Here is a 123,876-nt window from a genome sequence, read left to right as displayed (position 1 = left end):
ACTAAAGGACTTGTATGCATGCATATAAGCATAACCAATGGACATAAGACACTGGGGAATAGGGGAGGCTAGGGGACTGTCTAGGGCGGGGGGATAAAATGGACACATGTATAATATCCTTTGTAATACTTGAAGCAATAAAAAAGAAGAAAAAAAAAGAAAAAACAAAACAAAACAAACACACACACACACACACACACACACACACACACACAAGTAGAGTTCCTGGACCCAAAGGGTATGCAGAATTTTAAGGATTTGGAACTGCCCTCTAAAAAGTTAGATTCATTTTCTCTTGTCACCAGTATGTATATGAGTATCCATTTCGCCAAACATTTGGCAACACTAGGTAATAAGTTTTTAAAATCATTACCAATTTCCTAGGTGAAAACAAAGAAGCTTGTTGTTTTGGTTATTATTATTATTTTTTAATCAACAGCTAGGTTATGTATTTTGTCCTGTTTATTGCCCATCCATATTTTATTTTTGCAAATTATTGCCTAGTGCCCCCTGTCCATCCTTCTGTTGGAGTAGGAGCCCCATGAAGTTTAACATCCTTGGTGCAGGCTCCACTTATCAGCTGGGTCACAGCTGCTCTGAGGGCTGTTCTTTCACTAGGTCAATGACATGTAGCCAGCAAGGCATCTCTTACATACATTCCTTGCTAAAATCATTTTATAAATTTCCTTGTTCACTACCGAGCCTGGGGAAAGGGATGGCCCAAAGGCTCAGGAATTCTGGATAGACTTTACATCTGTTCTGTCTTTAGCATTAATAGCTAAGAAGATAAACCTGCATTCCATACATGAGGATGATGTGCAGCTGTTACGAAATGGTGAGTCTGGGCCTCGCACCTGGGTTCTGGGTTACATAAGGGGATGGGGCAAGATAGAAATTAGGAAGGGGCAATTCCTGATGTACATATGCCATTATTTTAAAAGTTTACTCTTACCAGTATGAATGTTATATCTAAAAGTTTAAGTGAAGTGAAGTAAGAGAAAGATAAGATTATTTATCATCATACCAGTTAGATAAAAGCTCTGCTAACAACACGTTCTTGTCACTGCCCCTCTGTCCTGTGCTCTGGGCTGACCCTGCAGAGGTGTGTAAGGCAGACATGGTTACTTTTCCCCCGAAGAACATGCAGTTTTGTGTTCTTTTTTACTGCCTTAAAATATTTTAAAATTAATTTATACTTATAGAGCCTTTGATATATTAATATTTAAGTTATTTCAATTTTTTTGCTATTCAAACAATGCTACCATGAACATTCTTATATATGCCTCCTTATATGCAAGTGTAATTCTTACTCCAGACTAGGTACTAAAAAGTAGACTTTTATTATGCATGTTGAACTTAACCGAGTTTAAAGTACAACATTTTAATCTTTCCTACTATGTTGACATGAATTTCAATCACCGCCTTTCCCAATTACAGACTTTTATTAACCAATATTTTAGTTCCTTTTGTAAAATCATAATTTATATGCTATGATTATTGTTATTTTATACAAACTATAGATTTACAAAGTGTTATATGCTCACCATTCCTTTTTATATCTCTGACCATCCCTCAGGGGTCATTTTTCTCCATCCTTTTAGAAGTTTCTTTAGTACTGGTATCTTTTTCAAAAATCCTCACTGGAAGATATGTTTATTGCCTTGAGAAGGGAGAGTAGGAGAGAGAGAAAGAGAGAGAGAGAGAGAGAGAGAGAGAGAGATCCATCGGTTGCCTCCTGTACGTGCCCTATAGGGGATGGAACCTGCAACCTTTTGGTGTAGGGAATGACACTCCAACCAACTGAGCCACCTGGCCAGGGCTAGTGCTGGTATCTTTTTTTTGCACACTTTTTATTAATATTTTTATTGATTAAGTTATTGCATTTTAGTGCTGATATCTTGATAATATACTGTCTTAGATTTTGTTTGTAAGAATTTCTTCTTACCCTCATCCTTGCAAGATAGCTTTACTAGTTTTAAAATTCTACACCAACAATTAATTTCTCTCAGCATTTTGAAGACATTGTGCTATTATTTCCTGGCTTTCTTTGTTGCTAACTAGAAGCCTACTATTCTAGTTTTTTTTTCCATTGTAGGTAATCTCTCCTTTTCCTGTGGCTGTTTTAAGATTTTTTAAAATGTTATTTAAAAATATAGAGAATCTATCTAATAAAGAGGAAATATGCTAATTGACCCTTATTCCAGCACAAATATGGCAGTGTCCACAGCCAATAAGGAGGGAATATGCTAATTGACTGCCCCGCCCTCAAAGATGGCCGCACCCACAGCCACAAGATGGCGGTGCCCAGTCCCCTCAGCCCCCCCCAGGGCGGCAGGTACGCAGCAAGGCCGAGCCTGCCCCCAGTGGGCACAGCTGCTCCACTTGCCTGCTTCCGGAGACTCCCACTCCACTCAGCCCCCCAGCTGCCCAGGTCCAGCCTGAGACTAAGAATTAGGGCTAGCCGATGCTTATGCTGCCGGCAGGGGCAGCAGCAGAGGTGTGATGGGGTGTTGCCTGCCCCTGATTGCCGGGTCACCTCCCACACCTGAGGGCTCCTGGACTGTGAGAGGAGCCTCATCCAGTGCATGAATTTTCTTTCACTGGGCCTCTAGTAATATAGTAACCAGGTTCCCATACTCTAATTTCAGCAAGTAGCAATTCATGGTCACCTTTTCTTTTTTAAAAGATATGTGGTTTGCTGTTGTTGTTGTTTTTTATTTCAGAAAGAGGAAGAGAGAGGGAGAGAGAGAGAGGGAGAGGGAGATAGAAACATCAATGATGAGAATTATCAATCGGCTGCCTCCTGCACGCCCTCTACTGAGGATTGAGCTCACAACCAGGCATGTGGCCTGACCAGGAATCGAACAGTAACCCCCTGGTTCATGAGTCTATGCTGAACTACTGAGCCATGTTGGCCAGGTCTCCATTATTTTTAATCTTACCAAAGTCCTAAAAAAGAGGTAGGGAATGGAAGTTGGTAGTGTGGAGAAAGAGGAGCTGCTATTCCCAATGTCCATCAGAAGAGAAAGTTTTACCTCACCTTTCAAAACCCTTTGTTCCCTTCAGTCCCTGAAGAGCCACACCTATGTTTTATATAGGATATACTTCTGCTGACTCCCTGCCATTGTTCTCTAGTAATTACATTTATTAATTATTGAAAACCTACTGTATACTATGTCCTATTCTAAGCATGAGATACTGCAGTGAACAAAACTGATAACCTATCCTTCATGCAGTTTACATTCTAGTCGGGAAGGGAGGAATACCCCCTCAACAAATACGTAGATGTTAGATAAGCACTGTGGAGGTCACTATCTCCATAAGGCAAGGGGTAAGAAGGGCCGGAGTGGGGTCCGGGGTACCCCTCCGCTATGGGACATTTAAGAAGACAGCCGGAGGAAATGAGGGAGTGAACCCTATGACTCTTTGAGGGATAAGCACTTGGCATGTTCAAGGAAGAACAAGAAGAGCAATGTGATGGCATGGAGTGAGCAAAAGGACGGGCAGGAGGTGATGAGATCAGAGAACAGCAGTGGGGTCATGTTGATGCGGCCTTTAGCCATGGTAAAGATTTAGGGTTTTACTTGAGTGTAGGGTGCAGCATGGAACACAGTTCTTAACTCTGCTAATGGACACTGGGAAGAGTTTAGGTTGCTTGTGATCAATGGTGAGTGGTATAATTCATTCCAGGACCAAATGGAAAGGATTTTTGAATTACTTATTCTTCACTATTTTTCATACCACAGTTTCCTTCCTTGATGTAGAGACAAGATGAAGAGAATGTTTGCTTTTCTAGCTCCTGTTCCTATGTCTCAGCCCTTTTGTAGTTGAGAGTGTTATGTGTTTGTCTGAAAGTCCTGGCATGAATGCCACAGGCTTGCTGTTTTGCAGATGCCTATCCTCAGGGGCTTTGCCCTCTTGTTTGAGCCCAGTTAAAGTTTCCTGGTGCCTGCTGTGAGGTAATATTTGAGGGATGCTGTTTGTTAAGTAGTGCTGGAATCGTGTCTAAGAGGAAATACCTAGCAGACAACTGGAGAGAGACAAGTCCTTGTCTTTACAGCTCTTTGTCCAGAGAGTAAAATGGTAAATGACTTCTAAGGGTACTTTCTTCCACAAAGTCTGCATTACTCAGACCACTGTCACATACTAGATCTCTTGATAATGAGCCATGTGAACTTGGGGTGCCTCAGTTTCTCCATTGGCATCATGAGGATAATAGTGCTGATCTTGAACATTGTTTTGAAGATTGAACACAAAACATGGGAAGCACTGAGCTTTACTGGGCATATAGATGTCCCACAAAACATCCGTGTTGAACTGACTCAGGCTTCTAGGCCAGGGGAGGGGTGGTAGTGGGAGGGCAGGTAGGGAGTATCTTTGTAGGTAAGGGACTGTATTTGTTGCTTCCCAGAGAGAAACCATGCTACTGCTAGCACATTATCCATCAGCTGGTAGCATCTGCCCTCTGAGGGCTTGACCCGGGCTTTATTTCTGGCTCTGACATTTTGTATGCTGGCTGCCTTCTCTTACGTTTTACAGTTGAGGTCTCTACTAAATAGTAGACACCTATTCCAGCTACCATAGTTCAATTTCAGGGAAAGTATATCCAGAATGGAAATGTTGGACTCCTATGTCTATCATTGAATTCCCCTTGCCTTCCTCTTCCCACCCAGCCTCCTAGAAAGATGCCCAAATACCTAGATAGGAGGACATTTTTCCAAAGGAAAATACTTGTCGTGTTTCCCTCCACGTCCTGCGTGGTTCAGGGTTCGGGTCTGGAAGAGGAGCCGCACAACAAATGAAATAGAAAAGACAAGAGATAATTTGGGAATATTGGGGGCCAGGCGAGCAAGTCCAACTCAAGGAGAAGGACTTCCACTGTGCTCAGGTCTCACCAAGCTTTTTATAGTGAGAGGTAAACAAGGTAGTGGTTACCATAGTTACACAGTTCTTGTGAGTTTCACTTGTTTTGACCATGGTTACACTTCCTGCACTTCCTCAGCCCCTTAGCTTCCCAGATAAGATCTAGAGAGTGTTATAAGGTCAAGCCTAATTATGCTAAGAGGACTGTGCCCTCTAAGCTGGGAATTGTTTGTGACTTTACCCACAGGTCAGTCCGAGGCTTAACCCTATATCAGCTTCCCACAAATACTTCTAATTACACTTCCACCCATACGTAGTTCTGAGCAAACCTGTGGTTGAGAAGTGGTTCTTTAAAGGATTGTATATTTTTCTATATAGTGCAAGCCCAACTCTCTTTTTTTCTATTCTAAATGAGATCAACGTGAAGCTGTAGACTTTGATGGCCTGGTTGGCTTTTACATTTGTTGAGCCCACATTCTTCCTGTCCCTTTTCTCCTTTGCAATACTAGTAAGTAATTTCCTGTCTCCATCCCTCTGTTCCCACTCAACTCTGAACTATGCACCCCTATTCCTTAACTGGACCACTTTGTCAGCTCCTGACATGCGGTTCCTCTCTCTACACTACTCTCCATGCAGCAGCCAGGATCTCCTTGAAACATGTACACTGGATCATGGCACGCCTTTGCTTAAACCCCTTCAGTGGCTCTCCACTGCTCTTTGGGTCAAAGTTTGGTCCCTTACCCTGGGTCACAGGCCCTGAAAAGTATGTCTTCTGACTTCTCTCTACCCTTAGCCTACATCATGTCCCCCTCACTAGAAGGGGCAGCTCACACTGGCTATTTTCTGCAGGATGACGCGATCCCTGACTCCACTGGGACATTTTCTGCCCTTGATCTTCATGGGACTGCCTTGGAGGCTGGCTCCCATTCTTTGCATCCCAGCTCAAATGTCACCTTCTCAGAGAGGCATTCCCTGACTGGCCTATCTAAAGGGGTCCTTCCCAGTTAGGTGTTCTCATCATACTGTTAAATTTCCTTCTTTGCACTTAATTTATGTTTACTTTTTTTTCTCCACTAGAATATTAAGTTCTATTTTTAAAAATATTTATTTGTATTGATTTCAGAGAGGAAGGGGAAGGGAGAGGGAGAGAGAGATAGAAACATCAATGATGAGAATCATTGATCGGCTGCCTCCTGCATGCCCCACACTGGGGATTGAACCTGAAACCCGGGTAGGTGCCCTGACCAGGAATCGAACCGTGACCTCCAGATTCATAAGTTGATGCTAAACTACTGAGCTATACCGGCTGGGCTAGAATGTTCTTGACTGTGGGGAATCTGTCTTTCTTATTCACTACTATATCTCTAGGAAGTTGCATATGCCACTTTCCCTTACACCCACTTGGTCTGAACTTAGTTATATGACCACACCTAGCTGCAAGGGAGGATGGGATATATAGTCTTTGTTTATAGCACAGTGCATGATGATAGTACTGTAAATCTCAATTAAGAGTTGTTGATCATTGTTTATAACAGTGAAAAATTGCAAGCAGCCTTATTGTTTACTAATAAGGTGTTCATCAAAGAAATTATGATAGAATCATGTGATTGGATATTAAGTTATATGGGGAAATATTTTATGGGGAGAAAAATGTTAATCCTATTTTTGTAAAACAAAGTGTCTATGTTAGATATTAAAGAAATACTGCAAGGACAGGTATGAAAATATATATATTTTGCTGGGTTGAGTGCTTTTTCTTCCTTTCCTTTTTAAAAAACAATTTGTATTTAAACATTTTCTATAATCAAACAATAGCACTTTTACAATGACAAAAAAGTATTCTAAATGAAGTCATAATGTGACAAGTGGGGTGGAAAACAATGGAGTTTGGGTAAACAGTTTTTGGAGATTGAGAATCTGAGTTGACTTCCTTTCTGGTTTCAGCTCTAGAGAGTATGAGGAATGATCCTGTGGAATCTATCCAGAATCTGGTGACTACTCTTCTTCAAAATATTGAGGAATATGTTAATCCCGAGGACAGCTCCACTTCCATTATAAGTACTCGCTTCTTCGGATTATGTGCCAGGAAAGCCCAAAAAAGAAAGAGGCACCTATTTAAGACTGTCAGACGGGAAGGAGATAATGATACTGATCGGCCCAGGAATTGGCTCCTAGGCCCTCTAAATTTACTGTGCAGCTGGTGCAAGGGAGGGTAAAAAATACTCCCCTTCTAGTAGGCAACTTAGAAAAGTCAACACAGTCACAAGCACCAGAGTCTGAAAGTCCCCCTGAGGAAACTGAATTGAATCCGAAACAAGTTGCTCCTGAGCCACTGTGAACATTTAGAGCCGGTGGCTGAAGCCTTTTCCAGTTGTTTATTCAGAGTCAGTGCTGGACTCTGCCGTGGTCTCTCCCACCTTTTCTCCAACTGGATGGGCAACTTTGGTTTAACCCCAAATAGGTAGTTTTGATCTTAGAAGAGATAGTATAGTCCTTGTTCTTTATCTCCCCTAGGGTACTGTGAGCTATCAGTATATACATTTGTAAATAAACGTTATTTTTTCATCCTAAACAAAATGGCTTCCATCCTAGTTTGGGGGTTAGGGGGTAAACCTGAGTGGCAGCAACAGCTCTGGAAGCAGTTCCTTCTACCTTCAGGTAAAGTTTCAAATGGCAAAAGGGAGGAGCAGGGTGGTAGAATCACAGGGCACCTAGTTTTCAGTCTTTCCCCCACCTCTGTACAGGTTGTAGGAAATTCACATGTTTGACACATTTCCACGGGTGTATTCAGATTTCAGGTTAAAGCATAAAAGGCGTGCTTCGGGTTACATACAGTGGAGCAGCAATAACTCTAACTCTCACTCAAAAAGCACATCAAAAAGCTTTTAGGAGGGGAGTTAATGATTACTGAGTTATGTATCAATAATAGTTGCTTAGCACTTTTTATTGAATTCATTTGGCACTTGAAATACATTCAATCAGTCAAGGGTCCACTGTGTTAATATTTGCACCCTCAGAACCTACTCATGATAAATGACTGAAAAATAATGATTTAATGATCTCAAATATTTCTACAAGGTGATAAGAAGACAATCCTATTTACTAGAAGTGGTAGGGAGGCTTTTGAAATTGTTGATTGCTGTTGCATGATAGGTTGGCATTTCCTAATTCTAAACTTGAAGTTTTAATAAATTTCTACTAGGTAGACAAAGTCATGTGGGCCATGGCTCACGGTCTAAATAATGTACTTCCTCTAGGTGTGATTAATTGAAAGAAAATCTATAATAATAATAAGTGTCATATGCCAGTTAGACCAGATGTCCTTCCAGGTGACCTTCTGGACAAAGCCGCAGTGGCAGGGGCTGAGGCAGAGGCAGCCACAGTGGCAGCAGGGATGAGCCCCTTGCATGGATTTTGTGAATCAGGCCTCTAGTATAACAATAGAAAACAATGGGGACTGTAAGCCATGGTGATAAACATTCTATTCATTTTCTTATAATACTCATTACAAACCTATGAAGTACATTTTTAGGAAAATTTTCTTTTGTGGAAAATTTTACACATATGCAGAAGTCAAGAGAATAGCATAGTAAGCCTTTTGTATTCATCACCAAATTTCACCGTTTATTAACTCAGGATCAATCATGTGTCACACATACTCCATCCTGTTCCCCCCTTTCTTACTATTTTGAAGCAAATCCTAGGTCTCATATAATTTCATTCATAAACACTTCAGTATATATCTGTAAAAGATAAAGTTGCTTCAAAAAAACCTAACAGAGTATCATGATCACACATTCATTCTTTAAGTAGAGGCCCGGTGCAAGAAATTCTTGCATGCGTGCGGTCCTTAGACCTGGCCAGAGATTGAAGCACAAGTGTCTGGCATGGAAGGACGGGTCCCAGGTGACCTGTGGGCCATGGGCTGCACCTGGGCCTCCTGGGCCCTCACGCGTCCCCCTCTGCTGAGTCACAGTGCCCGAGTCCCCACGTGGAGATGCGCTGAGTGCAGCTGGACACCGCAGGCCAGGGCACAGCGTGGGCCTCTAGGCTGCCAGCGGTGCCACACAGAAGCTGGGAAGGCAGCACACGCTCTCCTGGCCGGCCTCATAGACCAGCTCCTGCATGAACCCACAGGGAGCCCGACGGGCCCCAGTGGTCCCGGCGCTTGAGTCCCGGCTCACCCAGAAGAGGCCTCACGGGTGTGGAGCAGGCACCAGGCACCTTAGTGCAGGGGCTTCCCCAGTGCGTGAACCCTGGCATCCTGGGGAGGGTAGCAAAGGGAGTGAGAGCAAGTTTGGCCTACACCCCGCATTCTCACCACACCTCTGTCCCTCTCACCCTGCCTGTGAGAGGTCGAAGCCCCCAGCTCAGGTACCTTGGGAAGTTGGTTGCTGCCACCCACCCCCAATTTCCCATGTCAGCCTACAGCCCAGACCTGATTGGGTGATCAGGACCTGCGGGCTGCTGGTTGCTGTCTGTTTAACAATAGGTTGGGCCAGTAGTGTCCTGGGGGAAAGGTGATGGTGGTGGGGGGGGGGGAGAGGAAGGGGAGGGCCCCCCCCCTCCTGGCTCCTGGTTGGGTATCTCAGTTGTTTAGAGCATTGCCCTAATAAGCCACAGGTTGTGGCTTCGATTCCTCATCAGGACACATACAAGAATCAATCAATGAATGCATAAATAAATGGAACAACAATTTGATATTTCTCTCCTTCTCAAATAAATAAATTAAAAAAATTTGAACCTTATATTTATGTTACAGTTAAGCCCCTCTTGTAGTGGGGAAATGGAACCAACTGTGATCGAGGGTCTAGGGTACAGGACAAGTTAATATTAGTAGTTGGGGCAACAGGGCAAGTTAATATTAGTAGTCGGGGCAACGGGGCAAGTTGATATTAGTAGCTAGAGAAACGGGGCCAGTTGATATTAGTAGCTAGAGCAACTGGGCAAGTTGATTAATGAATACCTTGGTAACGGGGCAGTGTTGATTAATGTATCCCAGGTAACTTTGTGTGTGTTTAGCCAACCGTTGTATGGTTTTGGGGAATAAAAGGCTGGCCCAGAACCAGGGTAGGCGCAGTCGTAGGAAAACACTCCTACAGCAGTCGCTGGCCAGCTTTCAATAAATCCTCACTTGCTGCTTAAGACTTAATTGGAGTTGGTGGTCTTACAATCACGAACATTGGTCCATAACATTTATAGTCAATTGATTTTTTATAGAAGTGCCAAGAATTGTATTAAATATTCATAGAAGCGCTAACCCCAAGAGCCAAACTGTGGCAACAACCAAAACCACATCAAGTGATGAAAGAGTAACCTAAGTGTAGTATGTATATATAATGAAATACTATTCAACCATAATAAGGAAGTACTAATACATACTACAATAATGATGGACCTTGAAAATGTGTGTTCCATGAAAGAAGCCAGAAACAAAAGAACACATATTGCAAAATTTCATTTATATGAAATGTCCAGAATAGTATATGTACTACTAGGTGTGAATACTGCACCATGTGGATATGTTACCATGTTGATGTATATCCTTCCAGTTTTTTCTTGCATAATTCTGAATGATGATTGTCTTGTAGTTTAGTTATAATTTTGATGTGGTTGTGGGAGGATGCGAGTACCGTGTTTCCTGTGCTGCCATCTCGATTATAAGCCCCTCTAACCTCTTTTATTTATTTATTTATTTATTTATTTATTTATTTATTTATTTTTTGGTTAATCCTCACCCGAGGATATTATTTTCACATTGATTTTTTTAAAAAGTAAATATATACATATTTTTGAATATGAACCCCAGACATGTGCCTTTTACCACAATCAAATCTGAGACGCTACAGTCCACAGGCCAACCCTCTATGCACTGAGCCAAACCAGCTAGGGCTAAATAAATATATTTTTATTGATTTTAGAGAGGCAGGGAGAGGGAAAGAGAGAGAGAAACAGCAATGATGAGAGAGGATCATTGATTGGCTGCCTCCTGCATGCCTCCCACAACCCACACCCACAACCTGGGCAAGTGCCCTGACCCAGAATCAAATCTGGGACCCTTAGGTCTACAGGCCAATGCTCTATCCAAAGAGCCAAAATGGCTATCTCCCCATTGATTTTTAGATAGTGTAGAAGGGAGGGAGGGGCCACAAGAGAGAAACATTGATATGAGAGATACATGGACCAGTTGCCTGCTGCACAGGTCCCAACTTAGGTTGGTGACGCCTGAAACCCAAATATATGTCCTTGACCGGGAATCAAACTCGGACCCTTCTGGTCCATGGGCCAAGGCTCTAACCATTAAGAAAAATATGGGCCCTTTTTTGCTTCTTTTTTAAATAAATATTTATTGTTCAGATTATTACAGATGTTCCTCTTTTTTCCCCTCATAGCTCCCCTCCACCTGGTTCCCACCCCACCCCATGCTTTTGCCCCCCACCACTGTACTCATCCATAGGTGTATGATTTCTGTCCGATCTCTTCCTCCACCCCTCAAACCCCCTTCCCCCCGAGAATTGTCAGTCCACTCCTTTTCTGTGCCCCTGCTTCTATTATATTCACCAGTTTATTCTGTTCATCATCTTCTTCCTACTCTTCATAAAGAATACACTTCAGCATTTCATATAATCCTGGTTTGGTGGTGGTGAAGTTCTTTAGTTTTTTCTTGTCTGTGAGGCTCTTTATCTGACCTTCAATTCTACATGATAGCTTTGCTGGGTAGAGTAATCTTGGTTGTAGATTCTTCCTTTTCATCACTTTGAATATTTCTTTTTTTAAAAATTGTTTTATTGCTTAAAGTATTACAAAGAGTATTATATATGTCTCCTTTTTTTTTTCTCCCCATGACCTTCCTCTAGACTCCCATACCCCCCAGTGTCTTGTGTCCATTGGTTATGCTTATGTGCTTGCATACAAGTCCTTCGGTTGATCTCTTACCCACCCACCCCAACCCTCCCCGGACTTCCCGCTGTAGTTTGACAGTCTGCTCGATGTTGCTCTGCCTCTGTATTTATTTTTGCTCATCAGTTTATAATGGTCTTAATTATCCATAAATGAGTGATATCATGTGGTATTTTTCTTTCATTGACTGGCTTATTTCAATTAGCATAATGCTCTCCAGTTCCATCCATGCTGTTGCAAATGGTAAGAGTTCCTTCTTTTTTACAGCAGCATAGTATTCCATAGTGTAGATGTACCACAGTTTTCTAATCCATTCATCTGCTTATGGGCACTCAGGCTATTTCCAGAGCTTAGCTATGGTGAATTGTGCTGCTATGAACATAGGGGTGCATATATCTTTTCTGATTGGTATTTCTGGTTTCTTGGGATATATTCCTAGAAGTGGGATCATTGGGTCAAATGGGAGTTCCATTTTTAACTTTTTGAGGACACTCCATACTGTCTTCCACAGTGGCTGCACCAGTCTGCATTCCCACCAGCAGTGCACAAGTGTTCCTTTTTCTCCACATCCTCTCCAGCACTTGTCATTTGTTGATTTGTTGATGATAGCCAGTCTGACAGGTATGAGATGGTACCTCACTGTTGTTTTGATTTGCATCTCTCAGATAAGTAGTGACTTTGAGCCTGTTGTCATATGTCTCTTGGCTTTCTAAATGTCCTCTTTTGAAAAGTGTCTATTTAGGTCCTTTGCCCATTTTCTGATTGGATTTTTTGTCTTTCTTTTGTTAAGTTGTATGAGTTCCTTATAAATGTTGGAGATTAAACCCTTATCAGTGATAACATTGGCCAATATGTTCTCCCATGCAGGGGCTGTCTTATTGTTTTGTTGATGGTTTCTTTTGCCGTGCAAAAGCTTTTTATTTTGATGTAGTCCCATTTGTTTATTTTCTCTTTAGTTTCCAATGCCCTAGGAGCTGTATTGGTGAAGAAATTGCTTTGGCATATGTCTGAGATTTTGTTGCCTTTGGATTCCTCTAGTATTTTTATGGTTTCCCGTCTTACATTTAAGTCCTTTATCCATTTTGAGTTTATTTTTGTGTATGGTGTAAGTTGGTGGTCTAGTTTCATTTTTCTGCATGTATCTGTCCAATTTTCCCAACACCATTTACTGAAGAGAGTGTCTTGACTCCCTTGTATGTTCTTGCCTCCTTTGTCAAATATTAATTGAGCATATTGGTTTGGGTCGATTTCTGGGCTCTCTATTCTATTCCATTGATCTATATGTCTGTTCTTGTGCCAATCAATACCAGGCAGTTTTGAGAACAGTGGCGTTGTAGTACAGCTTGCTATCAGGTATTGAGATCCCACCTACTTTGTTTTTCTTTCTCAAAATCGCTGCAGCTATTCAGGGTCTTTTTTTATTCCAGTTGAATTTTTGGAGAGTTCCTTCTAGGTCTGTGAAATATGCCATTGGTATTTTAATGGGAAGTGCGTTGAATTTATAGATTGCTTTGGGTAGTATGGACATTTTAATGATGTTGATTCTACCAATCCATGAACATGGTATGTTCTTCCATCTGTTTATGTCTTCCTCTACCTCTGTTTTCAACATCCTGTAGTTTTCTGAGTGGAGGTCTTTTACCTCTTTAGTAAAGTTTATTACTAGGTACCTTAATTTTTTTGGTGCGATGGTAAATGGGATTGCTTTTTTAGTCTCTCTTTCTGTGAGTTCACTATTGGTGTATAGAAGTGCCATAGATTTCTTGGCGTTAATTTTGTATCCTGCTACATTGCCAAGTTCATTTATTAAGTCTAATAGGTTTCTGATGGAGTCCTTAGGGTTTTTATGTATCATATCATGTCATCTGCGAATAAGGACAGTTTTACTTCTTCTTTTCCAATTTGGATGCCTTTTATTTCTTCTTGTCTAATTGCAATGGCTAATACTTCCAGTACAAGGCCGGACAGGAGTGGTGAGAGTTGGCATCCCTGTTTTGTTCCTATTCTTAGGGGAAATGGTGTTAGTTTTTGCCCATTGATTATGATGTTGGCTGTGGTCTGTCATATATGGCTTTTACTATGTTGAGGTATGATCCTTCTATTCCCACCTTGATGAGAGTTTTTATCAAAAATGGGTGTTGGATTTTGTCAAATGCTTTTTCTGCATGAATTGATATGACTATGTGGTTTTTATCACTCAATTTGTTTATGTGATATATCACGTTTATCGATTTGCAAATATTGTACCATCCTTGTATCCCTGGGATAAATCCTACTTGGTCATGGTGTATGATCTTTCTGATGTACTGCTGGGTCTGATTTGCTAAGATTCTGTTGAGGTTTTTGGCGTCTATATTCATGAGGGATTTTGGCCTGTAATTCTCTTTCATTGTGTTGTCTTTGTCTGGTTTTGGTATTAGGGTGATGCTGGCTTCATAGAATGAGCTTGGAAGTGTTCTTTCCTCTTGAATTCTTTGGAATAGTCTGAGGAGGATAGGTTTTATTTCTTCCTTGAATGTTTGGTAAAACTCCCCTGTGAAGGCGTCTGGCCCTGGGCTTTTGTTTGCTGGAAGCTTTTTGATGACTCCTTCAATTACTTCCATAGTTATTGGCCTGTTGAGATTTTTAGATTCTTCCTGATTGAGTTTTGGAATGTTGTATTTTTCTAGGAATATGTCCATTTCTTCCAGGTAGTCTTGTTTGTTGGAGTAGCGTTGTCCATAGTAATTTTTAACAATCATTTATATTTCTGTGGGGTCTCTTGTATTTCACCTCTATAATTTCTGATTTTGTTTATTTGGGTTCTCTCTCTTTGCTTCTTGATGAGCCTGGCTAGAGGTTCATTAATCTTGTGTATCCTTTCAAAGAACCAGCTCTTTGTTTCATTGATTTTCTGTATTGTTTTTTTGTTCTCTATGTCATTTATTTCTGCTCTAATGTTTATTATTTCCTCCCTTCTGCTCACTCTGGGCTTTTCTTGTTGTTCTCTTTCCAATTCTTTGAGATGTAGAGTTAGATGATTACTACCATTTTTTCTTTCTATTTTTTTTTTTTTTTTTTTTGAGTTTGGCCTGTAGAGCTATAAACTTTTCTCTCAGGACTGCTTTCATTGTGTCCCAAAGGTTTTGGATTGTTGTGTTTTCATTGTCATTAGTTTCCAGGATGTTTTTAATTTCTTCTTTGATCTCATTGGTAACCCAATCAATATTTAATAACATGCTATTCAGCTTCCAAGTGTTTGAGTGTTTTGGAATGTTTTTATTGTAGTTTTTTTCTAATATTATGCCATTGTGGTCTGAGAAGATGCTTGGTATGATTTCAATCTTCTTGAATTTGGGAAGACTTTTCTTGTGACCCAGTATGTGGTCTATTTTTGAAAATGTCCCATGTGCACTTGAGAAGAACGTATATTCTGTGGCTTTGGTGTGAAATGTTCTGAAGATGTCAATTAAGTCCATCTGATTTAGTGAGTCATTTAGGATTGCTGTGTCTTTGCTGATTTTTGTCTAGAGGATTTATCCAGTGATGTCAGTGGTGTATTAAAGTCCCCTACTATGGTTGTTTTGTTGTTGGTGTCTCCCTTGATATCTTCCAGGAGGTTTTTTTTTATGTATTTGGGTGCTCCTGCATTGCGTGTATATGTGTTTATCAGGGTTATATCTTCTTGTTGTATCAATCCCTTTAGTATTATGAAGTGGCCTTCCTTATCTCGTGTTATGGCCTTCACTTTGAGGTCTATTTTGTCCAATATAAGTATTGCTACCCCAGCTATTTTTTTTTTTAATTTCCATTTGCTTGAAAGATATTTTTTCATCCCTTCACTTTTAGTCTGTGTGAGTCCCTTATTCTGAGGTGTGTCTGTTGTAGACAGCAAATATATGGGTCATGTTTTTTTTTATCCATTCAGCCACTCGATGTCTTTTGATTGGAGCACTTAGTCCATTTACATTTAAAGGTATTATTGAAATGTACTTGTTTGTAGCCATTTCTATTTTTTGTGCCTGTGTTCTTTCTTACCTTTTTATTTCTTCTTTTTACACCAGTCCCTTTAGCATTTCTTGCATTGCTGACTTGGTGATGAACTCCCTTAGCCTATTTTGTCTGTGAGGCTTCTTATTTCCCCTTCAATTTTGAATGATAGCCTTGCTGGATAGAGTATTCTTGGATTCAGTCGTTTGCTTTGCATCACTTTGTAAATTTCCGTCCATTCTTTTCTGGCCTGATGTGTTTCTGTTGAGAAATCATTTCATAATCTAATGGGAGATCCCTGTATGTAACTTTCCGTTTCTCTCTTGCAGCCTTTAAGATTCTCTCTTTTTCCTAAAAACATTGGCCATGGTAATTATGCTGTGTCTTGGCGTGGGTCTTTTCGGGTTCATCTTGTTTGGGACTCTCTGTGCTTGTGTGACTTTTTTCTTTCCCATCTCAGGGACGTTTTCTGATATTATTTCTTCAAATAGGTTGTCTAACTCTTGTTCCTCTTTCTGTTGTTCTGGCACCCCTATTATTTGTATGTTGTTTCGTTTCATGTTGTCCCATCACTCCCTTAGGATCTCCTCCTGTCTTTTAATTTTTTTCTCCAATTGCAGTTCAGTTTGTGTGTGTTTTGCTTCCCTGTCTTCTAATTCGCTAATTTGGTCCTCTGCTTCTCCTAGTCTACTGTTGAAACTTTCAATGGTGTTTTTTTATTGCAGCTATATCACTCTTCATTTCTTCTTGCTTCTTACATAAGTTATTGATTTTTTTCATCCATTTCTTTTTGATTCTTACATAAGTTGTTGATTTTTTTTTCATCCGTTTCTTCTTGATTCTTGCATAAGTTGTTGATTTTTTCCTCCATCCGGTTAATGCACTCTAGGACCCTTAATCTGAATTCTTTTTCTGACATGTTGCATCCCTTGTTTCACTTAGCTGCTTTTCTGTTGAGTCCTCCTTTTCTTTCCTTTTGGGGGTTTCTTTGTCTACCCATGTTTGATCTCACCAACAAATTTTAATGTTGAGTCCTTCAGGGGCTGCTCCTTGGGTGGCAGTGGCTCCTCAGTCTGCGGTTGCTCCTCAGGCAGGTGTGGTAGCAGCTGCTCCTCAGTTGGCAGCAGCTTCTCTGGTGGGTGCTGTTCACAGCTGTGGTGGCTCCTCTGGCTGTTGGGGAGAGGCTTCTCACACACCTGCTGTTCCTCAGACAGAGGGTGTGCTGATCATGAGGCTGCTGATCCTTGGATGGGGGCGGGCTACACACCCAACTGCTACTCCTTGAAGTGGGGCGGACTGCTCATGTGGCTGCTGTTCCTTGAATGGGGGCTGGCTGCACACTGCTGTTGTTCCTCTGATGTGGTGGGATGCTTGTGGTGCTACTGCTCCTTGGAGTTGGACTGGTTGATTGCAAGTCTGCTGCTCCTCGGATCGGGGTGGGCTACTTGCTCGGCTGCTGCTCTTTGGATGGGAGTGAGCTGCATGCGTGGCTGCTCCTCGTTGGACAGGAACGGGCTACTCACCCAGCTGCAGCTCATCGGACAGGTGCAGGCTGTGTGTGGCTCCGTTCCTCGGACCAGTGTGTGCTGCGCAGGGCTGCCGCTCCTCGAACGTGGGCAGTCTGATCGTGTGGCTGCTGCTCCTCAGACCGAGGTGGGATGCTGCTGCACCTCGAGTAGGGACAGGGTGCTCGCAGAACTGCTGCTCCTTGAATGGGGACGGGCTGCTCACACAGCTGCTGTTCCTCAGATTGGAAAGGCTGCTCGTGCGGCTGCTGCCCCTTGGACAGGTCAGCTGCTCGCGTGGTTGCTGCTCCATGGACAGGGGAGCGGTCCACTCACACAGCTGCTGCTCCTTGGACAGGGGCAGGCCACAGGAAGCTGATGCTCTTAGACCTGAGCAGGTTGCTCACGGGGCTGATGCTCCTTGGACAGGAGCGTGCTGCTCACGTGTCTGCTGCTCACGTGGTTGCAGTGCCCTGGACTAAAGCGTTGGGCTGGTCAGTGGGGACCGTGTTCAGAACTCACAGGAACCTGTGCCAGGGGTGGCTGGAGACTTGGTGACTGTGGGACCACAGCCAGAGTATCAGGTCCCTGGCAGGGGTGGCTGTAGAGTCCCAGGTGTTACCTGAGGGGACCCTGGGTGGAGGTGAGGCTGGACTCCCAGTTACATCAGCTCTCCCCTTTGAAAAGGTGAGGCCTCTGAGGAAGAGCTGGCCTCCTGGTCCTGTTTGCAATGGTAGCAGCGGCTACCTAGTTAGGCGAGCCCGGTTAGCCTGCCCCCGAAGGTCCTGCGGGGTCTAACTGTGCCTCAGTCACACACACACACACACACACACACACACACACACACACACTCCTCTTTTGCACCCTCACTGCCGCCTTCTTCCTGCGGCTGTAGCTGGGTCTAGGGTGTAATTGACCCCTTTGTTACTAAAGTTTCCTCTCCACGTGTCTGATTATGTGGCTTGCTCTCTAGCACTTTAGCCAGACAGGATAAAATTCACCTTAACAAGGTATGACCAATAGGGAACAAAGCATGAATGTACTCATGACAACGATAACCCCAATATAAGTGACCACCTGAGAAAAGAGAATTAGGGGAGAGAAAAAAAGAGCACAAATGATATAAGAGAGAGAGAGAGAGAGAGAGAGAGAGAGAGAAGATAGGAGAGAAAAGAAAAAGGAGAAAAAATATATATACACACATACATACATGTATATATGTATATATATATGTATATATGGAGAAAACACCTGAGGACCAATAGAAAAACCAAACAAATACAAACACCAAACACCCAGTAAAGAGGGTGTGGGCAGAATCTGTAGAGGCTAAGCTAATATACAGGAAATAAGGTTAAGAATTGGATAAATATGGGGAGGACCTCACTTCAGTATAGAGGAAGTAGAAAAGGGATGAGTGGATAAGAAGAGACAGAAGGGGAATAAAATAATATATTTACAAAAAAAGATTTTAAAAAATGGTATAAAAATAGAAAATAACAAGTAAAAATAAAATAATATTGAATGATGAAAAAATAATGTGAAAAGAAGTAGAAAATAAAGCACCAAAAAAAGGAGAACAAAGGCCGAAACCGGTTTGGCTCAGTGGATAGAGCGTCGGCCTGCGGACTGAAAGGTCCCAGGTTCGATTCTGGTCAAGGGCATGTACCTGGGTTGCGGGCACATCCCCAGTAGATGTGCAGGAGGCAGCTGATTGATGTTTCTCTCTCATCGATGTTTCTAACTCTCTATCTCTCTCCCTTCCTCTCTGTAAAAAAATCAATAAAATATATTTTAAAAAATAAAAAGGAGAACAAAAAAAAAGCAACAAAAAAAAGCTAACAAAACAATAATAATAAAATAAAAATTAAAAATTGAAATGTCAAGGAGGGAAAATGGCGGAGGTATAAGCGGACGTGTCCTGTGCCTTGTCCTGGAGCAGATAAGGGTGAGCAGCTGAAACGGGTAACATTCAGCCCGAATAGGTAGAGGATTTTCAGCTGAGAGATTGTCTGCAGCTAGGAAAGACTGAGAACCCCCCAGGGAAAAAAAAAGGACGGTTGGAGACTGCGGCTGAAGCCTCTCCTGGTGCGCCAGCTAAGCAGCGGAGACTGCGCCATCTTGGGTGGTTGTTGCTGGCATCCAGAGACCAGCTACTAACCTGGAAACAAGGGATCTCAAGCAGCGTGACTGCGTGAACTCAGAGGAACACTGCTTCTTCTCATGGAAAGGTTGGACATCCCCTAAAGGTGCGGTTTGCAGTTCGGGTTGGAGGGAGGACCGAGCTCGCACGCGCGCGGGGCGGAATCTGCGCCCCACAGAGTCCGCAGCCGTTGGGACCAGCGTGACCCGCGAGTGGGGAAGGGGCCCCACAGGGCTGCTGGCAGAAGGGAACGCGAAAAATGAGCCCATAGCTGGACTGGATGTAAAGGAGCAGCCTTGGACTTTGCCAATCTGCTGGCTGCTTGGTGCCAGGGGCGAGTGGGTGCGCGGAGACTGCGCGCGGAGACTGTGCGCAGACCTGGAAGGTGGAGGCTTGCGAATTCGCACAACTATCAGGCTCTTGTTACAGTTCCCCTTAGATCCGTGCATTTGATTATTAAACCCAGCGCATGGGATTCCCCAGTTGGGGACATTCGCAGAGCTTGTAGGGGAAAGTTCTTTTTGGGGAGCCTGGGAAACAGCGGACAGTGGCAAGGAACCAGCTCTGGGCAGTGGTCTTTCCAGAATCAGTTCCAAATACCATAGAGGACAAAACCCTACTGATAGAGAGGACTTAGAGCCTTGGAGGTAAATCCAGACACACTGCCACCCAGAGGCAGAGCCACGAACTGTCTCTTTTGCGATCACAAATAAAGGCAGTCTGGTAAAAAAAATACAACCTGCCTTAAAATCAGGTCTGTGGTTTACTACACGGAGGGACAGTGTATTGCAGGGAAGTTCAACACTCCCCTGAATGCCTGGCAGGACTGAGGCGTGCCGAAAAGAAGAGTGGAAGATCTGAAGCACCTTCACTTCCGAATATTTTTATATATATATATTTTTAATTCTTTTTTCACCATTTCATTAAGAACCTATTTTATTTATTTTTTATTTTTTTTCATCACCTGATTTTACCTTTTTAATTACTACATTTTTTAACCAGTATTATTGCTATCCTTTTACCATTTTTTCAAGGGTCATTTTATTTTTTATTATTTTTTATTATTTTTCTTTATTTTATTTTGGGATTAGCGTTCTACACTCTATTTTCATCGTTCCTTTAGCATCATTTCTCTCTATCTCACATTTACCCTTAAGCCAAAACTCTCTTCCTCACTTTCCCCCTTTTGTTGTCCTGTTTCTCTTACCCTATTCCTGCTTTGGATTTTACCTATTCCTTCTTTCTACCCACTGTCTAAATTTCACCCTACTTATATATCTAATTTCCAATCCCTCACTCTCCCCATACAAATAGCCTCTTCCCCACCTCTATTTCATTCTCTTAATTTTTTTTTGTTTTTGTTGTTGTTGTGTTTTTTTGTGGTTTTTTTTGGTCTTTTTGAGTTTTTTTTCTCTCTCCCTTTTCCCAATCTCATTTCGGCACTCCTTTTTGTTTTTTATTTTTCTCTCTAATATTTTTCTCTTTTTTCTTCTTTATCCCCCAATTCTCTTCGCTCGGGGGGGGGGGGGGGGTGTCACTTTTATTTGGGGTTATTAATATCGTGAATGCATTTAGTTTGGTGCCTTGTACGTTGTGCCTTGTTGTGTTGTATTTTGTGCCTTTGAATCAGCGCAACAGAGAGAGATCTACATAACCAAACACCTTGAGAAGAGAAATCATGGTGAAACAAAGAACCAACCCAAATATGAAAGAAAAACAGGCATCATCAGAAAAGGAAGTAAACGAAATAGAGGCAATGGAGGCAAGCAACCTGTCAGAGAAAGAATTCAGAGTAATGGTCATAAGGTGGATGAAAAGAATGGAAGACCAATTCAACAATATGTGTAGGAACCAAGAGGAAATGAAGAAGAACCAAGAGGAAATGAAGAGAAACCAAGAAGAAATGAAAAACGACATCACTGCCATAAAGAACTCAATAGAAAGCATCAACAGTAGACTAGAAGAAGCAGAGGACCGTATCAGCGAGCTAGAAGACAAGGTAGAAAAAAATACCCAAACAGAACAGCTTCTAGAAAAAAAAATTAAAAAGCAGGAAGAGAGCCTAAGAGAACTCTGGGACAATGCTAAACGAAACAACATCCGAATAATAGGGGTGCCAGAAGGAGAGGAAACTGAGCAAGGAATAGAAAACCTGTTTGAAAAAATAGTAACAGAAAATTTCCCTGATATAGGGAGGAAAAAACTCACACAAATCCAAGAAGCTCACAGAGTCCCAAACAAAATGAACCCGAAAAGACCGACACCAAGGCACATAATAATTAAATTGGCAAACACCAACGACAAAGCAAGAATCTTAAAAGCAGCCAGAGAGAGACAGAAAGTTACCTACAAAGGATCCCCCATCAGACTAGCGACCGATTTCTCAACAGAAACACATCAGGCAAGAAGGGAATGGAATGAAATATACAAAGTCATGCAAAGGAAGGGTCTGAATCCAAGAATACTATACCCAGTGAGGCTATCAATCAAAATTGAGGGTCAAATCAGGAGCTTCACAGACAAAAATGGTCTACGGGAGTTTATTACAACCAAACCAGCAATGCAAGAAATGCTAAAGGGTCTGCTGTAAATAGAAAAAACAGGAAACAAAGAAGGAACGCAGCGGTAAAGAACAAAAATGGCGACTAACAAGTTTCTATCAATAATAACTTTAAATGTAAATGGATTAAATTCCCCAGTCAAAAGGCATAGGGTAAATGAGTGGATAAGAAAACATGACCCATATATCTGCTGTCTACAGGAAACCCACCTCAGAAAAAAAGACGCACACAGACTGATGGTGAAGGGATGGAAAAAGGTTTTTCAGGCCAATGGAAGTGAAAAAAAGGCCGGGGTAGCAATACTTATATCTGACAAATTAGATCTCAAAGTGAAGGACATAAAAAGAGATCAAGAAGGCCACTTCATAATACTAAAGGGAGCAGTCCAACAAGAAGAAATAACTCTGGTAAATATATATGCACCCAATATAGGAGCACCCAAATACGTAAGAAATCTTCTGGAGAAGATCAAGGGAGAGATTGACAGCAATACAGTCATAGAAGGGGACCTTAACACCCCATTATCGCCACTGGACAAATCCTCTAAACAGAAACTCAGCAAAGAAACATCAATCCTAAATGACTCACTAGATCAGATGGAATTAATTGACATGTTCAGAACATTTCACCCCAAAGCCACAGAATATACATTCTCCTCAGGTGCACATTTGTCATCTTCAAAGATAGACCATATATTGGGTCACAGACAAAGTCTCTTCAAATTCAAGAAAATTGAAATCATATCAAGCATCTTCTCAGACCACAAAGGCATAAAACTGGAAATCAACTACAACAAAAACAATCCAAAAAAATCAAACACATGGAGACTAAATAGCATGCTATTAAACAACGACTGGGTCACCAGTGAGATCAAAGAAGAAATAAAAAACATCATGGCAACGAATGACAATGAAAACACGACAATCCAAAACCTATGGGACACAGCAAAAGCAGTCTTGAGAGGGAAGTTCATAGCTCTACAAGCCTACTGCAAGAAACAAGAAACAATGAGAATAAATGACCTAACTCTACAACTCGAAGAATTAGAAAGAGAGCAACAAAAAAAGCCCACTGTAAGCAGAAGGAAGGAAATAACAAAGATCAGAGCGGAGATAAACGACATAGAGACCAAAAAAACAATACAAAAGATCAACAAAACCAAGAGCTGGTTCTTTGAAAGGATAAACAAGATTGATACACCTCTAGCCAGGCTCACCAAGAAACAAAGAGAGAGGACCCAAATAAACAAAATCAGAAATGAAAGAGGAGAAATAACAACAGACCCCATAGAAATACAAAGGATTGTTAGAAAATACTATGAACAACTCTACTCCAACACACTAGACAACCTGGAGGAAATGGACATATTCCTAGATAAATACAACCTTCCAAAACTTAACCAGGAAGAATCTAAAAATCTCAATAGGCCAATAACTATGGAGGAAATCGAAGCAGTAATCAAAAAGCTTCCAGCAAACAAAAGCTCGGGGCCAGATGGCTTCACAGGGGAGTTTTATCAAACATTCAAGGAAGACCTAAAACCTATCCTCCTCAGACTATGTCGAAAGATCCAAGAGGAAGGAACACTTCCCAGCTCATTCTATGAAGCCAACATCACCCTAATCCCAAAACCAGATAAAGACAATACAATGAAAGAGAATTATAGGCCAATATCCCTCATGAACATAGATGCCAAAATCCTCAACAAAATCCTAGCAAATCGGATCCAGCAGTACATCAAAAAGATCATACACCATGACCAAGTAGGATTTATCCCAGGGATGCAAGGATGGTACAATATCCGCAAATCAATAAACGTGATACATCACATAAACAAATTGAGAGAAAAAAACCACATAGTCATATCAATTGATGCGGAAAAAGCATTTGACAAAATCCAACACCCTTTCTTGATAAAAACTCTCAGCAAGATAGGAATTGAGGGGTCATACCTCAACATAATAAAAGCCATATATGACAAACCCACAGCCAACATCATAATCAATGGGCAAAAACTAAAACCATTCCCCCTAAAAACAGGAACAAGACAGGGATGCCCCCTCTCACCACTCCTATTCAACATAGTACTGGAAGTACTAGCCATTGCGATCAGACACGAAGAAGAAATAAAAGGCATCCAGATTGGAAAAGAAGAAGTAAAACTGCCCTTATTTGCAGATGACATGATACTGTACATACAGAACCCTAAAGACTCCATCAAAAAATTATTAGACTTGCCGAAACCGGTTTGGCTCAGTGGATGGAGCGTCGGCCTGCGGACTGAGGGGTCCCAGGTTCGATTCCGGTCAAGGGCATGTACCTGGGTTGCGGGCACTTCCCCAGTGGGAGATGTGCAGGAGGCAGCTGATCGATGTTTCTCTCTCATCGATGTTTCTAACTCTCTATCTCTCTCCCTTCTCTCTGTAAAAAAATCAATAAAATATATTAAAAAAATTATTAGACTTAATAAATGAATTCGGCAATGTAGCAGGATACAAAATTAATGCTAAGAAATCCATGGCATTTCTTTACACCAATAGTGAACTTACAGAAAGTGAAACTACAGAAGCAATCCCTTTTACCATTGCACCAAAAAAATTAAAATACCTAGGAATAAACTTAACTAAGGAGGTAAAAGACTTATATGCTGAAAACTACAGGACACTGAAAAAAGAGATAGAGGAAGACATAAACAGATGGAAGAATATACCGTGTTCATGGATTGGTAGAATCAACATCATCAAAATGTCCATACTACCCAAAGCAATTTATAGATTCAATGCAATCCCCATTAAATTACCAACGGCATATTTCACAAATCTAGAACGAACGTTCCAAAAATTCATCTGGAATAAAAAAAGACCCCGAATAGCTGCAGCAATCCTGAGAAAACACAAAGTAGGTGGGATCTCAATACCAGATATCAAACTATATTACAAAGCCACCGTTCTTAAAACAGCTTGGTACTGGCACAAGAACAGACATATAGATCAATGGAATAGAATAGAGACCCCAGAAATTGACCCAAACCACTATGCCCAATTAATATTCGACAAAGGAGGCAAGAGCATTCAATGGAGTCAAACAGTCTTTTCAATAAATGGTGTTGGGAAAATTGGACAGATACATGCAAAAGGATGAAACTAGATCACCAACTCACACCATACACAAAAATAAACTCAAAATGGATAAAAGACTTAAACGTAAGACGGGAAACCATAAAAATACTAGAGGAATCCACAGGCAGCGAAATCGCAAACATATGTCGAAGAAATTTCTTCTCTGATAATGCTCCTAGGGCAATGGAAACTAAAGAGAAAATAAACAAATGGGACTACATCAAAATAAAAAGCTTTTGCACAGCAAAGGAAACCATCAAAAAAACAAGAAGACCCACTACATGGGAGAACATATTTACCAATGATACCACCGATAAGGGTTTAATTTCCAACATATACAGGGATCTCATGAAACTTAACAAAAGGAAGATAAACAATCCAATAAAAAAATGGGCAACGGACCTAGATAGACACTTTTCGAAAGAGGACATACAGAAGGCAGAAAGACATATGAAAACCTGCTCAAAGTCACTAATTATACAAGAGATGCAAATCAAAACGACAATGCGTTATCATCTCCCACCTGTCAGAATGGCTATCATCAACAAATCAACAAACAACAAGTGTTGGAGAGGATGTGGAGAAAAAGGAACCCTTCTGCACTGCTGGTGGGAATGCAGACTGGTGCAGACACTGTGGAGAACAGTATGGAGCTACCTCAGAAGACTAAAAATGGAACTCCCATTTGACCCTGTGATCCCACTCCTAGGAATATATCCCAAGAAACCAGAAACGCCAATTAGAAAGGATATATGCATCCCTATGTTCATAGCAGCACAATTCACCATAGCTAAGATTTGGAAACAGCTTAAGTGCCCATCAGCAGATGAGTGGATTAGAAAACTGTGGTATATATACACAATGGAATACTATGCTGCGGTTAAAAAAAAGGAACTCTTGCCTTTTGCAACAGCATGGATGGAACTGGAGAGCATTATGCTAAGTGAAATAAGCCAGTCAGAGAAAGATAAATACCACATGATCTCACTCATTTGTGGACTATAGAGAACAACATAGACTGATGAAAAAGGACAGACCCAAAGACTGAGAAACAGCGATCAGGCTATCAATCCCCAGAAGGAAAGTACGGGAGGGCGGGGGTAAGGGGAAGAGATCAACAGAAGGACTTGTATACATGTATATAAGCCAAACCAATGGACATGGATAACGGGGGGATGGGAGCATGAGTTTGTGTGTGTGGGGGGGGGAGGTTGGGGGTTAAAGGGGGGGATGAGGACACATTTGTAATACCTTAACTAATAATAAAAAAAATTTAAAAAAAAAGAAAAGAAAAAGTCTGTCATAGTGGCTTAAATAAAAATTCAAATAATTCAAAAAAAAATTGAAATGTCATTCCTTTGGCTGGCTTACGATCCCAGTTTTCTGGAATGCCTGTGATTTTCTTTTTCTGTTGCAGGGACTGAAGGCCCCTCTACAGGCCAGACCCTGTTAACTCCCAGGGACTAATCAGATTTGTTTAATCCATCGTACCATTCAGGGTGGAATGTGGGTGTAGCTGTATTCCTTGCCTGGGCGCTGGAGGGAGGAGTTATATCTTCAGGAGAAAATGGCTGCCCCAGTTTTGGGCTCAGATGTGACTCAGCACTCAATTTGCTGCCACCTCTCCTGGACCCGCTTCTCTCCCCAGCCTCTCCCCAGATTCCACTGGTCTGCACCTTCTCCTGCTCCTCAGCACGGCTGAGTGTCTGTATCCAAAATGTCCTATGAAGAGGGTTCAGTGAAAACAAACAAAGAAATGAAGGGACAGAACGGAACTGATAGCTGTGTCTCTAACTCCTCTCCCAGGAAAGCCACAGAATGTATCAGTTACTCAGCCTGCCCTTATCTCAGCCAATGGGAAAGCGGGGGAAACTAGCCCAAGGCCAAGAGAATGCTAGCCACCCCCCTGTCTTTGTGTAACCAGACCCTAGCTGCACCCTGCCCTTGCATCACTAGCCCCCGGCCCTCACTCAACCAACCAGAATCGGCCAAATCAGTGGTCAGAGTGTGCCCCCACCCCCGACCCCAAGCCCTATAAATTCTTTGTTCCCTTGGGACTCGGGGCTCTCTCTTGCATCCAGCAATGGAAGCGGGGGGAGGGGGGGACCAAGTCCCGGGCTTGAATAAAAGACTCTATGCTTTTGCATCGGACTCAGCTCCCTGGTGGTCTGTCTTGGGGGGTCTTGAAATCTGGGCATAACATTTGGGGGCTCGTGCGGGACCCCCAAGACTCACGATTGACCCCAATGCGGAGAGTCTGACTGACCGTGGTAAGTGTCTGTGTTGTCTATTCTATTCTGAGTGTTCTGTCCTGTGTGAGCTCACTTCTGAAATCTGTATTGCCTGTAAAGGCCTAGGTGGATGCACTGGGGGGCCACGGGTGGGAGGAGGTGGGGGACGCCCCGATCCTCCATCTGGAGGGGCCGAGAAACCCCTCAATCTGAGACGAGTGGTGCATGGCCATCGTCTAATCTGTAGTTTTGCTTCCGCGGAGTCGGAAGGTTGTTTTGGTTTTGCTTCCCTAGAGTTGGAAGACTGTATTTGTCTGGGTTTTTGTTTTTTTTCCTGTTTTCTGTGGACTTACTGGACGGACGTTATGGGACAGACTCAAACTACTTCTTTAAGCATTATGGTTGTTTTAAAGTCAAGGGCTGGGCCAAATCTGCTTGCCAGCCTCAGGTGTGGTTTTCCAGAACTGCTGGGGACTTGGGACCTTGAAGCTTACTGAATTCAAATGATAAAAAACTTACGTCTTGCATTTTTGAAGTTTATTCTTAAAAATGTTACTGATTGAAAAATGCTGAATATTTGACTTGCCAGCTAAAAGTTTAAGATTTGGATTTAATTGAGAAAAACTGTGTGTTGTGGTAGCTAAATGCCTTTGCTGAATGAATGCTGAAACATTGAGGAAGCCTGAGTGAACAGCTGTTTGTTTGTGTGGGACTAGCCAATTTGCTACCGAGAGGGGGGACTGGATGCAGTCTTAACTCCTCCAGTAGGTTCTCACCAAAACGTTGGTCGAGAATTCTGTTCTGGGATATGGGTGCCAGGAGTGCCCCCACGCCCGTCTGGGGAGTTGGGCATTGTTTTGTTTATCTGCTCAGCTCCAGTCTGGGCTAGTCTACTGAGAGAGAGTGAATACGAATGTTTTGTCTATTTTGGCTGCTCATTACTAGTCTGTGTGAAGTGAAAGTTACTTTGATTTATTTTGCATTTCTGTTAATTCATCTGGCTGAACGTTTGGACTGGATCCGCGATGGGCTGCAAGAATCTCTAGCAGTTCTCAGAGTCTTTTGCTCACCATTACAGAAGGAATCAGCCCACTTAGTTAATATAAATTTCTGTCTATCAGTTGTAAATCGCTGTAATTCCAAGATTGCTTAGTTCTGAGATTGCTTACAAAAGAGTAAAAGAGAAAAAAAAATCTGTGAGGAAAAGCAGCCTGGGCTGAGAGAAGGGTGGCAGTGGGGGGGGGGGGGGGGTTGGCAGTTATGCTACTGGCTGCAAACCTAACAGGTCTTATCAATGAACTTCAAGGTTACAAAAAATAACTGTAAACACAGTCTTTCTCTGCCCTGGTTTATTCTTTTAACCCCTCCAATGCTGAATCAGACCGATACCTGTTCTTAGTTTTATCACAAAAGGTCTAGATATATCTTAAGAGTAAAAGTACATTTAAAATATGTTCATAAATATTAATCTAAAATTGCTGAATGTTCACTTTTGGTAATCATTAAAGGATTAAAGTTTCTAAGAATAAAAAAAACCAAAAAACTAAACTCTCGCTAGAAAAGTGGAGGAGGAACAAAGCTGGAATCCTCAGCCCCCCTGGTGATTTAGAACTGTTTGCCAGGCAGACTCAGCCCCTGAGAGCCAGATCAAAGAAGGCGGGGGGGGGGGGGGGCGGCTGAATGCCTGAGCTGCCCGCAAGGCCCGGAAGCCCCTGGTGGAGAAGAGGCGTGCGCGCAGTCAAGAAGAGCCTACAGGAGCTGCAGCAGCTGCTGGCGGGCACCGAGGTGCAGGCTAAGCTGGAGAACGCGGAGGTGCTGGAGCTGACGGTGCGGTGCGTGCTGCGGGGCAGGGCTTGCGGGCGCGAGCAGCTGCAGGCAGAAGCCAGCGAGCGCTTCGCTGCTGGCTACATCCAGTGAACTCCTGCTTGAGTCCATACCACTGCAAAAGGGCAGTGGCTTCTGGGATTTGCTGGGGGACGCTCTCTCGCTGGGCCCCTGGGAGACCCTAGGCGAAGCAGCTGGCTCACAGGAGGGGCTGATATCCCCGTCTAGTGCACTCCCTTGAAAGAGGCCTGGTTGCTGCTCTGCCACAAAGGGAACTGGTAAAAAGGCAAAAAGCGGGGGCCCTAAGGGTTCACAAAAAGGCACTCTCCCTGGACCTGGGAGCCATCAGGACTTTGAAATTCTCCAAGAGAGGAGGAGTCTGACTCAGAGACTGGCCAAAACGTCCTTGGGTTAGAAAAACCGGAGGCTGCATATTGAACTTACAGACTGCAGTTTGCTGGGCAGAGGTCCAAGCCCAGTTATATAGGGGTTAAGCTACCTGTGTACAGCAAAACAACTTTCTCCTGTGCCAGAATACATTTTAAGAAAATTAAATGCATGATAGACCAGTAAGCTGGGACAAGTAAAATAGGGAAACTGAGCAGAAATCCTATCTTCCCTAAACCAATGACACTTGGGAGTAAATGCTTTGCATTTGCCTCCCTAAACAGAGGTTAAATCGTTTATGTCAATCTGATTAGTGTCATTTGTTGTCCACACACAGGGACAAATGAAGTTAGAAAATAAGCCTTATTTTGATTAGTTCCTTTATTCAGGAGGAGCCAACCTGGTCCCTCCCTGCAACATGAATGATAAAATGTATGTTAAGGAATTTTAAAATTGCTCAAACCTTGCTGCCTTGGGTCCAGTTCTGCATGTGTAAGAAGGGACAGAGTAAAGGCCAGAAGAAGCTGGCAAGGCCATCCAAACCACCCAGCCGCTATTGGCCAGAGCCGCCTGAGGCGGACCTCCTCGGACTGGCAACAGCTGACTCTGACTAGGACAGATTGGGCTTTTTCCAACTGGGCCCCCATGAGCCGATGGTCAAAATGAAGATCGGGGGCCAGACTGGGAACTTTATGATTGATACAGCAGCAGAGCACTCAGAAGGTAGCTCCCCTCTCAGGACAGGAAGTCACCATTATTGGAGCTACCGGTATGGTACCACAGCTGCAGACTGTTCTGCCACCCCCGCCGATGTCAGTTAGGCGGCCATCAGGTGGTTCATGAATTCCTATATTTACCAGTTGACCTGGTCCCTCTAATGGACAGAGACCTTTTAGCCAAAACGGAAGCAGAAACCACTTTTGCCCCAGATGGCTCAGCACAGCCTTGCCTAGGTGAAGAGACCTCTCCAATGATCCTGTCCTTAGCAGTGCCGAGAGAGGAAGAATGGAGACTTTATACCCCCCAGCCAAAGGCCCCCACATCTGTTCTTGTCAGGCCCCCATCAGGGGACTTGGGCAGTGTTCCTGTTATCTGCCAAAATTCCCAAGACTGTAAAAGTACTTGTTCACTGAAAAGGTGTAAATGTGGATGTTTATATGTCTACTTAGGTATAAATATTTGTAGATAAATAGAACCCCCGGTTAGTTTCCTGGTGTATTCTGGAGCAGCCTATTCAGTCTTGACAGAGCCAATGGGACCAGTAACATCTAAGAAGACACCAGTTCTAAGAGCCACCGGACAAACTGCCTTTTTCCTTGGACATCAAAGAAGACTGTGGACCTCAGAAAGAACATGGTAACTCATTCGTTTCTGGTCATGCCAGAATGCCTGTACCCCTTACTTGGACGTGATCTCTTACAGAAATTACAAGCTACCCATAATCTTGTTCGAAATGCCCTGCCAGAGCCACCTCGGACTCTGCACATCCTTTCCAGCCTAGGGACTCGGTGTGGGTAAAGAAGTTCACAACCCCAGGACTCACCCCAACTTGAAAAGGACTATACCTGCAGAAAATTGTATAATAGACTCAGATGATGCCTGCATCTTCATACACATGGCTTCAGAAAGACAAGGACGATTTTACCGTATATAGAAAGGTCAAAGAGTGGACTTTAGTCACCTCCCTAAAATGTTTGTATAGCCCTGCCATATCTCATGTTTAGTAGCGGAGGATTTAGCTGCCTGAAGCAGCCATGGTGCCAATATTATGTTTCATTGTATTAATATGTTGTATTAACCCTCAATTCTCTTACAGGTTTAAATGTAGCTGTAACTGGCAAATGTCCAGTCTCCCACACTGAGGAACATTGCTATAGCTATGTGTTAGCTGTCCGGGAAGGGGACTATGTGGGGTGAACTCCAAAAGTAAAGGGTGTCTAGCTGCCAAGAGGGCAGGTGCCCAACTGGGCAAAGGAGAATACCCATCAGGTTTTAGTCTCTATCAAAAGACAGTTGACAGTTGGCAGCCTGTATACTATCTTGTAGGCCTGTGTGACCATGCCCATGTCAGAGGTGGCACAAAACCTCAACTGTAGAAAACTGGGGAAAACCTGTTTGGAATAGAAGGTCTGAGGCATGGTTATGCATTTCTAAAGAACATAGAAAGAAGGTTTAAAGGCTGGTTTGAAAGTATAAAATTTATAAAAGTTGGGTACATGATAAGAAAAAAAAAAAGAAATGTTAAAAGAAGTGAATCAAATGGTACAGGCCAGTAAGTCAGAAAGAGTAAATAACTTACATTCTGCCTCACTAGACAGAGGGTAAATAGTTATGCCAAAGTACTTAGAAAGAACTGATAAAAGCAATCCAGCAGTTACTGTTTTGTTATAACTCTGAAGAGTCCATGAAAAGGACTGACGAGAAAAATCAAAAGATCTTAGAGCATATCAGTATGTTTTTCTCCTTATATAATTCCTCTGAAATTTGGCAATGCTTAATAAGTCATGGCAATACATTTCTTTGCATGAAATCAATAAGACCGATTTTATTAACCGGAAACTTTGACTGGAGTATCATGTTTTAAAGAAACCTGTCTGAGCTCTGAAGACTTGAAGCCAATAAAAGTGCCACAGGAAAAGCCTGGTATCCTGCTTGGGAGCCCTGAAGATGGCTGGCGCTGGAGCGTCAGGCCCATGCCCTACCATCACTGGCGGTTGGTCAGAGTAGAAGGGGAGCAATAAGGATGCCTCTGCATCCCTGCGGAACCCCCACACACTCTGGGCCGCAACGAGTAGGAGGGCTACTGAGATGGGCCTTAAAGCCTAGAGCGTGGGCTCAGGTGGAGTTGCTACAGGTGAGGGATTCACCTAACGCAGCAGATACTGCAGGCAGGCCTGATGGCAGCTGGATGGCTTGGCTTCCTGGCCCTACGGGGCACATTAAGATTCAATCATGAAATTCCAGCAAAGGTAGTCAGTTACCATTCTTGTTGTGTTTATGCAAACATCAGGCCAAATTGAATACAGTAGATAAATTGGTCTTGATTTGGCTTTTTGATAGCCATAGAGGAATTTTAAGAAGAAAAATCCTATTTCAATAGAAGTTGTTAAAGCTTCTTTCCCTTCCACCAAACCATTTGTTATAGTTTGTCTCTGCCAGGTCACAAGCCCAGCTCCTTCTGTGCCCAGGACAGCAGGGAGCCTGAGTGGAAGGTGATCTCTAACCAGACACACCCGCTGCAGATCACCCTCAAGAAGACAGCGGACCTCGGCAGACCCCTTGTAATCCTCCTGATGCTGTTGACTTTCGGCCCTTGCATTATTAACAGACTAGTCCAATTTGTCAAGAAGTATATAAAAGTAATTCAGTTGATAGTTCAGTCCGTCTCATGATTGAGCCGGAAGTTCCAAGACAAGGGGGGAATTGAGGGACAGAACGGAACTGATAGCTGTGTCTCTAACTCCTCTCCCAGGAAAGCCACAGAATGTATCAGTTACTCAGCCTGCCCTTCTCTCAGCCAATGGGAAAGCGGGGGAAACTAGCCCAAGGCCAAGAGTATGTTAGCCACCCCCCTGTCTTTGTGTAACCAGACCCTAGCTGCACCCTGCCCTTGCGTCACTAGCCCCCGGCCCTCACTCAACCAACCAGAATCGGCCAAATCAGTGGTCAGAGTGTGCCCCCACCCCCGACCCCAAGCCCTATAAATTCTTTGTTCCCTTGGGACTCGGGGCTCTCTCTTGCATCCAGCAATGGAAGCGGGGGGAGGGGGGGACCAAGTCCCGGGCTTGAATAAAAGACTCTATGCTTTTGCATCGGACTCAGCTCCCTGGTGGTCTGTCTTGGGGGATCTTGAAATCTGGGCATAACAAACACCGGCCGCAGAAACGGGGAAGACTGAGTCTCTGTAAGCTGCTCTCTTACCGGCACTGCATGGTCTGGTCAGTGCTTCAGGCTGCTCCCTTTAGGCTCAGTCCTCCGTAATTATGGAACCCAGATCTCAAATCCCCCAGCCCCAACAGTCCTGAGGATTTCCTTTCCCCAGTCAGGGGCTGTGCCTATCCCAAGGGATGCGGCTGGGTGCCGCGAGGCCTCCCTCTGACCCCCTGGGCTCAGAGATCTGGCAAACTTTCCTGACCAGATCCCTGGTTTTTACCTTTCCAGGGGAACTCTGCCCTTCCCGGCTGCAAACTGTCTCACCAGCTGAGTATACTTTGCCAATTTGGGGTAGATGTTATTTGTTTCAGCTGCTCATTCTATTTGCTCTGGGACAAGCCTTGGGATGCATCTGCCTATTCTGCCACCATCTTGTCTCCTCTCGTGTAACCTCTTTTTAAAAAATATTTTTTTATTGATTTATGAGAGAGAGGAAGGGAGGGAGAGAAGGAAGGAGGGAGGCAGGGAGGGAGATATGGAGGAAGGAAGGGAGGGAGGGAGGGAGAGAGAGAGAAACATGAATGTGAGAGAGAAACACCAATCAGCTGCCTCCTGCACGCCCACTCCGACTGGGGATCGAGCCCGGAACCTGACCATGTGCCCTGACTGGGAATCAAACCAGTAACCTTAAGTGCTTGGGACAACACTCAAGCCAATGAGCCACATCAGCCAGGGCATGAAACCTCTTTTTTAAAACTTAATGTAGTATGAACATTTCCTTATGTCATTAAAAAGTATTTAAAAATTATTTTAATGAATTGCATCATGTATTTGAACTGAAATGTATCTATATACCATGAAATGTCAAGTATTTTGAAGTTTACTTATTGATAAACTAGAGGCCAGGCACAAAAAATTATGCATGGGTACGTTCCTGAGGCCTGGCCTGTAGTCAACACCATCTTCTCAGCTGCCCGCAGCCAGCCCCACCACACACCCCCGGTTCCCAGTTCGCCATCAGGTGATCAGTGCCTGATGGCTAGGGGATGGGACTGAGAGGTAGGCTGTTCCCGCTGGCTCTTTATCCCTGCCCCTGCCACAGGTGGCCATCGGGTGATGGGAGCCGGCTGGCCAGGGAAAGGGACCAAGAGGTGGTCAGTGCGCCTCATAGTGACTGGTCCAGCGGTTATTCTGGTCATTCTGCCCTTAGAGTCAATTTGCATATTACCCTATTATTATATAGGACAATGTCATAATGAACATGTATTTGTATATATATCCTTGTGCATAATTTAGATTAAAAATAAGATTAAAAAATAGTTCATTTACTCATTTTTTCTCTCAACAGATATTTATTGATTAACTGTTTTGTGCCATTTCTCTCAGGAGTCAACATAGGGGGGAGGGGCTTTTCATTTCACCTTAAGTTCTTTAGATATGAGCTGATTGGTCAGTTACAAGTTGGGCATTCTAGGCTTGGTTGCTAAGATACGAATATTTCTCAACAGTTTAACAGTCATTTCAGGAGACATTTCTGTGTTGTCTGACTGCTTTCTCATAGTGCTACTTGCGCATTTGGTGTTGGTGAGAGAATAGAAATAGGCTCAGCCCTGGAGCAGAGGTGAGTTTGAACGTGAGAAATAAAGTTGGACAGTGGCTGTGTCAGAAGAGCAAAGGGATGGATTCAAGGGGTATTTCCTAAGTACAATTTTCTGTTCTTGAAGGGCTGTGGGTGGTTTGAGAGAGAAGGAGTAAGACTCAAGCACTGCCTAGCCACAGAAATTAAGTTTGAATGGAGAGCAGATACTAAGTTCAATGTGGGATGTACTCAGTTTGAAGAACTGTAAGAAATTAGGAATTCTAAAATATAGAGATAAAGGTTTGCAATTCAAACAAGTCTGGATATATATATTCAAAAATTTTAAACATTAATTCTGACTATATTTTTCTAGCAATGGTTAAATTTCATTAATTCTCCATATTTATTCTGAACAAGCTAAGGGTCTCCAACCCCTTAATTGCCCTGTAATTCACCTTGCTCCCCTTTTCTGTTGTGTTGGCTAATGTTTTAGTTCTATCACAACTTAAATTCTCTCAAATTAGGTGATTATTACTATATTTTGACAGTTAATAACTTATTTAAATTTGCCAACTTCCTAGTCAGGGTCCTAATAGAAAACAGATTACATACTCAAATTAGGACAATTCCAGGAGAGTTTAACAAATAAATTAATTAAAGCAGCTTTATCTAATGGGTATGTATGGGTAGAGATGAAGAAACCCACAAGAGGCAGTTTAATGTGCCAGAGCTTGTAACAACCAGACTTTTAGCACTGCTAGGCCTGAAGGGATTTGGGAAAGGAGCAGTCGTCGAAACCTGAAAGAAGAGATGTATGTACGGGGTTATCTTGAGAGAAGCAGTGGCCTCAGAGAATTAACATAGTGCATTTCATCAACATCATGAAATCGTAGTGATATAGTAACTCAGGGAAAGTTCCTCATATGTTTCTCATTCAGATAGTTTCAGCAATTTATATGCATTATGGGGGCATCAGTGTTACTCCATCTGTCGTCCTCACTCTCTGTTTCTTTTTCCCAAGCCAAGGATCATCATGCCAGGAGGAACCATGAGACCATACTCTCTGACATGACCATCCTCCCTTTCTGCAGTGTCCTATTGGGGCTATTCATTGGCAAAACTCAATTGCAAGCAAGAGAATAAGGGAACTTACTTGATGTAGTCCATACTGGGCAGCCTCCACGACACTGAGTGGAGCAGGGTGTAGGGAAGATTTGGAGAGCCAACAGAAGATATTCAGGGTGCCATGTGTTTTTACTAATTCTTTGTCCATAATTTCTCACATCCCACTACTCCTTTCCAGGTTTATTTTATTCCTTGGTGAAGAAAATATATTAGAATTTTTTCAATGAGGGCTTATGAGTAATACATGTCTTAGTATATCTGAAAATGTATTCATTTTGCCTTCACTCTTGAATGTTATAGCTGAGGATAAGTTTCTAGACTGATATTTTCCTTCAAAACTTGGAGGCTATTATTGCATTGTTTCATCTACTATTGCTGACGAGAAATCTGCCATTGGTCTGTTATCTCCTCTGGGGTTCTTTTTTTTTCCTCTGAACTTTTTATGATTCTCTCACTTTCCTTGATCTTTTATCTTATTCCAATGTCTCCAGGTATGAATTTATTTTTATCCTGTGAAAGACTTGGTGTGCTTTTTCAATCTGAGGATTCATATCTTTAATTGTGAAAGATTCTCAGCCATTATTGCTATTACCTTCTGGCCATTCACTCTATTTTTTTTGAATTCCCATTAAGCATCTATTGGAGTTTTTCATGCTATCTTTCATCTCTCTCAACATTTTTCTTCATCTCTCTATATCTGTGCTATGTTATGAGTCACTTTAGTCTACTTTCCAATTCACGAATTCACTCCTCTGCTGTGTCTAGTGTACTATGAAATCTTTCTCCTGAGGTGTTTAATTCATCTCGATGTTTTTCTTTTCTGTATCTGTCATGTAAAAATGTAACTGCTGACCTGGCTGGGTGGCTCAGTTGGTTGGAGCATTGTCCTGTACACCAAAAGGTGTGGGTTTGATTCCCATTTAGGGCACATAACTAGGTTGGGGATTCACTCCTAGGTTGGGGTTTATGTACAGGAGGCAACTGATTGATGTTTCTCTCTCACATTGATGTTTCTCTCTCTCACTTCTTTTTCTCTAAATCAATAAACATATACTCAGAGGAGGATAAAAATTAAAAATATATATTTTTGTTGTTAAATAAACATTGAAAAACATACATGAGCCAATTGTGTAGACCTCAATTATTTATCACAAAGAAGATATCAGTGTTACCACCATCTAGGTCAGGGGTCCTCAAACTACGGCCCGCGGGCCACATGCGGCCCACCGAAAACATTTATCTGACGCTCTATCCACTGAGCCAAACTGCTTAGGGCTGAATTATTCTCTCTTATCATTGATGTTTTTAGCTCTCTCTCCCTCTCCCTTCATCTCTGAACTCAATAAAATATATATTTAAATTTAAAAAAAGATGTGATCCAAAGGGCAGGCCGAGATCCTAAAAGGTGATACCTAATAACACGTATCCAATCTCTTAGGATTCTCATATTGATTTTTATTGTACTAAGTTTTCACATGAAGAATAGAGTCTCCAGGATTTAATGAATTGCCAACGGATATATTGCTAGTGAAGGGCAAACTCATAATCAGCAACCACACTGGTCTCTTCTGGTTTTTCATTACTTTTTGCATGATTTCATCATACTATGTTACCCACTTTTGAAGAAAAACATACCCAATTCCAGCAAGAGAGAAACAGTTCCCCTCTACTAACCCTCTTTATTCCTTAGAGAGATATTTAGAGCTATGGCAGTTTCCTCAGCTAACTCGAAAGGGGAGTTGAGCCAGTATATCTCAAAAGAAGACATCGAGAAATTTATGATGGCACTCAAAGTTGGAGGTCAGGTGAGGACATCTCAGACATCTTCCTGGCACTGGCCCCAGGGTGGAACCACCTCCATAAAGGTAGCTGGTTGGGTGCATACCCATTCTGTCAGGAGGGGGGCAAGTATTTCCAGTCAGCAGAGCACTACTCGGCTCAGTCCCTTCACAGCTCCAGGTCAGGTTCCAATGTCCCTAGTTTAACCCATAAACTTCTCCACCTACTTCCCCCCAAACCTGGGTCCAGCTTTAATCTTCTCTCTAGACTCAGTCCTCCTCTTCCTTTCTCTACCATGGATCATTATTCTCTTTCTTTTAACCCTCCATCCTTCAACCTTCCTTTCTTCTTGAATCCCTTCTCTCCTCTAGATGTCAGAAGATGATATCATAAAAGCCCTCAAATTACTGGAAGTCAAAATTCTAAATACTAAGATGCCTAATACATTCTGCCGGAAAATTACAGGTGTCCTTATCAACTACCTGAGGAGAATGGTGAGGAGCTCATGCCTGTGGGTTGGGGGCTGTGGGGAAAGAAAGGATTCCAGATCTAAAGCCAGGAGTTCCTTTCTGGTGGGTGATGACATTTTGAAGTTAAGTAGTATTTGGGAGATGAGTACCTCAAGTTTCTAAACAGTTTCCTAGAGCCTATGTCTTATACCCTGAACATGTCTCAAGAACTGTGACCTAAAAGTTAAAGTAATGAAGTAAGGAGGTAAGGTGAAAGAAGTGAGATGGAAACGGGGAAACGGATTTAGGCTTTGGGCCTCAAAATCTAAGCTGTCCTAATCCTCCTCCTGGGATATCTTAGGCAGTCACACCTTTGCTGTTGCAACTCAGCTAATCACCTCAATTTATTTACTAACCTATTTAAATCCACCCACTTGCCTGCTAGCCCAACTTTGGACTGAACATTCATGACCACTACCTATTGATCTATTCAGATACTTTTATACTTAATTTTCCTGGTACTGGGTAAATCTGGTTTCTGATTTTCTTGGTTAACTGTCTACATACAAGGTGTCTTCCAGTTTACCTGCCTTCTTTGGCACACCTGTTTACTGATCAATACCTGACCCTTCAAGAAATTTTCAAAGTTACCTCCATAATGTACCCAACTCTGTTATGACGGTTCACTTGTTGCTTCAGGGAAGGCTCTGTGCTCTGGAAATGCCAAGCCCCATTCCCACCCCAACACAAGCCCAGAGACTTTGCAGAGTGTTTCATTTCCTGCACTCTTGCACACTCTAGGAAGCTCTTGCCTTCTGTCATGGGAAAGGTGTATGTTGAATGGGGTAGTAGGATGAGATAGGATAGTTACTGCCCTCTAGATAGAGGAGAACCACTTACTGAGCAAAGCCAATTCTCAGAAGCTGAGGGACTCATCTTGGAGATTAGTCTTGGAACACTGAGTCTTTCTTTTTCCAGGAGACAAAGGAAGAAATGGAAAAGGCATTCACTGCGGTCCTAATGGCTCTGGGGTCACATTTTCCAGAAGTGATCATTGTCAAGCTATGGGACAGACCAAATACACACTGTCTGCCCCCAAGGAGCCTCATGGTTGCAGTGGGGAAGATCATCCTTTCCAAAGGTATTGCTCCCCCGGATGGAAGAATTTGTCTGAGAAAGGAACAGGGGCAACAGGCCTTGGGGTGCTGTATGGAATTTAGAGTATAGCTTTATTCTCCTTACTCCTTTCAGTGTACTAGTATATCTCTACTTAGTTTAGTCAAGGGTGTGTGTGTACGGATGAGCGGGGCAAACTAGCATCCCTGTGGGACCGATGGGAACTCAGGAGGGAGTTCCTGGAGACTAGGAGTGGCACAGGAGAGCATATTAAAAAGCACAGGAAACTGTGGGGCTGGAGGTATGGCTTGGAGAACTAGTGGGAAGGCTGAATAGAAAGCCCCCATTTAACACAGTTGAGAAAGGGCAAAAGAGAAGTGAGGAGTGCTTTGCTTAGGGGAAGCTGAAGTTTTGAATTTGATTAGAGGTTTGGAAGGTAATAATGTAGTAGGATGAGGCAGAGAATCACCACACAATCTCCATCCTGGTGGCTGTTGGTGACAGCATTAGTTCTCTTACCCATTGTATTCCCCTCCCTCAATCAAAAAGTGTTGAGGAAATAATCAGGTCATCAGGCAAATGCCAGACCCTGCCCTTTCTTTGCCACTTGGACCTTGGGCCAGAGAGATATTGGGGGAAGTCAGCTGACCTTCTGGGCATTAGGTTCAAAATGACAAGGCTTATGGTTTGGGCTGCATAGCAAACTCAGAGGACACAGCACAGAAGCTGGAAATGTGTCTCTTGATCTAATCAGGGCAAATGTTCTCACTTTACAATACTGAGAAAGCCTCCAGCAGCATAGCTCTTTGCTTCATAAAGGTCCTTGGAAGGGAGTGTGCATGTGTAGGGTGTGGTAATACCTTGCATCTGCATGCTGTGCTAGCATCCATTATGGAGCTTCATTTTCCCAACAGCCCTCTGAGGTGGGCACATTAGGAACTGTAGTCCTATTTAACACCTCAGGACATGGAAACTAGCATAAATTAAGTATCTTACTCTGGGTTACCCAGTCACTTTGGAGGCAGAGCTAGGATCTGAACCCAAACATCCTGGTCTCTTATTAGATTCTGTACACTAAGGCGGGAGGCTCCTTTCCTTGGGATAGGGATGTTTTTCTTTTACTCTCCCTCCCAGATACAGTTTCCTATGTTGGTTCTATATGGAGATATATCCAGCCTCTTCTGAAGTTGGCCCAAGAGGAGAATGACATGTTGGCGATATGTCATGGTAAGGGTCAGGAGGCTCTGGGGAAAGGCTTAATTGGAATCAGGGAGGGAGGAAAGAAGGCCAGGAAGAGACTGGGTCTCTCTGAAGTTGGACCCCATAAGTCTATGGAAAGTGCAGATGATTGCTGAGAGCAGGCCAGGTATGAGTAGATGCTGTTCTCCATCTGACCTTTCTTGGCCTGGTTTGGGGCAAGGAGCAAACTTGATAGGGAGGCTGTAGGTGTTGACCGCCTTTCTCTTTCACTTTCCCTGCCTATCCTGGAACTAGGTGAGGTCAGAAAGGAACGATAGTTGGGGAGGTGGTGGGCAGGTGGGTCTTTCCCAGAACAGGACCCCCAAAGCCCTTTTTGGGTTGGAGAGGAGAGGACTGTACTTATAGGTGTGCATGCTTTACTTTGTGGGATGGGAAAGGTGATGGGCAGCTCTAACTCCCTTCCCTCCGTACAGTATTCTACGGATTGGTTGTCAGTGCCCAGAAACACCTGGATCCCTGGGATGATAAGGTGATGGACTTTAGTCAAAGGGAAATGTCCATGAAGGCCTACATCACCTTCCGCATCTTCCTCAACCGTTGGTCTTTGAACAGCACGGACAAGGTGGGAGTGGGAGATTACAGGGGATGGGTGGATGGGCTGAAGGAGTAAGGCTTGAGCCAAAGTTAGGCTCAAGTTTGTCCACTTGCTGGTAGAAGGGTCTTCTGGGAGAGCAGGTGTTCCTCCTCAGGCTCCTCTTACCATGCTCCAGAAAAACATAGAGTAAAAAAACACTGCACTGTCCATTCACTTATTTGTTAAGTGTGCAATTTACATTTATTGATTAGTCTCATTTGCCAGGCATGATGCTAGGACCTGGTCATACAAAGATGAATAAAGCACAACCCCTGAGTGTTTGTCTTCCTCATCCTATTGCTGATGCAAGTTTGTATATCTCTGTAGGCACAGGTGACAGAGCAGGTTCTGCAGATAATGGGCCACCTTTTCTTCCTTATGTCACCAACCAAACTCAAGGACCAAGTGAACCGGTTAACACAATGGTTAATGATTTTGATGTCCACGAAAGTGACACCTTTCTACATTTCCCAGGTGATTGGGTTGTGCGTGAGAGGGAAATTTGACTCGTTCATGTATTTCATATTTATTGCGTAGTTAATGTTGGAGTGGGCAAAGCTTGGCCCATAGGTCAAATCCATTCTGAAGCTTATTTTTGTAAGGAATGTTTTACTGGAACTCAGCCATGTCCATTTGTTGAATTCACCTCATGCTTTGAAACTCTCTGACTTCCTTGTCTCTGACCTTTAGAGCCAGCTTTAAAGGGCCTATGAGATAAGATCAAGCCTACCTGGAGTACCTCCCTATGTTAAAGTTAACCAGTGTGGGACCTTACTTATAAAGGGTGTCCCAAAATTCACGCAAGAAGTAATTTTGATAGAAAACACAGGTTTATAATTAAAAATTTTAATCTTTTTATTGATTCATAAAGTATACAGTATAAGGTTATGTATAGAATAGCATATTGGGTAAAAGGCTTCTCGAAATGTCCAATTCTTGACTACAGTACCGAATTGATGTCCTTGGACTCTCAGCTACACTCTCACAAAGTGCTTTGATGTTTTGTGTTGAACGACTTGTTGAAGGATGGCCAGAGTGTTTAAGATCACTAATTGATCCAGTCTGTCTAAATTTTTTAATTAATCTCTTCACAGTTGATGAAGTAAAATCACTATTCCGACCATATTTTGCACAAAAATTGCTAACTGTAGCTGCCAAAGCTTCATTATTTTTATAATATTGCTCAACAATGAAAACGTGTTGTTCTTTTGTGGAGTGCTCCATTTTTAATAACCCTGAACTGTCAGCTGTCACGCTATCATTTTTTTTTTCATTGGCAACACTTGACGGCACAAATGGCGTAAAATTCAAATCTTGGGTGAATTTTGGGACACCCTTTATCTGCAAAATCCTTTCACATCAACACCCAGCTTAGTGCTTGATTGAAAAACCAGGCGAAGTTGTGTGTACACCAGGGACCTGGGATTTTAAGGGCCATTTCAGAATTATGCCTGTGATAGAAATGTTATACACATATTAGGTATTTTTATGAACAGAGTTTCAAGAACCAGAACACAAATGTTCTGATTGTTGTTTCAGTTTTCCTTCTAATTCAATGGCATTTCTCAAACCGAGTTCCCCCAACTTCTAATGAGTATTCCACAAAAAGAAGGCGTGTTATTTAGTAAACTGGGTGAGAAATGTTGAGTTTAAAATTAAACAAATTTCTTACCTGTAGGACTTCTCTGAGTGTTCAATATGTGGGTTAGTCTGGTCCTCTAAGAAGCACATACCAACTTGGACTAGAGGTGCAAGAGAGTTATTGGAGGGACACCTGTGAGGAAAAAACAGGGAAGGAGCCAGAGGAGGCTGGGAGAGCCATCAGACTGAGGAGAAGTTCTGACCATTGATAAGGAGAAGGAGAAGGGGGAAAGATGGGAGAGAAGGGAAGAAGAAAAAGTTTTACATTAGAGTGTCGTTCTAAGAAAGTTCAATGCTAACAGGGAATCAATGCCAACAGGGAGTCATTGAGCCAATGTTACCCATCAGAAAGTCCTACATCTTGCATATGTAGGCCTGCTTTAGTGGGCCTGCCATACTCAGTCATTGGCTGGAAGAAACCTTTGGGAATCTAGCCTCACTTTTAAACAGTGATGGATTTTAAAATAAAGAAGTTGGAGATGTCGTTCAATTATGCCCTCCAGAATAGGCATCTGAGAGGCACATTTTTCATGGTTGCTCAACATGGTAGTATGCACTTGTAAATTTCCAACAGGAGATTTTTTTTCTTTTTAGTGCAACCCCCATTAGCATCAAGTTTTCAGGGATCACCATTTGTGGTCTACCATTGCACTACCACCTCACATGCACTTTCTTTGGTGTGTGAAGATTTGACCTTCCTCATGTATGTGCTCTGAGCTTTCTCCTTTAGTTGAGCAGCCAGTCTCTCATTTACTAGTACCTACCCTCCTGTCATGTGTCTGCATGTTGCCTCAGGTAAGGTCTGTGAACCTGGAGCAGAGGTTTGCTCTTTGAGGTCAGTTAGTCAGTTAGAGGATGAAATTTGTAACCTACCCGCTAGTCTGCAGATTGTGCAGGTAGAGATTGTACCCTACATTTTACGGACAGTGGAAATGTTTTGGCTACTTCCTCCTTCTCTCTCCTTCTCTATCACTCCAGGGGATAGTGATTAAGAATCAAGATATTTATCAATCTGTAGTACAATTTGTTTGGAAATTAACTAGCACTAGCCAGCTCTACTTAGGGAGGCAGGCCCAATGTGGGGGTCTATTGGCAAACCAAAGGGGAAGAAATGTTAAATATTTAAAATCCAGTGGAGGGATTTCTGCTCTGGCAAAGATCGAGGCCAGAATTACTCTCTTCTCTGAAACAACTAAAACACTACGCAAATATATGAAGTAATGGTTCTCAAACTATTGAACAGCAGGCAACAAAGAACAGTGTCCCTGAGAGACAGTGGAGACATTGCATAAGCTCTATTGTTGCCCCTATTTACTTCCTTGAGAAAATTTCCAGTCAGTGGCAGAGGAAAAGAAACCCCAGGAAGAGTTGATGGACTTTCTGAGTTGAGAAGATAGGACTGAGGGGCCAGGGAGACCAGCATAGCTAGAGTTTACAGGGTGGAGTACTAAATAGTCCGTGTGTGTGAGGAAATGGTTCCAGGTGAGGAAAACCCCCAAACCTGAAAGAATAGTAGCCAGAACTCACACAGGGCCAATTCTTATACCTGTTCCCACGAACCTGTCTTAAAACCTTATAATTCATAGGTCGTTAGGTAGATGGGTGGGTTGGGGACCAAAATTAACAGTAGTCTGAATGCTTTTCTGTTCCTGCCTAACTAATTTTAAAAGCAAGACCCAAAGGATCAAATTATTTTCAAGTGACTTTAACTGTATTCCAGGGAAAACTCAAGAATATTTATAGGAATATTAAAATGTCCAATACCCAATAAGGGAAGTTTACAATGAGTCACATTAATTTTTTAAAAAATAACCAGGCATGCTTAGAAGCAGGACAATATGACCTATAATAAGGAGAAAAATATATAAAAAACTGACCCAGAACTCACACAAATGTTAGAAGTAGCACACAAGGACATTTAAACATGTTTTATAACTGGTTCTATTGGATTAAAAACTAGAAGAAAGTTTAAGTAAATAAGTAAAAACCAGGAAAATATATTTTAAAAGGACCCAAGTTGAACTTCTAGAGTTAAAGACTAGAATATCTGTGATGAAAAACACTGGATACTATTAATGACAGATTAGACATTGCAAAAGACAGTACTTGTTTATTGAAGACTGCAATTGAAATTACACAAAATGAAACAGAAAAAGTGAAAAAAATAAATAAAGAAGAAAGCATCAGCCTGGCCAGAGTGGCTCACTGGTTGAGCGTCGACCTATGAGGCAGGAGGTCATGGTTTGATTCCGGGTCAGGGCATATGAGCAGGTTACAGGCTTGAACCCCAGTGGGGGGCATGCAGGAGCCAGCCAGTCAATGATTCTCTCTCATGGTTGATGTTTCTATCTCTCCCTCTCCTTTTCTTTCTAAAATCAATAACACAATAAATTAGGAAAAAAAGCATCAGTGAGGCATGCAACAACTCTAAGCAGCTTCATTTATGTGCAATGTGAGTCCCCTCATAAAGGAAGAGTCAGAAAATGTATTTGAAGAAATAGTGGTTGAACAATTCCCAAATCTGAAGAATAGAGTAAACCTACAGATCTAACACAGTCAATGAACCCAACACAAGAGATAAAAAAAACTACTCCAAATCATGTTACAATCAAATTTCTCAAAACCAGTGGTAAAGAAAAAAGGATTTTTAAAAATTAAATTTATTGGAGTGACATTAGTTAGCATGAACATGGAGGTTTCAGGTGTGGGCTTCTGTATTATAAGATCTGTATATTGCTCCATGTGTTCACTACCCAGTTAGATCCTCATGTCACCATATATTAGTTCCCTCTGCTCTCCCCACCCCTATTGATCCAGTTTGAATTCATTTTTGTACGTGGGACCAAACTGTAACCCACTTTCATTCATTTGCATGTGACTTTCCAGTTTTCTCAGCACCATTTATTAAAGAGACTGTCTTTATGGTGTGTTTCTGGCTCCTTTGTTGACAATTATCTGTCCATATACATGTGGTTTTATAGCCTGGCTCTCTATTCTGTTCCGTTGACCTGTGTGTCTGTTTCTATGTCCGTACCATGCAGTTCTGATGATCATAGCTCTGTAGTATAATTTGAAGTCAGATAGTTTGATACCTCCAACTTCATTCTTTTTTGTCAGTATTGTCTTGGCTATTTGGGGTCTTCTGTGGTTCCATACAAATCTGACGATTTCTGATTCTATTTCTTTAAAAAATGACATTGGGATCTGTATATTGCTTTGGGTAATATGGCCATTTTAACTCTTTTGATTCTTCCAATCAATGAACATGAAATATTTTTCCATTTTGTTGTGTCTTTTTCAATCTTTTTAAATATTTCTTTATAATTTTCAGTAGATAGGTCTTCCACATTCTTTGTGAAGTTTCTTCCTAGGTACTTTATTCTTTTGATTGCAATTGCAAAAGGAATTATTTTTTCATTTCCTTTTCTGAAGTTTTGTTGTTAGTATTCAGAAAGGCAATGGATTTATTTTTTCTTGGTGCATGTGGGGAGGCTCCACCAATTGCGCCACAGCCTCCAGGCAGTTTATTAATGAGATATTGTACATTCTTTTTTATTTTTTTTTATTTTTTTAATTTATTGCTTAAAGTATTACAAAGGGTATTACATATGTGTCCATTTTATCCCCCCGCCCTAGAGAGTCCCCTAGCCTCCCCTATCCCCCAATGTCTTATGCCCACTGGTTATGCATATATGCATGCATACAAGTCCTTTAGTTGATCTCTTACCCCCCTACCTCCTGCCCCCCAACCCTCCCCGGCCTTCCCGCTGCAGTTTGACAATCTGTTTGAGGCAGCTCTGCCTCTGTATCTATTATTGTTCAAAAGTTTATAATGGTCTCTATTATCCATGAATGAGTGAGATCATGTGGTATTTTTCCTTCATTGACTGGCTTATTTCACTTAGCATAATGCTCTCCAGTTCCATCCATGACGTTGCAAATGGTAATAGTTCCTTCCTTTTTAGAGTAGCATAGTATTCCATCGTGTAGATGTACCACAGTTTTCTAAGCCATTCATCTACTGATGGGCACTTAGGCTGTTTCCAGATCTTAGCTATGGTGAATTCTGCTGCTATGAACATAGGGGTGCATATATCCTTTCTGATTGGTGTTTCTGGTTTCTTGGGATATATTCCTAGAAGTGGGATCACAGGGTCAAATGGGAGTTCCATTTTTAGTTTATTGAGGAAACTCCATACTGTCTTCCATAGTGGCTGCACCAGTCTGCATTCCCACCAGCAGTGCACAAGGGTTCCTTTCTCTCCAAATCCTCTCCAGCACTTGTCATTTGTTGATTTGTTGATGATAGCCAGTCTGACAGGTATGAGATGGTACCTCATTGTTGTTTTGATTTGCATCTCTCGGATGATTAGTGACTTTGAGCATGTTTTCATATGTCTCTTGGCTTTCTGAATGTCCTCTTTTGAAAGGTGTCTATTTAGGTCCTTTGCCCATTTTTTGATTGGATTGTTTATCTTCCTTTTGTTGAGTTGTATGAATTCCCTATAAATTTTGGAGATTAGGCCCTTATCAGATATGACATTGGCAAATATGTTTTCCCACGCAGTGGGTTTTCTTGTTGTTTCTTTGATGGTTTCTTTTGCTGTGCAGAAGCGTTTTATTTTGGTGTAGTCCCATTTGTTCATTTTCTCTTTAGTTTCAAGTGCCCTAGGAGCTGTATCAGTGAAGACATTGCTTCGGCATATGTCTGAGATTTTGTTTCCTTTGGATTCTTCTAGAATTTTTATGGTTTCCTGTCGTACATTTAAGTCCTTTATCCAGTTTGAGTTTATTTTTGTGTATGGTGTAAGTTGGTGGTCTAGTTTCATTTTCTTGCATATATCTGTCCAATTTTCCCAACACCATTTATTGAAGAGACTATCTTAGCTCCATTGTATGTTCTTGCCTCCTTTGTCAAATATTAATTGAGCATATTGGTTCAGGCCGATTTCTGGGCTCTCTATTCTATTCCTTTGATCTATATGCCTATTCTTGTGCCAGTACCAGGCAGTTTTGAGAACAGTGGCTTTGTAATACAACTTGATATCTGGTATTGAGATCCCACCTACTTTGTTCTTTTTCAGGATTGCTGTAGCTATTCGGGTTCTTTTTTTATTCCAGATGAATTTTTTGGAGAGTTCGTTCTAGATCTCTGAAGTATGCCGTTGGTATTTTAATGGGAAGTGCGTTGAATTTATAGATTGCTTTGGGTAGTATGGACATTTTAATGATGTTGATTCTACCAATCCATGAACACGGTATGTTCTTCCATCTGATTATGTCTTCCTCTATATCTTTTTTCAACGTCCTGTAGTTTTCTGAGAAGAGGTCTTTTAACTCTTTAGTTAAGTTTATTCCTAGGTAGCTTAATTTTTTTCGTGCGATGGTAAATGGGATTGTTTTTGTAATCTCTCTTTCTGAAAGTTCACTATTGGTGTATAGAAATGCCTCAGATTTCTTGGGGTTAATTTTGTATCCTGCTACATTGCCAAATTCATGTATTAAGTCTAGTAGCTTTATGATGGAGTCTCTAGGGTTTTGTATGTATAATATCATGTCGTCTGCAAATAAGGACAGTTTCACTTCCTCTTATCCAATTTGGATGCCTTTTATTTCTTCTTCTTGCCGAATTGCAATGGCTAACACTTCCAGTATTATGTTGAACAGGAGTGGTGAGAGGGGGCATCCCTGTCTTGTTCCTGTTCTTAGGGGAAATGGTGTTAGTTTTTGTCCATTGAGTATGATGTTGGCTGTGGGCCTGTCATATATGGCTTTTATTATGTTGAGGTATGATCCTTCTACTCCCACCTTGCTGAGAGCTTTTATCAAAAATGTGTGTTGAATTTTGTCAAATGCTTTTTCTGCATCAATTGATATGACCATGTGGTTTTTTTTCTTTCAATTTGTTTATGTGATGTATCACATTTATTGATTTGCGGATGTTGTACCATCCTTGCATCCCTGGGATAAATCCTACTTGGTCATGGTGTATGATCTTTCTGATGTACTGCTGGGTCCGATTTCCTAAGATTTTGTTGAGGATTTTGGCATCTATGTTCATGAGGGATATTGGCCTGTAATTCTCTTTTATTGTGTTGTGTTTACCTGGTTTTGGTATTAGGGTGATGCTGGCTTCATAGAATGAGCTTGGAAGTGTTCCTTCCTCTTGAATTTTTTGTAGTAGTTTGAGGAGGATAGGTTTTAGTTCTTCCTTGAATGTTTGGGAAAACTCCCCTGTGAAGCCGTCTGGTCCTGGGCTTTTGTTTGCTGGAAGCTTTTTGATGACTGCTTCAATTTCTTCCATAGTTATTGGCCTGTTGAGATTTTTAGATTCTTCCTGATTGAGTTTTGGAATGTTGTATTTTTCTAGGAATATGTCCATTTCCTCCAGGTTGTCTAGTTTGTTGGAGTAGAGCTGTCCATAGTATTTTTTAACAATCATTTGTATTTCTGTGGTGTCTGTTGTTATTTCTCCTCTATCATTTCTGATTTTGTTTATTTGGGTCCTCTCTCTTTGCTTCTTGGTGAGTCTGGCTAGAGGTTTGTCAATCTTGTTTATCCTTTCAAAGAACCAGCTCTTGGTTTCATTGATTTTCTGTATTGTTTTTTTGGTCTCTATGTCATTTATTTCTGCTTTAGTCTTTATTATCTCCTTCCTCCTGCTCACTCTGGGGTTTTCTTGTTGCTCTCTTTCTAATTCTTTGAGTTGTAGAGTTAGCTGATTTACTACCATTTTTTCTTGTTTTTTGAGATAGGCCTGTAGAGCTATAAACTTCCCTCTCAGGACTGCTTTCATTGTGTCCCATAGGTTTTGGATTGTTGTGTTTTCATTGTCATTAGTTTCCAGGATGTTTCGAATTTCTTCTTTGATTTCATTGGTAACCCAATCAATATTTAATAGCATGCTATTCAGCTTCCAGGTGTTTGAGTATTTTGGGTTGTTTTTATTGTAGTTTATTTCTAATATTATGCCATCGTGGTCTGCGAAGATGCTTTTTATGATTTCAATCTAATTGAATTTGGGGATACTTTGCTTGTGACCCAATATATGGTCTATTTTTGAATATGTCTTATGAGCATTTGAGTAGAATGTATATTCCCTGGCTTTGGGGTGAATTGTTCTGAGGATGTCAATTAAGTCCATCTGATCTAGTGATTCATTTAGGATTGCTGTATCTTTGCTGATTGTTTGTCTAGTGGGCTTATCCAGTGTTGTCAGTGGTGTATTAAAGTCCCCTACTATGTTTGTATTGTTGTCGATCTCTCCTTTGATATCTTCCAGGAGTTTTTTTATGAATTTGGGTGCTCCTGCATTGGGTGCATATATGTTTACCAGAGTTATATCTTCTTGTTGTATTGATCCCTTTAGTATTATGAAGTGGCCTTCCTTATCTCTTGTTATGGCCTTCACTTTGAGGTCTATTTTGTCTGATATAAGTATTGCTACCCCAGCTTTCTTTTCCTTTCCATTTGCCTGAAAGATATTTTTCCATCCTTTCACTTTCAGTCTGTGTGAGTCCCTTCTAATGAGGTGGGTTTCCTGTAGACAGCAGATGTATGGGTCATGATTTTTTATCCATTCAGCCACTCGATGTCTTTTGTTTGGAGCATTTAGTCCGTTTACGTTTAAAGTTATTATTGAAAGGTACTTGTTTGTAGCCATTTCTGTTTTTGTGTGGCTGTTTTCTTTCTGAGCTTTTTATTTCTTCTTTTTATACCAGTCCCTTTAGCATTCCTTGCATTGCTGGCTTGGTGGTGATAAACTCCCTTAGCCTTTTTTTGTCTGTGAAGCTTCTTATTTCCCCTTCAAGTTTGAATGATAGCCTTGCTGGATAGAGTATCCTTTGCTTTGCATCACTTTGTAAATTTCTGTCCATTCTTTTCTGGCCTGATGTGTTTCTGTTGAGAAATCATTTGACAATCTAATGGGAGATCCCTTGTATGTAACTTTCCGTCTCTCTCTTGCAGCCTGTAAGATTCTCTCTTTGTCCTGAACATTTGCCATGGTAATTATGATGTGTCTTGGTGTGGGTCTTTTCGGGTTCACCTTGTTTGGGACTCTCTGGGCTTGTGTGACTTTTTTCTTCCCCACCTCAGGGAAGTTTTCTGATATTATTTCTTCTAATAGGTTTTCTAATCCTTGTTCATCCTTCTGTTGTTCTGGTACCCCTATTATTTGTATGTTGTTTCGTTTCATGTTGTCCCAAAGCTCCCTTAGACTCTCCTCCTGTCTTTTAATTTTTTTCTCCAATTGCAGTACATTTTGGGTGTGTTTTGCTTCCTTGTCTTCTAATTCACTAATTCGGTCCTCCGCTTCTCCTAGTCTACTGTTGATACTTTCAATGGAGTTTTTCATTGCAGCTATATCACTCTTCATTTCTTCTTGGGTCTTACTTAAGTTGTTGATTTTTTCATCTGTTTCTTCTAGCTTCTTGCAGAGTTTGTCGATTTTTTCCTCCATCTGGTTTATGCACTCTAGGACCCTTATTCTGAATTCTTTTTCTGTCATGTTGCATGCCTCTGTATTACTTAGCTGCTTTTCTGGAGAGTCCTCCTTCTCTTTCCTTTGGGGGTTTCTTTGTCTGCCCATGTTTGATCTCACTGACATATCTAGACGTTGAGTCGTTCAGTGGTTGCTCCCTTGGTGGCAGTGACTCCTTGGTCTGTGGTTGCTCTTCGGGCGGTTGCGGTAGCAGCTGCTCTTCAGTTGGCAGCAGCTCCTCTGGTGGGTGCTGTTCACAGCTGTGGTGGCTCTTCTGGCTGGTGGGGCGAGGTTTCACGTACAGCTGCTGTTCCTCAGCAGAGGGTGTGGTGCTCAGGAGGTTGCTGTTGCTTGGATCTGCTGCGTTGATTTAAAGGCACAAAATACAACACAACAAGGCACCACGTACCAGGCACTATACACAAATATATTCACGATATTAATAACCCCAAATAAAGGTGACCACCTGAATTAAGAGAATTAGGGGATAAGGAAGAAGGAAGAGAAAAAGATAAAAGAGAAAAAAGAAAAGAAAAGTAGGGACCAAAAAAAGGAGTGCAAAAATGAAATTGGGAAAAAGGAGGGGGGAAAATAAAAGCGAGAAAAGAAAAGAAAAGGAAAAAAAAGAGCGAAAGGAGAGAATGAAGTGGAAGAGGGGAAGAGACTTTTTTATATGAGAATACTCCTATAGAACAGCCATTAATCCCAACAAATTCCAGCAACAGCTCCCTGGAGATGAATGCAAACTAGAAACAACCAATAATATAACGATGGAAATAGAATGGAGAACACTAATCCCAAAATAAAATAAAGAGAAAATAAAATGGCACTTTAAAAAAAAAGATAAAATGGTAGCAGTAATAATACTGGTTAAAAATAAGAAGGTAGTAATTAAAAGGGTAAAATCAGGTGATGGAAAAAAGAAGAAAAAAAAAGAACAGAAAAAGAAAAAAAAGAAGAAAAGAAAAAAAAGAAAAAAAAAGAAAAAAAATTTGGTTTCTTAGTTAAAAGGTGAAAAAAGAAAAAAAAAATTGCAGTAGTGAAGGTCCTTCGGTTCTTCTATTCTTCAGTGTGGCTCGCCTTAGACCTGCCAGGTATTCAGGAGAGTGCTGAGTTTCCCTGCGATACACTGTTCTTCTGTGTTGTAAACCACAGTCCTTATTTTAAAGTAAGCCGCATTTGTTTCCCAGACTGCCTTATTTTGTGTTTAGCAAAGAGTCAGTTTCTGGGTCAGCCTCTTGGTGGCAGTGTTCTGGGGTTGGCCTCTGAGGCTATAGGGCCTCTCTGTCCAGTGGAAGTTCACTGCCCAGAGCTGGCTGCGTAATATAGTTAGTTACTGGCGCTGTGTTGTTGCTGGTATTGAAAATCCCTCTATAGGCCAGACCCTGTTAACTCCCAGGGACTGATCAGGTTATTTTAATCCTTGATCTCATACAGGGTGGAATCTGGGTGTGGCTGTGCTCCTTGCCTGGGGGTTGGGGGGAGGAGTCTCACTCTCCAGAGAGAATGGCGGCCCCAGTCCTGGGCTCAGGGGTGTCTCAGCACTCAATTCGCTGCCACCTCTCCCGGCCCCAATTCTTTCCTCAGTCTCTCCCCAGATTCCACTCCTCCGCACACTCTCCCTCTCTTCAGCACAGGTGACTGTCTCGAGATATTGTACATTCTTTTTTAAAAGTGTTTTTAAGTCCTCAGAACCTGTTGTGTATTTTGCACCTATGGCATGTCTCAGCTCACACTGGCTGTTTTCAGTGCTCAGTGGCCACACATGGGTAGTGGCTGCCTGATTGGCTGGTGCACTTGGCCATCCCCATGTCACTGGCTGTGAGGCAATGGATTTTGGCACATTGATTTTTGTATCCTGCAACTTTACAGTATTTGTTTATTGTTTCTAATAGTTTTGTTTTTTTGGTGGAGTCTTTAGTGTTTTCTATATACACTAGGAAAATGTCAACTGCAAAAACTGATAGTTTTATTTCTTCCTTCCCTATTTGGATGTCTTTTCTTTCTTTCTCTTGCCTTTTTGCTCTGGTTAAGATTTCTAGTACTATGTTGAATCAGAGGTGTGACTGTGGACATCCTTGTTTTGTTCCTGTTCTTAGAGGAAAAGTTTCAGGTTTTCACCATTGAGTACGATATTAGCTGAGGATTTATCATAGATGGCCTTTATTATGTTGAGGTACTTTGCTTCTATTCCTATTTTATTGAGTGTTTTAATCCTACATGGATGTTGTATCTTATCCAGTGCTTTTTCTGCATCTATTGATAAGATCATAGGATTTTTATCTTTTCTTTTGCTGATGTGGTGTATTACATTGATTGATTGGTGTATGTTGAACCATACTTGTGACTCTGGAATGAACCCCACTTGACCGTGATGTATTTTTTTTTTTTTTTTTGGATATACTGTAGTATTTGATTTGCTAGTATTTTGTTTAGGACTTTTCATCAGAGATATTGAACACAATATCTCTGTGTTCATCAGAGATATTGGTCTGTAATGTTCTTTCTTGGTGTTATTTTTGCCAGGTTTAGGTATCAGAGTTATATTAGCGTCATAGAGTGTGTTAGGAAGTATTGCCTTTTCTTCAATGTTTTGGAAGAATTTGAGAAAGATATGTTTTGAAAAAGAGAAAATCTTAAATACACAAAAGGATGTTTCATATGGAGGAATAATGATAACAATAATAGATTTCTCAATGGAAACAATGGAACTGAGAAGATCTATAATAAAAGAGTAATATGCTAATTAGACTGGACATCCTTCAGGACATCATTCTGGACATCCTTCCGGACAAAGCCAGGGCCAGAAGGAAGCCAGCTCACATCCGAGGTGCCTACAGGCGGCCAGAGGGAAGCCAGCCTGGCCTGTAGAAAAACACTGTCAACGATAAAAAAGAATGAAATCTTAACATCTGCAACAACATGGATGTGCCTAGAGCAGTGATGGCAAACCTATGACACGCGTGTCAGAGGTGACACGCCAACTCATGTTTTTAGTTGATTTTTCTTTGCTAAATGGCATTTAAATATATAAAATAAATATCAAAAATATAAATCTTTGTTTTACTATGGTTGAAAAAATCAAAAAATTTCTCTAAGTGACACGGCACAAGAGTTAAGTTAGGGTTTTTCAAAATGCTGACAGGCCAAGCTCAAAAGTTTCGCCATCACTGGTCTAGAGGGTGTTGTGCTGAGTGAAATAAGTCAGTCACAGAAAGACAAATGCCATATGATTTCACTTATTTGTGGAATCTAAGAAACAAAATAAACAATCAGAATTGTAACAGACTCATAGATACAGAGAACATTTTGATGATTGCTAGATAGGAGGCAGGTGAATGATGGGTGAAAAAGATGAAGGCATTAAGAAGTACAAATTGGCAGTTACAGAATAGACATGGGATGTAAAGTACAGTATAGGGAATATAGTCAGTAATACTGTGACAACTCTGTAGGGTGTCAGATGGCTACTAGATTTATCGAGGTGACCACTTTGTAAGTTATTTAATGTCTGGTGACTGGGTTGTGAATTGTAAATGAAAAATAAAACATGATTTTATTTATTTATTTTAAAAAGATTTAAAATAATAAATAGGAAGGGAGAGGGAGAAAGAGAAACATCAATGGGAGCAAAGCATTGATCCTTCAATGGGCTGCTTCCTGCAAGCCCCCATAAGGGAACAAGACCGAAACCTGGGTATGTGCCTGACCAGGAATCAAACCTGCAACCTTTCAGTGCCTGGGACAATGCCACATTGGCCAGGGTGAAAAAAAAACATGATTTTTAAAACCTGGATTAATAAATTGGACTTCATCAAAGTGAATACTTTATTTTTAAATTTTATTTTAATTTTTTCCATTTTTATTGAATGTATGGGGATGACATTGGTTAACAAAATTATACAGGTTTCAGGTGCACAATTCTACAACACATCACCTGTACACTGTATTGTGTGTTCACCATCCCAAGTCAAGTCTCCATCCATCACCATTTATCATCTCTATACCCTCCTCAACCTCCCTGTCCCCCATCCCTCAGCAATCCCCACACTGCTGTCCCTGTCCATGAGTTTTTTTTCTCTTCTGAAAATATTTTGCTCAATTCCTCCACCCCCTTCACTCTCTCCACCCTCCAAAAGTGAGTAAATTCTGTTCTTTGAAAGTTGTTAAGAGAATGAAAAGACAAGTCTCAGACTGGAATAAAACATTTGCAAATCATATATATATGTATCCAGAAAATATAAAGAACTCTCAAAATGCAATTTAAAAAATTAAAAAACTGCCTAGGCCAGTGTGGCTCAATTGGTTGGAGCGCTGTGCTGTACACCAAAAGGTTGTGGGTTTGATTTCCATTCAGGGTACATATCCAGGTTTTGGTTTGATCCTAGGTTCGGTCAGAGCACATGTGGAAGACAACTGATTGATATTTCTCTCTCACATTGATTTTTCTCTCTCTCTCTCTCTCTCTCTCTCTCTCTCTCTCTCTCTCTCTCTCTCCTCTCTCCCTTTGCCCCTCCCACCCGCCATCCTCTCTAAAATAAATTTAAAAGTATTTTAAAAATTGGCACAAAAATTGAATGGATATGGGGATAGCAAATTAGCACAGGAAAAGTTGCTAAACATCATTTAGGAAATTAAAAATTACAATGAGATGCCACTATACATCTGATAGAATGTAAATTGGCACAACCATTTAGGAAAACAGTTTGGCAGTTTTTTAAAAAGTAAGTGAGAGATTTATGACGACAGAGAGCAGATCAGTGGTTGTCTGGGGAAAGAACGGTGTTGGGAGGGCAGGGCAAGAGTGGTTAGAAAGTGACCAGAGGAAACTTTTAGGGATGATGAGTATGCTTATTATCTTAATTGTGGAGATGGTTTCAAGGGTGTTAACATTTATTAAATAGTATATTTTCAATATGTGCAGTATATTATATATCAACTATAGGCCCAGTGCAGGAGATTCATGCCCTCGGTGGGGGAGAGGTGTGGTCCGTCAGCCTGGCATTCACCCTATTGCAGTCCAGGAGCCCTTGGGGGATGTCCCGTGCCATGGAGGCAAGAGAGGCTCCTGCAAATACAGCTGCAACTGCATGAGCCCTGCCTCTGGCTGAGCAGCACTTCCCCTGTGGAAGCGCACTGACTTCCAGGGAGCAGCTCCTGCATTGAGCGGCTGCCCCTGGTGGTCAGTGCACATCATAGTGACCAGATGTTCTTCCATTCAATCAATTTGCATATTCCCCTTTTATTATATAGGATTAGACATCAATAAAGCCTTTTTTTAAAAAAATAAAATGGCCCTAGCCGGTTTGGCTCAGTGGATAGAGCATCGGCCTGCGGATGAAGGGTCCCGGGTTCAATTCCACTCAAGGGCATGTACCTTGGTTGCGGGCATGTCCCCGGTAGGGCGTGTGCAGGAGGCAGCTGATAGATGTTTCTTTCTCATCGATGTTTCTGGCTCTCTATCCCTCTTCCTTCCTCTCGGTAAGAAATCAATAAAATATTAAAAAAATAAAAATAAAATGGACTGCTTACACATGTGAAAAGTAAGGCTATTTGTAGCCTCTCATACAAGTGAGAAGAATAACCCATAAAACAATACAGTTCACTAGGTGAAGGGTAGATATTTAGGCTTTAAAACGTGGTTTTCTGAATTTTGAAAGTCGGAAAATAGAACCAGTTCTTTCTTTGACCATGATTTCTTTATCCTATTTCTTTGAAATCAGCCAACACCTGCCATGTTGAGTTGCTCTAAAAGTTACCGTGAAATAATGAGGTTATTTGAAAGTAAGTGTAGCTTCTTGGGTGAGGTGAAAGAACAGGTCATGGCTGTATTTGTCTGTGGAAAAACTAGCCCCTGGGCCTCCTTGCAAAGGTCCAAGCGGGCATGTGAACTGTGACATTGGGCGACCTCTAAGAGGAGATCTGAGGACAGAGGCTCTCCGTTGAGGCCGTGGCAAGGGCTGGCTGAGTGGCTGACTCTGTCCTTACACACACAGTGTATCTACCAACTCGTGGAGGCTCTGGCGCTCAGCGGCTGTGGAGGTGTAAACTTGGAATCCCAGCTGGAAAACATTACAGGCATGCTGTTCCAGCAGGTGAGTGCTGGAGGCTGCAGGTATCCTGGGCTTGGTCTTCCCCTCTTGTTTGGAGGTGATGGTTCCCCCAGGGCAGGTCACTACCTCCACACGGCCCTGGGCTTTTCTCATGGTGACTGTAACTGCACACACCTCAGGCTTCCCTGCCGGGATTCTAGTCACAGAGTGGATATTCTCTATGAGGTAAATTGGATACAGTTCTGTATGTTTCTGGGGGTGGAGGCCATTGTTGCTCCCTCTAAACTGGTTAAGGGCAGAGAGTCCAAACCGACCCATTATGCCTGTGGGAAATGGCAGGCCTTCTGTGTTGTAGCCTAGAGGAGGAAGAGAACAATTGAACATTTTGCTAAAAGGTGTTACCGTCCATATATTTGCTGGCCACTGTCTTCTTTTCTTTGGGGCTGTGTAGGTGTATTCCTGGGTCCTATTTTCACGTTCTTATGGGCAAGTGCCGCAGTTTTTCTGGCTGCATACCTCAGTTTCTCCATCCATGCCCAGAGCCCCAGATTTTTCAGTGCTCCCAGGTCTGATGCCCTTGGTCTCCCCACAGCTCTGTGAGCGAGTGAACCCAGCAGACCCTCACTCTGTGGAGAACCGCAGCCTCGCCCTGAGGGCTATCTTCATCCTGGGTAAGTCCACACATTTTCCTAACCCCAGGTATGGGCCCGGGGACCTTGTACTCAATGGGAGGCTAGGTTCCCAAGACAGCCTTCTTTCCTTCAGACAAGATGCAAAGTAATCCATGTAAAGTTTTCCTGAAATTCAATGAATCTCCAAGGGCACAGACATTCTCCCTTCCCTATCCCTTTTGTTACCACTCCCTTCCCCTGTGGTTGGCTTCCCGTTCTCCTTTGGTGATCCTGAGCTCAGAAAGGTGATACTGTGATTAGAGCACTGATGGTCACGAAAGAGGTTCTGACCTAATTGGTGTGCACATGGCGGGGCAGGGGAGGGACAGGCCTAGGTTAGGAAAAGCATCTGCCCCCAAGCCTGGCACATGGTAAATGCTGGACAAACACTGGCTCTCTTTCTTCCTGCTTCTTTTCTCCAGCCTAATAGACCCTAATTTATCCAGCCCATGGCATCAGTGGTTTGCTGTGAGCATGATTTACTTCTACACACCACCTCCCACTTAAACATACCCCTGACTCCCTTTATTCATGCCCTCTAATAGCCAAGTTATACCAGGATCAGATGGTATCCCTATTACTAACCACCGTGGAATCCAATGATCCAGACAAGATGGAATCAGCCCTTCAAGTGTTCACAGATGTGTTTCAGGAATGTGAGTAGGAAACAAGCCTGGTCCTAGGGATCTTCTTGCGCAGGAAATCTTCTTGCTCTGGCAGACAGTCCTATTTAGTAGTTAAAAGCACAGCTTTAAACTCAACATAAACTCAATGGGTTCAAATCCTGATTTTGACTCTTAATAGCTGTGCAAACTGGGGCAGATTACTTTTAGTCTGAATCTCTATTTCCTCATTTGAAAAATGGAGTTGCCTTGGCTGGGTGGCTCAGTTTGGTGGAGTGTCATTCTATACACCACAAGATTGTGGGTTCAATTCCTGGTCAGGGCACATACCTATGTTGCTGTGTCGCTCGTGTGTTTCCAGATCAGGGGTATGGGAGGTGATTGATCAATGTTTCTCTCTCAAATTGATCTCTCTCTCTCTCTCTCCCATCTTTCAATAAAATAAAAAACAACATATCCTTTGGGTGAGGATTATAAAAAATAAAAATGTAAGTAACATCAATTCCTACCTTTAGCCATTTTTAGTGAGAAATAAAGGACAAAACATATCTTGGATTGTAGGTTTTAACTTCAGTCAAGTGTCCATCAAAACATTGCTGTGTGACTAACAGTATGAAGCACAGAAAGTATACACTTAAATAAGATATGGTCCTTGTTCTGAGGAGCTCAGTCAAGGAGGGAAGATGAGACTGTTCACACAGCAAAAGGATACAGGATAATATGTGATAAATTACTTAAATGTGAGCATGGCGATGTGCAAAAGGAATGCAGAGAAGGTGTCAGTCAGGAGATAGGATAGACTCTGTGAAGGAGATGTGCTGAGAGCAGAAAGTAGACTGAGTCAGCAAAAGGAATTCACACAGAAGAGCAGTGCTGGCAGTTCTAAAGGTTGAGATAGGCAAAGGGTGAGCAGAACAGCTCCGTCAATGAGGTAGACTTGTGTGGTCAGCTGTGGGAGCCTGGCAAGCGCTGAGGGGCAAGCGCTAGCTTGCTGAAATACTGTTTTAGGTCACTTTCTAGTCTGGTTTGAAGCAGAGGGGTGGTGGAGATAGCCTCTCAGGTTTGATCTGGCCTTGAAGAGCAGGACTGTATCTAAAATTTCTCCTACCTGTCTGTCTTCTCATGCCTCCCAAAGCAACAAAGGGGGAGGAAGGAGACTGACCCCTCTGCATGTCTGTCTTTCCTTTAGTGCCTCAGACCAAGAAGCTGCAGCGCATGGTACTGAATTCAACCATTCTGGTGATTCAGGAGGATCTCAAACCAGTGAGCAGAATGGCAGAATGTTGGGGCTGGGAGGGCAATTGCTGTTTGAGAACTTGAGGTGTGGTAAGATGGAGAGGGGAAGGTTTGGGTGAATGAAGAGAGAGGTAAGGCCCCCTTGCCAATCTAGTTCTGGCCTCAGACTTCTGCCCATGGGTTACATTTGGGCTTGTGAAAACCTGAGAAAGGTTTGAGAAGTGGAAAGGTGGTTTCTTCCTATTTTCTGAGCCTTTTCTGTGGTCAATACTGTGGTGAGCCCAGTGGGGACATGGAGCTCTGAAAGATACTAATTTTGCTCCCAGAAAATTCACAGTTTGGTTAGGGAGAGAAGTCCTGAAACATCACATCTTGCATATGCTATGGAAGATATATATATATTTTCAATATATGCTTCTCTTTTCTTTATATATATATATAAATTCTTTCTGTAAAAATTTTATTGAATTACAGTTGGTATACAATATTATATTAGTTTCACGTGTACTTCCTAGGGATTAGACATTTATTTATATAACTTATGAAGTGATCACCCCAATAAATGTAGTGTACACCCAGCATAGTTATTACAAAATTATTGACTATGTTCCCTATGCTGTACTTTCCATCCCATGACTATTGTATAATTGCCAATTTGTACTTCTTAATTCCTTCACCTTTTCATCTATCCACCCACTCCCCTCCCATTTGCCAACTATCAAAATGTTTTCTGTGTCTATGAGTTTGGCTCAGTTCTTCTTGTTCATTTATTTTGTTTTTTAGATTCCACAACTAAGTGAAATCATATTGCATTTGTCTTTCTCTGTTTGACTTATTTCACTCAGTTCAACACCCTTTAGCTCTATCCATGCTGCCAATGGCCAGATTTCATTCTTTTTCAGGGTTGAGTCATATTCCATTGTATATATGTACCACTTCTTCTTTACCCATTCCTCTATTGATGGACACTTAGGTTGCTTCCAGATCTTGTCTAAGAATAGACAAATATGGTAATTAACCATACCTTCGCTATGCCTCCCATTGGCTAATCAGCGAGATATGCAAATTAAATCAACCAAGATGGCGGCCGGCAGGCATGCAGCTGAAGCGAGCAGGCTTTCTTGCTCCAGTGATGGAGGAAACAAAGGTTCTCCGCCTGCCGCGGCCTGGCTCTGTGCTCCAAAAGGAACAATGTTTCAATTATAGAATCTAAACAAACCCCAGATACCTGCTTTCAGCAGGTTGTGGCCTCAGAACTGGAGTGAGTAGGAGCCAGCTCTCAGCTCCTGTGATGGCAAAAAAGTTTCAATTATAGAAGGTAAATAAATCCCAGAATAAAAAAAAATAAAGAAAAAAAGGAGAGGCTGGGAGCTTCAGTCACTGGCCAGCCTGAAAACAGCCATCAGCCCCTCATTCAGACTGGCCAGGCACCCCAGTAGGGATCCCTGAAGGGGGCGTGACGAGCTGCATACAGCTATCAGCCCCTCACCCAGGCTGGCCAGGCACCCAAGCGGGACCCCCACCCTGATCCGGGACACCCTTCAGGGAAACCAACCAGCCCCCACCTGTGCACCAGGCCTCTATCCTGTATAATATAAGGGTAATAGGCAAACTGACCCTAACAGCAGAAAGACTGGGAATGACTGGTCACTATGACACACACTGACCACCAGGGGACAGATGCTCAATGCAGATGCCCAATGCAGATGCCCTTTGGTGGTCAGTGCGCTCCTACATGGGGGAGCTCTGCTCAGCCACAAACCAGGCTGATGGCTACCAGTACAGCAGTGGTGGTGGGAGCCTCTCCTGCCTCCTCAGCAGCACTAAGGATGTCTGACTGCAGCTTAGGTCTGCTCCATGCTGGCAAGTGGGCATCCACAAAGGGCTGCCGGGCTGCCAGAGGGATGTCTTATTGCCAGCTTAGGCCCAATCCCCTGGGGAGCAGGCCTAAGCCAGCAGGGGGTCATCCCCCGAGGGGCCCCAGACTGCGAGAGGGCACAGGCCAGGCTGAGGGACCCTTCCCCCCCTCAAGTGCCCAAATTTTTGTGCACCAGGCCTCTTGTTATAAATAATGCTGCAAGAAACTTATGGATGTATATGACATTTCAATTTAGCGTTTTGGGTATCTACAGATAAATATCCAAAAGTGAAATTGCTGGGTCCTCCTTTGGCTCTCTGTATAGTCTTTGTTTTAAAGTCTATTTAGTCTGATATAAGTATTGGTACTCCAGCTATTTTAGTTTTGTTACCATTTTCAAGAAATACCTTTTTCCACCCCTTTATTTTCAGTCTGTGTATGTGTCTTTTGACCTGAAGTGGCTCTCTTGCAAATAGCATATGTAAGCGTCTTGTTTTCTTATCCATTCAACCATCCTATGTCTTTTGATTGGAGCACTTAATTCATTTGCATTTAAAGTAATTGTTGATAGAAATGTACTTATTTCCATTTAATGATTCATATTTTTGATATTCCTTTCTTCTTCTCCTTAAAGAAGTCCCTTTAACATTTCTTGTAATATTGGTTTGGTGTTGATGAACTCCTTTAGCTTTTTCTTGTCTTGGAAGCCTTATCTCTCCTTGGATTCTAAAGGACAGCCTTGCAGGTTAGAGTGATTTTGGTTGTAGGTCTTTGCTTTTCATCACTTTGAATATATCTTGCCAGTCCCTTCTGGCCAGCAAAGTTCCCATTGAGAAATCAGCTGACAGTCTTATGGGAGCTCCCTTCTAGGTAACAGTTTTTCTCTTGCTGCTTTTAAGATTCTCTATCTTTAACCTTCTGCATTTAATTATGATGTGTTTTAGTGTGGGCCTCTTTGGGTTCATTGTGTTTGGGACTCTTTGCACTTCCCTTGATGTTGTACCAGATGCCCCTAAACTATCCTCATTTTTTTTTCTGTTCTAATTAGGTGTTTTCTGCTACCTTATCTTTCAAATTGATGACTCAATATTTTGTGAGAAACCATATTTTTGAAAAAGCTCTTCAAACAGGGCTGGAGACAGCAGAGACTGCTTCAGTTCTGGATCAAAGAGGATAGGGGAACAGGAGAGGAGGGGAGCAGTGGTTTGGGGTACCAAATGCACGACAATGGCATCATCCCTAAAAATACATCCTCAGAAGGTTAAAGGAAAGCTTGGAATCTTGAGGGTTGGGCCCTCAGGACTTGTGGGATTTGTTCCTGGCTTTCCCTAGGAAGGCCAGAACATGGGACTGCCCTGGACTCAGATTCTCCCCCAATCCCACACTCCTGCTAATTTTCATATCTCTGGGGAAATAAGGTGAGGGCAAGGTAAGTACTTAGAGTTCTCCAGGGAGGTGGTGGGAGCTGAAGCGGTTAGAACTTCTGGGCAAAGTACAGAAATGGTCATGGTTAATGGCTTGTGGTCTGTCATTATTGCGAGCCCACTGTAGAGTCTCACTGGGTTTGGGGTCAGGAGATCTGATCCCCTCACCTGCCTTGGTCCTCTGTGTCCTCACCTGGATTATGAAGGGTCACACTGGCAGTCCCTGACATTCCTTTCTGTCTTGTCATGTGATGGTCTGTGACTCCACAGGTGCCGAAGGTTCTCCTGCACTTCATTGAGATTATGGGCCAGCATAACTACTTGGCCTTGCCCCAGGGGAACACTCTAATCAGCTTTGTCATCAAACTTGTGGAGTCTGAGTCATCAGTGAGCAAGGGGCTGGGCAGGGAGGGGACCGAGGATGGGAGCACACCTCAGGGGATGGAACAAGAGGAAGGCAGGGTTGGGAGCAGGAGGGAAACAAGAGGGTATGCCTGGCACATGTGAAGGGTCTTTGGCCTGTAAAACACTGAGCAGTGAGGCAGGGAAGGCCGTGAACCCAGAGACTTAGCTAGCATTGGTTTTAGATTTAAATCTTTCCTTTTCTCATTCTAGAATGAAGAGGACATCCGAATAACGTGTTCCAGAATCCTACAGATGGTATAAACAGCTAGGGCCAAACAGACCTCTCCGTTTCCTCTTCCCTTGGCACCCCAGATCACTACCCTCACCCCGGCCCCACCCCCGACTGCATCCCACCTTCCCCTTCCATCAAATGCCTTGTGGTGTCTCTGTCACCTCAACCCACCTGCATTTCATTCCATACAAGTGCCTGGGATTCCACTGAGAAGTGCTCAGTGCAGCAAAAGAGGGTCACGGGGTGTGGATCTGGAAGCCAGAGTCTGAGTCCTGATCAGCCAGTTTTCTAGCTGTAAAATCTTGAATAACTTGTTCTCCCAGCTGCAGTGTCTTCTTTTATAAAAAAGGGGGTGATTATATTTCCTGACTGTTCTCAGCAACGTCCAGGGATTCTGGGAGGCTCATATGAAATGATTTGCATCAGTGCTGAGGAAAGGGCTGTGTTGTGGGAAGAAAAGGACTTAAGATTTATTCTCCCTCCCAGTGAGCTCTGCCTCCTGACCTTCAACATGTCTCTGACTCTGGAAGGTTCCTCAATGAAGGTGATTACAAGTCACACATTCCAAATTTCAAGAAGTCCTCATCTATCAAGTCAACTTATGCCTGCTATAATTTTAATCGGGACCTTGGTTATACTTTTCCAACCTGAAGTGAGGGGTTGGGGGTGGGGGTGGTGGGGAGAGAGAGAAAGAAGAGGAAGAGGAGGGAGAGAATGAATATGAATGGGTTAAGGGGTCTCTGTATACAGGCCTCAAATACTCGGTCTGGAAAGGGAGACAAGGTCTTGGGGTTGGAGACTGATGACGGGCTGACTTGGGCCTTGGCATTGAAATTCTTGCCACATCTCCTGCCAGGTATCTTTGCCCAAACTGGTCACATTGGTGTGTGAGCCCAACAACACCTTGGCCTTCGTGCCTCTGTGTAAGGCAGCCATACAAATGGCTCTGAAGGCCCGTTCCCTGGGCCAGGTTCCTTACCTCAGCAGCTTTCACCAGGATCGTAAGTACAAGGGTGTGGCAGCCTGTGGAGAGGTGCTCACTGTGATATTTAAGTCTGTTTGTGGGCATGGAGTGTTGGAGTTGGGGGCTGGCTGAGACACTGCAGGGGTGATGGGTGTGGGGAAGAGGATGTAGAGGATGCTGGATGAGGGGATTAGGTCCCATGCTTGGGCCATGATGGGAAGAGTAAGGCAACTACTTAAGGCCATTTGGCCTCATGAATGAAAGGGGGATGCCTCTCATAGTCACAGTTCCTTCTATCCTTCACTCCTCATTATAGAACACTTGATTCAAGATGTACAAACATTGTTAATTACAAAGTAATGAATACACACACTCCTGACCCTTAGTTCTTCCTTTGCCCTAACTCTGAGCCTCACTCTGTGCTCACCCTATCCCTGACCTCTAACCCCAGTGGGACTTAGGGTTAGAGTTAGGATGTCTGTTCAGCATATCATTGATGTGTGTGTGTTTTCTAAGGCTGAAGTTGTAATGGTTTGTGTTTTAGTCTGAATCAAAATGTCACAGCTCCTGTGGCATTGACACTGATGTTCCCTCTCCTCTTTGCTCTTTCTCCTCCTCTGAAGTACTGATGGGGAGCTGCCAGTGGAGGCTGGGGGTTGAGCATCCTGAAGTGTGCACTGACTCTGCCCTCTTCTTTTATCCTCTCTCTAACTTAGCTACCGAGTACGTTTCCCCTCAGAGACTCCTGACCCATCTTGTGGTAAGTTATGCCAAAATGAGTGCCACAGTCATATATTCTTCCATCCACTCATCAACCCACCCATCTATCCACTCATTTCACAAAGAGCTGGTTACTGCTTTGTCTCAGGCATTATGCTGGGTATGTAATAATGAGATAGGGGCCAAAGAGCATGGAGGAGGGACCTGGGAGTATAGTGGTGAGGCCTCGAGATGAGGATGTGGGCAATGGGAAAGGCCTGCCTTTCTCCTATTTGGCCTTATTGTGAGCTGCTCTCTGTTGACGTGGACAAGCCCACATACCTTTCTGGATCTCTGTGTTGAGTTTCTCTGTTAGCCCAGACATTATGTGCTAGACATTATGCACACTTGAAATGACAAAGGTAGACCTACCCTTGAGGTGTTCACAGACTTAGTGGGGAAGACAAGCGTGGGAATAGCTATAGTCTAGGGCAGGGGTGGGCAAACTTTTTGACTCCAGGGCCACAATGGGTTCTTAAACTGGACCGGAGGGCTGGAACAAAAGCATGGATAGAGTGTTTGTGTGAAGTAATATAAATTCAAAGTAAACATCATTACATAAAAGGGTACGGTCCTTTTTTTTTTAGTTTTATTCATTTCAAACGGGCCAGATCCAGCCCGCGAGCCGTAGTTTGCCCACGGCTGGTCTAGTTTGACAAATGTACTAATAGATAAATACATAAGGTGCAACGGGACTTAGAAGAGCACCAGGCTGACATGGTCTCCAGGAGGCAGGAAGGCATCACAGAAGAGGTGATGTTTCCAGAGCATCTGGGTGGATGTAGGAGTTCAACAGGTGGCAAAGAATGGGCAGGGCCTAAGCTCCAGCTCTACCATTCTATGGATTTGCTTTCATTTTCTTTGTTCTCTTCTTTTATTTATTTTTTTTATTTTTTTATTTTATTTTATTTTATTTTATTTTTTTAATTTATTGCTTAAGGTATTACAAAGGGTATTACATATGTGTCCATTTTATCCCCCCGCCCTAGACAGTCCCCTAGCCTCCCCTATCCCCCAATGTCTTGTGTCCACTGGTTATGCTTATATGCATGCATACAAGTCCTTTAGTTGATCTCTTACCCCCCTACCTCCTGCCCCCCAACCCTCCCCGGCCTTCCCGCTGCAGTTTGACAATCTGTTTGAGGCAGCTCTGCCTCTGTATCTATTATTGTTCAAAAGTTTATAATGGTCTCTATTATCCATGAATGAGTGAGATCATGTGGTATTTTTCCTTTATTGACTGGCTTATTTCACTTAGCATAATGCTCTCCAGTTCCATCCATGACATTGCAAATGGTAATAGTTCCTTCCTTTTTAGAGCAGCATAGTATTCCATCGTGTAGATGTACCACAGTTTTCTAATCCATTCATTGACTGATGGGCACTTAGGCTGTTTCCAGATTGTTCTCTTCTTTTAAATATTTTCTCTGCCTTCTCCTTGCTTCTCAGATGTGTTCCCGGAAGCCCTACAGGGAAAAGGAGTTTGGTACAAGCTCTCTGAGGCTACTATCTGCCCTGCATCCTATCACTTCTCTGCATCCTGTTATAAACCACAGTGTTGGCCAGCTGTGGAGGAAGGTGATCCCACAGATGTTGGAGATACTAGATGGTAAGGGCTTGGTTAGCAGGGGGAGGAATGAAGCTGGGACAGTGGCCAGACTCCAAAAGAGATGGCGTCCCGAGGTGCAGGATGGACCTTCCTTGGGGTGAGGAGAACTGGAACCAGTCTCTCTGTCCCTTTGAGGTGCTATTGGATGGGTCTGCTTTTGGGGGCAATGTTGTGAACTGAGCAGAAACACAGTCCAAAGTTCTGTGGCTCCAGGGTTCCCAGAATGACTCCTGCACTTTCTTATGGGCAGAAGATCAACGAAGAGTGTGGGCTTTGGGAACAGACAGACCAGTTTTGTATCCTTGCTCTGACACTGGTCAGCTGTGTGTTTTTGACCTTTGGAAAGTCATTCATCTTCTGGAGCCTCTTTAAAGTGGGAGAGCAGTTTCCTTGTAGGCTGAGAGCCGCATAGTACTTAAATGTTTTCTTCTCCCTGGCTGGGACCTTCCGGTTGAGTCGGTACCCTTGCTCTCTCCTTTCCTAGATCATACTGAGAAGAGCCTGAATCCGGAGGAGTGGGAGGACAGGCTGTTCTGGGTAAGTACTCCCTAAGACCTCCCTCCCTCCACACTTGCCTTCTTTCCCATCTTCAGGAACCTGAGGGAGGATAGCCCCAAGCCCCCCAGAGACTGAGGCCATGATGAAGGGCCTAACTGCTCAAGCAAACCTCTTTCTGTGGTCCCCTTGCCTCCTGGCCTCTGCCTCAGAGTATGTGACTGTGTGCTAAGTCTTGAGCCCCCTTCCATACCCTTATGACCGTATATCAAGAGGGAGTAAGGGAAAGGGCCCTAGCTGTATGTCCTTGGGCAAGGTATTTAACCTTTGCATGTCTCAGGGTCTTCATAGGTTAAATGGAAGTTCTTCCTGCCTTCTAGAATTAAAAAGGATGATATCAGAGAGGACCTTGGAAATTGGAAAGGGCTTCACACATGTAATTGGCATTACCATCATTGTCACTGTAATATCATTCTTCAGTCCTAACTCCCACCATGTGTTTCCCCTTTTTTCCTTATTTACAGGCCATAACCCTGTCTCTTGCTTCTTCTTCTTCTTTTTTTTTTTTTTAAATATATTTTATTGATTTTTTACAGAGAGGAAGGGATAGAGATAGAGAGTTAGAAACATCGATGAGAGAGAAACATTTATCAGCTGCCTCCTGCACACCCGCACTGGGGATGTGCCTGCAACCAACGTACATGCCCTTGACCGGAATCGAACCTGGGACCCTTCAGTCCGCAGGCTGACGCTCCATTCACTGAGCCAATGGGCTACGGCTCTTGCTCCTTCCTGACCCCACTTTTCTGGGGCAGAACAGCCTACCACTGACCTTTGTGGTCCTCTTCTCCCTTCTTCTTCCTCAGTTTTTGAGTCACTCTTTAGTGGCTATTGATGATGACCACTGGCAGGAGCAACTCATCAGAGCCATCTTGGAGAGGATGTGTTATTTCGGCGATGATGGTGATGAGAAGGTTTGTCTGGGTGTGTGGTGGTTGCAATGCCGGGGCGGAGGGGTGCGTTGAAGGTGGCGGATGGTGCTGAAGAAACCTGGTGCTCACACAGGTGGCTGAGGAAATGTGAATGAGTACAGGCCTTGGGGAAAGAACAAACCAGTGTTCCTGCATCCTGGGAATCAAGGGGTGGAGAGGACCACAAACTGGTCGTCACACTGGCATGACAAAAATATCAAAGTGTCTTACTTTTGCTTAGCCTTTTAGGCTTTATCAAGAAGTTTGCCATCTGTTGTCTTCATTGAAATCTCCTAATATTCTTAATAGAATGGAGCTTGTACTTGGTGCAGTGGAAAGATTGTTGATTTTAGAGTCCTATTTAAGCAGTCAATTCAAGTAATATTTGAGGGCATCCCATTAACTGTGCTTCATGTTGGGGATACAGAGTTGAGGAAGAAATATGGGCTCCTTTCCTCACAGAGTGCAAGGTTGGTGGTGGTGATGGCCTGGGGTCCTGCCCTGGCTTTTCCATGTGCTCCCAATTCAGTCTTGATAAAGTGTCAACAATAAAGATTTTTAACATATTAGCCTAAATAACCTATAGCTGTGGTCATCCCTACCTTGAAGTTGAAGAAACACAATCCAGGAGGATTTAAAATCTTAAGAAAATTATTGCTAAAACTGGCACCTGAATCGAAGTTTTTTTCTTTTTTCCTTCCTTCCTTCCTCCCTCACCTGAGGATATTTTCCCATTGATTTTTTAGGGAGAGTGGAAGAGAGACAGAAAGATAGAAATATCTAGGTGAGAGAAACACATCAATTGGTTGCCTCCTGCATATGCCCTGAGTAGGGACCAGGCCATGGAGGAGCCTGCAACCGAGATATGTACCCTTAACTGGAATCGAACCCAGATCCCTTCGGTCCGCAGGCCAACACTCTATCCACTGAGCCAAACTGGCTAGGGCCTGAATCCAGGTTTCTTGATTTCGGTTCCTGTTTTCCTGTCACTGAGAAATACTTAATTTGAGCTCTGGAGGTTTCCAGGAAAGAGGCCTTATTTCCAAGACGGTTTTCTCTCTTATTATTAACAGTACTTATGAAGCACCTAATGTATGCACATCTTTGTGGTTGGTAGATTAGGGGTACAAAATGAAGCAAGCGAGAATTCTGATCTTTTTAATTCAGTATTTAAAAGGTGCACTAGCCCTAGCCGGTTTGGCTCAGTGAATAGAGTGTGGGCCTGTAGACCAAAGGGTTCCCAGGTTCGATTCCAGTCAAGGCCACATACCTTGGTGGCAGACTCCACCCTTTCTTGGGCCCTGGTCAGGGCGTGTGCAGGAGACAACAATTGAGGTGTCTCTCTCACATCGATATTTCTCTCTTTCTCTCCTTCTCTCTTCCACTCTCTCTAAAAAAAATCAATGGAAAAATATCCTTGGGTGAGGATTAAAAAAGAAGTGCACTAAATGCCTAGAGCAGAGCAGACACTGGGCTGGGCCCAAGGTATTCATGTGAAACCAGCCTCTGCCTTCAGGAAAGCATCATCTGCTTGAGTGAATAGACAAGAGAGTGGGCAATTATTCTAAGCCTTGTAGGTTTCAGGGTGGAAATATGCACTGTGTGCTTGGGAGCAGGGAGGAGGCCTGAGGGGGCCTGGGCAGAGCAGCTTTGTCAGAAGCGATGCACTGTTTAGGTTTGCTCAAGACTGTTTTGATGTTAGTGCTGAAAGTTCAGTGTCCGGGGAAGCGCCTCAGTGCTGGACAAAATGGGAAGATGAATCTCCTGCAGAGGAGGGGATAAGTCTGGGAAGATGAGTAGTCTTTGCCAGTGAAGCAGAAAAGTAGGTGCCTTAGGTCAGGTTTAATTGATGCAGAGCCTAAGGTGAGGATTCTTATCAAGTGACTTGGCGAGGAAATGCTCTCAGGAGACCTTGTGATAGAGTGAAGGACACAGGATAGGGGAGAGGAGAAGCCAAGCCAGGATGTGGCCTGATCCCATGGGAGCCCTGCTTGGAAACTGCACAGTCTATCCTGCCTGGAGACAAGTGAGGGGGCTTTTGTACCCTCTGCCCCCCAGGTTGTTTGTCATTGGCTCCAGGTTTCCAAGGTTGGTCCTGTGCAGGGAGGGGAGAGAGAACAATGCAGCGCCTGAGCATCTGGGGTAAGGAGGCCCCAGTCACCTCAGGACAGTTCTCCCCCAAGGCTGCAGGGAGTAGCTGTTCAGAAAAGTTCCTGCAGCCAGTTGAAGGGAAGGAACCCTGAGGTCTGGGCAAGGCACCATGAGCATCTGCTAGAGGGGAAAGGATACCCATAAGAGGGGGAGCTTAGGCATTCATTGAACAGCAGGAATGTCCTGTTTGCCTACTGCCTCAGGCACTGATAGCAATGGGACAGAGTAATGAACTGGGTAGACACTGCTCTTGAGCGCCAGTCTCACCTGAGATGTGGGGTTGGTGCAAGTTGGGAAGTAACGGAATAAATCCACAGACAAGATGAGTGATCAGGATGAAGCCCTGAAAGAAGGAAACAGGGTGCTGAGCTGGAGAGGGACTTCGGAGGTCAGAGCAGGCTCCCTGAGGTGATATCTGAAAGATGAGAATGAGACATTTTTAAAAATATATATTTTATTGATTTTTTACAGAGAGGAAGGGAGAGGGATAGAGCGTTAGAAACATCGATGAGAGAGAAACATCAATCAGGTGCCTCCTGCACACTCCCTGCTGGGGATGTGCCTGCAACCAAGGTACATGCCCTTGACCGGAATCGAACCTGGGACCCTTGAGTCCGCAGGCTAACGCTCTATCCACTGAGCCAACCCGGTTTGGGGAAGAGAATGAGACATTTTAAAGAGCCTGGGGAAGAGGGTTCTACACAGAGAAAATGGGGAGTGCAGAGACCCTGAAGAAGGGAGTGGTGAGTCCACACAGTCTGGTATTACAAGGTAGACAGGACAGTGCGCAGTAAGCAAGGATAAAGGCCACTGAAATTAAGAGGAGGGAGAAATAATTACATAAAAGTACTTCTTCAATTATACAATTTTGGTTCTAAAATTATGCAAGTTTAAGGAACTTTTTTTATTTCCTAGGTGTAAGTGGGAGTTAGGGGGGTCAGAGCAAGTTCCCAAAGGATGATCCCTAAGAGGCTGAGACATTGGAAAGGCAGCTTTCTCTTCGCTGTAACTTGAACCCCTGCTCTATAGGATCACTGCCTTATCCAGATGCCTCTAGAGAGCAAGGGCCAGGGTGGAGGATGGGGCTGTGGGCAAAGGTGGTGGCTAGTATAGGAAATGCTGCCCTACCCTCATTTCAAGCTCTGCGTGACCCTGCTCTCCTTCCTTTCCTAGGCTTTTCTCTATAAATTCTTTGGCTTCGCCCTCTGGACCTCAAGAAGTGAGAAACTGGTGAAGATGATGCTCTCCGCCATCCTTCAAACTTCCCATGAAAACGTGCAGGAGAGGGAGGTGAGGCAGAGTGCATTGGCAAAGCATTTTCAGGTTGAGTCAGGATGGCAAGGTGGCTAAAAGCTTGGGCCTGGCAAACCAGAGCACCTGGGTGAGAGTTCCAGCTCTGCCACCTACTAGCTATGTGCCCTTGAGCAAGTTACCGAACCTCTCTGTGCCTCAGTTTCCTCCTCTTTAAGACAAGGCTATGGTACCTTCCTGATAGGATATTTCTTTAAAAGATTTATTGAATTTTAAATAATTTTATATTTAGAGGAAAGTTGCGAAAAAATCCCAAAGAATTCCTATTTATTCTTCTCCCAGATTCCCAAAATATAAATGCTTTTCCATGTTTGTTTTATCATTCTCTTTCTCATACATTACATAATTTATTTACTAGCATTATTACTGTATTTTTTGAATGTGAAATGAAAGCTGCAGTCATGAAGCTCATTTACCCCTAAATACTTTACTGTCTACTAGCTAAAACTAAAGATATTCTCTTACATAAGCACAGTGCAATGATCAAAATCGTGAAATTAACATTGCTACACCACTGATATCTAAATTATAGACCCAGTTTGAAAACCATCAATTGTCCCAACAATGTGTTTTAAAGCAAAAGAAAAATATTATATTTTTATTTTTTTTATTCCAGGGTCTAATTCAGAATCAAGCCGTGCATTCAGTTGTCATTTCTCTTTATTCTTCTTTAATCTGGAACAAGTTCCTCATCTTTATCTTTCATGGCCTGGACATTTTAAAAATGCACAGACCACTTATTTTGTACAATGTCTCTCGGTTTTGGTTTCTGTCATATTTCATCGTGATTAGATTCAGAGTGTGCATTGTTGGTGGAATACCACAGAAGTGATGTGTGTTGAAGGATGGTTTTGAGGATTAAAATGTAAAACCACTAAGAGCAATGCTGGTACATAAGCACTCTCTACTTGCTGATTACTGGTAGTGCTGGTGTTCATGCCCTAGGACCTCCCTCTCCAGGGCCCTTCTCCTGCCAGATTCTCAGAGCATCCATCAGCTCCACGATCAGCAACAGGTATTTACTAAGCCTGAGTTGCAAACAGTATCAATGAGGAGAAAGACATATACAGGAAGGAAACGGCTAACTATACTCAATGGTCTTCTAAAGGCTACATGAGCAGTCATTGTGGCATTGAGGCTGGCTGGGACTTGGGTTGGTTGGGGCGAGTTTAGGAGAAGGAGGGAGGCAGGTATTCCCGGTTGACATAACATTCTGAGTCAAGATTCAGGATCAAGACTTTGGGGAGCACATCTAGAGAACAGTCAATGGTCTAGTGGGACTGGAGTGCAGAGTTCTTTGACAAGGAAGTAAAAGTGACCTCTTGCTAGCACTTGGGAACAGATTGAATACAGGAGATAAAGATAAGAGGGGAAAGGGCCTCTGGGATGATTCTTGGGTTTCTGGTCCAAGTGGGAGGAGAATGGTATCCTTCCCTAAGGCCAGAAACCCAGGACAAAGGGGGAGGCAATAGATGTACTTAGTTTTTGACTGGGAGGGGTTGGAGTGTCAGGTGGACATGTACAGAAGCATGTAGACCTGGATCTCAAACCTGGGCTTCGTGTCTAGATTTGGGAAACATATTTTCCCTGACTGTTAAATGGGGACGACAATATTTCCCTCAATGTATTAGTGAGGATTAATCAAGTAACATGTATAAGGCTGGTAAACATTAAGCACTGATGTTCTGATGATGTCAGTTATGATGATGATGTCATATGATGATGATGACCAGAAGGAGTGGTAGCCAGGGCTAAGGGAGGACATAAGAAGAGGGACAGAATAGAACCCCCTTCTGATGCTCCACTAGTCCCTCTTTTCTAAAGAGGTAAAATTTCCCTTTATCTACCTGATATCCAATGGTCTACAAGTCCCACTAAAATTTCCTCCCTCTCCAGGATCTGTGTCCTGGAGCCTGTCACTGTCCCGAGGGTCCCTCCATCTGTCTGCTCTTGCTGCAAAGTCGAATGGTGGCCCTTCCAGCACAAATGAGCCAATTTGCTAACAGCTGGCACCTGAATGTCTGCTTGAGCATTTTCTTAGCTCTGTGCCCAGTCATCCTTGTTGAGTAAGCTCTAGGGAGGGACTCAGCTGACACTGAAGTCAAAAGGGCCTGCTATGAAGGTGAGGGGTTAAGTTAAAGACTTTTCCTGGCAGGAACCACAGAATCCCCAAGTCTTCATGATTTGACTCTCTCTAGGTTGTGATTCCCCAACCCACTGGGAGTGACAACATGTCCACTGAGTTGTTTTGCCATGATCTCCCTCTTCCTGTTCTCCTAAACTAGAAATATTAGCATTATCTGTAACTTTTCCCTGTCTTCCATCTCCTCTCTGACTAGCTATCCAATCCTGTCAGCAAGGTGCCTGGGATTTGTTCTTCCTTCTGTTCCCTCCTCAGAGAAACCATTCTCTGAATTCCTAGTGCCTATAAAAGTATTCTCAAATGTACAGGGTTAGGTTTGACAAGAGCAAGATTTTGTAAATCTGTGACTATGATTTTTCTTAATAATTTACTTTTTCAGTTACTTCTTGCAAAGATATTTGGTTCTCCACCTGGATTTTCAATAGTTCAAATGTGGAGAACCAAATCTCCTTTCCATTTCTTTCCTCTCCTCCCCCTTCCCCTTCCTCTATGTATATCCTGCTTGTGGGGGAACATAGCATGTGTCTGGCTCACCCCAAACTGTGGCATGGGGTTGAGGCTCTCTTTGTTACAGGGCATTGCTGTGGCATTCAGCATCGTGTCCAAGAAACATCTGAAGACAGTCCTGGAGCAACTGAAAGGGTATAGTGCTGTCCTCACTGACAAGGAGTCATCGTCCATCCTCACACTGGCAAAGGTGATGTCATTCCCAGGGTGCTCTACCAGCCTCCCATACAAATCCTTCCAAGGCATCCCCATTACCCCAGCCTCCCATTTCTCTGAGGCCTTGTGACTCATCTATAAATGCTTCTCTTTCCCTGGAAACAACTGTGGGAAAGTTTCATCCTTGATCCTTTTCTCTTGCTCTGCATTTCAGGCCCTGGTATCACCAGCTACATGCCCACCCTGTCCCCCAAGCTGCTCACCATCCCACAGTCCCATCTTCTTTCCCAAATCGTCTGAGCAACCTTTTCCTCTCTGAACCTCTGTTTCCCCCTACCCCCTACAGGAACATCAGCGAAAGGAATGGGTGCTTGTCTGTAACACCATCTACTTAAGCTATAGCAAGATTATTTTAGAGAGCAAGGGAGATATTTTCATGCATTTCAATGCTGTGCTGGCCTTGATCCTGCAACACTACCACAACTGCATTTTGGAAAAGGTACTTCCTGCTTACTCTACTTCTCCAGCTTTCCATTTCTGCCATGTCCTCTCTTACCGCCCAAGAAAAGATGCTTGGCCTTAAATGGGAGTCAGGGGCTAGTACAGTGACTTCTCCCACATTTTAATCCTTTCACTTAATCCTGCTACTTGGAGACTCTAATTGGCCCAAGGAGGAGACCACAGTAACTTTAGGTCTGTTTCACAGTGTGTCCTTCCTGCTGACAGAGCTTTGTAACCTGCCATTGAGCTCTTCACTGCCCTCTCTGATGAAGGGATGAGTAAAACCTAAATTCCCTAGTGTTTGTAGGAAGAAGCATTCAGGAGAGGCAGCGGAGCGGCCATACTGCTCTCTTGCCTTTGCTATGTGTCCAAAGCATGGGTCCCGGGTTGGAGAAGAATCCCTTTCCATTCCCAAGTCAGTTATCTTTTGGTAAAACTTGTTCAAGGGAAAGACAATACCTTGAGAGACCGGGAAACTTGATCTATCCTAATTTCAGAGTAACATGAGGGTGGCTTTAGAAGGGGGTTGGTGAGAGGACTGGCTCTCTCCACCACAGGGATGCACTGGTCTACCCTCAGAGGGAAGGTGCAGAGCATCAGCCTAAGGAAGGCTAAAGAAGGCTTAGGTCCTCACCCCCCAGACTGTGTAGGTAGTGTGCCCTGGCACAGATCCATTGCCACCTTGGAGAACCCTGAGCATACTGGTTCATTCAGGATAAGGCCCTGAAGCTGGATTACCTGAATGCCCTCATCATACTGACAAAAGCCCTGGGCAGGCAGCAGCACGTGGCCTTTCAATTCAAGTTCCCCCACAAGCTGGCAATTGTTTCCATCATGCTGGTAAGTATCTTGCAGGAGGATGGAGGCCGGAATGCAGAGAGGAGGGAGGATGGGTCCACAGGGAAACCATTGGTGGCACTCCTAGGCTGGAGCTGAAGGTAAAAGCCCAGATTTTCTAGTTTCCTTTTCCCGCCTTAGTGTTCCCTTTGCCATCCTCAAGGCTGGGGTGAGTACTGTAGGGAAGGTGTGGTGGGGAGTAGGAGAGAGGTGCTGTCCTCAGAGCCTTTGCAAGTCACTAGACATTCTAAATTCCACCTTGTTATGAACACAGCCTGGAGTGGGAGGAGGCAGAGGCAAACAGGAAAAATATGTTCACCATCCTTTTGGGGTGTGTGTGTGTGTGTGTGTGTGTGTGTGTGTGTGTGTGTGTGTTAGGACCTAATCAAGGAGGAGCCATTGAACTCCATTTCCAGCTCTATTAGACAGAAGGCAATGAACATCATCAATAACTTCAGGTAACAACACACCATCCACTCTGTCTTCCTTGACCCAGTTCTATTGCAGGTCTTTATTCCCTAGTTGATCCCCCCTCTTAGTTTCTGCTTCTGCTTCTAGCATAAGGGAATAGTAGAAATTTACTGGCCAATATCTGCCACTTCTTTTGGCCAAGATTTTTTGAATTGGATTTTCAAAGGACCTGGTAGAGATGGCCTCTCCTGTCTCTATAGACACTTGCTGTTAATTCTGTCCCAGGCATCCTTTTGCTTTCATCCCTGTCCCTGATAGGCACCTCCATCTCCATCAGTGATGTCCCGTTCTCTCAAAAGCTCTGGGGAACTAACAAGTAATAATATATCATCCCAAATTAGCAGTACCCTTTCCTGTAATAGTCATGCCTCCTCTCTTTCCCATAGTTCTTTTATTTCCATCTTCCGGGCTCTTTTCACCCTTTCTTACTGTTACTCCCTTTCTTCTTTTAATGCCCTTTCTTCTGATATCTTCCTCTTTCTTGCTCCGACTTATTCCTCTGTCTCCATCACTCTGTCTATACCCTTTTCAGTTGTTATTCCTGCGCACACTGGTTACACTTCTTCTCCCTGGATTGTAGGATGCTCCGGCCCCTCTTAGAGATAGAAGAAAGAGTAGAGCTCCTGGGAACATGCTTCAAGAGTGTGTTCTGCCTGCCATCCATAGAAGTGTTACGAAAGGAGGCATCTAGTCCCAAGAAGGGCCAGGCCAATGTGGTAAGTAACTCTTTGATGTTTGTCTCTCTGGTCTCATTTTTTATTTTTTTCAGAGGTTAGGAACTATAGGTTTGGCAGTTTTATGTAATAGTCTTCTGCCTTCTTTAATAAAAACACAAAATCATTGGAAGGAAGCCCTCCTGTGAAGAAGAGGTTGTAGGTCATGTAGTCTGAACACTACTCCTGAGATCTAACTTCCTCCTTCTACCCGTTGATTACCACTGCCACCACTTTAACACTCTGTCCCAAAGGCAGACACTTGATCCTTCCCTTTATAACTGCTGTGTGATTGAAACGAGACTAGAAGGTTAAAATATGATTTTACTAACGGTTGACAGGTAAGTAAAGCCAGGGAATCCCAGGAGCAAGCAATCAGAGTCTATTTCTTATAGTGCCTGCAGTGTTTCCTTAAGGAAGGAAAGAGAGATTCAGTTTTTAATTTATATTCATAAATTTAATTCCTAGGAATTCTTTCATGTGTTCTGATTACACCTTTATCTTGCCTGGTTGTTCTTGTTTTATTGATGCCATAGTCTCTTGAAATGTTTTTGAAGCTATTAAAAAAGAATTTAAAAATACAGGTTTCTATTATTTACCAAATTACCTTGATTTTCTTTACGGTCAGTTGGTTTGTTCCTCTTGGGCCTCCTTTTCATCTGATTTCTGGTAATCCTTATTTTTTAGTTCACAGTTATGTCATGAAGGAAAGACTGGTACATATAGAAAAGGTGGAGGTGGGTTTTCTCTGGCCTCCCTCAGTGTGAATCTGCTTTGGATGAGGAAGTTATTTTGACAGGATTTCCCTGTGTTTGGAGCAAGCTGGGAGTTCCAGCTGCCCAGTACAAATAGCTTTACACCTAGGTAGGTTTCTTCCGAGTATTTTATTCCAGGGAGAGCTGCCTTTCTTTTTCTCCCCCCTGATTTTCAGTTTTTGTGGCTGGGATCTATCACAATGTTGCTCTGGTTCTCCCAGCAGGCCCTACGTTTAGAAGCCCCCCTTGGCAGATCACCTACTCTCTTTATAAGGCTTTGGGCAAGGCCACTTGGTTCATTCAAGGATAAGAGGGAGAAACCCACTGTCCTAGATTTTGTTAATCAGTTACTCTGCAGACAGCCAGGCCAGTCCTCCTCCCACCTGGAGCCAGTCAGCCTGTCAGTCCTGGCTGCTTACTGAAGCTGTATCCCTGGGACCAGAGTCCCAGCTGAGCTCAAGTTAGGGAGTGGGGATGGAGGAGGGGGGTAGCTACGTTGCAGGGGAACTCCCAGTCCACCAGGACAAACTACACACCAGGCAGACATTTGTGCTCTGGTGAAACAACAGAAGGATTAATTGAAGTGAATGATGGGCCAGTAGTGCTTGAATGTAGGGAAGTTTTGGAGCAGGCTTTCTCAAGGAAGGCTGGGACAGCCAGAATGCTGAGCAGTTTAGAAGGAGGGTTGGGGTGATAGGTTGGTAATTTTTTGAGTTTCTTTTCCTCCTCAGGATCTGTTTGAGGGAACCATGCAGTCCCTCCTAAGACTAATGGAGACACTTATTGTTGAGATGCCCACCCAGATCCAGAACTGCTTGCAGGTTCGTGGGAACAAACCCCTGAACGTCGGTTTATTCATTTCCTAGAACTGCCATAAATAAATACCACACGAAGTGATGTCAAACAACAGAAATACATTCTCTCAAGTTGTAAAGGACAGAAGTCCCAAATCAAAGTATTGGCTGGTTTGGTTCCTACTGGAGGCTCTGAAGGAGAATCTGTTCAGTGCATCTCTCCTAGCTTCTGGGAACTCCTGGCAACCCAGGGTATCTCTTGGCTTATAGACATATCATTCCAATCTGAGCCTCCATTTATTTTCACAGGGTATTCGTGTGTGTGTGTGTGTGTGTGTGTGTGTGTGTGTGTGTGTGTGAGTTTGTGTGTGTGTTTCTCTTCTTTTTTTAAAAAAATATGTTTTTATTGATTTCAGAGATGGAGAGAGAGAGAGAAACATCAATGATGAGAGAGAATCAGTGATCGCATGCCTCTTGCAAACCCCCACTGGGGATTGAGCTCACAACCCGGACATGTGTCCTTGACTGGAATCCAACCCAGGACCCTTCGGTCTGCAGGCCACCCTCTATCCACTGAGCCAAACCAGCTAGGGCTCTTAATAAGGACAGCAGTCATTGGGTTAGGACCCACAAATCCAGTATGAACTCACCTTAATTTGAATCACCTGCAATGACCCTATTTTCAAACAAGGTCACATTCTGAGTTTCTGACTGGACATGAATTTTGGGGGGACACTATCAACCTGGTGCAGTTGGGAACAGACCAGGGGAACTGTCTAGGGACTGCTTATTTTCCCAGTCAGAAAAACTAAGAAGTAGAACTGCTGATGAAGATTGGGTGCAAAGCTTTTAGGGAAATGATAATAAGGGCTAAGATCAAATAACTAATATTGGTCTTGCCTTTAGAGGAGAAAGCTTCCTCCTTCTTCCCCTTCAGCCATAGCTGTGGCCAGCTTCTCTCTCAGCTGCCCACTGCTCCCACATAGCAGTTAACAGTTCAAAACACAGGCTGGGGACTGCCATACACTATGGTTCCAGATGGTGGCTCTGCTGTTTGCTGTATGGTCTTGGGAAGTGTTTAACGTCTGTTTGCCTCAGTTTTCTCTTGGAAACTGGAATGACATAGAGCACCTAGTTAATACAGTCATTTGGTAATTGAGTGAGGTGTTTACAAAGTGCTTGGCTCAAAGACGTGAGGTGCAGGTACAACTGATTTGCCCATTTTAAAATTGTCATTTTATTGACTTGATGTACTCTATGCTACTGTCATTGGGATACTTGGCTTTCTCCTGAAATTGCTATTCCCCAGTTACCACAGGGAGTTCAAGATTTCTTTGCAGTTCCTGTTGTTATTAAAATATAGGTCACTGAGGACTATATTCAGAGTATTGCATTCAAAAGTTACATGAAATATTTTTTTCTGTATGATTATATTGTCAATTGATATAATTTAGACTTGCTCGTCTTAAATTTTATGGTTTTTCTTTTACTTAATTGAAGAGCTTGATGATATAAAGATTTACATAATTAAAAACTTACTAGTAAAACCATGTAAAGTTTTACTCAGAGGATTTTTGCTCCCAAGCTGATCCTCTTAACCTTATTCGCACTCACCCTCTGTAGATAACCGTTTTCATTAACTTCTGTTTTGTCCTGCCTGTTTTTCTTATTGTGAAAATAAGCAAATCTCTGTTTATGGTGTATTCTTATTTCCCTTTCTGTTTTACACAGTCGTTAGCACATTCTATTCAGTGCTCTTGTCCTTGCTTTTTTCATTTATCCTCATCAGTTCACAGATATGTTCCTTTTTTATGGTTTTATATATTGTGTGCATGTAATATAGTTTATTCAATCAGTCCTCTATGGATGGATGTTGGACTGCTTGTAATTATTTTGCTACTGGTTTTCTTCTTAACTTTTAAATTTGAAAGGATTGTAGATTCACTGGCAGTTGCACAAATAGTACATAAAGCATCTATTAAAACCAGGGAATTTCCTTGCCAGTATGGCTCAGTGGTTGAGCATTGGGCCATGCAGCAAGAGGTCACTGGTTCAATACTTGGCCAGTGGACATGCCTGGATTGCAGGCTTGATCCCCATTGAGGGGGTTTGAGGGTGTGTGCAGGAGGCAGACAATCAATGTTTCTCTCTGATCAATGTTTTTATCTCTCCCCCTCTCCTTTCCACTCTCTCTAAAATCAATACAAACATATTTAAAAAACACACAAAAAACAGCAAATTGATGTTGACACGCCATTGTAAGACATAGACTTTATTCAATTTTAAAGAATTTATTAAAATTGATTTCAGAGGGGAAGGGAAAAGGATAGAGAGAGAGAGAAACATCAATGATGGGAGAGGATCACTGATTGGCTGCCTCCTGCACACCCCCTAAATGGGATCGAGCCTGCAACCCGGCCATGTGTCCTTGACCAGAATCAAATCCAGGACCCACCGCAGACCGATGCTCTATCCACTGAGCCAAACTGACTAGGGCAGGACGTGTTTCTTCTGGTCAGTGTAGCATCAGTGTTCTTTTGAGTTGCTTGTGGATTTTTCACCTGCTACTCTTCTTCTTTTTCAATTATATATCATGGTCTGTGTGGTTGCATCATTGTCAGATTGATGACTGTAGATTGACAAGTAGCAGTGGTATTTAGTACCCATAATTAACCAAAGGTGAGACACTTTTCCATTGTGTTTCAAGTGAAAGCACGTATAATGATATTTTTCAAATAGATTTACACACACTTTACTCTGGAATCTGTGAATACAGTGACTGTTATTTTTTTTTTTTTATCACCAAGTTCTTTTTCTACTGAAGAATGGGAGGTGGAGGGTAGGAGAACTCAGAGGTATGTTGAATCACTGAAGTGAATAGAGTGGATATATTTTGAGAGCCACTGTTGAACCTGAAGGAAGGGGGTTGGAATTGAGGAGATTTCTATCACCTAGACGAAGGGAAAATATGGGGCTGGAGGATTTAATACCGCGTATACTTGATAGGAGAGAGGAGAGAATGAAACCTCTGGTGCCAGACCCACATATAATCTGCCTCTTGGCAAAAGAGGTCCTACTGTCAGAACTCTTGTCCTAAAACTTTGTAAAAGCCAGGTTCAAGAATATCTTTCTGTTCTCTGGGACACAGATGAATGGGCATCTCCTTTCATTATCTCCTTCCTCCAGCTTATGGATCCTTGGCTCAATTCCCAGAAGGATAACGAGCGGGAACGGGCCATGTGGTGTGCTGCACATATTCTGGAGTTTACAGCAAAAATGGAGGACTTCAATGTGAGTGGGAGGCGGCCGTGGAGTCTGAATTATCATACCCTGTCTGGTTGCCCTTATCCCTACCTTCATCATATATATTACCTAGCCTCAGTCACTCATTCTCCGTCGCCCATGCTATTTTCTGTTGTGGATCCCATCCTGTTCTCTCCTTTATCCCTTCTGTCATCTTCTACTTGGTGTTTTTCTCCATCCATCAGTTTTATTTCATCCCACTTGGTTCAGTCTGATGTTATTTGTCTGAACAAGCAATGACTAAACACTCGCCTTGTGCCAGGCGCTGTGGTAGGTGCTATAGCGAATACACAGATGACCAAGATAGTTTCTGACTTCATGAACCTTACAGTCCACTGGGGAGAGAGGCATGCATAGAACAATCTTAAAGAGAAGGTGATAATGAATAAACTGAATATAGTGGGACTAAAAGATCAAAACAAACAATTACAAGTTGAGGGGGCAGGGAAAGCCTCATAGAGAAGAAGGCATTAAACCTGACTTGACATATGAGTGGAGTGTCAAGGGGCAAAGAAGGGGGATAGAGTAAGGTAATTATAAAACGATGACCTCTGATGTCCTTTATGGCCACAACTCATCTATCCAATTCCATTCCCATTAACCTCACATAGTCTCACCTTTTATGTCTCTGGCTTATGCATTTCCTCCTCTGAGTTCTTCCTGTGATAGCTCAGCCTAAGGGAATGGCTGGGATAACTTGTGACTTCCAGCTTCCTTCCCCAGATGGCAATTGAATTCACCCGGCTGGGGCGCCTGGTAAAGCTGCTGGCCATGCGCTGCCAGGACCCAGTGGACAGCATCTGCTTCCTGTCTTGCAAGGCTGCGTATAACCTCTACTGTATCCTCTTGAAGAAAAAGCCTATGAGGAGCCTATTCTTACCCCTCCCCCTCCAACCACACACTTAGGCCTGGCCATCCCCACACACTCATCCCAAGACAGTGAGGGCCAAGAAGCTGCTTGAGTACCTCATTTCCATTGAGGAACCTACCCCCAAACATCTACAGATAATCTCTTGGGAAAAAATACCTACATAGGAAATACTTCTTTGGAATTAGTTTCTCCTTTTTTGGCTCAGCCCCATCCTTTTACCCAATTCTATCTCTGCTCTGAGGCAGGCAAGATAGTTTGTTTGTCTTTTACCTCAGCTCCCACCATTTCTTATCTTAATGCCCATTCCTCTACTCCCAGCCCCAAAGGACATACATAGCCCCAAGCTGACTGAGTTCAGTAGGAGCTTTGGGCTAGAAGGTGGGAAAGGGGGAGTTTAACATGCCTTCTGAGTGTCTGAGAGGTGGGGTCGGGTGTCTCTGTTTCAGAGATGAAGAAGAAAATACAAGGCTTGTGGATAGAAGAGGACATGAATGAAGTCTATAGTGCCAACTTGTTCTATAACAACACCTTTAAAATTGCCGAGGTGAGGGAGCAGGACCAGAGACAAAGTGAGGGAAGCCTGGGCGTCTCATTTACACGCTGTAATAGACTCCTGGGGTGGGACTCCTATCCTGTCTCTCTTCCCATTCTGTTACTGGATGTGAACTTTTCCTTTGGGGGAAATTTTCCTATCACATGCTACTATTTGTCCCCCCTTGAGCATCAATGGTCCTGATCCTTGTCTTCCCCTGTCCCCCCAGAAGCATTTGCTTCATGCTAATGCTGCTTTGTGAGCAATGTGTAGACTCAGAGATGTCACTGAGGATCTTAGCCCCAGCCCTCCTCTCCTGGGGTTCTGCTCTGCACCCCCTGACCTCTGAGCCCCACATTGCACTTGAGTCCAGTATTTCCTCCCTTCCATCCCCAGGACTCTGTCCCCAGGAAAGGGTCTTCTAGGAGTTAGGCAGACAGCACAAGGCTAGGACAGAAGCACAGAAGCTCCCAAGAGAAGCCCTCCCTCACCAGGAGGAATGGCACAGGCTGTCTCAGGCAGGGGGAGCCCTGCATCCAGACTCATCGCACCATGTGATCCCACCCTGTTGCAGGCCTTTGCAGAGTACTTCACCCAGAGGCAGCTCACCAACCTGGTGCTGACAGCCATGGAGGAGCTGACGGGCAGCAGGGCTAACGTGTCTCTGGCTGCAGCCCAGTTGATGAGCGCTGTCATGAAAAAGCGGGGCTCAGATTTGATAAAGGTAGTGTGGTGCTGGGTGGGAGCTCTGGCCTGAATGTCAGGAGCACTGGCTCATGTCCTGGCTCTGTTACCAAGCAGCCAAAGGGCTGTAGCCAAGTCCCTCTCCTCTACTGGCTTTAATTCATTCACTTCTAAAATGTAGGCTTGCACTACATTTCCTCTGTGGTCCCACTGAGCTCCGACATTTGTAATCCTGAGCTTGTAACTGCAGTGCCTCCTATCTGGGCGGCCGATTCCTCAGTAATGACAGCCATGTGCAGGGGTGTAGGCATTGTTGGGGGACTCTCCCCAACCCCCTGGGGTGTCAGGAGCTGAGACCTCAGTGAAGGAGTAAGGCTGTGGATTGGAAACAAGGAAGTTCACAGAATGACTGACCTATGTATAAATGTTCTTTTAAGCTAGCATAAATATGGGAAGGCCCAGCATTTAGAAATCTATTTCTCACTTCACTAAGAAAAAAAACCTTCAAAATCGGGTCATATAGGGCAAGTCTCTGAGTGGCCACCATCCTCTTTATACGTGTCATGGGGGCTGTCCATCCCCTCTCTCTCTGAATCCCCAGACATCCGTTGCCTCCACTCATTTATGTGACTGGCGTGGCCTAGGTACCAGAAATGGGCGGGCACCATGACAGTCCTTGAGATATTACAATGAAATGGACTTCCCAGAGGTCCATAGTTTAGAGCTCTGAGCACCAGATGAGAACCCTGTGGTCTTTCCACATCCAGTGCCACTGTCCCTGCAGTTTTAGGGCTGGAAGTTGACCTTAGCTGGGAGGGAAAGGCCTGAGTGCCTCCAGGGCTTTGGCTTTCTTTCTGGAGGGTCTTCTGTCTCCTGAGCAACCTCAGACCACCTCTCTGGACATTGGGGCTCTGGACAGGCATTTGCTCTAGTGGGCCTTGGTCCGAGCTCCCTTTTTGGGCCCTGCTGCTCTGGCTTTTGGCATCCCGCAACTCTTCTTTGAGAAGAGAGTCAGGGACAGGATTGCAACTAGGCCTCTTGAGTTTGAGGACTCAGTAGAGAGGGAGGAGGAAGGAAGGAAGTAAAGAAGAACTGACGGGGTGTTCTGGCTCTCCCCTGCAGGTGGAGGAAATTGTGGCCGGCATCCTAGAACAGCTCAAATTGCAGCTGGAGCCCCACACAAAGGAGGAGACCCTTCGGGCCCTGTGCTTGCTGGCAGGCAACAGCACCCACAGCGTTGTGCCCCTGCTGCTCAACAGGCCCCTCCCTTGGGATAGGTACCTCTCCCACACCCAGGAGCACACTCCATCCCAGTCCCTCCCCTGCTCCAACCCAAGCCCATGTTAAAAATAACTGCAAAAGGATGCTTTCTTCTTGATGCCAATCAAACTTCATATTCTTTGGCCAAGTCCTCTTGGGCCTCACTCCCTCTAGAACCGGAGAACTGGCCTTTCATAGGCTCAAGACCAGATTGGTACTAGAATATGATTACCAGTGCCCATGACATAGCTGTCCCTGGCTCCTGCAGAACCATTCTGGCCGTGTGGAAGGTGTTCGGCACCGAGCGAGAGACCACAATCAACGTCCTGCAGCTGCTGATAGGCATCCTGGAAAACCACTCCACAGAGGGCATGATGGAGCAAGCCCTGCAGCCCGTGGAGGTCAGCATGGGGAGGGCGGGCGGGGGGCGGAGGACTTATGTCTGGGACTTGCGTGCAGAGGCGAAGATTAAAGGGCACCTGTCAGGTGCGAGCAGTTGTTAGGGAGCAGTGAAGAGGAGACTGTTAACACTGGACTCATGAATACTGCACATACGTTTAGTACTTTAACTTTGTACATCCAAGAACTGCATGATGTAGAAAGTGCAGGAATCAATCCCATTTCATAGACAAGGAAACTGATGTTCAGTGTTAATCAGCTTTTTCTATCTCCTGAGTTTGTGTCTGGCACCCATATTTCTGGGGCCTGGCCAGGGGCATGCGGTGCTGGGGCAGAGGATGAAGTTTGGTTGTCTGAAATTGGGTAGCCCAATATATTTTCTGCTGAAAAATTAGAGTTGGTTCCCTTTTTGTTTTTAATGTTTGTCAATAAAGAGAGAGCAGATTACATGTGTGTGGCCCCTCATTTCCCCAGGATTGAGCTGTGGGCATTCAGTCTTTGAGTGCTTCTTAGAAACCTCAGTCAGAGTGCACTGTGACCTATGGGCAGTGACAGGGAGGGGCAGTGTGTGGGATTGTGGGACCATTTCTGTCTTTACCAGACCTAGTCAATTCTGCTTCCTCCTTTCCACGTGTCCTCCCCAGGCGGCGTGTGCCTTGTGTGAGATGCTATCCGGGACTCTGTGCCGGGAGGCCATGCTGGAACTCTACCCCCGGCTATTGCTGGCTGTGCTATGTCATCTCTTCTGGGTGATTGAGCAAAATGTCCTCCAGAATGTGGTGGTCTACAGGAAGGATGGGGGCTCAGGCAAGACCTTTGACTCCAGTAGGTAAGCCTAACCCTGGTGTGATGGAGAAATGAGACTAGTCAACTCCAGAGGGCCCTGGACAACTGGATGCCAATCCCCTAGGGAAGCTGAAGAAGAGACTGACAGCAGCACAGAGCTAGAATGTCGGTGTGGGTGCCCCAACATCACGTGCTGGAATGTTCCCACGTGTTTTCAAGTTTCTCGTTACCCTTTTCCTTGCATGCACTCCTCTGCTTCACCCAGCGGTTCAGGTCTCTGTTCATTACTCGGCCCATGAGAGATTCAATACTCTCCGTGCAGCTGTGCCCATTCGAATCTGGATCACCTCTGGCTTAGCTTTGTCACTAACTGCGCCATCTCGTGGAAGTTACTGCTGCAGTTTAGGGTGTTGAACTCCTAAGTAAGCGGTTGTCAGACCTTTTTAAAAAACCTCAGGGTATTCTATTCAAGTGAAATCTTACAGTAAAAAAATAAAGAAGACCAGTAACCAGAGACATTCTGGTTAGATGGGTGTGGAGGTGAAGAGGTATCCTAACCCTGCTACACCGTGGAGAGCTGAATTTGAAAGCTGTGGCACTAGCACATCTCTATAGTCTCTTTTACAAGACAAGGTTGAAGGGGTGAGCAGACACAATTGGAGATGGGTTTCAGAGAGCCATGGGTTTTCATCAGCTGGAAAGCAGGATCCAGCTATGCACCAGATCCAGATTAGAGAACTGTCTCCTGGCTTGCCAGGACAAGGATGCAAACTAGGGCATAACACCTTGTCCATCCTTCTGTTCCTTTCTTTTCACAAACCTTGTGACGACGGGCCTTCAGTTGTGCCCTGGAGGTGGTGAAGCTTGTGTTGTTCGCAGCCGCATATGATGGAGTGGTGGTCTATGCAGATGAGCATAAGTGCTGGGATCATCTGTCCTCCTCTAAATTTTACTACAGAGGCATCATGGACCTGACAAGGTGTGACCATTTCCCCAGCATGCCCTATACCACTCTAGCCCCCAATCCCAATTTTCCAGGATCCAGCACTCAAATACAGCAGACTATAACCCTCCCTTGCTCATCTCCCAGACTCAGCCTTCACATTATCCTGTTCTGTGCATACTGTTCCCTTGTCACCTCCCCTCCACCACTGCCCACTCCCCACCCAGCAACTCTTGGCTTCCTCTGCCCCACCCCAGTGGCATTGTGAAGAACTGTGAAGTAGTCATGCTGCACCGACTTCTGAACCTTGTCAAGACCTTCCTTGACAGCGGAGATAATCATCGGAAGATCTTGTCCAGGACCGTCTATGCACAGGTGAAAGCCTGGAGGGAGGACCACAGCCCTAGCCATTCATTTCCTGTAGCTGAGGAACATTTAACAGAAATGTTAAATAACTTGCCCCAGAAAGTGGAAAGAATAGAGAGTGGGGTTTGCCTCCCTGCCACTTCAGAGCCTAAAGAGGCAGGGGAAGCCTGGGGAGAAGATCAGCAGCATTAGTTTTCCCAGAATGATTTTAGGATCCCAGGATCTGGCCCAAAATGCTAAGGTTATCAGCGCTATCCACCATTGCCGTAGACCAGTGATGGCAAACCTTTTGAGCTCAGAGTGTCAGCATTTTGAAAAACACTAACTTAACTCTGGTGCCAGGTCACATAAAGAATTTTTTTCATATTTGCAAATGTAGTAAAACAAATATTTATATTTCTGATATTTATTTTATATACTTAAATGCCATTTAACAAAGAAAAAATCAACCAAAAAAATGAGTTTGCGTGTCACCTGTAACAGGCGTGTCATAGGTTCGCCATCACTGCCTTAGACTCTAGCCCATGCGCACAGATCTACTATTGCTCTCTACTGGTAACAGTTATTACCTGAGTATGGGGCCTGAGGGGAGCTAGGGAAGCACCAGGTACCCATCCATGGTTATAGTAAGCTTGTTTTCACAGCTCCTCTGGCATCGATCAGTGGCTCAGACTCTGGGACAAGACTTTGTGGGCAATCTAATCAAGTGGACCAAGGAGCCCAACCTCATCATGAAAGAAATTGGACTCTGTGGAATCAGTAACCTGGCACTGCATGAAAGTCAAGTAAAAGTGGGGGGCCCAATGGGAATCAAATGTTAGTCTCTGAACCACTTAATTTGTTTCCCTTGGGGTCTCTTAATTACTCAGAGCTTAGTAAATTTCCCAACCCCTCATCCTAGGGCAGTACAACATCCAGTTTATAGACTTACATAGCCTGGCCATCTGGCCTCCCAAACACCCTGAGCACCAGCCTTCCACTTCCTCTGCACATCCAGCCCCTAGATTCCCTACGTCTGTTTCTTTTAGGCACCACTTGTTTTCTCAAAACCCTATCCCTAAAGTGTTGCATGATGCCCAGGTGGAAAGTGATCTCTGCCTTCTTTCAAACAGTCAGAATCTGTGAAGAGCCTGTTTCCAACCTTGGGAGACTTCCTGAAGAGTGAGGCACGAGTGACAGTTCAGGCAGTAAAGGCCCTACGGAACATCGTCGTAAATGGGCATGGAGAAGAGGTCAAGGCGATGTTCTGCAGCATCTCCAAGCATCTGCGTCCACTCATCAATGATGTATGGGCCCAAGTCCCTAGGATTAGTTGGAAACAGTATGGGCTGGGGCTGAAGGTGAACCCTGGAAGCTGAATTTAGGGTCCTGGGGCAGAGCTATGGGACTTGGTGGAAGGCTAAAATCACTGAGGGGCAGAAAAAAGGAGACTTGGCTACTTGAAGCAGTGCATTAGACAGGTGCAAAATTCATTCCCTATACATACAGATGTAGCACTCATCCACTTACTCTCTTACCACAAATTTCCTGAAGGAGCCACTGAAGGGGAAAATGTGACATACTGATGTAAAATTGGTTCTGACTCCAACGATCTTCTCCTGCAAACTTAAAAGAGTGGGGGAAGAACTCATAACTTCTACCCTCCTTCCAAACAGCACAGGGACCCTAGAATGCTGGGAGCCTTGTTACAATACCCGAAGGCTCAGAAATCTGAACTACCCAGTCCAGTAACAGCCCACTCCATGTCTCAGCCTCTTTACAGATCACAGCCATTTTGAGCTGAATTGACTTCACATCAGAGGTGTATGCTTACTTAGAGTATTCCTGTTCTGGCACCTATCAATTTTTAGTATTTGAACCTTGGATTTGAATTATTTTTGTATCAGCCTCATAATCTCGAAGAGCCTGGACACTCACTCCATGATTCATCTATTTTTCAGTTACTTTTAAAACCCAACATGTATATTTGACTTGACAAAGCCTAAAGATAATCTTTACCCTTCATCCAAACAATATAAGAATCTTAGAAGCTTGATTACACTGCCCCCGTTTTATTAATTAATATTGTCTAGTAGTTTAGTTTCACATTCTTTTAAAATCCCCAAATGTGGTCTTTAACATAATCACCACCATTGCTGTTATGTTATACAGTCAATACTCATTTAGATTTTCCCATATGTTGCTTACACATTTCTTCATTTCCCTTTCCTTCTTATAGCTCTCTCTTCCCTTCTAGATTCATTTTCTTCTTTTTTCTTTGTGGCTTTTTCAGTGAGGGTCTGTTAATAGCAAATGTTTTCAGTCTTGGTCAGAAAATGGCTTTATTTTGTCTCACATTTGTCTTTAGTTTTTAACAGTTTAGGATGTGTTGGCATGAATTTCTTTAGGTTTAGCCTGAATTTTTGGAAATCTCTATGTTTGTGTCTTTTACCATACTTTAAAAGATTGTAGCCATTATTTCTCCAAAACATTTTCAGCACATTCGTGTTCCTCTCCTTTTAGAAATCTGATGACAGAAATGTTGGACCTTTTGCTCTTGTCCCATCGGTCCCTAGATTCAGTTCATTTTCAATAATTTTTCTCCTTGTTGTCCAGATTGGAAAATTTTTATTGATCTCTCTTCAAGTTCACTGTGTCTTTCCTCTGACATCTCTGTTTTGCTAATTTGCATTTATCAGTTTAAATATTTCCCGTTTTTATCTTGTCTCCTTCTGTGCTGAGGCTTTTATTTCTGAATTGATTACAAGGTTATTCAGTGTTGTTTTTGGAGTATTTGGTATCATAACTCCTTGGAAGTTTATATCAGATAATTCCAACATTTGTTTCATCTTAACTGGTATCTGTTTCATCTTAACTGTTTCATCTCAATTGGCTTTTCCCATGTGAGTCAAGATTTTCCAGGCTCTTCATATACAGAGTGATTTTTTTTTTAATCCTCACCTGAGGATAATTTTTTTATTGATTTTTTTATAAAAGAGAGTGGAAGGGGGAGAGAGGAGAAAGAGAGAGAGAGAGAGAGAGAGAGAGAGAGAGAGAGAGAGAGAGAGAGAGAGAAACATGGATATGAGAAAGACACGTAGATTGGTTGCCTCCTGCTCCTGCAGAGGACCGAACCTGTAATGGAGGTACATGCCCTTGACCAGGAATTGATCCTGTGACCCTTTGGTTCACAGGCTGATGCTCTAATCATTGAGAAAAACTGGCCAGAGTGATTTTTGATCGTATCTTTATAAATACTAAGTTATGTGACTCTGAGTCTCAATGAAATCCTATGGAGGATGTTTATAGTTTTACTTTAGAAGGCAACTGGCCTATTTAACTTCAGGCTGCAAGTTCTGACTAGCCTTCTGTGTGCACAGTGTGATTTCCATGTCAGTCTGAATTGCCAGCCATTGCCCCCTCGAATGTTCACTTTCCCTAGTCCTCCCTCTCTGTGACCTCCCTGATTTTATAGTTCCCTGGGGCTCCCTTTTTCTCCTAGTTTGGCCATAAAGCTGAGGCTTTAGTTAGCCTGCAATGCTAGGGACTTCTGTGACTGTGCCTACATTTGGGCCAAGTGGCATGAAGGCAGAGAGAGGAAATAAAGAAATGGGGGTTTGGCCATCCTCTTGGGGCCTCAGCTCCTTCAAAAGGAAAGTAAGGTTTCCCTCCCTCAGAGTTTTGGCTCCTATAGGTTCCCACTGGTTTGTGTGGGGGCTGTGGCATGAGAGAACAGTAGGAGAAAAAGAACTGAGGGATTTCCCGTCTCTTTGATCAGTGTGAGTTCCCTTTCTGACTCTTTGAGATTAACTAGATGACTTCTCTTGGAGCATTCTGTCAGCCTATGGTGTTTCCTTCCCAGTTTCTGGTTGCCTTCTGGGCAGGTTGGGGAGACCAATAGATAGGAAAATCCAGGCCCCTAGGTCATAGAAACCAGTGATATCCCTCTACCCCATGGGCGCTGGAGTGTCAGCAGCCTCTTTATCTTTGGCCCTGGGAATTTCTCTTTCTTGAAATTGTAGTTATTTAAATATTTCTTAGTATATTTTCATTTGCATTTTAAGATGTCTATAATGGGAAGGTTGTCAGGTTATCTTCCATGTTGCTGGAATGGGAAGTCAAGATTTATGGCCTAACTGAGAAACAGTAAATGGCCATTATAATGGCAACCTAGAAAGTGAAAGGAACACTAACCCAGGCAAGGGCTGTGAAATTTGGGTTCTAGGTGCTCCTTTAACATTCACCTAGTCATCATACACATTTACTTGGTTAAAACTCTGTAGTTTAAGCTCCCAGTCAAGATGGCAGCAGCAGTAAACACTGTACTCCCCTTCTCCCATGACCACATTACAACTAAACTTCAGAGCAACCAACATTGATACCTGCCTGAACTCTAGCTGAACAAAAGCCCTATAGCTAAGGATACACAGAAGAAGCCACATCAAGGCTAGTAGGAGGGGCAGAGGCCTGGAATGAGCTGGTCCCACACCTACATGTACTGGTTAAAGATTGGGAGAGATATCTCAGCTGTGAAGTCTCCCAGTGTGGAGTAGGAGTCCCAGCCCCACACCAGGCCCTCCAGCCCAGGGTTCCAGTGCTGGCAAGAGAAGTCCCTAACTTCTGACTAGGGAAACTAGTAGACATGGTGGCTTAGTGAGGCATGGGGTTAGGGGGTTGGTGGGTGGAGTGGGCGAGGCTCCTGGAATCCCAAGCATTGCTCTTAAAGGGCCTTTGCATGGAATTACTCGCTGATGGATTCACTTGCTCTGATCTCCAGCCCTGGGGCAGTACCTCAAAAGATGCCAGAGGTAGAACTGACTTATCTGGCTTCAGGGGAAAGGCTTGAAGGGCAGCTGTCTCCCAGAGGAAGTTCTGGCAGAGCTACTGTTCCTTTGCTAAGCCCTCTGCATGCATGTGTAGTCAAGCATCAGATCTCAGTCTCCATCAAAATGGCTAACACTGTTCCATACAAAGAGCTTGTCTTGGCATATGCCAACATTCCTAGAAATATCTCAAAGGTTCACAAACCCCCAAAAAGCAGCATCTGGCCCTGGCATGCCTTGTCCCGCTTCCCAAGCAGCTCCAAGCCTGGCACTAGCAGCATATGGCCTCAGTTTGCATCTTAGCCTCTCCCAGGCACCTCCAAGCCCACCACAAGCAGCACATATCTGCAGATCACTTTGTAGCTAATACCAGGTGGACCCAGGCAGGTCACAGGCAACAGATAACCTTCACCTGTACCTCTCAATAGGCCCCAGAAACAACACACCCAGTGGTCAGCTTCAGACTACACCAGAGCAGCAAACAACTCCATCCACAAATGACACACTCAAAGGGCAGACTCACATGGTACCTGAGTCCTGCTAAAGCAAATTCTGCTCTGTAGGTTTACCCCTGCACAATAGTTCCTCCACTGGAATCATCACCAGTCCTCACACCCAATCAGCCTGGAGGTCACTCCCTGACATTGATGTGCCATAGCAATCAAGGCTCAACTACAATAGAAAGGCACACATACACACACAAGGGACATACCTGGAGCACCTAGCTCAGGTGAACAGGGAGACCGTGTCACTGGGCCGCATAGGACGCCTACTACATAAGACGACTCTACCAGAGTGAGAGATGTAGCAGTCCTCCCTAATACATAGAAATAAACACAAGGAGGCAGCCAAAATAAGGAGACAAAGAATCATGTTCCAATGAAAGAACAGAAGAAAATTCCAGAAAAATTACTAAACAAAATGGAGACAAGCAGTCTACCAGATGCAGAATTCGAAACACAGGTTATTAAGATGCTAAATGGTCTCAGAATTTTAATGCAGAGGAAATGTAAAATCAAAGAGCCTGAGCCGCATGCCTCAGTGGTTGAGCATTGACCTAGGAACTAGGAGGTCACAGTTCAATTACTGGTCAGGGCACATGACCCAGTTGTGGGCTCCATCCTCATTGGAGGACATTCAGGAGGCAGCCAATCAATGATTGTCTCTCATCCTTGATGTTTCTATCTTTCTCTCCCTCTTTCTTCCTCTTTGAAATCAATAAAAATATATTTTCAAAAACCATGAAGATAGAAAATATAAAAAAAGAACTATTTGGAAATGAACATACAATAACAAACAAAGAAATACATTAGAGCCCTAACTGGTGTTCGTCAGTTGATTGGATGGTGTCCTGTGCACCTATAGGTTGTAGGTTCAATTCCCAGTCGGGGCACATGCCTGGTTTGCAGGATTGATACCCGGTAGAGGGCATGCAGGAGGCAGCCAATCAATGCCTCGCTCTCACATGAATGCTTCTCTCTCCCTCTCCCTTCCTCTCTGTCTAAAAATAAATTTAAAAATCTTTGAAAAATAAAGAAATACATTAGAAGTAGTTAGCAGTAGATTGAATGAAGTAGTGGATCAAATCAGTGATTTCGCAGATAAGGGAGCAGACCACACGCCATCAACACAGCAAAAAGAAAAAAGAATCCCCAAAAAAGTTGAGGATAGTTTAAGGGGCCTCTGTGATATCAAGTGTACCAACCTTTGTATCATTCAGGTACTAGAAGAAAGAGAGCAAAGAATTGAAAATCTATTTGAAAAAACCAGAAAACTTCCCTGACCTAGGAAGGAAACAGACATACAAGTCCAGAAAATGCAGACAGGTCCAAATAAGATGAACCCAAAGAAGCCCACACTAAAACACATAATTAAAATGAAAAAGATTAAATATAGAGAATCTTTTTTTTTAAAGTATTGATTTGAGAGAGAGAGAGAGAAGGGAGAGAGGGAAAAACCGTTTTGTTGTTCCCCTTCTTCATGGATTCATTGGTTGGTTCTTGTAGGTGCCCTGACTAGAGATCAATCCACAACCTTGCCATAGTCAGCAACACTCTATCCAACTGGGCTACCCAGTCAGGGCCAAAGAGAGAATCTCCATACTGTTTTCCACTTCCATGCACCAATCTACATTCCCACCAACAGTGGATGAAAATTCCTTTTTCTCCACGCCAGTAATTGTTTGTTATTTATTGACGATGGTCATTCTGACTGTGTGAGGTGATATTTCAATGTGGTTTTAATTTGCATTTCCCTGATGATTAGGGTGAGCATTTTTTCATGTCTATTTTCCATCTGAATAGCCTCTTTGGAGAAGTGTTTAAAGCAATTTCCCCCCTGGTGTTGAGTTGTATTAATTCTTTATAAATTTTGTATATTAACCCTTTATCAGAATATGTTAACCCATTGGCAAACATGTTCTCCTCTTCAGTAGGTTGTCTTTTTTTTTTTATTGCTTAAAGTACTACAAAGGGTATTACACATGTGTCCTTTTTTTCCCCCCACCCTTGACAATCCACTGGCCTCCCCTACCCCCCAGCGTCTTATGTCCATTGGTTATGCTTATATGCATGCATATAAGTCCTTCGGTTGATCTCTTACCCCCAACCCTCCCCGGCCTTCCTGCTACAGTTTGACAATCTGTTTGAGGCAGCTCTGCCTCTGTATCTATTATTGTTCAAAAGTTTGTAATGGTCTCTATTATCCATGAATGAGTGAGATCATGTGGTATTTTTCCTTCATTGACTGGCTTATTTCACTTAGCATAATGCTCTCCAGTTCCATCCATGCCATTGGAAATGGTAAGAGTTCCTTCTTTTTTACAGCAGCATAGTATTCCATCATGTAGATGTACCACAGCTTTCTAATCCATTCATCTACTGATGGGCACTTAGGCTGTTTCCAGATCTTAGCTATGGTGTATTGTGCTGCTATGAACATATGGGATATATGAACATATATCCTTTCTGATTGGTGTTTCTGGTTTCTTGGGATATATTCCTAGAAGTGGGAATCACAGGGTCAAATGGGAGTTCCATTTGTAGTTTTTTGAGGAAACTCCATACTGTCTTCCATAGTGGCTGCACCAGTCTGCATTCCCACCAGCAGAGCACGAGTGTTCCTTTTTCTCCACATCCTCTCCAGCGCTTGTCATTTGTTGATTTGTTGATGATAGCCATTCTGACAGGTGTAAGATGGTACCTCATTGTTGTTTTGATTTGCATCTCTCGGATGATTAGTGACTTTGAGCATGTTTTCATATGTCTCTTGGCTTTCTGAATGTCCTCTTTTGATAGGTGTCTGAATGTCCTCTTTTGATAGGTGTCTGTTTAGGTCCTTTGCCCATTTTTTGATTGGATTGTTTATCTTCCTTTTGTTAAGTTGTATGAGTTCCCTATAAATTTTGGAGATTAGGCCCTTATCAGATATGACATTGGCAAATGTTTTCCCACGCAGTGGGTTTTCTTGTTGTTTCTTTGATGGTTTCTTTTGCTGTGCAGAAGCTTTTTATTTTGATGTAGTCCCACTTTAGTTTCAAGTGCCCTAGGAGCTGTATCAGTGAAAAAATTGCTTCGGCATATGTCTGAGATTTTGTTGCCTTTGGATTCTTCTAGAATTTTTATGGTTTCCCGTCGTACATTTAAGTCCGTTATCCATTTTGAATTTATTTTTGTGTATGGTGTAAGTTGGTGGTCTAGTTTCATTTTCTTGCATATATCTGTCCAATTTTCCCAACACTATTTATTGAAGGGACTATCTTGGCTCCATTGTATGTTCTTGCCTCCTTTGTCAAATATTAATTGAGCATATTGGTTCGGGCCGATTTCTGGGCTCTCTATTCTATTCCATTGATCTATATGTCTGTTGTTGTGCCAGTAACAGGCAGTTTTTAGAACAGTGGCTTTGTAATACAGCTTGATATCTGGTGCTGAGATCCCACCTACTTTGTTAGTAGGTTGTCTTTTAAAAAATATTTCCTTATTGATTTAAGAGTGGAAGCGAGAGGGAGAGAGAAATAAAACATCAATGATGAGAGAGTCATTGTTAAGCTGCCTCCTGCATGTCTACATGCCTGCAACCCACACATGTGCCCTGAATGGGAATCGAACTGTGACTTCCTGCTTCATAGGTGATGCTCAACCACCGAGCCATGCCGGCTGGACTGACTGTTTACTTTGTTGATGGTTTTCTTTGCTGTACACAAACTTTTTAGATTGATGTAGTCCCATTTGTTTATTTTTTCTTGATTCCTTTGCCCAAAGAGATATATCAGAAAGGAAAATATTGCTAAGAGAAATGTCAGAGATTTTACTATGTTGTCTTCTAGAAGTTTATGGGTTTAATTCTTTAGTCCACTTACAGTTTATTCTTGTGTATGGTGTAAGAAGGTGGTCTAGTTTCATTTTTTTTTTTTGCATGTGTCTGTCCAGTTTTTTCAACACCATTTAGTGAATGGACTGTCTTTACCACATTGTATGTTCTTGCCTCCTTTGACCATATAGTCGAGGGTTTATTTCTGGACTCTCCATTTTGTTCTGTTGATTTGTATGTTTTTTTGTTTGTTTGTTTTGTTTTTTTTGCCAGTACCATGTTGTTTTGATTTCTATGGCCTTGCAGTATAGTTTGATATCAGGTAGCATGATACCTCCAATTTTGTATTTCTTAAGATTGTTATTGGCTATTTGGGGTCTTTTGTGGTTCTATATAAATTTGTGGATTATTTGTTCTAGTTATGGGAAATAAACCATTTATATTTTGATTGGAATTGTATTAAATGTATAGATTGTTTTAGGTAGTATGGACATTTCAACTATGTTAATTTTTCCTATCCAGTATAATCTTCCATTTATTTGTATCTTCTTCAGTGTATTTCTTTAATGTCTTCCATAGTTTTCTGAGTATGGTTCTTCTATCTCCTTGGTTAAATTTATTCCTAGGTATTTTATTTTTGATGCAGTTGTAAATGAGATTGTTCTCTTTGGTTTATGTTCTGATAGTTTATTATTGGTGTATACAAATGCAACTGAAAAGAAAGAAAAACAGGAAAAAATGCAATAGAATTCTGAATATTTATTTTGTATCCTGATACCTTACTGAATTAATTTATAAATTTTAGTATTTTTTTTTTGTTGGAATCTTTAGGGTTCTCAACATAGAGTATCATGTCATCTGCAAATAATGATAGTTTTATTTCTTTCCAGTTTGGATGCCTTTTATTTCTTCTTCTTGTCTGATTGCAGTACTATGTTGCCTAAGAGTGGTAGAAGTGGACATCTCTGTCTTGTTTCTGATCTTTTAGTTTTTCCCCGTTGAGTTTGATGTTAGTTGCATGTTTTTGATATATGGCCTTTATTATGTTACAGTGTGTTCTCTCTCCTTCTACTTTGCTGAGAGTTTTTTTTTTAAATAATAATTTTGATGTGTCTTGGCGTGGTTCTCTTTGGGATTATCTTGTAGAGGACTCTCTGTACTTCCTGGACTTGTGTGTCTTTTTCCTTCACAAATTAGGAAAGTTTTCCATCATTATTTCTTCAAATAGGTTTTTAATCCCTTGCTTTCTTTCTGCTTCTTGTGGTGCTCCCGATAATGCAGACATTGGTATACTTGATGTTGTCCCAGAGGACCCTTATAGCATTATCATTTTTTTAAAATTCTCTTTTAGCCCTGGCTCATTCACTGAGCATCGGCCCATGAACAGAAGGGTTACAGGGTCAATTCTGGTCAAAGGTTCAATCCCAGGCCTTGGTTGGGGAGTGTGTGGGATGAAACCAATCCATGTGTCTCTCTCACATCAATGTATCTCTCCCTCTGTCTCTAACACTCCCTTCCAACTCCCTCTAAAAATTACTGGATAAAATATCCAGTAATATGGGTATTTTATAATATTATAATATTTTATAATATTTTATAATAATGAAGATTAACAAGAATTCTCTCTCTCTCTCCTCTCTCTCTCTCTCTCTCTCTCTCTCTCTCTCTCTCTCTTTTTCACTGCTCTGATTTGCTATTCTATGCTACCTTATCTTCCAAATTGCAAATTCAATCCTTTGCTTCATTTAGTCTATAGTTGGTTCCTTCTAGTGCATTCTGTATTTTTCACTGGTTCTTATTTATAGTTTCTGTGTCCTATTACTGTCTTTTCTTGTTTTCACTGAGTTCATCCATTCTTCCCTGCATTTATTGAGCATCCTTTTAACCATTGTTTTGAACTCTGTATTTAGTAGATTGCTTGCCTTCATTGTTTTTAGTTCCTTTTCTGGGGATTTGTCTCTTATTATATTTGGGGCGTGTTTCCTTGTATTCTCACGTTGGCTACCTCTGTGTATTTGCTTTATTGTATTAGGTAGATCTGCTATGTCTCCCCATCTTGGTATTTATTTCATAGGTGTCCTGTGGGGCTTGGTAGTGCTGTCTCCCTGATCACTAGAGCAAGGTGTTCCGGGAGTGTGTTATGTGAGCCCTCCTGTTGCAGTTGAGTCTTTTAAAAAAAGATTTTTAAATTTCTTTTTGGAGAGAGAAGAAGGGAGAAAGAGAGAGAGAAACATCAGTATGAGAGCAACATTGATCAGCTACCTCCTGCCTGCTCCCTAAAGTGGTTGAGCCCACAATCTGGGCATGTGGCCTGACCAAGAATTGAACTGGCAATCTTTCAGTGCACAGGAAGACAACCAACCTACTGAAGCACACTAGCCAGGGCTGTAGTTGACCCTTATTGCTGTTGGTGCATCCATGGGTGGGGTTAACCTTCTGGCTGTCTGACTCTGAGGATTGGCCCTGACCTCACTGTATGAGCTGCTGGGCAGGGACTAACCCCATGAAGTAGAATTCACCCCAGCAGGGTCTGGTATCTGCCAAAATCTTCCTTTCGATGTGCCACTTGTGGGGCTAATTGGGTTGTGTTTAATGTGGTCTGAAGCCTGCCACCAGGTTCTGAGGCCTCTTGGGAGGGACTCTGGTGCTGGTGAATATCAGATGCTGCCTGTGACTGGCACTGGGCTACCTGGTAGGATCTACAAAAGATCCACATTTCCTGCCTCTGCAGGAAAAGGGTGCATATGGGAGGAACCAAAGTGCATGCCATGTCTGGCCTCCATCAGCACCAAACCCATGGGCGGGGTCAGCAAAAGTCCCTAGGCACTCCAAGATATGCCTTTTCCTGCTGGCTTCCTGTTAGGCCCAATCACTGAAATGGCGTCTGGCAATATGCAAATTGAAGTAGGCTCTCGGGTTGGGGCCAGTGGTATTCACCAGGTTGATACATATACAAACTTGAAGCCAGTACTGCTTCTGAGGCCACTCAGCAAGTGTGTCATGGTACAACAAAGCCAGCTGCCAGCTGCCACCTGCATTGGGCCTACAGACATTTGTGGTGAGGTGGGTTCTGAGGGAGTCATCAGGGTGAGGCCAGCAGAGTTTACAGGGCTAAAACAGATCAATATTTGGTCATGTGGATAGAGAGCTTTCCACAGCAATGGTGGCTCCATCAGCATGTGTGGGGGAAAATGACCCTCACCCTAAAGCCACAGAACTTAGTCTCTGACATCCCGTTTGTCTGCCTACACATCCTAAAGATCCCTCCAAGAAAGTCTGCACTGCCAACTCAGGTTGGCTGGTGGGAGCTTGGCAGGGCAGGGATACAGGTATTTGGGAGGGAGTACTAATGCATTCCACCACATTGATGCCCTGTGGAGGGGAATGCTCAACCCATGAAATATGGCATCTGTGGACTGTGGTTGGAGAGGATTTCAACACAAGAACCTTGCTGGCTGTCCCTTTAGCTCTCCCTGAAGCCACACATCCCAGTCTCTCCCTATATGAATCCAGTCTGCTCTGAGCTACCTTCCCTCTCCTGGAGCCCATGGTGAGTGGCTGGAAACGACATTTTCTGCACTGACTTTTTAAGAGGGTTCTTGGGTTTCTGGCAGACTCCCTTCTCTCCCTAGTAGATGGAATCTCTGATGACTTTCACAGCCAGGAATTAGGTGGGTTTCTCTTCCTTTTGTGGTGTTCCAGGCTGGGGAGCCTCTGTTGCGTTGAGCCTGTTGATCCTGACAGTGGACTTTGTAGGTGAAATATCTCTCCAGATTCTCTACTGCTGCAGGTGTGGGGCCACCTCTTTTTGAGCCTCAGTCCATCCTACCAGTCTCCAAGTGGCTGCTTCTGTAAATCCTTGGTCATAAGACTTCTGTTCAGCTGGACTTCAATTGGTTACTTAGGTTGATTGTTCTGAAATTTAGTTGTACTTCTGGTTTGATCCTGGGAGGAGGTGAGTGTAACTTTCACCTACTCCACCACTGTATTGGATGCTGTTGGGGTTTTTTTTAATTTAAATACTAACATTGAATCACCTCCCTGTTTAGCCATTATGTGCTTTGTGCAAAAAATAATTCAACTTGTTAAAATATCTGTTTTCCGTATCCTACAAATTCAGGAACTGTCTTGTCCCATCATGTCTGCTATTTAGTAAGTGCCTAGCTCATTATAGGTGCTTAAAAATATTTGTACAGTTAATATATACTATACTCTTGAAAGTGTATAAAGTTTAGCTGTTTGTGATCCTTGCTAATACAAGCTAATATAGATTTAAACAATTACAGCATAACCGGGACAATTAAATTTTTTTTAAATTTGGCATTTTTGAGCTAAATCCCCAAAAGAGAATAAAGTGATAGGTTGTAGATATGATCCAGGGCAGAACTGAAATTATAATCTTAGTTTCCCTAGCACAGTGCCATAACTCTAGGAGGCTTATTATCTCTAGGGGGCTAAAGAGATTTACTCAGCTCCACAATTTATGTTGCCTTTTTATTATGTAAAAAGCAGTGTCCTTTGGACATGAAAAATGAAATGTGGGTGTATGAAAGTCAAGCCAGGCAGGGTCAGAGGGAAACCATAGCCTCCTCATCCTCATTTTGCTCTTCATGGCAGGAGAGGGACCAGGTGAGGATCACAGCCATCTCTGCCCTTGGGCACATGATACATCGAGTCAACAAATTCAGGCCTGGATATGCCATCAAGAAACATCTGTACAGTTTTTTAGTCCCGCTGCTGCTTAGCTTAGAGGACGACAACACAGAGGTGGTCAAGGTATGGGTGATCTCTGTCCTGCCAACCTCAGCCTGATACAACCCCTTCCTGCTAGAGCACAGCCCCTTCCCTTTAGTCCTCTTTCATGAGCCTTGTCTGGGATCTGCATTCACTCTACACCAGTGGTTCTCAACCTTCTGGCCATTTAAATACAGTTCCTCATGTTGTGACCCAACCATAAAATTATTTTCCTTGCTACTTCATAACTATAACTTCATAACTACTGTTATGAATCCTAATGTAAATATCTGATATGCAGGATGGTCTTAGGCGACCCCCGTGAAATGGTTGTTCAACATCCAAAGGGATCGCGACCCACAGGTTGAGAACCACTGCTCTACACCTCTTTGGTATCATCTTCTGGGCTGAATCTGAGCACTTTTACCCTCTATTGGGTGCCATCAGTCTTAGACTAATATGTTACTCCTCCCTGAGTTATGTACATATTTTCACATGATCAAGGCCCCTGATCCCAGGTACTAATCCTAACCAAACCCCTTGTGGACTAGTTTCATGGTCTGGCCTGGCTCTCCAGAATTATAGAAGGTAGACTATGGATTTCCTTGTCTCCATCCCATAGGCCTGTGGAGCAGCCCTGACTGAGTGGACTAATGTGATTGGCTGGTCGTCCTTCACACAGATGTTTCAGCATACCACCCTCAGTGATCACATGCAGGTGTTGGAAGAAACATGCCATCACTTGGTGAGTGAGAGTTTCTGAGGAAGCCGGTTGCATGCTATGGACTCACTGGCAGGCTTGCTGGGCAAAGAGGAGAGGGCTGACAGAAGATATATTCTTTATTTTCCTTGATTCTCATTCTTTCTCATCAGCAAACTCTGAGAACCCACATTTGGGATGCCAGTCCCTGGATCTCCATATTTGATCCTCTTAGCATCCCAAACTCTGCCTCAGAGGCTAGGGACACCATGCAAGGTGAATAGATGCCAATGGGATAGAAGCCTTCTGGTTAGAGGAAGAGATATAGACAGGAGTCCTCAGGGCTTGATATCAACAACCATGGTGGTAAAGGTCTGTAGCTTCAGTGACTTCAGTGAAGTCAAGAACAGGCCATAGAGCAGGAATCCTTGTTGAAAAGTAAACATTTAAGGGCTACGCAAGTAGGTTAGGAACTAAATGATTAATTCTAATATTATGAATTTGAATGTTTTACATAGATAGAGCACTTTACCCTGTACACTTTAACATCCATTATCCCATTGGAGCCACTGGTAGGTTCGGCAGGTTTTATTTCAACACTTCAGATGAAAAAGCTGAGGCCAGTGTCAGGACCAGTATTCAAACATGCGTCTCCTGGCTCTACATCAGTTGTTTTCTCCCTTATCATGTTGGTTCCTAGGGGCAAAATTCTCTTTTTGAACTTCCTGCTGAGTCTGCACTGTTGCTGGGGTGGGGGTGTCTGAGTGTCTAGGTTCACATCGTTTAAGCGGACTGAAGACAGAAAATGCTGCTGCTTGTGGACAAGGTGAGAGGGCCAAGGCTGCAAGACGGTCTTCAGTAGAGTTCCCAGCAGCCCCCCTCTCCTTGTCAGCATTACACCTCTTTGACTTCACAGGTGAATACATGCAAAAGACAATTAGTGGGGGAGTTACTGTTTCAGAGCTTCAGCTTCCTGAAGAGCTCCGAGTCCTTCCTACGGACAGCTGCACTCCATTTCATAGGTAAGGGGTCCCTCCTGTCAATTCCTCCCTTCTCTCCAGCAGGAAAGCCCTCCTTGACCTTTCACTAAAGGGCTAAGCCAGAACCATGGCATGAAGAAGTTGGTTACTTTCCTTGCTCTGACCTGATTTGAGATATGCTGTCAGAATCCAAAATTTGTGTTAGAAAAGCCTGGGGAGGAGGAGTAAGCTATCCGCCTTTGTCCTGGCTCTGTGTGCATCTACCCACTTTGTCAGCATGCTGCTTTGTGAGGAAGAGAAATGTATGCATTTGGAAGGAAAAAGCTGTTGCTTCAACTGGAACCCCATGGATTTCCCAAAATATTTTTTGTTTTAAACTATAATAACAGTATGTGTTTATGTTAGAAAGCATAAAATATTCAGAGTGTCTGAAAGAAGACAATGAGTAATACCAGAACTTACATCATTTGGATTTAACCACTACTAACACCATAGAATTATTTTTCTTAAAAATATGCTACACACACACACACACACACGCACACACACATATAGCACTTTAAAAAATATATGTTTTTAACTGATTTTAGAGAGAGTAGAAGGGAGAGTGAGAATCATTGATTGGCTGCCTCCTGCATTCCCCCTACTGGGGATTGAGCCCACAAGCCAGGTAGGTGCCTTGACTGGGAATTGAACCATAATCTCTCGGGTCCTGGATCGATGCTCAATCACTGACCCACTGGAGCAGAGCTATAGAACTTCCATTTTTTTTATTATTTTAACATTTTTATTGATTTTTTACAGAGAGGAAGGGAGAGGGATAGAGATTTAGAAACAAAACATCCATGAGAGAGAAACATTGATCAGCTGTCTCCTGCACACCCCCTACTGGGGATGTGCCCACAATCAAGGTTCATGCCCTTGACCAGAATGGAACCGAGTACTTTACGTCAGCAGACCAATGCTCTATCCACTGAGCCAAACCAGTTAGGGAAACTTTTAAAAAATAAACTTTGGTACACAGCTCTATCACAAATACAGGCATTACTTACTCATCAACATTATATTTAATGACTACATAATGTTAATTTTATTGTATAGATGGATTTATGAAACCAGTTCTTATTTTTGACTATTGAGACTGTGTTATCTTTTGTTTTTATAGACAGGGACATAGTGGTTAAATCTCTGTATGTCATCATGATTATTTTGTTAAGATACATTGCTTAAAAGTAGAGTTTCTGGACCCAAAGGGTATGCAGAATTTTAAGGATTTGGAACTGGCCTCTAAAAAGTTAGATTCATTTTCTTTTGTCACCAGTATGTATATGAGTATCCATTTTGCCAAACATTTGGCAACCCTAGGTAATACGTTTTTAAAATCATTACCAATTTGATAGGTGAAAATAAAGAAGCTTGTTGTTTTGGTTAATTTTTTTTTAATCAGCAGCTAGGTTATGTATTTTGTCCTGTTTATTGCCCATCCATATTTTACTTTTGCAAATTATTGACTTGCGCCCCTTGTCCATCTTTCTGTTGGAGTAGGAGCCCCATGAAGTTTAACATCCTTGGCGCAGGCTCCACTTATCAGCTGGGTCACAGCTGCTCTGAGGGCTGTTCTTTCACTAGGTCACTGACATGTTGCCAGCAAGGCATCTCTTACATACATTCCTTGCTAAAATCATTTTATAAATTTCCTTGTTCACTACCGAGCCTGGGGAAAAGGATAGCCCAAAGGCTCAGGAATTCTGGATGGACTTTACATCTGTTCTGTCTTTAGCATTAATAGCTGAGAAGATAAACCTGCATTCCATACATGAGGATGATGTGCAGCTGTTACAAAATGGTGAGTCTGGGCCTCGCACCTGGGTTCTGGGTTACATAAGGGGATGGGGCAAGATAGAAATTAGGAAGGGGCAATTCCTGATGTACATGTGACATTATTTTAAAAGTTTACTCTTACCAGTATGAATGTTATATCTAAAAGTTTAAGTGAAGAGAAGTAAGAGAAAGATAAGATTATTTATCATCATACCAGTTAGATAAAAGCTCTGCTAACAACACGTTCTTGTCACTGCTCCTCTGTCCTGTGCTCTGGGCTGACCCTGCAGAGGTGTGTAAGGCAGACATGGTTCCTTTTCCCCCGAAGAACATGCAGTTTTGTGTTCTTTTTTACTGCCTTAAAATATTTTAAAATTAATTTATACTTATAGAGCCCTTGATATATTAATATTTAAGTTATTTCAATTTTTTTGCTATTCAAACAATGCTACCATGAACATTCTTATATATGCCTCCTTATATGCAAGTGTAATTCTTACTCCAGACTAGGTACTAAAAAGTAGACTTTTATTATGCATGTTGAACTTAACCGAGTATAAAGTACAACATTTTAATCTTTCCTACTATGTTGACATGAATTTCAATCACCGCCTTTCCCAATTACAGACTTTTATTAACCAATATTTTAGTTCCTTTTGTAAAATCATAATTTAAATGCTATGATTATTATTGTTATTTTATACAAACCATAGATTGACAAAGTGTTATATGCTCACCATTTTTTTTTTTTTTTTTTTTTTGTATCTCTGACCATCCCTCAGGGGTCATTTTTCTCCATCTTTCTGGAAGTAACCTTTTAGAAGTTTCTTTAGTGCTGGTATCTTTTTCAAAAATCCTCACAGGAGGACATGTTTATTGCCTTCAGAGGGAGAGAAGGAGAGGGAGGGAGGGAGGGAGGGAGAGAGAGAGAAACATTCATCGGTTGCCTCCTGTACGTGCCCGATAGGGGATGGAACCTGCAACCTATTGGTGTAGGGAATGACACTCCAACCAACTGAGCCACCTGGCCAGGGCTAGTGCTGGTATCTTTTTTTTTTTTTACACACTTTTTATTAATTTTTTATTGATTAAGTTACTGCATATTAGTGCTGGTATCTTGATATTATACTGTCTTAGATTTTGTTTTGTTTGTTAGAATTTCTTCTTACCCTCATCCTTGCAAGATAGCTTTACTAGTTTTAAAATTCTACACCAACAATTAATTTCTCTCAGCATTTTGAAGACTTTCTGCTAGTATTTCCTGGCTTTCATTGTTGCTAACTAGAAGCCTGCTATTCTAGTGGTTTTCTTTTTTTTTTTCCTTTGTAGATAATCTGTCCTTTTCCTGTGGCTGTTTTAAGATATTTTAAAGTGTTACTTAAAAGTATAGAGAATCTATCTAATAAAGAGGAAATATGCTAATTGTCCTTCATGCCAATTGCAAAGATGGCAGTGTCCACAGCCAATAAGAAGGGAATATGCTAATTATTGCCCTGCCCTCAAAGATGGCCGCACCCACAGCCATAAGATGGCGGTGCTCAGTCCCCTCAGCCCCGCCAGGGCGGCAGGCGCACATGAAGGGAAGGCTGAGCCTGCCCTCAGTGGGCACGGCTGCTCCACTTGCCTGCTTCTGGAGACCTCCAGTCCCCTCAGCCCCCCAGTCACCCAGGTCCAGCCCGAGACTCAAATATCCAGGGCTAGCCGAGGCTTATGCTGCTGACAGGAGCAGCAGCAGAGGTGTGATAGGGCGTTGCCTTCCCCTGATCACCGGGTCACCTCCCACACCTGAGGGCTCCTGGACTGTGAGAGGAGCCCCATCCAGTGCATGAATTTTCTTTCACTGGGCCTCTAGTAATATAGTAACAGGTACCCATACCCCAATTTCAAGAAGTAGCAATTCATGGTCACCTTTTCTTTTTTAAAAGATATGTGGTTTGTTGTTGTTGTTTATTTCAGAAAGCGGAAGGGAGAGGGAGAGGGAGAGGGAGATAGAAACATCAATGATGAGAATTATCAATCGGCTGCCTCCTGCACGCCCCCTACTGGGGATTGAGCTCACAACCAGTCATGTGGCCTGACCAGGAATCGAACAGTAACCCCCTGGTTCATGAGTCTATGCTGAACTACTGAGCCATGTTGGCCAGGTCTCCATTATTTTTAATCTTACCAAAGTCCTAAAAAAGAGGTAGGAATGGAAGTTGGTAGTGTGGAGAAAGAGGAGCTGCTATTCCCAATGTCCATCAGAAGAGAAAGTTTTACCTCACCTTTCAAAACCCTTTGTTCCCTTCAGTCCCTGAAGAGCCACACCTATGTTTTATATAGGATGTACTTCTGCTGACTCCCTGCCATTGTTCTCTAGTAATTACATTTGTTAATTATTGAAAACCTACTGTATACTAAGTCCTATTCTAAGCATGAGATAGTGCAGTGAACAAAACTGATAACCTAACCTTCATGCAGTTTACATTCTAGTCGGGAAGGGAGGAATACCCCCTCAACAAATACGTAGATGTTAGATAAGCACTGTGGAGGTCACTATCTCCATAAGGCAAGGGGTAAGAAGGGCCGGAGTGGGGTCCGGGGTACCCCTCCGCTATGGGACATTTAAGAAGACAGCCGGAGGAAATGAGGGAGTGAACCCTATGACTCTTTGAGGGATAAGCACTTGACATGTTCAAGGAAGAACAAGAAGAGCAATGTGATGGCATGGAGTGAGCAAAAGGACGGGCAGGAGGTGATGAGATCAGAGGACAGCAGTGGGGCCACGTTGATGCGGCCTTTAGCCACGGTAAAGATTTAGGGTTTTACTTGAGTGTAGGGTGCAGCATGGAACACAGTTCTTAACTCTGCCAATGGACACTGGGAAGAGTTTAGGTAGCTTGTGATCAATGGTGAGTGGTATAATTCATTCCAGGACCAAATGGAAAGGATTTTTGAATTACTTATTTTTCACTATTTTTCATACCACAGTTTCCTTCCTTGATGTAGAGACAAGATGAAGAGAATGTTTGCTTTTCTAGCTCCTGTTCCTATGTCTCAGCCCTTTTGTAGTTGAGAGTGTTATGTGTTTGTCTGAAAGTTCTGACATGAATGCCACAGGCTTGTTGTTCTGCAGATGCCTATCCTCAGGGGCTTTGCCCTCTACTTTGAGCCCAGTTAGAGTTTCCTGGTGCCTGCTGTGAGGTAATATTTGAGGGATGCTGTTTGTGAGGTAATGGTGGAATCCTGTCTCAGAGGAAATACCTAGCAAACAACTGGAGAGAGACAAGTCCTTGTTGTCTTTACAGCTCTTTGTCCAGAGAGTAAAATGGTAATGACTTCTAAGGGTACTTTCTTCCACAAAGTCTGCATTACTCAGACCACTTTCACATACTAGATCTCATGATAATGAGCCATGTGAACTTGGGGTGCCTCAGTTTCTCCATTGGCATCATGAGGATAATAGTGCTGATCTTGAACATTGTTTTGAAGATTGGACACAAAACATGGGAAGCACTGAGCTTTGCTGGGCACATAGATGTCCCACAAAACATCTGTGTTGAACTGACTCAGGCTTCTGGATCAGAGGAGGGGTGGTAGTGGGAGGGCAGGTAGGGAGTATCTTTGTAGCTAAGGGAGTATATTTGTTGCTTCCCAGAGAGAAGCCATTCTACTGCTAGCACATTAACCATCAGCTGGTAGCATCTGCCCTCTGAGGGCTTGACCCTGGCTTCAGTTCTGACTCTGACATTTTATATGCTGGCTGCCTTCTTTCAGGTTTTACAGTTGAGGTCTCTACTGTGTAGTAGATACCTATTCCAGCTACAATAGTACAATTTCAGGAAAAGTATATCCGGAATGGAAATCTTGGACTCCTAAGTCTATCAGAGAATTCACCTTGCCTTCCCCTTCCCACCCAGCCTCCTAGAAAGATGCCCAAATACCTAGATAGGAGGAATTTTTTTCCCAAGGAAAATACTTCTAATTACACTTCCACCCATGTCTAGTGCTGAGCAAACCTGCGGTTGAGAAGTGGTTCTTTAAAGGATTGTATACTTCTCTATATAGTGCAAGCCCAACTCTCTTTTTTTCTATTCTAAATGAGATCAAAGTGAAGCTGTAGACTTTGATGGCCTGGTTGGCTTTTACATTTGTTGAGCCCACATTCTTCCTGTCCCTTTTCTCCTTTGCAATACTAGTAAGTAATTTCCTGTCTCCATCCCTCTGTTCCCACTCAACTCTGAACTATGCACCCCTATTCCTTAACTGGACCACTTTGTCAGCTCCTGACATGCGGTTCCTCTCTCTACACTACTCTCCATGCAGCAGCCAGGATCTCCTTGAAACATGTACACTGGTTCACGGCACGCCTTTGCTTAAACCCCTTCAGTGGCTCTCCGCTGCTCTTTGGGTCAAAGTTTGGTCCCTTACCCTGGGTCACAGGCCCTGAAAAATCTGGCTTCTGACTTGTCTCCACCCTTAGCCTACATCATGTCCCCCTCACTAGAAGGGGCAGCCACTCTGGCTATTTTCTGCAGGATGACGCAATCCCTGCCTCCACTGAGACACTTTCTGCCCTTGATCTTCATGGGGCTGCCTTGGAGGCTGGCTCCCATTCTTTGCATCCCAGCTCAAATGTCACCTTCTCAGAGAGGCATTCCCTGACTGGCCTATCTAAAGGGGTCCTTCCCAATTAGCTGTTCTCATCGTCCTGTTACATTTCCTTGTTTGCACTTAATTTATGTTTTCTTTATTCCTCCACTAGAATATTAAGTTCTATTTAAACAAATATCTATTTTTATTGACTTCAAAGAGGAAGGGGAAGGGAGAGGGAGAGAAAGATAGAAACATCAATGATGAGAATCATTGATTGGCTGCCTCCTGCACACCCCACACTGGGGATTGAGTCTGAAACCCGGGCAGAGTGCCCTGACCAGGAATTGAACCATGACCTCCAGATTCATAAATTGATGCTTAACTACCGAGCTGCACCGGCTGGGCTAGAATGTTCTTTACTGTGGGGAATCTGTCTTTCTTATTCACTACTATATCTCTAGGAAGTTGCATATGCCACTTTCCCTTACACCCACTTGGTCAGAACTTAGTTATATGACCACACCTAGTTGCAAAGGAGGATGGGACACATTCTTTTCCTTATAGCACAGTGCATGATGATAGTACTGTAAACCTCAATTAAGAGCTGTTGATCATTGTTTATAACAGTGAAAAATTGCAAGCAGCCTTATTGTTCACTAATAAGGTGTTCATCAAAGAAATTATGATAGAATCATGTGATTGGATATTAAGTTATATGGGGAAATATTTTATGGGGAGAAAAATGTTAATCCTATTTTTGTAAAACAAAGTTTCTATGTTAGATATTTAAGAAATACTGCAAGGACAGGTATGAAAATATCGTATTTTTTTTGGCGGGGTTGAGTGCTTTTTCTTCCTTTCCTTTTTAAAAAACAATTTGTATTTAAACATTTTCTGTAATCAAACAATATCCCTTTTACAATGACACAAAATTATTCTAAATGAAGTTATAATGTGACAAGTGGGGTGGAAAACAATGGAGTTTGGGTAAACAGTTTTTGGAGATTGAGAATCTGAGTTGACTTCCTTTCTGGTTTCAGCTCTTGAAAGTATGAGGGATGATCCTGTGGAATCTATCCAGATTCTGGTGACTACTCTTCTTCAAAATATTGAGGAATATGTTAATCCCAAGGACAGCTCCACTTCCATTATAAGTACTCGCTTCTTCGGATTATGTGCCAGGAAAGCCCAAAAAAGAAAGAGGCACCTATTTAAGACTGTCAGACGGGAAGGAGATAATGATACTGATCGGCCCAGGAATTGGCTCCTAGGCCCTCTAAATTTACTGTGCAGCTGGTGCAAGGGAGGGTAAAAAATACTCCCCTTCTAGTAGGCAACTTAGAAAAGTCAACACAGTCACAAGCACCAGAGTCTGAAAGTCCCCCTGAGGAAACTCCATTGATCCCGAAACAAGTTGCTCCTGAGCCACTGTGAACATTTAGAGCCGGTGGCTGAAGCCTTTTCCAGTTGTTTATTCAGAGTCAGTGCTGGACTCTGCCGTGGTCTCTCCCACCTTTTCTCCAACTGCATGGGCGACTTTGGTTTAACCCCAAATAGGTAGTTTTGATCTTAGAAGAGATAGTATAGTCCTTGTTCTTTATCTCCCCTAGGGTACTGTGAGCTATCAGTATATACATTTGTAAATAAACGTTATTTTTTCATCCTAAACAAAATGGCTTCCATCCTAGTTTGGTTAGGGGGTAAACCTGAGTGGCAGCAACAGCTCTGGAAGCAGTTCCTTCTACCTTCAGGTAAAGTTTCAAATGGCAAAAGGGAGGAGCAGGGTGGTAGAATCACAGGGCACCTAGTTTTCAATCTTTCCCTCACCTCTGTACAGGTTGCATGAAATTCACATGCTTGACACATTTCCACGGGTGTATTCAGATTTCAGGTTAAAGCATAAAAGGCGGGCTGTGGTTTACATACACTGGAGCAGCAATGACTCTAACTCTCTCGCTCAAAAAGCACATCCAATAGCCATGAAAGCACATATTGTTTAGATAATTTTCAGTCCATTCTAATTTATTTATTTTTATTTTTAAAAAAATATATTTTATTGATTTTTTACAGAGAAGAAGGGAGAGGGATAGAGAGCCAGAAACATCGATGAGAGAGATGGATCAGCTGCCTCCTGCATGCCCCCCAGTGGGGATGTGCCCGCAACCCAGGTACATGCCCTTGACCGGAATCGAACCTGGGACCCCTGAGTCCACAGGCCGACACTCTATCCACTGAGCCAAACTGGTTCGGCTCTTATTTATTTTTTTGAAATTATTCTAGAACTTAGATTTGAATCCTTGCTCCCTTTACCACAGACCAATTGTTACTGACTAGTTTGCTACACTCTTTCAGTACTCCTTGTGCCTGATTTTTCTTTTTTTTTTTTTCTTTTTTTTTTTCTTTTTTTTTTTTATTATTAGTTAAGGTATTACAAATGTGTCCTCATCCCCCCCTTTAACCCCCAACCTCCCCCCCCACACACAAACTCATGCTCCCATCCCCCTGTTGTCCATGTCCATTGGTTTGGCTTATATACATGTATACAAGTCCTTCTGTTGATCTCTTCCCCTTACCCCCGCCCTCCCCTACTTTCCTTCTGGGGATTGATAGCCTGATCGCTGTTTCTCAGTCTTTGGGTCTGTCCTTTTTCATCAGTCTATGTTGTTCTCTATAATCCACAAATGAGTGAGATCATGTGGTATTTATCTTTCTCTGACTGGCTTATTTCACTTAGCATAATGCTCTCCAGTTCCATCCATGCTGTTGCAAAAAGCAAGAGTTCCTTTTTTTTAACCGCAGCATAGTATTCCATTGTGTATATGTACCACAGTTTTCTAATCCACTCATCTGCTGATGGGCACTTAGGCTGTTTCCAAGTCTTAGCTATGGTGAATTGTGCTGCTATGAACATAGGGGTGCATATATCCTTTCTAATTGGCGTTTCTGGTTTCTTGGGATATATTCCTAGGAGTGGGATCACAGGGTCAAATGGGAGTTCCATTTTTAGTCTTCTGAGGTAGCTCCATACTGTTCTCCACAGTGGCTGCACCAGTCTGCATTCCCACCAGCAGTGCAGAAGGGTTCCTTTTTCTCCACATCCTCTCCAACACTTGTTGTTTGTTGATTTGTTGATGATAGCCATTCTGACAGGTGTGAGATGATAACGCATTGTCGTTTTGATTTGCATCTCTCGTATAATTAGTGACTTTGAGCAGGTTTTCATATGTCTTTCTGCCTTCTGTATGTCCTCTTTCGAAAAGTGTCTATCTAGGTCCGTTGCCCATTTTTTTATTGGATTGTTTATCTTCCTTTTGTTAAGTTTCATGAGATCCCTGTATATGTTGGAAATTAAACCCTTATCGGTGGTATCATTGGTAAATATGTTCTCCCATGTAGTGGGTCTTCTTGTTGTTTTTTTGATGGTTTCCTTTGCTGTGCAAAAGCTTTTTATTTTGATGTAGTCCCATTTGTTTATTTTCTCTTTAGTTTCCATTGCCCTAGGAGCATTATCAGAGAAGAAATTTCTTCGGCATATGTTTGCGATTTCGCTGCCTGTGGATTCCTCTAGTATTTTTATGGTTTCCCGTCTTACGTTTAAGTCTTTTATTCATTTTGAGTTTATTTTTGTGTATGGTTTGAGTTGGTGATCTAGTTTCATCCTTTTGCATGTATCTGTCCAATTTTCCCAACACCATTTATTGAAAAGACTGTCTTGACTCCATTGAATGCTCTTGCCTCCTTTGTCGAATATTAATTGGGCATAGTGGTTTGGGTCGATTTCTGGGCTCTCTATTCTATTCCATTGATCTATATGTCTGTTCTTGTGCCAGTACCAAGCTGTTTTAAGAACAGTGGCTTTGTAATACAGTTTGATATCTGGTATTGAGATCCCACCTACTTCGTGTTTTCTCAGGATTGCTGCAGCTATTCGGGGTCTTTTTTTTATTCCAGATGAATTTTTGGAACGTTCGTTCTAGGTTTGTGAAATATGCCATTGGTAATTTAATGGGGATTGCATTGAATCTATAAATTGCTTTGGGTAGTATGGACATTTTGATGATGTTGATTCTACCAATCCATGAACACGGTATATTCTTCCATTTGTTTATGTCTTCCTCTATCTCTTTTTTCAGTGTCCTGTAGTTTTCAGCATATAAGTCTTTTACCTCCTTAGTTAAGTTTATTCCTAGGTATTTTAATTTTTTTGGTGCAATGGTAAATGGGATTGCTTCTGTAGTTTCACTTTCTGTAAGTTCACTATTGGTGTAAAGAAATGCCATGGATTTCTTAGCATTAATTTTGTATCCTGCTACATTGCCGAATTCATTTATTAAGTCTAATAATTTTTTGATAGAGTCTTTAGGGTTCTGTATGTACAGTATCATGTCATCTGCAAATAAGGACAGTTTTACTTCTTCTTTTCCAATCTGGATGCCTTTTATTTCTTCTTCGTGTCTGATCGCAATGGCTAGTACTTCCAGTACTATGTTGAACAGGAGTGGTGAGAGGGGGCATCCCTGTCTTGTTCCTGTTTTTAGGGGGAATGGTTTTAGTTTTTGCCCATTGATTATGATGTTGGCTGTGGGTTTGTCATATATGGCTTTTATTATGTTGAGGTATGATCCCTCAATTCCTATCTTGCTGAGAGTTTTTATCAAGAAAGGGTGTTGGATTTTGTCAAATGCTTTTTCCGCATCAATTGATATGATTATGTGGTTTTTTTCTCTCAATTTGTTTATGTGATGTATCACGTTTATTGATTTGCGGATATTGTACCATCCTTGCATCCCTGGGATAAATCCTACTTGGTCATGGTGTATGATCTTTTTGATGTACTGCTGGATCGGATTTGCTAGGATTTTGTTGAGGATTTTGGCATCTATGTTCATGAGGGATATTGGCCTATAATTCTCTTTCATTGTATTTTCTTTATCTGGTTTTGGGATTAGGGTGATGTTGGCTTCATAGAATGAGCTGGGAAGTGTTCCTTCCTCTTGGATCTTTCGACATAGTCTGAGGAGGATAGGTTTTAGGTCTTCCTTGAATGTTTGGTAAAACTCCCCTGTGAAGCCATCTGGCCCCGGGCTTTTGTTTGCTGGAAGCTTTTTGATTACTGCTTCGATTTCCTCCATAGTTATTGGCCTATTGAGATTTTTAGATTCTTCCTGGTTAAGTTTTGGAAGGTTGTATTTATCTAGGAATATGTCCATTTCCTCCAGGTTGTCTAGTGTGTTGGAGTAGAGTTGTTCATAGTATTTTCTAACAATCCTTTGTATTTCTATGGGGTCTGTTGTTATTTCTCCTCTTTCATTTCTGATTTTGTTTATTTGGGTCCTCTCTCTTTGTTTCTTGGTGAGCCTGGCTAGAGGTGTATCAATCTTGTTTATCCTTTCAAAGAACCAGCTCTTGGTTTTGTTGATCTTTTGTATTGTCTTGTGCCTGATTTTTCATCTACAAAATGGTATTATAATACCTCCTTGGTGTTGTCCTCCAGTATCCATACTTCCCTTCTTCCCTGTTTTGTTATAAACTGTTATAAACTGTGCAGAACAAAGAATATGTATCCAATCCTCCCTTGCAGCTAGGTGTGGTCATATAACTAAGTTCTGACAAAGTGGGTGTAAGGGAAGTGGAATATGCAACTTCCAAGAAGTGTTCTTAAAGGCAGGGGCACATCCATTGTTGTACCACCAGTCTTCCTGGTGACTAGAATGTAAACATAGTTGGAACTAGGCATCTGCCTTGGACCATCAGGAGGAAGTGATATATTGGAAGTGATAGCAGAGCCAAAAGATAGACAGAACCTAGATCAGTTATGAGAAGAGATCTGTTTTCCAGTTTTGATAGCTTACCCTGAAGACTGTTTTTCTGGGGGATGTGGTAGAGATAAAATTTTATCTATTTTAACCAATCTTGAGTTTTCTGTCGCCATCAAATCCAATCCTGATGGATTTACTTAATCTTTCAACATTGCTATAAGGATTAAAAGAGATCATTAATATAAAGAGCTTAGCAGTTTGTCTGGCATGAAGGGAGAAGGCAATACTTTTTTTCCAAAGTCATGAAACAGTTAGGCTATTGGAACTTAGTTCTGAGAACTTTGAAAGGGGTGAAAAAACCAGAGAACTAGTTCCCACTTTGGTCAAATTGACTAATGTTACTTCTTTGAAGTTAGCAGTGATCAGAATGATTTTGATTGTTTCTAAATTTTATGAACTTTTAGATAAATCTTTTTGAAACTTGGTTTCCTCATATAAAAATGAGAATATTTAAACTTTCTTCATGGGCTTTACAGAATTAAACAAAATAGTGTGATAGACTAGATATATCTAAGTGCTAAATAAATGGCTATAGCTATTACCCAGGTGTGATGGTTAATTTTATTTGTCAACTTGGCTGGGCCATGGTGCCAAGTTATTTGATCAAACATTATTCTAAATGTTTCTCTGAGGGTGTTGTTGGATCAGGTTAACATTTAAATCAGTCAACTTTCAGTAGAGCAGATTATGTGTACTAATAAAGCCTAGGAGGCTTTGTGCGCAATATTGTTGCCACACGATGGCTGCCATACAATGGCTGCCACACAATGGCTTTATGCATAGCAAAGGTGGGGTCTGGCAGCCGCTCTGCACAATGAACCCTGGGGGTCCCATGGCTCCGCGCAGCATAGAAGAGGCCCATCCCAGCGTCTCTCCTGCCATGCATGGAGGAGGTGGGTCACGGCAGGGGAGGGCAGTTGTGGGTGATAGGGCTGGCAGGGGAGGGAGGTTGGGCCAATCAGGCTGGCAGGGGAGGGCACTTGGGGGTGATCGGGCAGCAGGGGAAGGCAGTTAGAGCCCATGGGGCCGGCAGGGGAGGGCAGTTGGGGGCTCTCAGGCTGGCAGGCAGACGTGGTTAGGTACAATCAGGCAGGTAGGTAGGCGAGTGGTTAGGAGCCAGCAGTCCCAGATTGTGAGAGGGATATCTGACTGCTGGACATCCCCAGGAGCAGGAAGTGCACGGGCACCGGAAACAATCAGTGCTTCCAGGGGGGTTTGAGGGGCTGGGGCCTAAGGGAGAAATGATTTTAGAGGAAGCACAGAAGCTTGTGAGTGCAGGAGGCTTGGCTCCCAGGTCCAAAATCAGAAAAACAGCTCAGAAAGGAAACCTGAAGAAAGCCCCGGAAGTACCGAAAGGAAAGAAAGGTCTGGGCATCTCCACGGAAAAGCGAAAGGGCACGGGACACAGCAAGACCGGGCGGCTCTGGAAGCGAAAAGGAGCTTCAGGAGAGCGGCGAGCACAGGGGAGGGCGGGAGACTGCTGTGAGGCGGGCCCGGCGTGGGGGTGGTGTACTGGGCTGCATATCTGGTGCTTTGGCCAGACAGGTCATGCTGTGCTGTCTGTTCCTGGAACACATAGATAGGAAGGTACTGACATCAGGTCAGGCCTTGAGATATGGTCTCAGGGTCCCTCCTCAATATGCTGTGCTCTCTGTTCCAGGAAAACATAGATAGGAAGGTGATAATGCTATACGGTGTTGGGAACAAATTGCGTAAACAAGGCTTTGTAACTTTGTGGTTTTTGCAAATAAAAAGGCTGTACCTCTTGCAGTCATTACTGCAGTTCAGCCTCTGCTTCGGCAGAGTGCTGGGACTGTGGTCAGCTGGCCAGCTTAATAAAGGCTCTTAAATTTAAATTCTGAGTCGGTGGTCTATCTCGCTGAGCCAACCCATAACATTTGGAGGCCCCAGTGAGATACCCGGCAGGGAGGAGAGGGACCCCCCTATTCAAGGCAGGAGGCTCTCCCCCACTTGTCGCCGGGCACTCATCAAGATACCCCACACCTGTGAAGAACGACTACCAAGGAGGCCTCCATTCCACCCAAAACTTTCAATTCGGAAACTGAGCCACCTGGACTCTCGAGAGAGGTAAGGACCGGTCGTTAAACAGGAATTGGGACGTTCCACGGAAGGACCTATATGGAGGGCTGGACGCAGCCGTACTCCTGGTCCTGACCTGCGGCCACGACGGTGGCCGGGGTCCTCGTTTGTGCGGCTGTAGGCTGCAATGGGTTTGTCTGTCTGGTATTTATTTGTCTTGGTGTTTATTGACAAAAAGTTGTCTGCTCCTGTGTACACCCTGCTGCAATGTTTTTTGAAAAATTTTCAGGACTTCAAGGAGCGAGCTGCAGGTTCCGGGCAACCTTAGGTTGCATTTGGCTGGTGTGTTTTGTCTCTGTTCTTTGTTGTCTTTGTCTTTGTCAAAAGGGATAGGGTCAGTCATCTTCGTCGACCCCCTATCAGTCAGGCCCACTCCGAGTGAGTGGAAGGGGAGCTTGATCACCTCCCGGGAAGCCATAGAGCTCCCTTAGGCAATTAGTCAGGAATTCGTTGGATTATTTAAACTCTGAGTAAACATTTGGTAGAAGTCAAAAACTTGGACTGTCTGGTATATGAATGTAAGTGTGAGAGTCTGTGTGAAGCGAAAGCTACTTTGATTTATTCTGCTTTCTGTGAACGGGAGTGGCCCACTTTCCAGGAGGGGTGGCCGGATGCAGGGTCTTTTGATCTGACCACTGCCTACCGGGTCCATTATGTCATATACGGACGCCCAGGGCATCCTAATCAAATTCCTTATATTCAGGTTTGGGTTGACATATTGTCCAAGAAACCCCGGTGGATGAGGGCTTGCCTCCCGAGCGGAAAATTGGGACAGAGACAGACAGTCCTCTTGGCTTCGGCCCAGAAGGACAAGACTCCCCCTGTTCTCCAGGGTCCAAGTGAGGAGGCACTCCCCAGGGTCAGGCCTCCCCCATTTGCTCCCCCACCCCCCAGCCCTACGGTGGCTAAAGACCCTGGCCCGGAACCTTTGCCTCCTCCACAGCCGGTTTCCTTTCCTCCAAAAACACCAGTCCAGGACCTAGTTTCGTTCTCCCCTCCTCACATTAGGCAAGGGACAGCATATGGAGAGAGAGAGGGAGAGGGGTAGAACCGGCAGGACCCAGCGGCATCCGCCAGTCCTGCAGTTCCTATGCTGCCACTACGGCAGGCAGGCCCGTTAGATTTGGGTCCAGACGGGCAACCTTTCATGGTCTATGTCCCCTTTTCTACCAGTGACCTGTACTATTGGAAGAACCAGAATCCTTCTTTCTCCCAGAACCCACAGGGGTTAATCTCTCTTTTAGAGTCTGTGTTTTTTTTACCCATCAACCTACCTGGGATAATTGCCAATAGTTGATGCAAACTCTTTTCACTTCAGAGGAGAGAGAGAGACAAGGCGGAAGGGAGGAGATTTGTACTGGGTCCGGATGGGCAGCCTAGCTCTGACCAAGATAGATTAGAGGCTGTGTTTCCCTCCAGGCAACCTAACTGGAATCCCAATAGTGAGAGGGGAAAGGAGGCTCTCGATCGGTATCGCCAGACTCTATTGGGGGGTATCCGAGCTGCTGCTCAGAGACTCACAAACCTCTCTAAGGTGACAGAGACAGTCCAGGGGCCTAATGAGAGCCCGGCAGCTTTCCTTGAGAGGCTGTTCGAGGCCTATCGGATGTATACCCCCATTGACCCTAATGCCCCGGAAAATTGGAGGGCTGTCATTGTAGCATTTGTTTCCCAGTCGGCCCCAGATATTCGGAAAAAATTGCAGAAGTTAGAAGGCTTTGAGGGGAAATCAATCTCTGAATTGGTTGAGGTGGCCCAGAAGGTTGCTAACAATCGGGAGGACCCGACTGCAGGTTTAAACGCCCGGATGGCAAAGATCCTCCTGGCCATAAATGAGGAAAAAGGGGCCTGAGAGATAAGGAGGACAAAGGAAAGCCTCGCGGGAGAAAACGAGTCCAACCCCGGCTTGGGAAAAAATCAGTGTGCATTTTGCAAAAAGGAAGGACATTGGAAAAGGGAGTGCCCTAAACGTGCGGGGAAACCGACTCCCGTGTTGGTGGAGGAGGTGGATTAGGGTTGTCAGGGCTCAGCTGGCCCCTGAGAGCCCAGGATAACTCTGACAGTGGGGGGCCAGGAGGTGGACTTCCTCCTGGACACGGGAGCCACTTTCTCTGTCCTGAAATAGGCAGTGGGTCCAGTCTCTACGACCAAAATCCCCATCAAAGGGGCAACTGGAAAAGTAAAATCTTACCCATAAACTGAAGGTCAGATCAGTAACCTAGGAAACAGTTCAGTGACTCACACATTCCTAGTAATGCCAGAGTGCCCTTACCCTCTGCTAGGCTGGGACTTGCTGAGGAAATTACGGGCCACAATCTCCTTTGGGGGGCCAGGACCTGAGGTCAAATTACAAAACCCAGGGACTGCAGGAATATATCTCCTCACACTACCCTTACAGGAGGAATATTTACTACATGAGGAGGAACCGGGGGAAGTCTCCGCAGATGCCTATCTTCAACAACTAAGACAGGCTATCCCAGGAGTTTGGGCAGAGGACAATCTGCCAGGGTTAGCTAAACACCGGCCCCCAATTGTAGTCCAGCTGACCAGCAGTGCCACCCCAGTCAGAGTCCAGCAATATTCAATGAGCCAGAAAGCGAGAATGGGAATCGCCAAGCACAATACGAGACTGAAAGAGGCTGGAATCTTGATTCCTTGCCAATCTGCTTGGAACACTCCCCTGTTGCCAGTACGGAAACCAAGGACTGAGGATTTCAGGCCAGTACAGGACTTAAGGGAAGTAAACAAGAGGGTTGAGATTATCCATCCCACGGTTCCGAACCCTTACATTCTTCTCAGCCTCCTCAAGCCAGAACACCGGTTCTATACTATTTTAGATCTAAAGGAGTATAGTCAAAGAGGTCAAAAGTAGCAGAGGAGGAGAAGGATTTGAGTCTCTGGGGCTTAGAGTAAAGAAGGAAAAATCTAGGAGGGAGAGAGCAGCTGAGGAAATAGTTAATGCAGAAAAGAGGGGGGCGAGTAAGCAGGGAAAGCAGACCAGAAGTTTTGTTGATTTTTACTTATCTGCTGGACTCAAGGCCGCAAGCTGCTAAGCACAGTAAGTTTTTCTCTGCCCTGTTTTGTTCTCTTTAACCCTTCCAAGACTAAATTAGACTGATACAGTATACTTGAAATTGCATAAGGAAGGAAGCACCTGCTCTTAGTAATCTAAGAAATACTGGCTGTTTACTTTATAGTAATCATTAAAGGATTGAGGTTTCTAGGAATAAGGAATTACTGAGTAGAAGATCTGAGGCATGGTTATGCATTTTTAAAGGACATGGAAAGAAGGTTTAAAGGCTAATTTAAAAGTATGAAATTTATAAAGGTTATGTATGTGATAAGAAGGAGAAGAGAAATGTTGAAAGGAAATTAATCAAATAGTACAGGCCAGTAAGCCAGAGAGAGGAAATAATTTACATTCTGCCTCCCTAAACAGAGGGTAAATAGTTATGCCAAAGTACTTAGGGGGGACTGATAAAAGAAATCTAAGTTATTGTTTTAATTCTGGAGAGTCCATAAAAAGGACTGGCAAGGAAAATCAGAAGATCTTAAGGCAGGTCAGTGGTTTTTTCTCCTTATGTAAGTCCTCTGAAATTTGGCAATGCTTAATAAATCATGGCAATACATTTCTTTGCATAAATTCAATAAGACCGGGTTCCAATAGTGATTTTATTGAATGAAAACTTTGACTGGAGTATCATGTTTTAGAGAGCCTTGTTTGAGCTCTGAAGACTTGAAGCCAATAAGAATGCCACGGAGAAAGCCTGGTATCTTGCTTGGTAGCCCTGAAAATAGCTGGCGCTGGAGCGTCAGGCCCATGCCCTACCATCACTGGAGGTTGGTCAGAGTAGAAGGGGAGCACGGAACCGCCATTCACTCTGGGCCACGATGAGTAGGAGGGCTGCTGAGATCGGCCTTAAAACAAGGTCAATGGGCAGCAGATACTGCAGGCAGGCAGCTGGATGGCTTGGCTTCCTGGTCCTATGGGGCACATTGATTCAATCATGAAATTCCAGCAAAGGTAGTCAGTTACCATTCTTGTTGTGTTTATGCAAACAATCAGGCCAAATTGAATACAGTAAATAAATTGGTATTTTAATGAACGGAGGGGTAATTTTAAGGAGAAAAATCCTATTTTAATAGAGGTTAAAACTGAAATGTTTTCTTTCCCTCCCACCAGACCATTTGTTACAGTTTGTCTCTGCCAGGTCACAAGCCCACCTCCTACTATGCCCAGGCCTCATCGTCCCTCTGACAGATAGCAAGGATCTCTTGGCTCTGAAAGAAACTTCTGACCCTCCTCTGCTCGAAGTAGTTACAGAAGAGAATTCAATGCCCATTTTCCCTGAAAGAATTCAGAGCCAGGATCCTTGAGGTAATAGTAGGAAGTTAGACAGACATGAGCAGAGCAAGGACGATGGGCCAACTAGCATTGACTCCCCAGAAGCAAGAGGGAACTTGGCTGCAGAAGAAGCAGCCCAGGAGGCTGCCCTAAAACCAGTGGGGCCTGTACAGGTTCTAGTGACTCTTCCAGACCCTGAACTACTCATCTCACCAGTTTACTCAAGTTCTTTCAGGTTTTACAGTCTACCCAGAAAGCAGACCAGAAGCACATCAGAGATGATCTGCCTGTAGCCGGTTCATCCCTTCCAACCTGGTGACTCTGTTTGGGTAAAGAAATTTGCCACCCAAGGACTGACTCCTACCTGGAAAGGACCACCCCCACGGCAGTCAAGATCAACGGGATCCCGACATGGCTTCATCACACCTGGCTTAAGACAGCCCAGGCAAAATAGAGATGTCCAGGACTCATTGGACCCTCATTACAGGCCCTTATAAACAGGCCCACAGACTTTATTCGGCAAAGACTTACAGTCCTCAGGGGTCAATATAACTCCCTCCCTAACAATGACCCAAAAGAGTCAATGATTTGACTCATGTACATAAAACCAGGGGGGAATGTACTGGGCTGCATATCTGGTGCTTTGGCCAGACAGGTCATGTTGTGCTGTCTGTTCCTGGAACACATAGATAGGAAGGTACTGACATCAGGTCAGGCCTTGAGATATGGTCTCAGGGTCCCTCCTCAATATGCTGTGCTCTCTGTTCCAGGAAAACATAGATAGGAAGGTGATAATGCTATACGGTGTTGGGAACAAATTGCGTAAACAAGGCTTTGTAACTTTGTGGTTTTTGCAAATAAAAAGGCTGTACCTCTTGCAGTCATTACTGCAGTTCAGCCTCTGCTTCGGCAGAGTGCTGGGACTGTGGTCAGCTGGCCAGCTTAATAAAGGCTCTTAAATTTAAATTCTGAGTCGGTGGTCTATCTCGCTGTGCCAACCCATAACAGGTGGGGGGTGGGTCTGAGGAAGTGGAGGCCCAGGGCCAGGACCAGGATGGCTCCTCAGGAAGAAACGTGCCCCCCCACATTGGCCAGAGGCGGACAGAGACCGGGAGTGACCCGCAAGTCTGGGATGAAAAGTGAAGGAGGACAGCGGGGCACCTGGCAGCAGCAGTGCATGCGGTTTGTGGGAAGGAGACAGAGCCACGCCAGGGTCCTGTCTCCTGGGGGCGCTTCAGCGCCGCGAGCTTAGACTGGGACAACACAAGCAAGCACCCCAGGCTTTAAGGCCTCACTGGGTGCTTGAGCAATTCTTTTAAAAATATATTTTTAACACATTTCAATTTCAAGAAGTAAAAACAAAACCAAGAAAGAAAAACTACGCTTTTGGAGCCTGAACATCCACAGGGACCTCAGCGCGATCCCGAGCTGACACCCGCCCCAGCGCAGGATCCGGCCTGCCATCTGCCACCAGGGGAGTGGGCCTAAGCAGGCAGGTGGTTATCTCTCCAGGGGTCCCAGACTGT

The 123,876-nt window shown here is 43.3% G+C and overlaps 1 protein-coding gene across 1 annotated transcript; it reads left to right on the top strand.

Annotated features, from left to right (window-relative positions):
* Positions 1-37,785: 37,785 nt before the first annotated feature.
* On the top strand, positions 37,786-89,521 carry LOC308513839 (maestro heat-like repeat-containing protein family member 1; the record flags this gene model as incomplete). The annotated part of the gene is made up of 34 exons (XM_081083940.1): positions 37,786-37,884; positions 38,230-38,352; positions 39,286-39,448; positions 40,558-40,650; positions 41,097-41,245; positions 57,377-57,475; positions 58,026-58,104; positions 58,650-58,760; positions 59,917-59,990; positions 63,516-63,632; positions 63,861-63,905; positions 64,739-64,883; positions 65,563-65,606; positions 67,055-67,214; positions 67,699-67,751; positions 68,576-68,683; positions 72,005-72,121; positions 74,860-74,982; positions 75,295-75,447; positions 76,164-76,289; positions 76,665-76,744; positions 77,338-77,473; positions 78,957-79,046; positions 82,206-82,310; positions 83,046-83,190; positions 83,640-83,737; positions 84,300-84,449; positions 85,532-85,686; positions 85,938-86,070; positions 86,713-86,897; positions 87,696-87,833; positions 88,025-88,172; positions 88,808-88,948; positions 89,276-89,521. The coding sequence occupies 34 exons, from the start codon at positions 37,786-37,788 to the stop codon at positions 89,519-89,521; spliced, it is 4,131 nt and encodes a 1,376-aa protein (XP_080940066.1).
* Between the last annotated feature and the right edge of the window lie 34,355 nt (positions 89,522-123,876).

The sequence above is a fragment of the Myotis nattereri genome (genome assembly GCF_964212035.1).
Source record: "Myotis nattereri genome assembly, chromosome: 2".
Lineage (NCBI taxonomy): Eukaryota > Metazoa > Chordata > Mammalia > Chiroptera > Vespertilionidae > Myotis > Myotis nattereri.
Note: the sequence above shows the minus strand (reverse complement) of the source record. Positions and strands in the feature narration are given on the sequence as shown.